The sequence below is a fragment of the Mercenaria mercenaria genome, chromosome 9 (assembly GCF_021730395.1).
Source record: "Mercenaria mercenaria strain notata chromosome 9, MADL_Memer_1, whole genome shotgun sequence".
NCBI lineage: Eukaryota > Metazoa > Mollusca > Bivalvia > Venerida > Veneridae > Mercenaria > Mercenaria mercenaria.
The window spans coordinates 47,348,440-47,460,157 of NC_069369.1; the positions used below are offsets into that span (position 1 = coordinate 47,348,440).

Sequence of the window (111,718 nt, forward strand, 5' to 3'; positions counted from 1 at the left end):
GAATTCAGAGTCCTCGTAGTTTCATTTAAAAATGTCACATTAGCAGATGAATACTTGAACATAAGAAAAACATTGATTTTCCACTATTTTAAACTATTTATTTTGCAATTATTATATCATGCAAAGAGCTATAAATATCACGAGAGGGGATCCAACATATGTATTCCCAAATGGGCACCGCTTAAATTCATATGTTGTGCTTCCGGTAGTACATATGTGGTAAACATTTCGCAGAAAAACAGGTGAGGTTTTTAATTATGATAGAATTTTGCGGAAATGACATTGTTTTGCCAAAAATTGCGATGCAGTGCAACCGAGTATACATTAACTAATATGTAAGTGCATTTACCTTACCTGTATTTGTAGAAATGACAGACTGAAAAACTTATCCTCCGTGAAGCGGTATGACTGAAAATTAGCAACATTTTTATCAAGAGATGGAAATATGTTGTAATTGCCCTGCGTTTGCTTAAATTTTGCCCTCGAAACCTTCCGTATGCAAAACCCCACCCAGAAAAAGAAAATTATGGTGATCACTTTGCTAGAAAAATGTTTTGGGGCGAAAAACCGAATGGGATACATATGTGGTGCATTAGACTTTTTAGAACTCCACAGATCTTGAGCTTAAATGGTACCTAGGTAAAGAAACGAACTGGAAATACTTGCCAAGTATATGTCACATTATTCCAAAAATTATATACATGTATATTAAAGGGATAACATATTAGAAACGAGCACAGCTTTAAGCTTACATATGATGCTGTAGAACATTTCCACTAAGGAGTCAACGCATCTCTCCTAAATCCGAAGGCGTTTATGTGTTGCTCATGTGTGTTGACTTGTGAATGTCGGAAATATGCATGTATAGTTTGGTGTATAGCATATTAGCTGCCAATACGGTCTGCGTAATTATAAATATTATGTTATTGAACCAAGTGTTCTTTTCGTGTTTGTTTTACTCGTTCATGTGCGCCTCTATATATATTTTCGGCGGTATTTTGCACTGTTAACTGTGGAAATTGTCTGTCTTTGAATCATGTTCGTGAACTGTGTTATAGAGCCAAATATCTGTGTTTCGGGCAACGGACTCGAAAATAAAATGTAATAAATAGAATTACTTTAATTCAGGAAGTAATTTTGGTTTGCCAGATACAGAGCTATTTGCCCGGCCGCTCCAATGCATAAGATATTGTGGATCTGGCACTTACTTGTGTTGAACTACGCAGTAACTTCGCAAGCTAGACCTATATAGATTGTGGCAATATAGGAGGGAGGATATACTGCAAGGTACTCGGTCAAATGTTGTGTGAATATAACTGAGCATGGTCATTAAATTATGAAATATGTCCTAGCTAGGCCTTTAATTTGATTAAATTACCTACCAGACGCAGCTATGTTCTGATATATGACCGAGTACCTTGCAGTATATCCTCCCTCCTATATTTCCACAAACTATGATAGGCCTAGAATGTGGAGTTGTGGTATACATGTAACAACGTATTTTTACACAAGTAAGTGCCAGGTCCACAATATCACATGTACATGTAGTGGACAGGCTGCCAGGGCAAGTAGTTCTGTATCTGGCAAACCAAAATACCTCCTGAAACACCCTGACCGTAAAGTATTTATTACATTTTATTTTTGAGTCCGTTTGCCGAGACAGATATTTTGCTCTATAACTCAGTTCACAGACAGACAATTTCCACAGTTAACGATGCAAAATACCGCCGAAGATATATAGAGATGCGCACATGAACGGGTAAAGCAAACATGAAAAGAACACTAGGTTCAAGAACATATAATTACGCAGACCGTATCGGCAACTAATATATTATACACCAAACTATACGTGCATATTTCCGAAATTCACAGGTTTTGGACTGATGTGACCCCAAACAAAATTTTTTTCTAATAAACATTATAAAAACACCTTATAAACACTATAAAAACCGCTTTTTTTGGTGTTTGTTAGTGCGTTCCATTAGTGATCCATTGAAACAATCAAGAAATGGTTGCAATGGATCGCTAACGGAACGTGTTCCATTAAATGGATCGCGATTTTGAAGCGAGTTTTTAACTTTACAGAGCCATTCAGAAGGCTTTCTCCTCTTTTATCAGGAAACATATTGTTTTAATCCATCAAATGTACTGTAACAGCAGATCTTCTAGTTGCTATGGTTATGTTATATAATTCCATCTAAGGTATAATATAAAGGGACAGAAATTAGTGCATTTTGTAGGCTGTAAGTGTAGGGGTTGGACATATGGATTTACTGAAGAGAAAATGGTAATTGTTATTTCATTTAATTTCTATGATTTACAACTAAAGATATTTTCTTAATACATGTACTTACAATTCAGTATAAATAAATGCATGTTAACATTGTGATTCTTTATAGATTTCATTGTACGTTAGAATTCAAAGATTTATCAAATGCATAACACAATAGTTTTTGAAATGCAGATTCAAATGACCTGTATATTACTTTCTTATATTGAAACTAGTTAATAAATGAGCCGCGCCATGGGAAAACCAACATAGTGGGTATGCGACCAGCATGGATCCAGACCAGCCTGCGCATCCGCGCAGTCTGGTCAGGATCCATGCTGTTCGCTAACAGTTTCTCCAATTCCAATAGGCTTTAAAAGCGAACAGCATGGAGCCTAACCAGACTGCGCGGATGCGTAGGCTGGTCTGGAACCATGCTGGTAGCATACCCACTATGTTGGTTTTCTCATGGCACGGCTCATATGTTTCTCTTTGTCTATCCATATTTCACAAGATTTAAGAATGATGGAATTTCTGTTAGCTGCATGATTTATTAAATGATTTGTATAAAACTGCATCCAAATGATCATTAAAATGTTGAATGATTGCTAAATAAATTATCTAACAAATTAATATTTGAATAATTTTAACAGAAAAACCGGCCTTTTCAACAGTTACTGCATATCTCTGCAAATCCAGGCGATATATATAGATATATATATATATATATATATATATATCCAGTCACATAAACGATTTGCCAAAACTGAATGCATCGGGTTTCAATTAAATACAGCTTGTAGTGAGGAATTTATCAGTTTGATGAAACGCATTCCATTGAGTAATCTATTAAGCGATCTATTATATATGCGTTCCATTAAGCGATCCATTATGCGTTCCATTATACGATCTACTATGCGTTCCATTGAGCGATCTATTGAATTTGTGCGCTCCGTTAGCGTGTTGTTAAATGACACATTTATGTTAATTAGCGATCCATTAGCTCATTTGCATGTGAAATTGGAACACGGTTTTGATGGTGTTTATTGGATTAACAACTCGCTTGCGGATCATGGTTTTAGTGGTGTTTCTTGACAGTGCTTATTGGGCCTTTTTTTTTTTTTGTTTGGGACATATACACTTAGCACGTATTTCCTGTTCGTTTCTTTATCCAGGTACCATTTAAGCTCAAGGTCTGTGGAATTCTAAAAAGTCTAACGACCACATATGTAGCCCATGCATAACATATGTATCCCATTCGGTTTTTCGCCCAAAAATATTTTACTAGCAAAGTAATCTGTTCAAAGATGAACTAAATCGACTTAGTTCTCTACACATTCCAACTAAAACTACTAAGACACGCTGCGACCTCCCATGGTTAACTCCCAATATCCTTAGGCAAATCCGCAAGCGTGATAAAATGTACACTAAATTGAGGAAATCCAACCAATCCCCATGTAAAAGTAACACCTTCAAAGCCCTTAAATATAGCATCCAAAAACAGCTAAGGAACTCATGCTGGTCTTACCTAGAATCAGTCATATTCATGGACGATTCACAACCAGGTAAAAATAAGAAATTCTATTCCTTCATAAAACATAAGAAAACAGAAAATTGTGGTGTAGCACCTCTTTAGCATGAGGGTCTAACATATACTGACCCTGCCACTAAGGCCAGTATACTAAATAGGCAATTTGAGTCGGTCTTCTCAAAACCACAACCACTCAGTTTGAAGCAACTCTGCAAAAAAGTTACTACAAACACTTCAGCACCCAACATGCCCATGATCTCCGTTACAGAAGAGGGTGTTGATAAACTCCTGCAGGGGCTCTCTCCAAACAAAGCCTCTGGCCCAGATGAACTCCCACCAAGAGTTCTAAAAGAGCTACACCACGAGATAGCGCCCATCCTTACAATTATATTTAGGTCATCCCTGGAAACTGGCTGTGTCCCGCCAGATTGGAGAAGTGCAGTTGTCGCCCCTGTTTATAAGAAAGGCCCGAAATCCAAGGCCAGTAACTACAGGCCAATATCTCTTACCTGCATAGCTTCCAAATTATTGGAACACATTCTAGTCTCCAACATCATGACACATTTTGACAATAATGACCTCTTAAGCCAGTACCAGCATGGCTTCAGATCTAAGCATAGCTGTGAATCACAACTGATCAGCTTTACACAAGAAGTTTACGACAACCTTGAGCAAGGTCAACAAACAGATGTAATAGTAATGGATTTTAGTAAAGCATTCGACAAGGTTGATCACAATAAATTGATATTTAAACTTAATGAGCTGGGTGTCCACCCTCTGGTATCACAGTGGATAATGTCATTTCTGAAGGGTCGAACCCAAAGAGTAGTTGTAGACGGCTGCACTTCTGACACCCTGCCTGTCCTGTCCGGTGTCCCTCAGGGGTCCGTCCTAGGGCCCTGTCTCTTTCTGGCTTACATCAATGACCTACCAGATTCTATTAGAAGTAAGGCAAGACTGTTTGCAGATGATACCATAGTATACCTTACAGTCAAGTCCTCATCTGATGCCTAAACACTACAAAAAGATTTGTATGCCCTTGAAAAGTGGGAACGGGACTGGTCAATGGAATTCAATCCAGACAAGTGTGAGGTGCTGAGAATTACTCGCAAACGAAACCCTGTCATGTTTCCTTACACCCTGCATGACAAGGAACTGAAATCTACCGATACCGCTAAATACTTAAGTGTTACACTAACTAAAGACTTAAACTGGTCTGAACATATTAATACTATTTCCTCTAAAGCAAACAACTCTCTTAAATTCATCAAAAGAAATGTTCAGACAACAAACAAAAAGGTCAAAGAGAAAGCCTATAACACCTATGTCCGTCCACAACTCGAGTATTGCTCATCCATCTGGCACCCCTGGCAAAAGTCCCTCTCATACAAAGTCGAAAAAGTGCAAAGATCAGCTGCACGGTTTATCTTTAACGACTATAACTATACAAGCAGTGTAACCCAGATGATTAACACCCTAAACTGGCAAACCTTAGAACAACGGCGCATACAATCTTCTCTCATCTATTTTTACAAAATCCGAACAAATCATGTATGCGTCGACTATAACCATCTAACTCCGACCAGAAACCTGAACTACCTAATTCCACAGTCCCGTACTCAGTACCACATGAATTCCTTCTTCCCCCTTACAATCAGACTATGGAATGGCCTTCCCCAATATGTACAGTCCAGCCCCAGCCTCAACATATTTGCTGAGCGGCTGGCCACTGTACGTCTGCAGTAACTTCCTTCACTATGTTTTTAACTTAGCACCTGTAGTAATTTTTATTCTTTGCACCTAATGAGTTTTCTCATTTTTAACACTGCCCAGACAAGCGCCTTCCAGTCATAATCGTTAATGATTGTTGGAAGTATTATGTAGATGTAGATGTAGATGTGATCGCTAAATATTTCTTTTCTTCTGGATGGGGTTTAGCATACGGAAGGTTGGGAGGGCAAAATTAAGCAGGCGCAGGTCAACTAAACAACATATTTCCATCTGTTGATAAAAATGTTGCTAATTTTCAGTCATACCACTTCACGGAGGATAGGTTTTTCTCTGTCATTTCTAGAAATACAGGTGATCGAGTTAAATGCACTTACGTGCTAGTTAATGTATACTCGGGTTGCACTGCATCGCGATTCTTTGGCAAAACAATGTCATTTTCACAATATTCAATCACAAATAAAAATCTCATGTACTTATCTGCGAAATGTTTACCACATATGTACTACCGGAAGCACAACATATGACTTTAAGCGGTGCGCATTTGGGAATACATATGTTGGATCCCCTCCCGTGAATAGGGATAAGGTCAGTAATTCGGTCGAAAATGTGCTTCCGTGGTGTAGTCGAAAGAAGTCCATAATAAATAGATCCTAATTTTCCCATTTTTTTGCGCAAATTCGTGTAGAACGAGTGCTTTAATCACCATTTTCACTACTAGAATACATTCTGCATGAAATGAGACGGTTTTCTTGTTCATACACCCCACATGGCAAGTGTTGCAGATCGAAACCGGAAGCAGGTGTTTATTGCGCGGACGAGAGCAAATATGCGCCATTTTTAGGGTAGCAGATCACAACTGACTGGCATTTCACTAGGAACTACATAACCCCCTATTTTCTTTTCATTTTTTCGTTAATTTGTGATAGAACTTTTATGAAAAATAGGTGTAGGAAAAAGTGATGTTCTCTAAAGATACGTGAAGACGATCTGAAGTTGTCATTTTTTATATGAAACAAAGAAGGATTTGAATTACTGACCTTTAACCAATATACTTCTTTGTATCATGTCACTAATACAGGTTTTCTCCCGTGACACATTTACATAACGAGTAAAACGGCATTTAACACCTTCTACAGGAAGTTGCACGGGGTCATGGTTGAACTGAAAGTAGTAACTGATGCAGCCGGTTTTAACACTGCTGTTAAAGATGCTGGCAGGTATCAATATATTTTTACTTTCAATTTAGTATCTTCAACGTTCATGTGGAATTTCTTTTCATAAAATATCAGTTGGTAATTTTTTATCGCTGTATTAAATTGCTGTAATTTCGGACACTGACATATTTTGACTAGGAGCTTGCGGTCACACATTAAACCGGAATCCACCTAAAAACCGGAATACACCGGAATACACTTTCCATAACCGGAATACACCTGTATTTTTTAAGTTAAAGGTATTTTTGAAGAGTTTTTGATATAATTCAATCATATATATCATAAATAATTAACATACGAAAGGAAAATAAAATACGTTTACGCAAAATGATTTTATACGAGAATGAAGTTCGGCGAACACGCGGGAAATTTCCATAACCGAAATACACCCGTATTTTATTAATAAATGGTATTTTTGTAAGTTTTTTTGCAGAAATCATTCATGTATAATATAAATAATAAGTTTACAAAAGGAAAATAAAATACTTTAACGCAAAACGATTTTAAACGAGATTTAAATTTGGCGAGCGCACGGGAAGTTTCCATAATATAAATGCACTCGTCCTTTTTTAAAAAATAAATAGTATTCTCTTAAATAAACACTTTTTATCATTTTTTGTAAGTTGTAGAACCATGTTCAATCAGATTAAATATGAATGAATATTTGAGAGAAGTTTGTGATGCCGAAAAGTTCTGGGATGTCGGGTGTATGTAGAACGAACGTTTCTGTGCAAATTTACTATTTTTATTTTATCCACAATAGTTCAAATTAACAAAAGGTATAAATTTATAACAAAATAAGTAGTCAGCTTTTGAACACTGGTTATCCAGTTAATTTAATTAGATAAGAAATTTAGTGTCACTTTTAACGTCGGTTAACCAAACTTACAAGAAATTAAACATTAAAGTATAGCACGCTTGTTCTGTGGATGTCCACTAACTAACTGTCTTTTTACCTGGATGCTGCATTATTTCTTATCTTTTCAATTTAAGATCTTCAACCAATGAAATCACAGATTAATATCTTGACAACCAGTATATTCGAATTATGTAAATTATTCTTAAACAGTCTTCTTTAGATCTTATCACATTTATGATAGTGATCGGAGGAAGTGGCAAACAATGGAACAAAGACCTTGTTAGAAATTATCTGCACTTCGCACTCTTGCATTGCATAACATATAATTAGCTTAATTGTCTACAAATATTACAGAACCTAGCAACTTAAAAGTTTACAGCAGAACAAGTTTATTAAAAGTTAATTCTGTATACGAGATTATAACTTTACGATCTTACGGAAATGTTTTACGCTTACGTCGCTATATCCGACTAGATATCGGAATGTTGATTATTAAAATTTATTTAATTGTTTCTTCAAATAATAAGAAAATAATTTAGGATAAAAAAATATCAATATCCGATTTTAAATGAATCATAAACAAAACACGGGTCCCAACATAAACCGCGCGGATCGGAAAGGGCTTAACATTATCGGAAAGGGCATGTCACATGTTTATTATCGGAACTTATTTAATTGTTTCTTCATATTTCATTTAGCAAATAAAAAAGAAAATAAACTATGAATGATAAAATAGCAATTTTTTATTTTTAAATGAATTACAGACAAAATACGAGTGGCATAAACCGCGCTGATCGGAAAGGACATAACATGATCGGAAAGGGCATGTCACATGTTTATAATTGGAAATTATTTAATTATTTCTTCATATTTCGCATTTCGTTTAACAAATAAAAAAGAAAATTAATTAAGAAAAAATATCAATATTCAATTTTTAAATGAATTATACACAAAACACGTGTCAGTGCATAAACCGCGCTGATCGGAAAGAACCGGCCGTATGTTTATTTTTGGAACTAATTGAATTATTTCTTCATGTTTAGTTTGATAATTTAAGAAGAAAATAAATTACGAAAAATCAGTTTTCAAAAGAATTATATTATGTTTAATATATAAATATAAAAACGTTTACTGCGCCAAAGCACAATTAATAACCTTTGAATATATGCAGCATAACAAACACGTGCCTCTGATTAGTCCTAAGTTTGATTGGATTATCACACCTATTGATTATATCAATTAATCAGTATATTTGTAAGAACACACATGCAACATGTGACAAATAATGTCTGACAAGGTAAGTGCAGTTAAATATGATAAGCTTTTATTTAATTTCATACTTGTCGTTATAATTGCAAATTGTAAAATTGAAGAAAAACAGGTACATTCAGTATATTTTTTTATTTAGATTGGCTGGAATTTACCCGGAAATCGTAAAGATACAAAACATCATGCCGGTAATTTTCCATTCCACGAGCACGTGCGACCTATCGTAATATCTAATTTACATCGCTTGACGTTAATTTTGTTAATCAACACACGTGTACAAAAAAAAATGCACGTAGGGCATTCATTTTTTAATATTATCGCTTCAAGTTGTCAACATCGCTTAAGAAGTAATACAATTTAAATTCTATAACGATTTTAATAAGATATCGACAGTAATGTAGGGAAAATTCTATAAAAACGGTCGAATTTTTACATAATTATTTGTAAAACATCAAACAGCGCGATCTTAATTACTTATTTCTTTCTAAAAGTAAATAAATGATACATACTATGGACATAAAATTCAGACTTTTGACCAGAAAGTACAGAGAACAGAATAAAAAAATCTTGAATAATGAAAAAGCGGCAGCAATTTAAATAAATGGAGTAAAACGATATTTCGCAAACAGATTTCTGTTAGTGTGGCATAATATGTTACGTGACCTCGTGAACGTAAATAGAAATGTGGTTTTAAATAAAGCAATATGATGTCGTTGCGGTTTTAAATGCATCTTTGTACATGTATATTTTTGACATCACACTTTACTTTTAATATATTCTTCTTAAACAATAATGTAAATTCCTTGAGGGCAAATAGGTCATAGGGGTAGGATATCCGCTATTATCGTTTGACACATTAGTACCTGTCTGTTTATGCACATTCGCTTTTAATAACAAATTAAAGAAGCTCATATGGTTACACTATATTTCATAAAGGAATATCATATTATAGTATTATGATCCTTCTTTTTCTTATGCATTTTTGCATAATATCATGTAATGTTATATAAGGATCATTAGTCTTAAAAATCTTCCTTTTTTATTTTTTTTTCAATAACATACACATATTTGGTATCAAAATTCTTGTCTTAAAATGAAGATTTTGAATATAATGTTTTTAAATGGACATCTTTAATTTATTTTCAGTATTCAGGGATTCTGTAATAATTCTAATATTTTTCTATAGCAGGAATTTCTCAAAATTCTAAATCAACCCAAGCTGACTTAAGTAAATGCCTTATGGCTTGTTTTTAGCACTTATTGTTCAACATCCTTTGCAAGTCTTAAAATCTGTTTTAACATCAGCTTAAGTTGACAACTTATCATCTAAAAATGTATTTGTAAAAGGAAATCAATTTGACACCTTTAGTTAAGCTCTTCCAGCTTGTTTGGAAATGACTTATATAATGCAAAGGGTCCAGTGTCCAGACATCATTCATATTTTGGACATTGGAATTACATGTAATAAATAAGTGTTAAACCAACAAGCCTGCTTTTTTACAGGTATGTGATTTTACTTATTTTCTTTATTAAAGTATATCTTATATGTGAAATATTTAAAGTTCTTAAATAATAAATAATTTTGACTCTTACTGTATTTGCTAAGTTGCATAAAATTAAAGTTAATTTTATTGTATGTAATTTTGAGAATTGCTTGTAAATATTAATGAAGAATTTGTTCAAATAAGATTGTCATAGCTCCTGCTCATTTCTAGTTATTTCTAAATTTGTGATTTATAAGATTTTAAGTGAGCACATATTTTTTCAATGCTTAATAGTTAGAAATTAAATACTTTCATTTTTAAATACTTAATAGCTCAGGTTCCTAATGCAGATTTTAGTTAGTTTTGTTTTGAATAAATACTGTTGTCCGGCTAATTCCAGTTAAATGTAACAACTGCTTAAAGGCAACTATTTTCTAGTAGAATAATTTTTAGGTTGTACTTTTATATTTATTATGTACCTCTCATGCCAAGCGAAATTCCCCAATATTGTTTAATTTGATATGTACAACTATAATAATTGTTAAACAGAATCATTACATAGTATATACTTGTTATAACATCATTCATATTTTGGACATTGGAATTACATGTAATAAATAAGTGTTAAACCAACAAGCCTGCTTTTTTACAGATTCTCTAAATAATCTAAAAAACCCCCCACTCGGTCTCGAGATATAGGAGACGCCCAGTTCCGAACGCCGGTCTGTTCGAAGGTGCGCGACAATCGCTCTATAAAAGTCTGGTGGAGTAGAAGATCTCGAACCTACATGTCAACACCGCAGAACGCAGCTATCGGGACATTCCTGAGAGGCCAAGGTGGTAAATCTGGACGAAAAACCCCTCTCGCATCACTGAAGCGCCTGACTTCAAGGGGCCTGGGCCGTCCAAGAACAAGAGCAAGCGGCTTGATAACACAAATATCTACAACTCCTCTGCTTGAGTTAAACATCGAGGAACAGGAAGACAGCACTGCTCCAGCAGCATCATCTTCTGACTTAAACGCATCCGTCGAAGAATTTGTGCCTGTATCTCCTGTTACCGCACCAGCTCCAGCACCCACAACCACTGAGGAGCATCCACCCGCGTCAGCCTCTGAAGATCCAGCTGTCAACCTTATCATGGCAACCTCTGGACCACAGGTCAAGATTCAATCATTTTCGGGGCAGCCTGGAGAAAAAGCTGATGCATGGTTTCAAAGGTATACAGACATTTGTACAAACTTATATAATTACACAGAGGAAAAGGTGAAATCTACATTCACATTCTATTTAACTGGCCAGGCATTGGCTTGGTTGAACTCTTTGCCTAGAGATGTACGCAGTGATAAAGACACAGTGCTAACTCAATTCCTTGCAAGATTTGATGGAAGTGATGCCGGTTTTGGGTTAGGTTCTATTAGGCAGCGTGCCAATGAAAGTGTTAGTGACTATTACACAAGATTTCTAGAAATAACAAATGACCGTGGCATGCCAGAGCAGTGGCTTATCGCAACTTTCATTGATGGACTAACTAGTGTTATAAGAAAAATTGTGAAACCACAAGAACTTTCTTCACTTGACGCCTCAAGAAAAGCAGCTATTCGCGCTGAACAATCTGTTGATACAGTTGAGGTTGCAGCCGTAACTGATTCTGTAATGGACTCTAAACTTAATCAATTGTATGACATGATGACTCATTTGCTACTAGATAAAAACACACAAAATTATCAGGAGCAACAGCAGCAGCAACACTACCAACCGCTACCACAACAGCCAGTGTCGCAGCAACACTACCAATCCCTACCACAACAACCCGTCCAACAGCAACTACCACAGCAGCAACAGCAACAGTTCCAGCCTCGTCATCAGCAGCCGTGGCACAGGAGACAGAACAATCGCCGCAACAATTTCAATAGAGGACAAGGTAGGAATAATTTTCAATCTTCTAGTGGGGAACAAAATACTTATTGTAAACTTTGCAGAACAAGTGGCCATGAAACTAATTCTTGTAAGAAATGGGAAAATTTGTATCAGCTGTTTCCTTCTGGGGTTCCAAATTCTGAAAATAAATAGGAAATCGCGCCTATTCATAGGCAGCCGTCTGTGAATGGGCACAAAGGGAAGCATTCTAATGAAAATACTTTGTCAAACGATGAAAAATCATCTCCCAAAGATTTTAAATCAAAAGCTGAACAAGCTTCAAATTTTCATAAGTGCAATAATGAAGAAAAACCCTCCAATAACTCACTTAATGATGGAAAGACTGCAGATGTTCTTGTAATTGCCCCTCTTAACAAAAACACTGTGCAAGCCAAAATTTTAAATGAGAAAACAAATGCTTTGATTGACACTGGTGCTAAAATATCTTGCATTTCAAAAGATTTTCTTGAAAAATGTGGCTTAAATATTAGTGCTGTTGAGTCTTGTATGTTGACAAATGTTGAAGGTATTAGTGGCAATAAGGTTTCTGTGCTAGGTCAAATTGAAATACCCTTAGTAGTAGGTGGTGCATGTTTTCCATACAAATTTCATGTATTAGATGGCTTCAAACATAAACTTATCATAGGTATTGATTTTCTCTTTGACAAAAAGTGCTTTGTTGACTTAGGTCATGGAAGACTGTTCCTTCAAGAAGGTTTGACTTGTGCTAGAATGACAGTCCAGTCTGGTTGTGCTAAAACTACTCATCCTTTTTGCATCCCTGCCCGGGGAGAAGCTCAACTCCCTGTGTCAATTTCAAGGACATTCAAAAATGAGATAGTTCTGTTAGAACCGGTTCCCACTGATAAAAGTATCAGAGCTGCAAGATGTTTGGTAAAAGCTAGGCGATCAAAACACTCTAAATCAAAGAACTTTAGTGCTGTTGTAAGAGTTATAAATCCAACTGACGATGATATATATCTGCCTATAAATTTCACGGTTGCTTCAGTTAGTAGAATTGAGAAGGACCAAGTGTTTACTTTTGATGAAAGTGGTGCTAAGCCAAATGATGCCAAAACAAACGTTAATACAGACAACTCTGAAAATGACAAAAGTGCTAATATAGAACTTATTTCTGAATCTGACAGTGCTAAAACTGAAGAAACTAATGACATAGAATTCAATATCTCCAACTCCAATTTGACATCTGAGCAGTGTTCAAAACTTGCGCAATTTTTGAAGCTAAATTCTGATGTTTTCTCAAATTCATTAAAAACTATCGGTAGGACAAATGTTTTTACTCATAGGATTGAGACTGAACCAGGTGCTAAACCAGTTCACATGAACTACTATAGACAAGGTCCGACTCAAAAGGCCGAAATTGAGAGACAGGTAAAGGATATGCTTGATCAGGGTATAATCAGTCCATCTGATTCTGTTTGGAACAGCCCGGTTGTGCTTGTCAAAAAGAAAAATAACACATACAGGTTCGCTATAGACTATAGAAATTTAAATAAAATTACTAAATCAATTTCACACCCTCTCCCTCGATTAGAGGATGTTTTTGACTGTCTAGGAGAATCGTCAGCTACAATTTTTTCGACACTAGATCTAAATTCTGCATACTTTCAGATGGAATTAGACCCTGAAACAAAGCATAAATCAGCCTTTATCACGCATGAGGGTGTGTACGTTTTTAATCGGATGCCTTTCGGATTAAAAAACGCGCCTATGTCGTTCCAAATGCTTATGTCTCAAGTTCTCAGGGGTCTGCACTGGAAATTTGTACTTTGTTACATTGATGACTTGTTGATATTCAGCAAAAATTTTGATGAACATCTTAAACACTTAGAGCAAGTTTTTGCAAAATTAAGAGAAGCAAATTTGACACTGAAACCAGACAAATGTTGTTTTGGAGTTGAAAAAGTGATGTTTCTGGGGCATATTTTGTCAAAAGATGGGATTTCTGTAGATCCTGCAAAAACTGATAAAGTAAGAAAATTCCCAGTTCCCAAATCACAAACTGAATTAAAAAGTTTTCTCGGTTTGTGCAATTTTTATAGACGCTTTGTTAATGGCTTTGCCAAAATTGCAGCTCCGCTAAATAATTTATTAAAAGGGAACAAAAAGGGGAAATTCAAAAGGGGTGATTGGACTGATGAATGCCAAACGGCTTTCCAAAGACTGAAAGATGCGTTAACTTCAGCTCCAATTCTTTGCTTTCCGGACATGAACAAAGACTTCTTTCTGTCCACGGATGCATCTGGCACTGCCATTTCTTATATCTTAGGGCAAAAAGATGAACAGGGTAAAGAGCATGTTGTCGCGTATGGTGGTAGGGCTTTATCGAAAGATGAAAGAAAATGGTCTGTCTTTGATCAGGAATGTTTAGGTGTAATTGAAGGCATTAAGGCTTACCGGCATTATTTGTCTCATAGGAAATTTACAGTGTTTAGTGACCATAAAGCATTGTCTTATTTACATGGCCTGAAAGATCCTAGGGGTAGACTTGGAAGATGGTGTATGTTTCTTGAAGGTTATAATTATGAAATTATACATAGGCCCGGTAAGCAAAATGCAAATGCAGATGCAATATCTAGGATTCCCTACTCCGATCAGTCTGATGACAATGTGACTAACCTTGCCAAACTCTCTCAATCAAGACAATCTGTAACTGATGTTGAGAACAATGACATAGATCATATTGTTACCGAAGGTAACTCACCTGATCAGAACAGCTCTTCTGACGAATCTGATAATGATCAAATTCAGATACTTAATATTGAACAAGAAAAGTCTGTTAAATGTGTTAATGCTACATCATCTTTTAAACATACATCCAGTGTTTCTTTCAAGCATTATTTTGACATTTCAAGATGGTACACCATGTTTCTGAAATTTGTTGTTTGGCTTAGTCCATTTCTTCAGTTGCTGTATCCATATGTACCTTGTCATAGTGATGAATTGATACACCCTGAGAATAATTCAAATGTTAATGATGTTTGCTATACTGAGACAGTCTTAGAATATGGAAATACTGTTGATATCAATGTCATTGATAAGGTTGATACAATTTGTGACTCAGAAATGTCTGCTCTCCAAAGAAAATGCCCTGATTTGGACTTTTTAATTGAATATTTGGAGACTAGAGTGATGCCAACTGATGAAAAGAAACAAAGAATGTGTCTTAGAGCAGAAGATCAATTTGTAATGAAAGATGGGCTGCTTTATCACTTTTATCAGCCAAAATTCAAAGGCAAAGTTGACCTTGCTGAGCATTACATTTTCCAACTTGCTATTCCTCAGTGCAAAAGGAAAGAATTGTTGTTTTACTATCATGATTGTTTGTCAGGGGGTGGTCATTTTGGTATAACGCGAACTTACATGAAACTTAGGCAAAAGTACTGGTTCCCAAGCATGTACCAGGAAGTTAAAAATTATGTAAGTTCTTGTGACTCCTGCCAACGCTCAAAAACAGATAGGCGTCAAAAACCTCCACCGCTACACCCCTTGCCAGTTGAAGACACTATGAGTAGGGTCCACATTGACATTCTAGGACCTTTGCCAAAAACAAAACAGGGTCACCAATACATACTTCTTATTATTGATAGTTTTTCAAAATGGCCCGAGGCTTTCCCATTGGTCACTCAAAATGCTAAAGAAATTGCCTCGGTTTTGTATAATGAATATATCTGTAGGTATGGAGCACCTCAATCTCTGGTCTCTGATCGTGGCAAAAACTTCATGTCTAAGCTGGTAAGTGCCTTGTGTGAGTTGTTTCAAATTAAACGGTATCACACTAGCTCCTACCATCCCCAGTCAAATTCCACAGTAGAGCGTGCTAATAGCACACTTGCTAAAGTACTCACGGCTTATGTAGATGAAAATCAAATGAATTGGTCAAATCTCCTCCCCAGCATTATGATGGCATTCAGGTCAACCCCTGCCACTGAGTCATCAGGTTATTCTCCATATCATTTAGTTTTTGGAAAAGAAATGACCCTGCCAGTTGATGTTGGGTTACTTCCAAAACAAACAATGCCTACTCAAGCTAAACAGTATCTTGAGGACCTTTTGAGCCACCTCATGATAGCTAAAGATGTAGCTAAACAAAACATGGAGCTAGCAAAAGAAAAGGCTAAGGAAAGGTTTGACACAAAGGCAAAGGCCCCAGACTTCAAGGTTAATGACAAGGTTCTGTTAAGGTGCAATGCAACAAAACCAGGTCTTTCCTCAAAGCTTTCCCACAAATGGATGGGCCTTACATTATTGTGTCTGCTGGTTCCAAATTCACTTACAAACTTAGGAACTGCAGAACAAACAAGATTTTAAAAGGTCATGTAAATGCCCAGAGAATTAAGCATTACCAAGAAAACTTGGATTCAGATATTGTTAACCAAGACAATACTGATGTAAATTTGTCCAGGAATGATCCTCAGTCAGGCAATAAGTCAGATACCAAAACAAGTTCAGTTGAACAATCTATTGGTAATCCGCATGCACAGTCTGATGCAAAATCCCAGCCTGTTGAGACAAATGGTCCTCAGACTGAACTGATGTCAAAATCTGTTGAGACCAATGGTCCTCAAGCTGGAAACCAATCTGTTGTGAACCAAAGAGTGAACTCTGATTCTAACATAGGTCCTCAGATTGTTGAAAATTCAGGCAATGAATCTCCTCTTTTAAAGCCTGATAAAATAGTAGAAGTTTGTAGGTACAAGGGTGAAAGATGGTTAAGGTGTTTTGTAGCTGGTCGTAGGAATTCAGAATGGATTAGGGAATGTCTAATTGATCCAAGTTACCTGAAAGAATATTTTGAGAAACACACATATTCTGGTCGCAAGCGAAAAAGGAAACACAAAATGACTTATTGGAGAAATAAGAAGCCAGAGGAGTAATAAGCATACCGGTAGTTGTACTTTTGGCACTAGCTCTCAAGTAACCTGTCAACAAAACTCCTAGCTTGGCCGGTTAGGTTTTTCGAACTGCGCATCAAAATTCAAAATTATTTTTCCTATTAGTGAGCTAAGAAATTTTATTTCTTGTTTAATAGTGCTAGAGATTCCTCGTCTCACCCCATTCCTCACTATTAGTCTTTTTTTTATGTTTTCAGATGGGTCCTTGTTGAGTGCCACTTTCTATGCATTGTGCCTCATGGTTGTTTTACCTCAGTGTGTCTCCTCCAACATCCTCCCACGGCTAAACTATGGTGTTGTTTCCCAATGTGAAGCAAAATTCTCACTTTCTAGAGAGTATTGGTGCATACGTATGAGATCAGCTTACCTCAATTTCCTTAAATTCCCTGCATAGGGACATGCCACAGAAAGAAGGAAACTTGCCAGATTAACAAACAATGTTCTTTCCCAACTGGATTCTATTTTTGCTAATTATACATTTTTGACTCCACTAAATGCTACTGTGCCAAATTGTAAAACTTGTAATCATGACATAGAAATTGCTAAAAATGCTGAAATTATTTTTCAAACTCTAATAGCCCTAGGATTCACTATAGTTACAACTGTGTTGTTAATTTGGATGTTCAGAAAGATAAGGACTTTTTCTGCAGCATTGATTCTACTACACAGAAGCCAGTCTGTTAAAGCTATTCCATCCACTCTACCTTCATTTATTTACACACGCAAGCCTGAGCCAGAGAGCCCTAGCTACTTTGATATCAATATAACTTTGTCTTGGGAGCATGCAAACTTTTTCTTCCTTCTACTGAATACTATATTGCTAATCATACTGATGTTTAAGCTTGTAAAATTTATAAGGGCACCAGTGCTTCTGCTAGAAGTAACTAGTTTGGACCGTTGCATATTTATTCCTGTAATGAAGCTTCCTTTGTGTCCTTCACTTTCTACAATGAATATTCCTGAAACTGTTACTGACTTGAATATTACAGGATCTTGTTTGTTTCCTAAACTTAAACTGAATTGGGAAAACTTTACTATTGACAATGATATTACTGAAAAGGTGTACAGTGTGCCAACTACAATTAATTTAAATCTTTGGCAGAAATACAAATTGGGAAAGATACTAAAGAAACCATTCTATATCAATCTTCATACTGAACATAATGGCTACTTGTCTGCAATTTCCTTGAATCAAGAATAGATCCCTACCAGAAGATTCAAATTGTTCCTCCAAACTCTACTCATTTTTGTGCACCCACTATCACAGTGATGCACCATGACCATACTAGGTCATAATTGTATTTTGATTGTACATGTACTTGTTTTTATTGCAAATTATTTTGCATTTTTAGCTTATGTGCACTTAATATTGTCATGACATGATTTTTTCCCTTTGAGCTCATGTACATATTGTATTGTATTTGTATATAGTATGTATGTCTGTCCAATTTTGTTGTATCTTTTCATGCAATATTTTTGATTTGTATATAAATATCTGTACAAATAGAAAACAAAAAATCAAAAAAAAATCACCACGATAAAATTCTGATGGAATTTGACCATCTGTCCTTTGACTGTCTGTCAAGGTGACTGCTGCCAAGGACAGGTTTAATAATTCTCTTAGAAAACTTATGACCCTTCTTTTTGTTTGCAACTTTGGGGTCCAAAGTTAAGAGACTTCAGGGGAACTATTATGATCCTTCTTTTTCTTATGCATTTTTGCATAATATCATGTAATGTTATATAAGGATCATTAGTCTTAAAAATCTTCCTTTTTTATTTTTTTTTCAATAACATACACATATTTGGTATCAAAATTCTTGTCTTAAAATGAAGATTTTGAATATAATGTTTTTAAATGGACATCTTTAATTTATTTTCAGTATTCAGGGATTCTGTAATAATTCTAATATTTTTCTATAGCAGGAATTTCTCAAAATTCTAAATCAACCCAAGCTGACTTAAGTAAATGCCTTATGGCTTGTTTTTAGCACTTATTGTTCAACATCCTTTGCAAGTCTTAAAATCTGTTTTAACATCAGCTTAAGTTGACAACTTATCATCTAAAAATGTATTTGTAAAAGGAAATCAATTTGACACCTTAGTTAAGCTCTTCCAGCTTGTTTGGAAATGACTTATATAATGCAAAGGGTCCAGTGTCCAGACATCATTCATATTTTGGACATTGGAATTACATGTAATAAATAAGTGTTAAACCAACAAGCCTGCTTTTTTTCAAGTATGTGATTTTACTTATTTTCTTTATTAAAGTATATCTTATATGTGAAATATTTAAAGTTCTTAAATAATAAATAATTTTGACTCTTACTGTATTTGCTAAGTTGCATAAAATTAAAGTTAATTTTATTGTATGTAATTTTGAGAATTGCTTGTAAATATTAATGAAGAATTTGTTCAAATAAGATTGTCATAGCTCCTGCTCATTTCTAGTTATTTCTAAATTTGTGATTTATAAGATTTTAAGTGAGCACATATTTTTTCAATGCTTAATAGTTAGAAATTAAATACTTTCATTTTTAAATACTTAATAGCTCAGGTTCCTAATGCAGATTTTAGTTAGTTTTGTTTTGAATAAATACTGTTGTCCGGCTAATTCCAGTTAAATGTAACAACTGCTTAAAGGCAACTATTTTCTAGTAGAATAATTTTTAGGTTGTACTTTTATATTTATTATGTACCTCTCATGCCAAGCGAAATTCCCCAATATTGTTTAATTTGATATGTACAACTATAATAATTGTTAAACAGAATCATTACATAGTATATACTTGTTATAACATCATTCATATTTTGGACATTGGAATTACATGTAATAAATAAGTGTTAAACCAACAAGCCTGCTTTTTTACAGATTCTCTAAATAATCTAAAAAACCCCCCACTCGGTCTCGAGATATAGGAGACGCCCAGTTCCGAACGCCGGTCTGTTCGAAGGTGCGCGACAATCGCTCTATAAAAATAGCATAAAAAGACTATTTTGAAATAATTTGAACCAAAAAAATCGAAACTTGAAAGAAATTAGTTAAAATCTAACAAAATTATGGCGATTGTGGTTCATCCACGAGTGCGCAAATTTCCCGTGCGCTCAACAAATTTGCAACCTCGTATAAAACGTAATGCGCATTTTAATTTCCTTTTGTAAATTAATTATATATTTTAGATATAATTGAATTCTATCATAAACCCTAAAAATACAATTTATTTAAGAAATACGGGTGTACATTAGAGAATTTTAAGGCATGGAAATTCATTTACGAACGCGCAAATTTCCAGTGCCTTCGCCGATTTTCAATCATGTACAAAACGTAATGCGCAAAAGTATTTTAATTTCATTTTGAAAATTAATTATTTATGATATATATTTTTGAATTCAGTCATAAACCACTTCAAAAATAGCATTTGTTGAAGAAATACGGGTGTATTTCGGTTATGGTAATTTCCCGCGCGGTCGCCGAATTTCAATCTCTTATAAAATCGTTTTGCGTGAACGTATTGTATTTTCCTTTGGTATGTTGATTATTTATGATATATATGATTGAATTATATCAAAAATCCTTCAAAAATACCTTTAATTAAAAAAATACAGGTGTATTCCGGTTATAGAAAGTGTATTCCGGTGTATTCCGGTTTTTAGGTGGATTCCAGTTTAATATGTGACCCGGAGCTTGACTAAAGCTGTATGTCCAAGACAAGGCCAATAAATTGCAACTAGCCCCTTGGTAACTGTTTTATCATTTTATGGAAGGAAGTGTCTAGCAGTCCAGCAACCAGACGCCTAGCTGGTAACAAGATGACAACAACATAATCATCTCCAGTTTGTTTCGCCATTATTGATTACGGCAAACTTTCGTTTTATCGGCTGAAAAGTAGAAATCTATTCGAGACGATTAAAAATATACTTTGGTATACTTTTGTTTGCAGATAAATATTGATATAACAGGCAAAATTATATCAAATTGTTACCATACATGCCATATTTTCAGATGGTCAATAAGGGAGATTTGCCTCAACAGGGCTTTTTTTTAAGGGAGATTTGGGTAAAAATAAGGGAGACTTTTATCCGCTCATTTTTACGCGCTAAATAGCCGTTTTCATGAAAAAATCACCAGGTTTTCTATATTTAATTGATGAGGGGAGCCAACAGTTGTGTAAAGAATGCATGATTATTACTTACAGCACTTTAATTAATCCAAGGAAATTCAGAATTTCATGAAAGATTGAACCAGGAACTTTGTTTCTGCTTTATGTGTTGATGCTTCTGCATCTGGAGAGTGATCTTTTTGACATGTTTAAGCATACAATTCTCAAAAGATTGCGGACATATCATGTCCAAACAGTCTTTTAAGGGCAGTTATTTCTTTTCAGAAATGAAGTTGTAAAAAACAAAAATGAAAGTCATTCTATTGCTGGATTGTTCATATTTAGATTAAAACTACATGTATTTAAACTGGAAATTCTTCTCCCGTTAATTATTGCAACACGACAATATCACAAAGGAATGGCAGTCAATTCTTTGGGCAGTATGAATTGTAATTTATTTCACTTATCCGAATTCATGTTTGTCCGAAATTCTGTGTAGTCTGACATCAACTCGCCAATTTTTGTTAAATCATGGTTGATTTGTTTGCATGTCGTGCAAGTATTTAAATTGAAAAGCATGAACTTGGTGTTAGCACTAACCTGTCTCATCTTCTGATGGCTCGATAAATATTGTGGTCAGCGAAAACGAAAGTACACTTTGGCAGGTGGCGGTAAAATGACGTAATTTTAAGACTGGTTTACATATTGTTTTGAAAACTACAGATCAGCGATTTTGATATTATTGAATCAGTCTAAAATCTCGAATGCACATGTTTACAATTGCCTACGGGTAAGATTAAATGGTTAATTGTTTACAGATGGTGACAGGAAAGATAATTAATGACTCAGGCATGTATCTCTCGATAAACAAGCTAGGGATTATAGACAACTATCAAAATTATGTTTGAAGAGTGTTTCCGGGCTACTCGATATTGAATTTCAAGTATTTTCTAAAGGTCTACATTGGGTCCAAGATACGGTTTTCCGACAGAGAACTTTTTTTCTGAATTCATTTTTTTTACGGGAGGTTTTCATGTCCCAGCGGGAGATATTGAAAATATGGGAGAAAAAGGCTCCCGGCGGGAGATATGGCATGTATGTGTTACTTATTAATATGCCCCCCTTCGAAGAAGGTGGGGTATATTGTTTTGCAGATGACGGTAGGTCTGTCTGACCGTAGACCAATCCGTTTCTGTCAGGCCTAGGGTCATGAAAGTTGATAGGGAGGGTAGTCATGACCAGCAGATGACCCTATTGATTTTGAGGTCAGTAGGTCAAAGGTCACGGTCACAGTGAGCCGGAACAGTTAAACAGTTTCTGGATGATTACTTGAGAACGCTTGAACCTAGGGTCATGAAAGTTGATAGGGAGGTTGATCATGACTGACAGATGACCCTTATTGATTTTGAGGTCAGTAGGTCAAAGTCCAAGTGACCTGGAACAATTAAACGGTTTCCGGATGATTACTCAAGAACGCTTGGGCCTAGGATCATGAAAGTTGATAGTGAGGTTGGTCATGACCAGCAGATGACCCCTATTGATTTTGAGGTCAGTAGGTCAAAGCTCAAGGTCACAGTGACCCAAGGATTGGGCCTAAGATCACGAAACTTAATAGTAGAGGTGTAACGATATGCCAGTCTCACAATACAATACATGTGATACATATCGGGATTATAAATGATACATTTGTTTAGTTACTATCTTTAACACTGATTGTTTGAAAGTTTTCATTCAATCTTTCTACTGTTCACTACATATCATTTCTGTATTGTGAAACAGGCCTATGATACGATACGCGTATCACCAGACTAATGTATCATGATACAGTGAAATTCGATAATCGTTACACCCTTACTTAATGGGGAGGTTGATCATGACCAGCAGATGACCCCTATTGATTTTGAGGACAGTAGGTCAAAGGTCAAGGTCACATTGACCCAGAACAGTAGAACTTTTTTTGCCAAATAACTAGAGAATGCTTTGGTCTAAGATCACATTTGATACAGAGTTTAATTATGACTGGTATATGACCCATAATTATTGATTTGAGGTCAGTATGTCAAACGTCCAGTGCACAGTGACCAAATGATTTCTGTTCCTTGTGCAATTACTGAATGCATCAAGGGGGGCATTTTGTGTTCTACGAGCTCTTGCTCATTAAGAAATCAATTACAGGACGTCTAGAAAATCCCACGAGGATTTGCTAGTCCGCTTACTGGACAGCTAGACACTTCCTTTATGGAATCCTGAAATTTCAAAGTTCAAAGATGCATGATCGTTATTAGTCACAAAAAATGATATATCACGAGTAAACATAGAGCAACTTAGTTCTGACTACCATAACTTAACTGACGCTATTTTTATTTTCTGATGGTTGTGTCCATTAAGTTATGGCGTAACGCCATTTGGCTACCTAACCTGTGTTGAACCTCAACATCTTGAAAAGACTCTCATGAGAAACTGATTACTTCATGCAAAGTTTATGTTTGAAAATCAAGATCAACATTTTAATTTTAGTGTATTTTTGAATTTTATTGAATTATAAATATAACCATTTTCAACAAAGTTCATGAAAAACATATATTAGAAGGTTTAAATTCTCAGAAAAGGTCAATAAATAATGCCTATTTGTTTTCAAAATGAAGAGTACCCTAATCAGGTCACAACTGCAATGGCGGAAAAAATATTGCAGACAGGGTTACCCATTTGAAACTTGTGTATATAACTTGTGTTCAAATTGTTTTGCATGGACTGTTTTATGTCAGATCAAAAGAAAAATGGATTAGAAATATTTTAAAGTAAAAGGTGAGTCCATTGCATTTGATGAAAATATAGCGTGACAGACTTCTGGTTAGGTTTCAATACGGGATTCGTTTCGGCTCAGAGATCCGTAACAGCATATAAACATCTCTGAGCTGAAATTTTTTAACAAAGAACATCTATGACAGAGGATAACTCATTTATCTATAGTTCTGGCTACCATAACTTAACTGACACTATTTTTTTAAATTCTGATGGTCGTGCCCCAGTGTTCCAGCTAGCTATTTACAGCAGGGCGCATCGCCCGTTCAGAAATTCGTTCCGCCCTGTTGCCCCACCAGGCACCCTGCCCGTTTTACAACCATTCATTTCTTTTTTTAGCCAAACTTCCCTTTTTTGCCTCAATGATTATAATACACTGCTTTATTGCCCCCTTTTTATCGAGTGATACACGCCGGGGGGCATTGACATAGTTAGCAAATTACTTGCTGTAATCGTGCCCGAGGCAGACCATAATATTTTAGACTGCTCCACTAGCATTAAAATCATTGAACCTTAGTGTTAAAACAGTTTGCAAACCAGTCTGAAATCATTTCGCGCCACCTGTCAAAGTGTACTTTCGTTTTCGGTAATATAGTCGTAAACAACTGAAACTTACGTCCAGACAACAGAATTTATATGTAATTATTAAAAAACGTTCACTATCATTTTAAATAGGAAAATATTTTGATCGTTTTACAAGTTTTTGAATCGAAAGTAGTTTGTAGTTGCTTTATGAGATTTCCGATTTTTCATGAAGATTTCTTTGAAATTAGTTTTCTAGATTGGTAATGACAGGGTACACTTATGTCAGGATACTGTAAAATTGCTGTTAAACTGTCTTTTGCAACATAATAATTTTTTCAAAAATATTGTTTAAACTGGACATTCGACGACTTTAGAAAAAAAGTTAACCTATTCCGGATATAAATTTTGGATACACGGATATGTCTATTACCATGTGCTAACTTGCTTGTTAAGACTGTTGTAAGTTAAAAACTTGCCTGATTTCATTGCTTACTGTAAGTGGACGTTTAAACTTTATTTAAACTGCCCTTAAGTTATGGCATAACCCATTTGTTTACCTAACTTGGTCCGAACCGCCACTAGCAAACTGCGCCTATGATGATGTCATGCAAAGTTCGTAGCACCATGGTAAAGCCCCAAATTTTACTTTACCCTGGCAGTAAGTTTTGTAGAGGGCCTATCAAATAACACACGCTATCTAGGCTGTCTGTTAGCTAAAATAGCTCACTTTAAAAAAATGATTCACAGAAATGTAAACATGGTCAGTTGAAGAAGAAATTTGAACTAGTTTGCATGATTTTGGATGGTAAAAACGATTTTAATTATCCTATTGTGCACCATATCGTATCATTCCTATGAAAAATTGAGTCAAGATAGCATTCCTGATTTGTATCTGGTTTATGTAATTGTAGCAATGAAATCAAAATCAAAATTCATTTAACTAAAATTTCTGTCATTGCTGGCCTGGTCCTTTAATTGAGATAACCTAGCAATAACTGTAGAAATATAAACTTAAGTCTGGGATGCAGAAAACAATCCACACAATTTGCAAGTGAGGCTGTGATAAGGACTATAAAAATGAAAAGCTATTTGAAATTTTATTTATCACTGGGATGGTCTTTAATTTGTAGTTCCCTATTTCTTTAAAACCTTTTTTATGTTGACATATAAAAATATTAACTGAAGAAATGACTATGATATTCTATTGTTTAAAAATTCAAAATTACTTTACTGGAAGAAGTTTTGCAATGCTCTCTAGCTAGGTGTTAATTCTATTACATTGAAGCCTTCTGATCGATCAGGTTTGTTGATAAATTTAACCACGTGGGAATTGTATTAATTCCTCTGTTCCTCTACGGTCATGACCTCTTTAGCTCCCTCCGGCAAATTCAATTTTTGGCAGATAGGTTTAATAATTTTGAAACTATATTGAAACATTTTTTATTTTAAAAAATAAAAACACCACTTGATAAAGAATATGTCAATGTGTATTTAATGCATTTTTCATTACTTTTTATTCAGTGGTTTATTTAAAATTTGAAAAAGGGCTCTCTGATGTTGAAACATGCATAATTTATATAAACCTGCCCGGCACCATCTAGTGGCTTTATATGCAGTTGGGGTTTAATTTGAATATCAGGATCAAGTTCACATTTTTTTGGCTGTTGCTAGAGAACCGGAACCGGGCCTCCTTAGTCAGCAAACTTATTAGTTGGAACGGTTCTCTAGCAAAGTATGCAGGGTTCTCACTAGCACTTTCAAGTTGCAGTCCTGGGACTCCAAAGCTGAAAATGTTGCAGTCCAACTACTGAACTAGACTGACGGGACGACTTAATGTTTCGTCAAAACACAGGCCTTATTGTACTGTCAAATTAATATAGACCGACCGCCATTTTGTAAATCACAAATTCTTCACAAATATTGTAAGGTGCGATGAAAAGGTAAGTAAAATGAAGTCAAAAATTAATTAGGACAAAACACCCTGCACAACTCCCCCCCCCAATCCTGTGTTTCTGATTCTTCCTGGGACAATATCCCCCTGGAAATTATCAGGTGGACAAAATTCCCCTTGTAAAAATATAAAGGTAGACAAATTCCTGGCGATAATTTTATCTTTCCCTTTTTATTTTCAACCATGGAAAATGTTATATAAACATACAGAGGAAAGAAAATACATGAACAATTACTGCTTTTATTTTAATATTATTAAAGTTAAACAATTCGGTCTAAAAATACATTAGATTGCACAGTAAGGCTATGATCAACATATTAAAAAATGCGTCTTCAGTAACATCAAGATTTCAGAAAAATAATGCCGTTTACTAAGGATGCATCGACAGCATCTTAAATTACTCGCCATTATTTCCTAATTATGTCTCCCCCCGGAGGCCATATTGTTTTGGCCTGTCCGTCAGTCCGTACGTCACAGCTTCATTTCTGAGCAATAACTGGAGAAACCATTTGACCTAGACCTTCAAAACTTACTAGGGGTGTAGGGCTGCTGGTGTAGACGACACGTTGTTTTTGGGTCACTCCATTAAAGGGTCAAAGGTCAAGGGGCCTAACATTTAAAAAACATTTCCGGATCAATAACTAGCGAACCCCACTTGGACCAGAATGTTGAAACTTCATAGGATGATAGGTCCTGAAAGAGTAGATGACCCTAATGATTTTGGGGGTTCACTCCGTCAAAGGTCAAGGTCACAGGGGCGGAACATTGAAACCATTTCGTCAATATCTAGGAGAACACTTGACCCAGAATGTTGAAACTTCATAGGATGAGTTGGTCATGAAGAGTGTTGACCCATTGCTTTTGGGGTCACTCCGTCAAAGGTCAGGGTCCAGGGGTGAACATTGAAATCATTTTCACAAGCAATTAACTAGAGAAAAAAAAAAAAAAAACCACCTGGACCAGAATGTTGAAACTTGATAGATGATTGAACATGCAGAGGAGAGGCCCCTATTGCTTTTGGGGTCTGTCTATTAAAGGGTCAACGGTCACAGAGGCTGTTCATGTAAAATCTTTTTTTGGAAATACCTTGGAGAACCATTGACCTACAATGTGAAACTTAATAGGATGATGGGACATGCAGGGTAGATGACCCTATTTATTTTGAGGTCACTTGATCAAGGTCAAGGTCCAGGAGCTGAAAGTGACTTGAGAACAATAGGCCAGAGGATGAAATTTTAGCGGGATGGACTGGACATGCCAAGTAGATGATCCCTATTGCAGCCAACCTTCAGTGTTCTTTGGACTTTCGCTCCTGACCTATTGACTTCTTGCCCTATAGGACTTTGCATTGGGGGAGACATGGCGCTTTTTTACAACACAGAATTTTCTAGTTATCACTTCTTCGTAAAAAGTTCTTTAAAAACATGCTGGTAAATTAGGTACGTGAGAAACAATCGGAGTTACTCCAAACACTACAATGTCATACTGTATGTGCATATTTTTTACCAATTAAGCAAAAATGGACTCATTCCTTTAAAACAGATCATGATATTGTTTGATGAGATGTTTATTGTTTACTCTGGGACTCTATGTATTTATGATACTGATGTAGGTATTGTGTGTATTTCAGCAATCTGTGTGTAGTGCATTTCTCAGCCACATGGCACCACAATGTGCCAGATGAACGATGTTCTACAGACCTAGCGCAAGAAGCACAGTATTCAAACACACGTTTTTCAAGTAAGAAGAGTGGCTGTATTGTATATATAACTGCTACTGATGCTTTTGGTTTGAAACATGTTTGAAGAAAATTGCAGTTGTGCTCGGGAAATAAATCTGTTCACTTTCTAACACAAAGATATAATTATTGCCTTGACCAGTTGTTTCCTGGTAGCAGCAGAAATTTACAGTTTTTTCTCACCTGCATGTGACAGGCCTTTTTTATGCTGTTTTAGGCCGAAATCCAGCGCCATTCCCAATCTTAAAAAGTATACTTTTTTCCCCACCTTGGCCATTAATTCCCCATGCAAAAAAAATGAAATTAGTTTTGATTTTCAGTCCTGATTTTAACAACTTTTCAGCAAAAAATATTCCTCCAAACAATGATTTCGCGGACGTAAATTTCCCTCCAAAAGGGACCTGGTACCCTTCCCCAAATTTACAAAAAAAGGGCTGGAGAAGATTGTTTGTTGTACAGGAGTTCTTGCTCATGAGAGGTTAATTTACTATGAATTACATACAGTGTATAATTGGGAAGAAAATATCTGCCTGGCTAGGAAAGTATTTCCACCTCAGTGGTGTTGTTTACATGAAAGTTTATTACAAAGTATGTGAGGGCTGTGTTGGATTTTACCTTCCCAGCAGCTTCTTGGGGTATTAATCACATTCAGTGATAGCTCTAGTTACTATATTTCAGTGTGTTCATTTTATTTCTAGAGATTACATAGTGGTAAACTGTAATTCTCTGAAATGTTATTGAACAATATACTTGTAATAAATTTTGCAAGAAACTTTAGTGTAAAGATTTGAAACTGTATGTCTTAAATTGGCAAGCCTCCAGATATGTTAATTTTTTTTTCTCAGAATTTAGAAAGTGGTTATTGGTGACCTGATCTTCATATTTATTTAATATAGAAAAACACTTGTTTAGTTTGTAAAATAGGTAGATAATCTCCTTCAAAAAGAAGTATGAATGCTGTGATGTATCTTAGTAGAAATCTAGCTGTTCTTTATGTCAAAAAATGAAATATTATACTGCTTTAGATTTTGTTCAGATATTTGATATATGTGGCCATTTGTTTTACCACATCGGTAGCCCATTTGTTGAGCATCCGCTTTGACTACGGGATGTCATATGTTTGCTCCCTGGCCATGTCATACCAAAGACATGAAAAAAGATACCAGTAGGGCTTTTGTTTGGTGTTCACCATTAAAAGGGAAACGCACTTCTCTTGTCTCATACCCTTGTTGCAATAGATATAATCTGGAATGTAGTGTCAAGTGTGATTTATATTAGTTATAGAACTTGTTTCACAGTCAGCCTAATCAGGAGTGTTAAATTGAATTTGTTTATTTTCAGATTGAAGCAGAAGATGTGCCAGAAATCTCAGAAAAGTATGAAATCTCAGCTGTACCAACATTTATATTTTTCAGGGTAATATAGCTTGTAAATAAAATAGGTTAATAAAATCATAATTGTCCCACGCCTTTTTCGAAGAAAAATAGAGGGACACAGGAATTGGCTGGTCTTCCGTCGGTCGTCATACTTGTCCTGTCGGTCCTAAATCTGCCATCCATGAGGGATTTTGAAATAACTTGGCATAAATGTTTCCACCATAATGAGAGACTTGTCATGCGCAAGGACCCAGGGACCCCTTAGCTCTAAGTCAAGGTCATCACACTACGGGATAAGGTCTTTTACTTTGTTCGTGTCTGTAACTCGTGAGCTGCTTGAAGGATATTAAAGAAATTGGCATTAAATGTTCACCACAAAAAGAGGATGTGCAGAGCGCATGTTTCGGATGGCTTGCTTCAAGGTAAAAGTCACACTTTGGGGTCAAAGGTCATACCTTCTGTCGTACATTTGTATATTGCTCCGCATCGCAGTGCTCTTGTTTTATTAGGTCTAATACTATTGACTCTATCATCCATTATATTATTGCTGCTGTTTTGCTTTCAGAATGAGAAGAAAGTTGACAGAATGGATGGGGCTAATGCTGCAGAACTTACAAAGAAAGTAAAATTGTTGTCATCTCAAAATGCAATCAGTGTGCCAGATATACCAAAACCCCCAAAGGAGGTATTATTTTATTATATAATTTTTATTGATGTCTGTTATAGAAAATTACACATTGAACATCTTCTGAACAGAACTATGTCACCCCAGTCCATGCACCGACATACTTCTACTATACCCCTCCAGTTAAAAGTTGGAATTCATATAGTGATACCACTGGCTTGTGTGTGCCTATGTTCTTGTGTCTCTTCGCAGTTTGTTGCATGCACAAAAATCATGTCAGTCAAATTACTCTGTTGCCACACTGTTGGATTAAGAAATAAACTTCGCAAGTAACACCCTACCCCCACACCGGAGTGTGCCCACATGCAAACTCCATACCTGTAGATGTAAGATCACGGTCACATTTAAAAGTGGGTCACATTTAAAAGTGAAACGTTCAAGGCACGCTCTGTTGCTTTTTTATGCATGCATAGATATTGAAACCATATCCCTACCTTGAAGGTCAATGTCAAACTTAGAGCTCAAAGATTTATGGCTGCTCTTTACTTTTTTAGCTATCTGATTTTTTTGGTGAAAAAACTGGTGAGTTATTGTCATCACTTGATCAGGTTGCATTGCTCTGGTTAAGTTTTATGTTTAGTCAAGCTGTTCTCCGTAAATATCAGCTAGTGCTTTAAACTTACAACTCTTGTTCACTATCAATAGCTGACTTCTGTACAGCAAGAAAACAACTCCATCTGCCTTTTTGCAAGGATTATGGCCCTTTCGACTTAGAAAATATCAGATTTTCTGGTTAGGTAGAGATCACATAAAGGGATCAAAGATCAAGATCTAACGTGGTTGTTTTTTTGTCTGATCTATAAAATTAATATGCATAGAAGGATTAAACTTTGGTTACAAGACAATGTAAAATTTATAATCATTTTAGTCAGGTGAAATAATTATGTATGGTCATTTTCCTTTTCCAGTCAATGACTTCAGTATAATATGTGTTCTGTTGTCAAAGTGCCATTGCACACAGGACTCACACTCCTGTATCCTAAAATCACATAGGTGTGGTACCTGGTGCCATACGATACTTCTCCTTTGTTGAAGCAGATTTGTTAAGTCGCTTTTAGTGTTGTTTTTTGGTATGAAACCAGGTTGTGTACTTCTGTTTGTAGGACTTGAACACAAAACTGAAGCGTTTGATTAATGCTGAAGATGTGATGTTGTTTATGAAAGGAACACCAGCAGAACCTAGATGTGGTAATGATTTCATACAAAGGAGCAAGCCTTTAAATTAGGGTCACAATTTTTTTTCAACACAGGGATATCTAAACAGATCAAGAAATATAAAAAAGATAATTTTAAGCCAATACTATGTTAAGTGACATGCTAAATTCTTACTCTGTTATGGCACTTCTTTCACTGCAGAAGAAGAATTTTCTTCTTATTTAGCTGGCCACACAAGAATTTATTATACAGTTATTGACTTATGTTGAGGTCAATATGTGTTTTACACCAGGAATAAAACACATATTGGACCCAAAACGTCTATCTTTTATATTATATGCCCTTCTCAAAAAAGCTCTTCTTTGGATTGCCCATATTTCATACATTAGAAAAAATTGATATCACACGAGGCATTATCACTTTTGCGGGTCAATATCGCTTTTTGCAGACCCGCGCATGCACCCCTTTTGACCAATCAAATGAGCGCATTTGAAAAGGGTATATAATATTACTTCCTATTATTATTCAACTATGCAATATTGGACACAATATTAGATAAATTGTACATGTCATATAAAGCAGATTGCATCAATACCAGATTAAACTGAACCAATTTGAGAAACTCTGGGTCAGTATGAAAAAATCTGTGTTGATACAAGAAAAACAAGGCAAGTATGGGATTCAAGCATTTTGATGTAGTGTATCAAACTTCCTGCATTGATTACCTCCCTTAGCGCTACATTAATCACTGCTGTAATAAATACCACTTTACATAAATATGCATGACTGTGCATAAGAAATTCCAATGTTATGTCTTTTAACAGTATCATTTTTAGCTCAACCAGAGCCCCAAAGGTCCGGTATCCCGATTGAAAGGCATTGCTTTATAAACCCCAGTCATAACCACTCCGCACAGCAATGCGCACGCACAAGACTGCTTACATGATCCTTAATCTTGTCAATTCAGCTACATCAGCCCTCATAAAAACGCCTCTCGCGCCAAACTGTCCCTCCATCCCACACTTCACAGGAATGTTCTAGGGTGAAGCTCTACAAAATGATCAAAGCAATTTGAAATTCATGCAGAACTCTGTTGCCATTGGGCAACAGAAATGAAAAAACTTTATTTTAAAAATCTTCTTTTCAAAAACCAGAAGCCTAGTGCTTAGATATTTTAATGTGAGCATTGCCTAGTGGACCTCTACCAATTTGTTCAAATCATGACCCCGGGGTCAAAATTGACCCCGCCCCAGGAGTACTTGTTTTTTACATGAAAAATCTATAAATAATCTTCTTCTCAACCACAGAAGCTAGAGTTTAGATATTTTACTGTAGATTGCATAGTGGACCTCTATAAAGTTGTTCAAAATCAGGACCCCGGGGTCAAAAATTGACCCCCGCCCCAGGGGTCACTTGATTTTATATTAAGCCAATCCTTCAAATTTTTCTAACATTAAACAGAAGCTAGAGCTTAAATTATTTTCAAGTGTAGTATGCCTAGTGGTACCTCTACAAAAATTTGTTCAAATCCTGGACCCCGGGGTCAAATTTGACCCCTCCCCAGGGGGTCACTTGATTTTTATTAGGAAACATCTTCAAAAAATTTCTAAAACTAAAACAAAAGGGCTAGATCTTAGATATTTGAGTTGTAGCATTTGCCTTAGTAGATTTCTACAAAAATTTGTTAAATCATGACCCGGGGTCAAATTGACCCCGCTCCATGGGGTTACTTGATTGTACATAGGAAATGTCTTTACAAAATTTTCTAAAATTAAACCGAAGCCTTAGAGCTTAAAGTTATTTCACGTGTAGCATTGCCTAGTGGACCTCTACAAAATTTGTTCAACTCATGACCCCCCGGGTTCATTGACCCGCTTCATGGGGTTATTGATTGTACATAGAAATATCTTCAAAATTTTCTAAAAATAAACGAAGGCCTAGAGCTAAGATGTTTGACATGTAGCAGCATTGCCTAGTGGGACCTCTACAAAAATTTTGGTTCAGATCATGACCCCTGGGGTCAAAATGACCCCGCCCCAGGGGTCACTTGATTTTAATGGAAAAATCTTTAAAAATTTTTCGTAAAAATAAACCAGAAGGCCCTAGGATCTTTGATATTTGACATGTAGCATGCCTACTAATAGACTTCTAACAAAAATTTGTTCAAATATGGACCCCTAGGGCCAATTGACCCCGACCCATGGGGTTATTGATTGTACATAGAAAAAATCTTCAAAATTTTCTACAAAATAAAAGAAGGCTAGATCTTAGATATTTAACATGTAGATTGCCTAGTGGACCTCTACAAATGTTGTTAATTCTTGACACCCAGGGTCAATTGACCTAGCCAGGGGTTACTTGATAGTACATAGGGAAATCTCATAAATTTTTAAAAATAAACCAGACGGTATAGATCTTAGATGTCTGGATTATGTAACATTTCCTAGTAGACTTCTACAACCTTTGTTCAAATCATGGCCCAGGGGGTTAAAATTGGCCCTGCCCCAGGGTTTTCTTGATTGTACATTGGAAAATCTTCCAAAAAAATTTCTAAAAATTCATCAGTTTGACATTTTAAACATGTAGCTTATATTATTCTGGTGAGCGATCCAGGGTCATCATGACCCTCTTGTTTCATTTTATCACCAACATTAGTCTTAATTCTCTTAGAAATACCCAGAACAGTTTGAATAACCAAAGTCTAATAACAACTAATGGAAAAAAAAGATTTTCCAAGCTTCTGATAAAAATGTTAGTTTCCTCATTATAAGGGGAGATCACTGTATAGGAGATTGCTAGATTTATACATGGGTTACCTCTCCTACATGACATGAATTTTTTTTCTGATCACCGCACAATAACAGCTTGTTTTCTGTTTCTTTTGACAGTAAAACATGAAAGTGTAAAAACAATTTTAAATTGATTTACTTGCATATATAAACATATATCATACTAGCGAAAATTTTATTTACTGAAAGTACCATTGTGTGAAGTTCATCAACATTGGTGTCATTATCAAAGTTTTTTTTTTCAATCATTATGTTCATTGCTTAGTTTTTTTTTCTAATTTTTAAGAATTTTTAAGAGTGGAAAATGAAAAGAAAATGTAAATATATATATATTATATAAGTAATAATGACTGAACTCTTAACAAATATACAAAGTTTGTAGCTGAAATGCTTCAAGAACAAAAAAATACTGGGCTTTGTCATGCACAGTCGTATTATATTTGTCATTAGATAAGTTGAAATAACTATAAAAAAAAAGTACAAAATAGCCCACAATCTTCATTAAAAATGTACTCACCTCAAACTTTAAAAGTTAAGAAGAATAAGTTTAACATGCTTGCACTGTATTATTTTTTAAAAAAATTTCCGACAAACTACTAATTAATTTAGCATGGCCTTATAGCATTGGTATTGAATCAATACTGTTGAAATTTGGTCAAGTCCTAGTTAAATGTTCTTAGATTTGCAAGTCCTGTTGAAGCAACTGGTTAATTTGCTTTTCTGTATTCATACTGAAGAGTTGCACAAGATTCTACTAGGTTGCACAGATTTCTTATTAGAGTTGCGCACAGTATTCCTACTAGAGATGCACAGTAGTCGTACTAGGAGTTGCACAGTATTCCTACTAGAGTTGCACAGTAGTCGTACTAGAGTTGCACAGTATTCGTACTAGAGTTGCACGGTATTCGTACTAGAGTTGCACGGTATTCGTACTAGAGTTGCACGGTATTCGTACTAGAGTTGCACAGTATTCGTACTAGAGTTGCACGGTATTCATACTAGAGTGCACGGTATTCGTACTAGGAGTTGCACGGTATTAGTTCGAGAGTGACGTTTTTCATACTAGAGACAGTTGCCACGGTATTCGTCCAGAGTTGCACTGTATTCGTTACTAGAGTTGCAACGGTATTCGTACCAGAGTTTTGCACGGTATATCGTACTAGCGTTGCACGGTATTCGTACCAGAGTTGCACGGTATTCGTACTAGAGTTGCACGGTATTCGTACCAGAGTTGCACGGTATTCGTACTAGAGTTGCACGGTATTCGTACAGAGTTTGCACGGTTTCGTTACTAGAGTTTTGCACGGTTTTCGTAACCAGGAGTTGCATGGTATTCGTACTAGAGGTGCACGTATTGTACAGAGTTGCCGGTATTTCGTTACTAGAGTTGCACAGTATTCGTACTAGAGTTGCACGGTATTCGTACTAGAGTTGCACAGTATTCGTACTAGAGTTGCACAGTATTCGTACTAGAGTTGCACAGTATTCGTACTAGAGTTGCACAGTATTCATACTAGAGTTGCACAGTATTCATACTAGAGTTAGACGGTTTGTGAATATTAGCAAAAATGAAGTAATATACACATAGGGAATGGCTTGCTGGTCATTAGTCAAATCTATTTGCCCAGGTCAGATGGACCTAGGTCTAACAGTTTTTACTATTGACTGGCAAGCCATTCAATAAGTGTTTTATTAAAGTACACCAGGAATAAATTGTTAAGTACTTTTCTTCTTGTTCTGGCTCAAGCCCAACAAAACGTGTATTGAACTTTGAAGCGGCCAATAGCACAAACTATAAACTGGAATTTTTGTACCCCCCCACAACAAGTTGTAAGGGGGGGTATACTGGTTTCAGGTTGTCTGTCTGTTCGTCTGTCTGTCTGTCCGTCTGTCTGTAGACGCAATCTTGTGCGCACCATCTCTCCTTATCCCCTTGACAGAATTTAATGAAACTTCACACAAGTGATCAGTACCAACAGTAGTTGTGCATGGGGCATGTTAGGTTCTTTTAGAGAAAAAATTTGCAGAGTTATGGGACTTTGTTTTTTTGTTACTATACTATATACATAGACACAATCTTGTGCGCACCATCTCTCCTGATCCCCTTGACACAATTTAATGAAACTTCACACAAGTGATCAGTACCAACAGTAGTTGTGCATGGGGCATGTTAGGTTCTTTTAGAAATAAATTTGCAGAGTTATGGGACTTTGTTTTTTTTTTGTTACTATACTATATACATAGACACAATCTTGTGTGCACCATCTCTCCTCATCCCCTTGACACAATTTAATGAAACTTCACACAAGTGATCAGTACCAACAGTAGTTGTGCATGGGGCATGTTGGGTTCTTTTAGAAAAAAAAATTGCAGAGTTATGGAACTTTGTTTTTTTGTTACTATACTATATACATAGACACAATCTTGTGCGCACCATCTCTCCTCATCCCCTTGACACAATTTAATGAAACTTCACACAAGTGATCAGTACCAACAGTAGTTGTGCATGGGGCATGTTAGGTTCTTTTAGAAAAAAATTTGCAGAGTTATGGGACTTTGTTTTTTTGTTACTATACTATATACATAGACACAATCTTGTGCGCACCATCTCTCCTCATCCCCTTGACACAATTTAATGAAACTTCACACAAGTGATCAGTAACAACAGTAGTTGTACACGGGGCATGTTAGGTTCTTTTAACAACAAAAATTGCAGAGTTATGGGACTTTGTTTCTTGTTAACATACTATGTACATACAGTCTGCATATGCAATCTTGTGCCTGCCTAATCTACCAAACACTTGCACACAATTTAATGAAACTTCACACAAGTGATCAGTACCAACCCTAGTTGTGCATGGTGCATGTTACATTCTTTTAGATAAATATTCTGCATAGTTATGGGACTTTGTTTTTTGTTACTATACTGTATTCATACAGTCTATATATATATATACAGTCCACATAATTATGCAATCTTGCGTGCGTCAAATTGCAATGTACTGTGTCAGTGCATGCGGGGGGTACATTCATCACCTTTAGTGATAGCTCTAAATATAAGGAGTCATGTAATAATCATAAATATTACCCAGTTTATAACATACTGAAACAGCTGAGTGAAGGAATTGACTGTAGAATCATTAAATTGTTGGTGGGGAACTAATTTCCTTGGATTTCTTTGTTGTTTAGTGATGCACAAAATGAAATCACAATATGATAAAATTTTCATATTACCGGTATTGTAGAACTTGAAATCCATGAAGTTTTGTCTTTTACATTTTAGCTTAGATTTGCCAAGACCATGATATAAAGTGCCAGTAAATTTAAATGATTATACAGCATTTATCTATTTTTAAGGTTTCAGTCGGCAGATGATAAAGATTCTGAACGATGCAAGTGTGAAGTACGGGTCATTTAATATTCTGGAAGATGAAGAGATCAGACAAGGTAATATCTTGATAAGAAATTGTGATATAGAGATTTCTTGAAGATGAGATATGTGATATTGAGGTTTTAGCTGGTTTTGGAAATAAGGAAGCTAGATATGTGATACTGAGGTTTAACTTGGTAATATCTTGCGTGGTGTACAGAGATGATACGAAACCCCTGTATTATTTTTTTCAAAAATATCGTTATTTTAAAATAAGTTGAGTTTTAAAAAAGATAACTATATCCTTAAAAAAAATTAAGTTTCAAAGGGGATAATTTTTTCAACCAATGTTAAAATGTGCAGGGGCAATTAGATGGGGATTTTGACCTAAATTTTTAAGAGATCTTTTTTTGTCTTGGAGGATCAGTAAAGCGGTTGTAGATTCAAACTTGGCTGGGTTTACAAGCATTATCATCTCGCAGTATACCAACACTTAGTGCTTGATCCAACCACAAACAAGGTTTTCCCTTTATTTCTCTTTAAATATTAGACAATACAACTGATATTACATAAAGAACTCTTAGGTGTGGTAATAGGAGCTTTTTTTTAAATTCAATTTTCAAAGTATTTTTATTTGATTTTAATTTACTGTAAAAAAAAAAACAATGTTAGTTAGTTATTTTCCATTATAATATAAATTTTTACCATTTTCAGCACCAAAAAATTTTAGTATTTAAATTTTGGCTTTATTATTCACGAATCATTATAATTATCAAGATATCTTAATTCACAAAAAGCCTGCCCACTTAGCTCAATAGGAAGAGGGCAGATCTATGGATTGCGGGGTCGTGAGTTCGATCCCTGGGCGGGGCTTATGTTCAGTTTGGTAAAAGACATTGTTTCTGAAATCATTCGTCCTCTACCCCTGATTCAAGTGGGGAAGTTGACAGGTACTTGCAAAGAACAGGTTTGTACTGGTACAGAATCCAGGAACACTGGTTAGGTTAACTGCCCGCTGTTACATAACTGAAATATGTTGGAAATGGCGTTAAACCCAAACAAACCAACAGTTACTCACAAAAAAGCAATATTATTTCCCATGCAATATAAAAAATTTTTAAAAAACTCAAAATTATTTGTTACTTCTGCCTAATTTTTACAGTGGGAAAATACAGTTTTAGCCATAAAATTGAAATCCTTAATTTGAAATGGTCCTACAATCAGCGGGAGCTGTAGAATATCTGTATCTTGAAAAATAAAGTCAGAATTCGCAAAAAAAAAAAAACAACAGAAATTGATTAATATGTGGATCAGAACAGTTGTGTGTACAGTTTATTCACAAGTCGAGATAAATTTATCAGTGTAAACTAAATAAGGATCATATAACACCTTAAACTGACTGGCATGAGATACTGTATGTACTGTAGAAAATATTGTAAATGTGGAAGAAAGTAATTTAAAAAATAATGTTAAAGGTCCATATAGCTTAAAAAAATTATCTTAAAAACAGATGAAACAGATGAAACATCTTTCCAAATAGATGTTATGCATACTTACATGGTAAGAAAAGCATTACTTTTAATATTGCACATGAACTGTTATAGTTAGAGCCATAAAGGGAGGTAATAAAAAATAGATAGAATATATAAAACATTCTAGTATATTCAGCAATATTCAAACTTTTGACAAATGTTAATGAAAGTAATTATTAGAAATAGGATTTTAACAAGAAATTATGTATTTTATGTTCATAATGGAAAATGTGGCAGCCTTTAAGGAATGTACGAAGGTGTTAATATTTATATGGTAGAAAGTATCTGTGTATGCATAATCATCATACAAGATCCACTAATGAAGTCAGTGTCAATCAAGTGCTAAGAAACTTAAATTAGTTTACTGACCAGCCATACAGTCCTTGCTTACACAACAATAGATCATTGTTCAGCCTTGTACAATGACAAGCTGTCTAGATGATTTAATATAGATATTTTATATTGCATTGGTTAATTACTCCAATAAGGCTTATATAGCTGGTAAGTCATTAACACGCTTATCATAGTAAACTTGTTAAGATGTGACATGCCCATCACATTTAATGGCATAAAAATTAGATGTTACGACTTTTTCATTATGCCTTTGGCCTAGGTGTACTTTTCCATTTATTTATAGGTTTTTCCTTTTGCTTTTTATGGTTTTTACAGTTGAGTCAACCTGAATTTGTACTTGAAGATGCATCTTGCATTCTAAGATGTTTTGAAATTTATTAGATGTAATACAAAAAAATGCAAGTGAAATAAATGTGTGATTACTGTCAGCTTTATAAAATGTTGACCAGTTTGACTCGGACATTAACCCTTGTCCTGCTAAATTTCTATAATGAACTTTTTCATCTTCCAATTTGTACAGTACCATTAACTGTTAAATGGGGTGCTTACCAGAAAGATACTGGCTGAATAGCGAACAGTGCAGATTATATCAGACTGCATGAATGTGCAGGCTGATCATGATCTACACTGGCTGCAAAGGCACAATCAGTCATGCATGGTAAGGCTTAATCATTTCAAAGCCAGTTTAGAATAATGTCTGTTGGGTAAATTTGAAGTCTAGATGCCACCTGCTTGCTTTCTTGGAGAGGAAAATAACAAATTTGCATATTAATAATTATATCAGTAAAATTAAAATCAAAATGTTCATATTTTTCGAAATTCTGGTTATGACATGTTTGTGAAAATATATATTTTCCAATATGGAAAATATATTCCTTAACATGTATTTAGCATTTCTGCTTACTAGGTGAAAAAGCCAGCCCAGTAAGCTTACCCGCAATTATTGGTAGAACACAAAAACATTGAATCAAGAGGTTGGGAGTTTGATCCCCTGGAGAGGCATATTACCATGACGATATGTTTGAAGTCATAGACAGTATGTCTGAAGTCATTTGTCCTCTACATCTGATTCATGTGGGGATTTAAAACATTTATTGATGGAGAACAAGGTACAGAATCAAGAGACACTGATTGGTTTTACTGTCTTCCATTTCATAACTAACCGTAAATGCTGTTGAAAAACTGGAATAAGACTGAAATTAGACGAAATTGAGGTAACGACCTACCGTATAACGGGTATTTTTTACCTGCTGCTAATTTTTATTATTTTTTACGACCAAATCAGATTCGTAAATATTGGCCTCGTATAAATTAGCCGCATAAAGTCAAGTAAACTGGTAAACCTTATGATTTTGTAAATTTTGTAATCATATAAAATCAAATCATGTGTTTTACCCCAAATCAGTAAACTTTTACAGCAGTAAAAATAACCCGTTATACGGTATTTGACATGTGAAAAAATACTATATGAACAGACTTCACATATCTATCTAATGAACTGCATAAAAATGTTTTCTTATCTTAAGGTTTAAAGACATTCTCAAACTGGCCAACCTATCCACAGCTGTATGCAAAGGGGGAGCTGCTGGGAGGTTTAGATATAGTGAAGGAACTAGCAGAATCTGGAGAACTAGAGTCACAGCTGCCCAAACAAACTTCTCTCGAAGACAGGTATTCTTATCCATGAAACTACTGTTTACAGTTGATAACTAGAATGTATCAGATGTCGTGGACACCAAAAGATTGTGTCATATATTACCAAAAATACAACCTATTTTCACACATAAACAATCAACTTAAAAGTAGTTTATATCAATATGATAATAAACAGTTATTTTATACAAATTATATATACTTATTTCAGCAAATGGCCTGTTTTAACACTAACCATGTAACCTTTTCAAATGTTCTGTCGTTATCTATGCTCAGTGTGCTAAGTTTATATTAGAAAAAATCTGGTCTTATTAAACTGAAGTATCTTTACTTTACTGTACCTGGTTTTAAAAATAGCTAAATGGCTAGTCATACTTGTAGTTTGTCTCCAATGATTTTTAGCTTGACTATAAGAAGTATATGGAGAGCTGTCCTAATCAACCTGGCGTTGGTCTCCATAATTATAGACATCTGTTTTGAGTCCACACCTTGGTTAAAGTTTTGATGTACTTCTCTAACTTGATGGATTTGCTTCAAACTTGAATAACTACATGTATTCCTGATCATTCCAATATTGCACAAGGGCAATAACACTTGCACCAACATTTCTTAAATTATCCTCCTTTTTTAGCTCACCTTAACTAAGGGTTCAGGGTGAGCTATTAGTATGGGTGGATGGTCTGGCGTCCCTTATCTGTTGTCAATATTTTTACTGAAACATCTTCCTCTCTGAAACTACTTGTCAGAATTTCACCAAACTTGATACAATGTATGTGGCATCCTAGCAAGGTCCAACAGCTAAAAATAGAAAATGTTTGACAAACTTCTCACGAACCACCTGGTGGATCTTCATCAAAGTTGGTCTGTAACATCATGGTAAGGCCTTCTCAGGTTTGTTCAAATGGGGGCATTGGGCCACTACTGTAATGGCTAAGAATGGAAAAGCCTTAGAACAACTTCCTCTCATGAACCCCTTGCTTGATCTCCATCAAACTTGGTCTGTAGTATTATTGTACGGTCCTCTCTCAAGTTTGTTTACCGGGGTTGTGTGTGTGTGTGTGGGGTGGGGGGGGTAAATTTCACTTGACCATACGCATTGGCGAGTTAAAGTCAGGATAAAAGGGTCCCTTTTAGGGGACTGCTATAGCTAAAAGTAGAAATACCTTTTAATGACTTCTTCTTGTTAACTGCTTGATCTGAGGTTGTTTGAAAACTTATTTATTTGTCAATAACAATTTGATTGACATGTCCAGGTCAATGATATATCAATATTGTTACCATAAATGACAGTCCAGCTGATTTGTTTTCCTGAAATATATTATAAACTGTTAAAAATGCAAGTTTCACATAATTATTGTCATGTTATGTTGAATGTTTTTGATGGATGTTACATTGATTTATGACTCACTACTGTCATAATAAATAGATCCTATATTGATCTTATAATTTATGATTGGGATGGGAAAACATGTTGTTTTATTATTACAGTTAAGCAATAGCTACTGTCTTTAAAGCTCTTAAAACAAACTCAAAGAGTTCAAGACAGTATTGTGAAAATATTTCATAAGTGCTCTTCTTTTGGGCTGGCTAGGGAGAGGATAGATTGATGGATCATAGGTTTTTTAGTTAAATCCCAGTGGAGGCATGATGTTCTCTGTGACAATTTAATAAGGTAGTGTGTCTGAAATCATTCGTCCTCTGTATCTGATTCATACATTGTACATCTGGAGAAGCTGGCAGTTACTTGTAGAGAACTGGTTTGTACTGGTATAGATTCTAGGAACACTGGTTGGGTAAACTGATAACTGAAATGCTGTTGAAAAAACCTTGCCAAACAAATATCATGTTAGTCATAGAAATGTGATGTAAATTAGAACAAATATAGCTGTTCTTACTGTCAGATTGTACTGATACAAATCTAGATGATACTATTTTGATATATTGTAATGTCATTAATACATTTTGTGATATAATTTTCTTGAATTTTATGGTTTATCAATCAACAATATTAAATTCCAGCAAACAAACAAATTTCTTTTTAAAAGCTATTTTGATCAAAACCGTGAAATTTCATGCTCACAAAATAAACTGATTTCACAGTACATTTTATTTGACACACATTTAATTTGTTTGAAATTTTGATGTTCATCTGTAGGAATGTCCCAATAAGTATTAACAATACTGAGATTATAAGGATCTTAAATGCCTGCCTGTGTAAGATGAATTTTCCCAACCCAAGGGACAGTATGGAATGAAAAACCCAAGTGAAAGTGAGGTTTTTTTTTATCCAAGCTTTCAGCTGTCTTACACAGGCAGACAAGGTAATTTTTCTTGCTTATCACGTTCAAAATAGATCATGATGACAAATAGATTTCGGTATTTTCTGGCATTGTTTTTATAGTTATGACATCATAATAGTGCCACTACTGTGTGATGTCAGCTGAGTGCAAGCTTTTTTAGACAAGGTTTTGAGGAATATCTATCCCCGGCATGTGCTCAGACAAATGTATACTTTTCCTGCTAGAAAGGCAAGAAAGAGCATAGTACACTTGTTGTCTTGAATTGGCATTAAATATTTATATCTTGATCTGTATGGAATACTTCAGATTGAAAGAACTGATAAATAGTTCCTCTGTGATGTTGTTTATGAAGGGAGATAGGGAGGCCCCAAGATGTGGATTCAGCAAGCAGACAGTAGCCATTATGAAGGATACTGGGTAAGAAAAATATCAGGCCTTGTAAGCAGTCAGTAGCTTTGGAACTGTTACTCCAATTTTTTTTACTCTGTGATTCCAGCAGGTATGCAAATTTTGATTCCATACTTCATAATTTTGAGTTATTAGATTGGGGTAGATGTCGGTCGGGCGGGCGGGCAGCGGCGGCGTCAAACTGGTGTTTCCGGTCAATAACTTTTGTTTCGGTAAAGGTATTTGAATAAAACTTGGTATGTATGTAGCTTATATCAAGACAAAGGCTGGGATTGATTTTGGGGTTTCTGGGGTCAAGGTCAAGGTCACTGTTACTTAAAATAGAAAAAGGGTTTCCGGTCAATAACTTAACTTAGGAATGAGCTATCATGATGAAACTTGGTGTATAGAAAACTTGTATAAAGTTGTGGCTTGGGAATGATTTTGGGGTTTCTGGGATCAAGGTCAAGGTCATTGTTACTAAAAATAGGGTTAGGGTTAGGTTAGGGTAAGGGTTAGCATATCTTCTACATGCATAGAGGGATTTTGATGAAAGTTGGCACAATTGTTCACCATCATGAGACGGAGTGTCATGCACAATAACCAGGTCCCTAGGTCTAAGGTCAAGGTCACACTTAGAGGTCAAAGGATACAAGAATGAAAACTTTGTCCTGAGCATATCTTCTTCATGCATAGAGGGATTTTGATGCAACTTGGCACAATTATACACCATCATGAGACAAAGTGTCTTGCGCAGTTCCCTTCTTTAGAATTACTTCCCTTTGTTGTTACTATAAATAGCTTATATTGTAACTTTTTCATTACTAGACGTAGGGAAAAATCGAGACCACTTTTCTGTAGTACAACATGCATGTTACATCCAAATTTGAGGTGTATTTTGACCAATCTCTACCTGGTAAGGATTTCTGTTTGGACTTAAAAAAATTTTTTTTGTATTTTTTTTTTTTTTGTTTTTTTTTTAAGATTTACTTCCCTTAGTTGTTACTATAAATGACTTATATTGTAACTTTTTTATAACTGACCGTAAGGAAAAACCAAGACCACTTTTCTGTTGTACAACATAGTTGTTACTTTCTAATTTTAGGTGTATTTTAAGGTATCTCTACCTGGTAAGGAGTTTTTTTGTGGACTTAGAAAAACAAAAGAATTACAATGATTACTAAACAACCACAAAATTAAAATTACATCTGCAAATACAGGTGCTAGAGTAAAGAAATTTGCTGTGACGGGCGTATATTGTGACATTCTGGCACTCTTGTTTATTCTTATGAAAAGTGTTGAAAACCTGGTTTCGTGGCATTGCCGCGTTTCTTGTATTTTAATGTAAATGAGATGTGGAACCAAAATTTGTAGTCCTGTTTGGCGCCATAAAACCTATACTGTGTTGGTGCGCCGTAAAACCCAAATAAATAAATAAATAAATCACCAGAGTTCCCTGTGCAAATTCATTTGTCAGTAACTTTATATCAAATGTGTATACACAAAAAAACAAGTTTTAATGAGTCATGAACAGGGTTTACTTGCAATTCAAAATTAATGTGAATGAGCATTTTTTGATAAATTTTACGCACAAAACAAATTGTAACACTGTTATGTGAACAATGTTATAAATAAATTAATGTATTATTTAAATTTCAGTGTGGATTATAAAACATTTGATATTCTATCAGATGAAGAAGTTAGGCAGGGCCTGAAAAAATATTCAAACTGGCCAACGTACCCTCAGTTATATGTGAAAGGAGAATTGGTTGGAGGCCTTGATATAATAAAAGTAAGTAGTAGACACTTAATGAAGTTATTTCTATGCATTTTGTCAGAAGCAGTAATCACTTTGCCCAATTGTACAGGGGTGCTCCGTGGTTAACATCTGACTGAATCACTTGCCCCTCATTTCTGGGTCCGAGCCCCACTCGGATCATCATTTATGGAAGCCAGCCAGGTAAGTGCATGCTTCTACCCAGATGCCAACATGTCTGTGAAATATTGCTTGGTCTTTCCCCATCATGAAAATCTGGAAGCGGCTGTATGACATGAACTGTGTCAGGAAGGTAAAAATACCAACAAATTGCCAAATAGTTATCATTTTGCCAGACTGTCTGTCTTTCAGTGTTTGACATTTTCTCTATACTGTTAACCTTGTAGCTAGTATTTAGATTTTGTTTTACCATAATAAATGTCTCCTGGATTTTTTTTTTCCAGGAGCTTCAAGAATCAGGAGAACTGGAAACTATACTGAAAGAAGGACAGTGATCTTTAGTGATATTTATTTCAACATTTTATATAATCAGTCGTACGTAATTGTTTACCTGTGTTGCTAGGTGTAGACAAAGCCTGTTGCTATGAAAGATTGCAGTTGAATAATCATGTGCATGCAGCACACCATTCAACCGCGTCTAGTGAATGCCATTGATCTGCTGATGACAGTACAGTATATACATGTACCTATTTTGGTAAAAGTGGGTATTGGCCTAATTTTTACATTTTAGATTAAACATTAAATTATGTTTTCAAGACTGGTAGAAATCGTTGAAAAGACAAATAAGTTTCTCACTTGACTGCTGTTCACATTATACAATCCACTGATCTAACAGCATTCATCTGTTACAGTACCAATATTTCAGTATTAACGGCTGTTGTCTTTACCTAAATCATCAAGGCTACCAACTTCAAAAGTAAATAGCTTTGCAGATTAAGCTGTGGTTTTGAATAATTACAGAGAAATATTTGAACTTTATCATGGAATATTCCAAATATTTCAGGGTTTGAATAAAAAAGAATATTTGTTGCAGATTCATCAAATGACTCATTTTGTCAAAAATTTGCACTCTTTTTCTGCAATTTCTCGCTGAATAATATCTTGTTACGCTATGATTTTGTCTGTAGAGTCCTTTTCAAACAGGGAACCAATCTTGTATTATTGTACCCCCCGACAACATAGTTGTAAGGGGGTGTATACTGGTTTCAGGTTGTCTGTCTGTCTGTAGACACAATCTTGTGCGCTCCATCTCTCCTCATTCCCTTTTGTGCACAGTTTACTGTAACTTCACACAAGTGATCAGTAACAACAGTAGTTGTGCATGGGGCACGTTAGGTTCTTTCAGAAAAAAAAAATTGCAGAGTTACGGGACTTTGTTTTTTGTTACTATACTATATACATAGACACAATCTTGTGCGCTCCATCTCTCCTCATCCCCTTGACACAATTTACTGTAACTTCACACAAATGATCAGTAACAACAGTAGTTGTGCATGGGGCATGTTAGGTTCTTTCAGAAAAAAAATTTGCAGAGTTACGGGACTTTGTTTTTTGTTACTATATTATATACATAGACACAATCTTGTGCGCACCATCTCTTCTTATCCCCTTGACATAATTTAATGAAACTTCACACAAGTGATCAGTAACAACAGTAGTTGTGCATGGGGCATGTTAGGTTCTTTCAACAACAAAAATTGCAGAGTTATGGGACTTTGTTTCTTGTTAACATACTATCTGCATACAGTCTGCATATGCAATCTTGTGCGCGCCTAATCTTCCGAACCCTTGCACATAATTTAATGAAACTTCACACAAGTGATCAGTACCAACCCTAGTTGTGCATGGTGCATGTTACGTTCTTTTAGATAAATATTCTGCATAGTTATGGCACTTTTTTTGTTACTATACTGTATACATACAGTCTATATACATACAGTTCTCATAATTATGCAATCTTGTGTGTGTCAAATTGCAATGTACTGTGTCAGTGCATGAGGGGGGTACATTCATCACCTTTAGTGATAGCTCTAGTTCTTCCTGCTAAGATATTGCGGGAAAATTTAAAAATCAGGCCAATACTCACTTTTACCAAAATAGGTACATGTATATACAGTACTGTCATCGGCAGATCAATGGCATTCACTAGACTTAGTTGAACGGTGTGTGAAGGGAAAGTGCCATCCACCAGATCACCAGTATTGTGATTGTCTTAATCATTTTCATCATAATTTTCATAGTCATCATTGTCATGGCCATCATCATAATTTTCATCATTATCATCATCATTACTGTTTGTTGTACCCACTGACAACAAAGTTGTAAGGGGGGGTATACTGGTTTCAGGTTGTCTGTCCGTCCCTAGACACAATCTTGTGCGCACCATCTCTCCTCATCCCCTTGACACAATTTAATGAAACTTCACACAAGTGATCAGTAACAACAGTAGTTGTGCATGGGGCATGTTAGGTTCTTTCAGAAAAAAAAATTCCAGGGTTATGGGACTTAAATGTTTTTTGTTACTATACTATATACATAGACACAATCTTGTGCGCACCATCTCTCCTCATCCCCTTGACACAATTTAATGAAACTTCACACAAGTGATCAGTTACAACAGTAGTTGTGCATGGGGCATGTTAGGTTCTTTCAGAAAAAAAATTTGCAGAGTTACGGGACTTTGTTTTTTGTTACTATACTATTTTTGTATATACATAGACACAATCTTGTGCACACCATCTCTCCTGATCCCCTTGACACAATTTAATGAAACTTCACACAAGTGATCAGTAACAACAGTAGTTGTGCATGGGGCATGTTAGGTTCTTTCAACAACAAAAATTGCAGAGTTATGGGACTTTGTTTCTTGTTAACATACTATGTACATACAGTCTGCATATGCAATCTTGTGCGCGCCTAATCTTCCGAACCCTTGCACACAATTTAAGGAAAAATCACACAAGTGATCAGTACCAACCCTAGTTGTGCATGGTGCATGTTACATTCTTTTAGATAAATATTCTGCATAGTTATGGGACTTTGTTTTTTGTTACTATACTGTATACATACATACAGTCCGCATAATTATGCAGTCTTGTGTGCGTCAGATTGCAATGTACTGTGTCAGTGCATGAGGGGGGTACATTCATCACCTTTAGTGATAGCTCTAGTTGCATTTGGTGAGAATTATAAGTTATCAGTCTGCCTAAATTATTTTTGTTTCAAAGTGGTTTTTCTGTAAACTGAAAAAAAATGTTACTTCGAACACTAAAAAATGAAAATATTAAGAAAGAAGAAATATAAACTTTAGCAGTGGTGTAGTTAACAGATACCCATTGTCCAGGTCACACTTAAGAGGTCAAAGATCAACTAGCTCAGATTTGTGTCTGCTCAATATCTTCTTAACCATGGGAAGAATTTACTTGAAACTAGCATCAGTTGACATGCAGAGTGCACAACCCAGGTCATTAGGCTCAAGGTCAAGGTTACACTTGAAGGTCAAAGGTCATGATCACATATTTCTTTCCCTGCAACAAAGCAGCATCTTAGGGTAATAATCACCTTTAGTGATAGCTCTAGTTTCATTCTGTTTGAGATCATGTTTGAAAACCTCGACTTTTATCTATTTAGTAAATATTAAGTCAAACTGTGTTCAGACATTATCAGAAATGATCATGTTTTTGACTTGATATAAATGAACAAATATATCTTGTTTGTCAGTATTGTTGTTGCTTTGATTATTTTTGTTGCCATGAAATCAAGTGTCACAATTTAAAACTTCCTTAATTTTGATAAATCTTGAGGTTTTTACAGTTTGCATTGGTTATTACTGTTGAATGACTAGGTAAATTTCATAATTGGTACTTCCTGTTTGCACAGCAAAAAAATACTCCTGTAAATTCTGTTTGGCCATGTACACAACTTTGATTAATATTGTTTTAAATTAACAAAGCAAACCTTTTGACAAGTGAGTACACTTGTGAAAAACAAAAAGATTTTAGAATTGCTGCTCGTTTGTTTATGTGTTGTAAAATGTAAATATTGTTATCATTTTATAGCACAAATAACACCTGTTGTGTCAAATTATTCGGAGCAGTGTAAATGAAATTCAATTCTTCATGACATGAGCTGCGCCATGAGAAAACCAACATAGTGCGTTTGTTTCAAACCGTATTGCAATTAGAGAAACTAGAAGCAAACAGCATGGATCCTGACCAGACTGGTAGCAAACGCACTATGTTTCTCTATATATCTCATGGTGTGGCTCATATCTTTAATGGTTAAACTATTTCTTTACAAGTTAACAATAAAATTATGCTTTGTCACTGTAAAAATATGAAATAATTGTCACCTAGCAACAAAGGAATTTTGAAAAAAATAAAATTTGATATTTCTAAACATTACTGCATTACAAAAAAATGCATGCAGTTTTGGATAATAAAGTGTCTGATTTCACACAAAGCAGTTTCATAAACATGAGAATTAATGTGATATTTGCAATTGTTGTTACCAAAAATATAATGCACTTTTTGTCAGATTGAATTGGAGAAAATGTGACATTCATGGACCTAACATGTGTTACAAAAATACTTGTACTTGGAATTTTTTTATACTTCTGTCTGCTCAAAGGAACAAGTTGGAAATTGTTGCCTCAGATTTAGATTTATTCATTATACCTGAAAACATGTCAAAGTGGTTGCAGTTTATTAACCTTTGAACTATGATGAACCCAATGAAAATAATTACGCAACTCTTTTTAACAAGACTTGCATTACATATTTTACTGACTGTAATGTTATTTTCCCCACTCACCATATGGCTATATATATTCTTATCCATTGGACATCGAAACCAGGGAATGAAGGTAAACCTTGTAGTGAGAATGTCGTATGGATGGTTATATGATATTCCTGTTGTGGTATTATTTTATCATTTTTATGCCAGCTTTGTCTACTTGAAAAGATTGTTAATAAAACAATACAAAGAAAGTGTGTTGTACAGTTATTCTTCTTGAAAATGGCTTTTGCATCCCTTTTGTCCAACGACATTGATTCTGTACAGTTGTGCAATTGGGATTTGGTGTTTGCTTTTTATCTCACCTGTCACAAAGTGACAAGGTGAGCTTTTGTGATCGTGCGGTGTCCGTCGTCCGTCCGTGCGTGCGTGCGTCCGTAAACTTTTGCTTGTGACCACTCTAGAGGTCACATTTTTCATGGGATCTTTATGAAAGTTGGTCAGAATGTTTATCTTGATGATATCTAGGTCAAGTTTGAAACTGGGTCACATGCCATCAAAAACTAGGTCAGTAGGTCTAAAAATAGAAAAACCTTGTGACCTCTCTAGAGGCCATATATTTCACAAGATCTTCATGAAAATTGGTCAGAATGTTCACCTTGATGATATCTAGGTCAAGTTCGAAACTGGGTCACGTGCCATCGAAAACTAGGTCAGTAGGTCTAAAAATAGAAAAACCTTGTGACCTCTCTAGAGGCCATATATTTCACAAGATCTTCATGAAAATTGGTCAGAACGTTCATCTTGATGATACAGGTCAAGTTCGAAAGTGGGTCACATGCCGTCAAAAACTAGGTCAGTAGGTCAAATAATAGAAAAACCTTGTGACCTCTCTAGAGGCCATATTTTTCATGGGATCTGTATGAAAGTTGGTCTGAATGTTCATCTTGTGGATATTTAGGCTAAGTTCGAAACTGGGTCACGTGCGGTCCAAAACTAGGTCAGTAGGTCTAAAAATAGAAAAACCTTGTGACCTCTCTAGAGGCCATATATTTCATGAGATCTTCATGAAAATTGGTCAGAATGTTCACCTTGATGATATCTAGGTCAGGTTCGAAAGTGGGCCCACATGCCATCAAAAACTAGGTCAGTAGGTCAAATAATAGAAAAACCTTGTGACCTCTCTAGATGCCAATATTTTCATGGATCTGTATGAAAATATGGTCTGAATGTTCATCTTGATGATATTTAGGTCAAGTTCGAAACAGGGTCATGTGCGGTCAAAAACTAGGTCATTAAGTCTAAAAATAGAAAAACCTTGTGATCTCTCTAGAGGCCATACTTGTGAATGGATCTCCATAGAAATTGGTCAGAATGTTCACCTTGATGATATCTAGGTCAAGTTTGAAACTGGGTCACGTGCCATAAAAAACTAGGTCAGTAGGTCAAATAATAAAAAAACATTGTGACCTCTCTAGAGGCCATACTTTTCATGGGATCTGTATGAAAGTTGGTCTGAGTGTTCATCTTGATGATATCTAGGTCAGATTTGAAACTGGGTCAACTGCCATCAAAAACTAGGTCAGTAGGTCTAAAATTATTAAAATCTTTTGACCTCTCTAGAGGCCATATTTTTCAATGGATCTTTATGAAAATTGATCTGAATGTTCACCTTGATGATATTTAGGTCAGTTTCGAAACTGGGTCATGTGCGGTCAAAATCTAGGCCAGTAGGTATAAAAATAGAAAAACCTTGTGACCTCTCTAGAGGCCATATTTTTCATGAGATCTTCATGAAAATTAGTGAGAATGTTCACCTTGATGATATCTAGGTAAAGTTCAAAACAGGGTCACGTACCTTCGAAAACTAGGTCAATAGGTCAAATAATAGAAAAACCTTGTGACCTCTCTAGAGACCATATTTTTCAATGGATCTTCATGAAAATTGGTCAGAATTTTTATCTTGATAATATCTAGGTCAAGTTCAAAACTGGGTCACATAAGCTCAAAAACTAGGTCACTATGTCAAATAATAGAAAAAACGACATCATACTCAAAACTGGGTCATGTGGGAAGAGGTGAGCGATTCAGGACCATCATGGTCCTCTTGTTATAATTATTATATGATATTGGACACTGACAGGGAATTCAACGAAAGTTGACACTTCTCTTACTTGAACAGTTTCTATTCATTTTTTTACCAAATTTGTGCATGGGCATATCTCGGGCATGTTCAATAACTAGCTGGATCCTCCAAGTCTCTGTGGAGTAATGGTCTTTGAATTACTATTGTGAAAATTGACAGTGTCTGCTGTCTAACTTGAGCAGTTATTAACCAGTGTTCTCCAAACTTGGTAACAATGTGTATAAACGTAATACTAGTATTTCGCCCAGGTTCGATAACCAGTTGGATCGTCAAAGTTTCTCTGGACTTGTTGGTCCTTGAAATTATTCAAAGTTGGAAATATTAATGGTATCCACTTTCTAAATTGAGCAGGTCTTCTCCAGTGTTCACTCAACTGTTAACTGTACCAGCCAGACTGTTTCAATTGCTCTCGAAAACCAACCAAAACTGATAATGACTACAGAAAGATACGAGGAATAAAATTTTGTCTAGAATTAATTCTTGAACAATGCTTACAATTTTAATGCACTTTTCCTTACCTTAGGTAACCTTGTCACAGAAAAAAAAGATTTGTTTCAATTTAATTAACGTTTTAGCTCACCTGAGCCAAAGGCTCATGGTGAGCTTTTGTGACCGCTCAATGTCCGTGTGTCGTCCATCGTCCGTCCGCCAACATTTCCTAAAAAAATCTTGAAAACCACTGGGCAGAATTACACCAAACTTCACAGGAATGATCCTTGGGTGGCCCACTTTTAAAATTTTCAAAAAATTGAATTCCATGCAGAACTCTGGTTGCCATGGGAAAAACTTTAAAAATCTTGTCAAAAACCGCAAGGCATAGAGCCTTGATATTTGGCGTGTGACAGCATCTAATAGTCCTCTATGAAGATTGTTCAAATTGTGCCCCTAGGGTGAAAAGAGGCCCCGCCCCGGGGGTCACAAGTTTTACATACATAGGAAAAAAATTTAAAAATCTTGTCTAAAACCACAGGACCTGGGCCTTTGATATTTGGTTTGTAGCATTGCCATGTGGTCTACCAAAATTATTCAAATTATAACCCTAGGGTAAAAAGAGGCCCTGCACCGGGGGTCTCAAGTTTTACATAGACTTATATAGAAAAATCTTTTTGCCTGAAACTGGAAGGCCTAGGCTTTTGATATTTGATATGTTGCATTGCCTTGTGGTCCTCTACCAAAATTGTTCAAATTATGCCCCTGTGGTGAAAAGAGGTCCTGCCCTGGGGGTCCCAAATTTAACATAGACTTATATAGGGAAAAAAATCTTTTTTTCTGAAAGTTCAAAGCCTAGGCCTTTGATATTTGGTATGTAGCATTGCCTAGTAGATCTCTAACAAGATTGTTCAAATTATGCCCCTGGGGTGAAAAGAGGCCCCGCCCTGGGGTCACTTGTTAGCTCACCTGAGCCAAAGGCTCATGGTGAGCTATTGTGAACGCTCAATGTCCGTCGTGCGTCGTGTGTCCGTCAACATTTTCTAAAAAAATCTTCTTCTTGAAAACCACTGGGCAGAATTACACCAAACTTCACAGGAATGATCCTTGGGTGGCCCCCTTTCAAAATTGTTCAAAGAATTGAATTCCATGCAGAACTCTGGTTACCATGGTAACCGAAAGGAAAAACTTTAAAAATCTTCTTCTCAAAAACCAGAAGACCTAGAGTTTAGATATTTGGTATGAAGCATTGCCTAGTGGACCTCTAGCAAATTTGTTCAAATCATGAACCCGGGGTCAAAATTGACCCCGCCCCCGGGGTCACTTGATTTAACATGGGAAAATCTTCAAAAAAAATTCTAAAAATAAACCAGAAGGCCTAGAGCTTAGATATTTCATATGTAGCATTGCCTAGTGGACCTCTACAAAATTTGTTCAAATCATGACCCAGCCCCAGGGGTCACTTGATTTTACATAAGAAAATATTAAAAAATCTTCTTCTCAAAAACCAGAAGCCCTAGAGCTTAGATATTTGACATGTAGCATTGCCTAGTGGACCTCTACTAATTTAAAAGTTATTCAAATTATGACCCGCTGGATCAAAATTTACCCCGCCCTAGGGGTCACTTGATTTTACAAAGGAAAATCTTCAAAAATTTTCTAAAAATAAACCAGAAGGCCTAGAGCTTAGATATTTCACATGTAGCATTACCTAGTGGACCTCTACAAAATTTGTTCATATCATGACCCACTGGATCAAAATTGACCCCGCCCCAGGGGTCACTTGATTTTACATAGGAAAATCTTCAAAAAATTTCTAAAAATAAACCAGAAGGCCTAGAGCCTAGATATTTCATTTGTAGCATTGCCTAATGGACCTCTACAAAATTTGTTCAAATCATGTCCCCCGGGTTCAAAATTGACTCCGCCATAGGGGTCACTTGATTTTACCTAGGAAAATCTTAAAATAATTTCTAAAAATAAACCAGAAGGCCTAGATCTTAGAAATTTAACATGTAGCATTGCTTAGGTTACTTTTACAAAATTTATTCAAATCATGACCCCGCCCCATGGGGTTACTTGATTGTACATAGAAAAATCATCAAAATTTTCTAAAAATAAACCAGAAGGCCTAGAGCTTAGATATTTGACATGTAGCATTGCCTACTGGACCTCTACGAAAAGTTTTCAAATCTTGTTAGCCCACCATCATCAGATGGTGGGCTATTAAAATCACTCTGCGTCCGTGGTCCGTCCGTCCGTCATTCCGTCCGTCCGTCCGTCCGTCCGTCCGTTAACAATTTCTCGTTATCGCATCTCCTCAGAAACTACTAGGGGGATTTTGACCAAACTTTGTCAGAATGATGTATTGGTACCCTAGTTGTGTCCCCCTGAAAATCAGACTGGTTCAACAATTTATGAGTGAGTTATGGCCCTTTGTTTATTTCTATAATTTATATAGATTTATATAGGGAAAAACTTTGAAAACCTTCTTGTCCAAAACCACAGAGCCTAGGGCTTTGATATTTGGTATGAAGCATCATCTAGTGGTCCTCTACCAAGATGATTCAAATTATTTCTCTGGGGTCAAATATGGCCCCGCCCTGGGGGTCACATGGTTTATATAGACTTATATAGGGAAAAACTTTGAATAACCTCTTGTCCAAAACCACAGGGCCTAGGGCTTTGATATTTTGTATGTGACATCATCTAGTGGTCTTCAACTAAGATTGTTCAAATTATACCCCTAGGGTCAAATATGGCCCCGCCCTGGGAGTCATATGGTTTACATAGACTTATATAGGGAAAAACTTTGAAAATCTTCTTGTCCAAACCACAAAGCCTAGGGCTTTGATACTTGTAATGTAGCATCATCTAGTGGTTCTCTACCAAGTTTGTCAAATTATCCTCCTAGGGTTAAATATGGCCCCGCCCCGGGGGTCACATGGTTCATATAGACTTATATAGGGAAAAGCTTTTAAAATGTTCTTGTCAGTAACTACAACATTCAAACTTGGACCACATGTATATTTTTGAGTGGCAAGATGAACCTTGACATGAGTTGACCTTGATTTTGACCTAGTGACCTACTTTCACATTTCTGTAGCTACAGCCTTCAAATTTGGACCACATGCATAATTTGTGCACTGGAAAAAACTTTGACCTTTATTTTGACCTAGTGACCTACTTTCACATTCTTGAAGGTACAGGCATCAAATTTGGACCATATGCATAGTTTCGTGTTTCAAAATGAAATTGACATTGATTTTGACCTAGTGACCTACTTTCACATTTCTCAAGCTACAGCCTTCAAATTTGGACTACGTGCATAGTTTTGTGTACCGAAAAAAACCTTTGACCTTGACATTGACCTAGTGACCTACTTTCACATTTTTGAAGGTACAGGCTTCAAATTTGGACCACATGCATAGTTTTGTATTCTGAAATAAAATTTGACCTTGATTTTGACCTAGTGACCTACTTTTACATTTCTCAAGCTACAGCCTTCAAATTTGGACCACTTGCATAGTTTTGTGTACTGAAATGACCTTTGACCTTTCCATTGACCTAGTGACCTACTTTCACATTTTTAAGGTACAGGCTTCAAATTTGGACCACATGCATAGTTTTGTATTCCGAAATAAAATTTGACCTTGATTTTGACCTAGTGACCTACTTTTACATTTTTCAAGCTACAGCCTTCAAATTTGGACCACATGCATAGTTTTGTGTACCGAAACAAACTTTGACCTTTACATTGACCTAGTGACCTACTTTCACATTTTTGAAGGTACAGGCTTCAAATTTGGACCACATGCATAGTTTTGTATTCTGAAGTAAAATTTGACCATAATATTGACCTAGTGACCTACTTTTACATTTCTCAAGCTACAGCCTTCAAATTTGGACCACTTGCATAGTTTTGTGTACTGAAATGAACTTTGACCTTAAGATTGACCTAGTGACTTACTTTCACATTTCTGTAGGTACAGGCTTCAAATTTAGGACCACATGCATAGTTTTGTGTACCGAAACAAACTTTGACCTTGACATTGACCTAGTGACCTACTTTCACATTTTTGAAGGTACAGGCTTCAAATTTGGACCACGTGCATAGATTTGTGTTGTGTACGGAAATGAAATTTGACCTTGAGCTAGTCAATAAGTCTTGAAATTTGGAACACTCAAAAATGGCACATTGGTGGGCGCCAAGATCACTCTGTGATCTCTTGTTTTTAAAGTTACTTTAAGAAAATGTCAACTATATTTTCTCATAATTCTTTTGATTGATTTTTATTATGATCTTTTGACCTTGAAGACGTCCTTAAGTGCAATGATAACAGGTGAGCGATATAGGGCCATCATGACCCTCTTGTTATATGAGTTATATAGGAATAAATACTTTAAAAATTATCAGATCATATTTCCTAGACTGTTCAATTATAATTACCTGATGACCCCAAGGATTAGGGGTCACTTCACTGTGACCTTGACCTACTTTCTTGTTTATTAAGATACAGCCTTGAAATTTGGAAGACATGTACAGTTTTGCACACGGATCTTAAAACTGACTTTCAGTGACCATGAATGTGACCTGCTGACCTACTTTCTAATATTTTAGCATCAGTTTGCCATTTTAAACATGTGGCTCATATTACTCAGGTGAGCGATTCAGGGTCATCACGACCCTCTTGTTGTATAATTAAGGTGAGATGATACAATGGCATAGAATTCATTTGGAGACCGGAATTAAGATGTTAATCTTTCGGTACAAAACTCAGTTAAACTATTGGGTAGAGGTGTTCAACACTAGCTGTAAGGTAGGTAACACCACCATGGAATGAACCTCATTGTTCTTTATGTCCTGGATCTTTGTTTGTTTGTTTGTTTTGGGTTAAGCGCTGCTTTTTTTTCTACAGTATATTAGTTATGTAACCTAACCAATGTGCCTGAAATCTGTACCAATACTAACCTGTTTTTCACAAGTTATGCCAACTTCTCCACATAAACATTTTCAGATAAAAATACGTTACTTCAAATCGTCGAGGAAAATATACGCCTTGTCCGGGGTTCGAACTCGCGAGTACGATCCGGTAGATATTAGAGCTAATCAGACGTGCTCCTTTTCCTGAAACATGATTCATGTTTAAACTACATCAAAGGATATGTCGCCTATAAAAGAATAGGGTAATTCGCTCTTGTGTAGAAATTACCGTTAAGTCGAACGACTTTACCGCTAGATTTCACCCACAGTTTTGTGCCCATAGTTTTACCAATACGATTACAAAACAAGTCTTGTTAGAATGATATGATATTTAAGAAGTATTGCATTAGATGCAAAAATTATGTGCAATACTACTGAAAATGATTCTCTAAAACAGCATATTGTTACACATATTGTGTTGTTCAAAACTGTACAATTATCTTAAAGGCAAATCACTTTCTAAATTAAGTACGCCATAAAGTATAGTGTACTCTAGATTTCCCAGAAAAATAAGGCGGTTATTATCAAATGGTGTTAGTTACTGTTAAGCGTAATATCTGCCTTACAGTAGGGCTTTTTCCTTCTTATAAAAGCTGGAAACCGTCTAAATTGGCGTAAAACAGATCAAGCAGAAAACAAAGCCGTCTAAGGATATTCTTAGCGAAATATCTTCAAAAGGCAGTGTAGTTGGAAAATAAGTTGTGTATAAATTTGGTAAGTGTTTGCCCCTGAAAAAACTTGACTTTGAAGGTCTGTTATTATGAAAAGTATTCATAAAGAAATGAAAAAAAGTTATATTCAGTATTGGAAAATGTGGTACGTGTTTGAAAGTCAAGGTGAAATGTCTATACATCAATGTAAATGACTAGAGTAATGTGTGTAATTTTCAAAAGAAATCCACCAAGAAATAAATGACGTTTATAATAATCAAGGTCAAACTGTGTGATAGACAGACAGAACAAAATCAATATTCTCCAGGAGGCTTGAAAATACTGGTAAAAAAGAAACAGCAAATGTACACAAAACCATTCAAGACTGGCTTCTGCAAACCAACCTAACACGAGATACCAACTTTCGTTGCGGCCATATGTTTCTGATCTACTCAAAGAATGCTGTTTTTGGAATTAAAATCATCTGAAATGGTTTCTATGTACATGCAGAATATCATACGGGAAAACAATCTTGCAAGAAAATGGCTTTAGCATATTACCAAACAAGAGAAAAGATTGTCACCAGAAGCCCATCACTACCTGGAAGAGCATGAAAGTGTCACATGCCATTACTGCCCTTTCTCTAAAATTTTAAAGGCATTTTTATTGTATTTATAAGACATAGTGTTATATTTGTCTAAATAATAGATCTATATCTAAATCTACAAATATACTTGCCAAATAACACTGTAAACAGTGTTCCTTCAGAATGAACGCTAAATGTTATTTCACTCGGCGGTACACAAGGTACAGACACTTCCATCCATTTAGCAAGACTGACAAATCTTTCATGTGACTTAAAATACCAATGCACATCTTGAAAATAACTGGACATTATTAGCAGTTCTTGAAAAAATAAAGATAAGTAACCTCCACTAAATTAGCCAAGAAATTAATGACATTCATTGACTATTGAAATGTTCATGAAATGAAATTATCAATAAATTTGTTCTATTTGGTGTCAATACCGCAGTGTTGTGATAAAATGTCTGTAACTATGGTAATAATAATGATACTGACTACATTATGACTACACTCAGTTCCAAAAGAAAGTGTGCACTTAGTTTTCTGTTATTTCTTCTCGGTTATTTTCATGAAAACTTATAATGTTTGGTACCAAAATTTAAATCAGTTCGTAAACAAATTGGTGTGCATTTTAGATTTCGAGTTATACCTGAGAGTTAGTGTATGAAAAAATGAAACAAAAACGTCGGGGAATATTTTGAAATATTTAAACTTAAAAAAGTGCACACTTTCGTTTGGAACTGAGTATATATATGAATGTTCAGCATTTTTAATTTTTATATTAAAGTTTCAGATTTATCCTAAACCTTACCTTTAGGGCAATCAAAAATTCCTAAAACAAAACCCGCCGCTCATAAAGTTACAATCAAATCATTAATGATAATGAGCACCTCTTTTCTTCTTAACTCTTTCGTAGTTGGACTTCTTCAAATTAGCCCTAGAAAGACAGCAAACATGCACATCTCATGCCAATGGAAAGTTGCACGACAAGACACATGCACTGTTCCTCTGTAATAGTATCAGTTAACTATTGACGATTGGCTCCATATTTTGAGAAACTGAAAAATTCAAACAAGATATAATCACAGGGAGTGGGGAGGGTTTGACATGAACATTGAACAGCATGTAAAACGTGTATGTCTACGACTACTCTACACAACAAATGCCAATTTACTGACTTGAATTCCGGAAAAGGACTACATAAAGGGACCACATTTTCGAACAGTTCAACGCCTATAAAAACTCACTATCATAAATTTTGGAAGAAGTATTACATATATTCTCGTTTTGAAGCATTTTCAATAATGTCCCAGTGCTGAAATTTCACATGTCTTAGTAGAACGTAGTTTTCAGCAATTGTTTATTTTCATTTCTTTATAATTGAAATTCATTTAAAAGGGGCACAACTTTTGGAGAATATTTCAAGTATCCGGTCGAACGGTAGAACATGTAACGAACAGGTTGACTGCTGGTAAATATGTGAGTTTAGTTTAGTTTGTTTATACTAATTTATTTTAGCTCGATTGTGATGAAAGCTTCAAGCTCATTTAAACGAACCAGGAATGGTGTCTTTTGAGGAGATGTGATCGTGACCTAAGTAGGGCTCGAATCCTTAAATGATATGAAAAGGGATAGTTTTTGCAAAAGAAGTTGAATAAAATATTTTTTTCTGCTCTACCATTGCTATAATAAACAGAAGTCATAATAACTTTTAATGGTGCAGAATAACGCTCTTATATAGGTAGCACATTAAGGGAGATAATAGATAGTGTGAATCCGCGAGAAAAAATACATTAGCCTAGGCCATCTTGATTTCGTATTTTGTCCATTTTTTTTCGGCTGCGGCAAAGGAATTTTTATAAAGGTAAATTCATGTATTATGTATAGGAAAGAAATTTACATTGAAACGAAATGACATAATGCAAAATGATACTGTGTACGGGTTCAGAAACTCGAGGCTACCAGGTGTAAAGAAGTACAACTATAGTCATTTTCATTTGCTGACCAGATGTATCACTCCATCAACTTCGTGTACTAATTTGACAACGAATGTATCATTACAGGTCAATCAAACTTTTTTTATTAACAAAAGCGTCATTACATATATGATTGTAATGCTTTTTATGGTAGTTTTATTCTTTCCTTAGCAAGATTCATGTGAATTTGTGACAAGCAAGTTTGATTAAGACAGGCCAGAATTGATTAAATTATCCAAAATGGAGGCCCGTAGTGCAAATAGTTCTTATCTATACAATTTATTATTGATGGTATAGAAAGACATTCTGGTAACTGTTTCTAGAACTTGGTCAGGAATTCCAATTCCGCCCCTGAAGGAATTCGATCTCGTGCCTTCTGGGTAAACTGTCCAACACTTTATAACCTCTGTACAGTTGCACTTTTAATCGTGTTTAATAATATTATTACATGTATTATTATTATTATTATAATTGTCATCGTTATTAGTATTAGTAGTAGTATTTTATAATATTAGCACATGTATTATTATTATTATCATTATTATTATTATTATTATTATTATTATTATTTTCTGACACAGGAACTCAGTATTTCAAATCTCTATAGAAAACTATCGCGTGTCGTAAAAAATTAGGAACATCTATGTCTGTAACCGTATTATTACTAGGCATGCTTATAATTGCAGAAGTTGATATCTTTATTAACTCAGAGCATGCAACAGAAAATGTATGAGTATACAATGTCTGAATAGCCTGAATTTACATTTAACAGCTGTTTTGCACCCCCATTCCAATACATATCAAGTATCAATGCACAATGAAAGTGCTCCGCTCAGCAAATATGATTTTGAAAAGCTTAAAGAGACTGCCAGGAGGTTATTTTATTTACTCCTGTTCCAAATCATTTTTCATTTACATTTGTCAGTGAATATGTTTTGGCTTATCAGTTTCAAAAACTCAATGTTAAAATTAGCCAAATCTTCAAAAGATTTTTTTAAGAATACTAGTAGTGTATGGTTTTGTAAAGCACTGTTTAGAGTTGTACGTCGTGAGGGCCTCCGATATTTCGTTGACCGGTGAGATATCCAACTTTTCACCTTTTGTTCGCGGCTCTATAAATACTCGGTCTGTTTGAGGAATCAATGCATACGCCAGAAGTTGAACAGAAATGTAAGTGTTCTTATTTCATCTTTATATTTTGTGCTGGACGATTTTTTCCCTATTAACTCTATTCTTTGATAATATTATGCAAGAGATCGTCTTTTACTGAACTTCTTGTTTGTTGATGTTTGGCTTTGGAGCTTGATTTTTCACCTGATTTTGTGTTTATTCCTTTGATTATTTTTTCTAATATAGGTTTATTATGTAGGTTTCTTAAAAACTTTATAATGTTTGACTTTTTCTTATACAAAATTAACTTGTAGTGTTCTGGTCATTTTTCTTGTACATTTTCCCTTTCATTTTTTTCTCTTATGAAATGTTGTATATTTGTTATTATATGAGCCGTGCCATGAGAAAACCAACATAGTGGCTTTGCGACCAGCATGGATCCAGACCAGCCTGCACATCCGCGCAGTCTGGTCAGGATCCATGCTGTTCGCTAACAGTTTCTCTAATTTCAAAAGGCTTTGAAAGCAAACGACATGGATCCTGACCAGACTGCGCGGATGCGCAGGCTGGTATGGATCCATGCTGGTTGCAAACCCACTTTGTTGGTTTTCTCATGTTTTCCTGCTTGCAGTCTCTTTCTATAAGTTTCAGTTTTATCTTCACATTTTTTTAATGTTATTTGCCTTTTTTAGTGATTTACCTTTTTGAAGAATATAATATCAACAATAAAGATACTTTGTTTCCACTTTTACTAGCTTCGATACATTTTATGAGTCGCACCATGAGAAAACCAACATACATGTAGTGTGTTTTCGACCAGCGTGGATCCTGGTCAGTCTGCTCGTATTCATGCTGTTCGGTAACGGTTTCTGTGATTGCAATAGGCGTTAAAAGCGGACAACATGGATCCTGACCAGACTGCGCGGATGCTGGCCGCAAACGCACTATGTTGGTTTTCTAATGGTGCGGCTCATTTTGTGTTTATTGATTGACTGAATTCTGTTTCTTTAAAACTTTCTTCAAAGGGATATGCCGTTTAAGTTAAATCATTTTCTTTTTTTCTTTTTATAAAAATAATCATATTCGTGAATAAAAAGCAATGTGTAACTGATTCAGCGAGTTCTGAACAATATTTGTTTATAAATACAAACATCTTTGTAACCTGCAACCTGCGAAATATGAGAAAACTTACTGCTTAGCACGCCGAGTGATAAAGAAAGGCATTTCGCTTCAAAGAATACCAGCTGAAATATTCTCTTTATATTTTTTTATGAGCGCTCCGGTTCTATAAAGGCATGTTTTCTTATTGCATGGCATGTCCCTTTTGACTAGTTTGCCTTGATAACTGAAAGTACCTCCAAAATGAGAAAACACGAACCCTGAAAATTAAACAAACTTGTGCCACTTTAACAAAACCGCACACATAAAAATGTTTGTTTCATTTTTACTGAAAGTATCTTGTTTTGAATTTTAATATTGTTTATTTTACAGAAAAATGTTGAAGCTGGTAGCCTTGGTAGTTGTTAGCTCGGCCATAGCCCAGGCCACATATTTTAAGGGCGGCAAAAAAGGTTAGTAAAATAGTATAACAATATGCTGTAAAAAAATGAGTGTTGCCATTTTGACGACTTTATACGCTTAATTAATGTACCATTATCTTTTTTATTATAACCGTTGACTATTATACTTTTACACATTTTCTTTTGTAACTATATATCGATGCAAAAGATGCGAGTCTTTGCGATAAAATAACGCTGAAGTGCCCCATGAGGTTGGTCTTCATGACATGTACACACGACATAGAACAATAAATATATGTTATTTTAATAATAATATAACGCCGTTTTTTTTCTAAAAGGAGGCTGGGGCGGAAACGTCGGTTATGGCGGCTATGGTGGTTATGGCGGTGGCAGAGGCTACGGTGGATACATGAGCTATGGAGGTTACGGAGGCGGAAAAGGTGGTTACGGAGGTTACGGAGGCGGCAAAGGAGGTAAAGGTGGATACATAAGCTACGGAGGTTATGGAGGCGGCAGAGGTGGCTACGGAGGTTACGGAGGCGGCAAAGGAGGCTGGGGTGGAAACATGGGTTATGGCAGTTATGTTGGTTTCGGCGGCGGCAAAGGAGGCTTTGGCGGAAACATCGGTTATGGTAGCTATGGTGGTTATGGCGGCGGCAAAGGAGGATTTGGCGGAAACATTGGTTATGGTAGCTATGGTGGTTATGGCGGCGGCAAAGGAGGCTGGGGTGGAAACATTGGCTATGGCAGCTATGGTGGTTATGGCGGCGGCAAAGGAGGATTTGGCGGAAACATTGGTTATGGTAGCTATGGTGGTTATGGCGGTGGCAAAGGCTACGGTGGATACATGAACTATGGAGGTTACGGAGGCGGAAAAGGTGGTTATGGAAACATTGGTTATGGTAACTATGGTGGTTACGGCGGCGGCAAAGGAGGCTTTGGCGGAAACATTGGTTATGGTAGCTATGGTGGTTATGGCGGCGGCAAAGGAGGATTTGGCGGAAACATTGGTTATGGTAGCTATGGTGGTTATGGCGGCGGCAAAGGAGGCTGGGGTGGAAACATTGGTTTTGGAAAGAAACCACGATCCTATTAACTTCTGAATAATTTAGGTATGTGCCTATACCATAAAATGAAAAAAAAAAGGTTTATATTTACACCATACAATTATTACAGAATATTTCTGCACGCATGCTCACTTGTATTGTTAATACGGGTTCGATCTATAGTAGGTAGTATGTATTATTTTCCCAGCAGTTCTTTGATTTGAAAGTGATTAATGATCAGACTTTAAAAAGTTATTTAAAAATTATGTACTTGAACACCCATCCAGTTTAGCACGATAAGAATCACCAGCTATGAGGCGCAGTGTTCCATCTCCTATAAGCCTATAGCGGTAAGAATGCTCTCCGTGACAAAATGCTTACAGACGATGCAATTTCAAACCTGTATTTTCTACCTGGGATTTATGTTTAAGGACTGTCGTTTGACAGTAAAATGATATTTAAAACTTGGTTTTTAAAAAACAAGAAAGATATTGAATAAACATTTCAAATTTTAAAACAAAAACAGATAAGGTTTTGATTTGAAAATTTCATTATAAATATGTTAGTGTATCTTTCTTCCAGATATTCTTTTGGATAATTAGGACAAACGACTGTCCGACGGCAACCTGGTGGCCGCCGACTCATCGACATGTCTCAGTTTTCGGGATTACCCTCCTAGCGTGCCAAACTGCACTAACATTTTATTTCGTGAAGAAAGCTTAGAATAGTTTCGCAATCTACCAATGGGATTCAATCCGAAAATGTCTTCGTTCCTGTACATAACATAGTTTGCAATTTATTGTACTTTAAATTCTTTAAATTATTGTCACACAATTTATTGTACATTAAATTAATTTGATTGAAATGAGTTTGTTGTGTACTTTTCATTAAAAATCGACCATGTAGTCGCCCCCCTCACTAGGGACACTTCATGTAATAGGCCCTATAACTTCATTTTCCTATATATACGTTGTATATGTACATTTATTATTTAGTAGTCTACATGATCGGTGCACTGCTGGGATTTTTTTTGCACTATATTAGGCAACAATCTAACAGACGGTAATCTTCACGGCGTTTGAAGAAAATTGGGGGACTCGAAATTTTATTTAAAATGAACATGTGATGTAATTTCTTTTTCCGAAAAAACGTGGCAAAGTTCAGATCCTTAGTTGGTCGTATGGCATTCTCTGCCTCCTGTCTCGGGTCATAACGGCAGAGTGTCTTATATCTTCATACATAGAATAAGCTTGATAAATTTCTACTTTACCTGTACAGTAGCATCACACAATTGAGGATACACAAAATACAGCCCATTTATTTTAATAAAATTCATGGTTCAGCAAAGTTAGTTTCATTTTTTAGAGATTCAAAATTGTTCTAGTGAAGCAAACATTTTAAGATTAAGCCAGCCGACAGGCTAACCTTTTTATAAAGTTCTGAACCGATTTGCTATAACATTATATTAGCATTATAAGAAACATAGACCAAATTTGATACATAAATGTTGGCCAACATCGTGAATGATAAAAAAGAAATAAACAAAAACATGCATATAATAAACGCGAAAATGCAATTAAAGTTCAAAGCCTTATTAAAGTGTGCTAATTATTTAGGTTTATACAGACGCATATTCTTATACTGGTGACCCATTCAAATCTACTGGTTTAGACGTACCGGCAGTGAACTCGAACCGACATGTGCATCAGTGCACGAATCTCGCAGGTCGTGAGCTCTGTCATCTTTCCGCGGGTTGCTTCTAAAAGTTCTATTATTGTATGCGTTTATATTATACGAAACAGCCACTGAAAGTAATGTTTTTAACCATTTTAGTAAAGGTTAGTGTTTTTTTCTTTTTAGTAAGCATTTATCAATATTTGATAATTGTTTACTAATAAACACTAACCTATACTGAATTCGAATGTCTAGATCTAGTTAAATTCCAACAGAATAATCTCAGTCGGACAATTACAAATGAAAAACACTTGCTGTAGTCCAGAATTTCCAAACACTTGTTATTCATGGCCACTCTTTAGACATCTGCTTGATCTGTTTTTAACAAACATAGTTTTTTCATCTGCTTTCTAAAAATCGATAACGCTCAAACTTAAAGTCCCATACGGCTTTAAATTTTATGTAAAAAAAAATCAACAAATGAAACGGATGTGTCCAGATGAATGTTTTGCATTACATGTTTAGAAACTACTTTCAATACTGGGCAAGATTTTTACACAGTTACAGCTCTAAAGGGAGGTAATCAAAACAATCTTACGGTGTTAATCAATATTCAAACTTCTGACAAATATTAGATAAAACAATTACTGAAAATACAATTAAACATGGAATTAAAATACTTTTTCATTTTTATGTGACAGCCACATCATAAATAAAGGCATTATAAGTCCTTTGCCGAAATTTTTTACGGCTATAAACTCCATGAAATCTAAGCGTTAATACGGGTACATTTAAACTTAAAATCAAGACGGTATTTAACTCTCATTTCATAAAATATTCGTACATTCCATGAGGTCAGTGAGGTAGTGTGTTTATATCACTTGGTTTCATTTGTTAACGAAGTGCGGATATTTATATATTCTTAAAGTTTAATTTGCTACACAACTTTTTTATCATTGATAGGTTAAGTTTAATTAAAGTATTAGGAAGTGGCAATCTATCGTATATGGATTTCATTTTAAAATATTAAAACTGAAAGTGCCTGTGGAACATGTTATTTTTAGCGCATTGATACAAAAGTGGAAGTACCCGAGTTAACCTTTCAAAATGTGTATTTGAGAGCTACGGGTATGTTATAGTTAGAGAATGTTAACACAATGATATCTTTATTTCAGGCGGATGGAGGCTATTAATTAATATTTGTATATATGTATAATTTTCAATTAGGTTTAGTTAATTACTTTTTGCAATCGATCGCAATTTTCAGATCGAAAGTTAATTTGCATATTATCTAGGCGGTCACATCTAAAAACTTTCACATTATTTGCAACTTGTCGACTATTTTCCTCAAAAAAATGTTTGACATACCGTTATAGATAATATACATGATATATAACCACAGGTGGCAGTAGCGTACCTAGGATACAGTAAGGGTCCATGAGCCATATACACTTAAATATATTACAATTATTATGTTTTCTAAGGAAAGAAATGCCAAAAAGTCATTTTGAATTTTTTTTGCCCCTGTGACATTTCACAGGTGCATTTTTTTTTTCAAAATGACTTTTGTCATTTTTTTCTCAGAAAATATTATAATTGTAATAAATTTAAATGTACAATGTATATGGCTCATGGACCCATACTGTACCCTAGGTACGCTACTGCCACCTGTGTTTATAACATGACAAGTTTATAGTATTTCATATTTTTCAATAAGAAGTATCAACGAAACTATGAACAGCACGAAAACCTAAAAAGGGTAGGCCAACCCTGGTGATTTCCGATAATCGTACACACCAGGTAAATCGCTGGATCCATTGTAATTTCATTGTTCATGGTGGCAAACCCCCGTGACTTTTGGACATCGTACATAAGGGCCTTTACCAATACTTTATCACTTTACATATTTTCAGATAATAAAATGAGTGAAAGAAATGGGTATTGTCCTCCACACAAAGTGTCTGCCATCAATTCCTATTTTTTTTTTCCAAACCCTTCACCCAGCTGCTTTTCGCGGACTAACTGTGTAGATAACGTACCCGCTTAGCAGTTGGGCGAAGTGTTTGAGAAAAGAACTGAGAACTGATTGCAAGGAAAACACTCATTTTGCTGTCTTCGACGCTCTTTATCAAAATTCGTCAAATAATCAGAAAATTTAAGCAAAATGTCACCTGAATCGGTACATTTCCTCGTCTGTACGGTGTCCAAAAGTCACGTGGGTCAAAAACACAAGTGTTCGGGTGAAGAGCGCAGTTTTGTTTAGGTTTTTCCCCCAAAACATTCAACTTAATTTTTCATTTTATCTAAACCTGTGAGAGAGACCACCTTGATATAAAGAACACGATATGGTATTCCTATGCCTAGGCATGATTTTTTGCCAGAGATCACCTGTGAATATACCAAACCTCTACAGACCATTAGTTTCATTCCGAAATGAAACATTTTCAGTTCATGTTAACATGAATAAAGTGGTAGATGTTCGAACTGAAAATCATCTGAGAAACAATGAACTTCATGAAGTAAATCAATCTGCTTATAAGAAATTCCACTCGACCGAAACCACCCTTTTAAAAGACAGAAATGGCATTCTTCAATCGTTGGATAAGAGCAATTTGAATATTCTTGTGACGCTTGATCTCTGTGCAGCATTTGACAATATTGACCACGGGACGCTGATTCATCACCTAGAACGTCACTTTGGTGTTACAGGCAAGCCACTCGCATGGATGATATCATACCTTAGTGACCACCAGACCTTATGCATAGATTGTGAGCTATTACAAACAGTGCTTATGAAGTACAGTGTATTCCAAGGGTCTTTCCTGTGACAAAAGAACTACAGAATGTACACAAAGCCTGTCGGAGCTATCTGCAGACAGCACGGACTGAACAATCATTGCTATGTGGACGGTTCTCCTTGAACCTGATAGACAGAATTTTATTGAAGGCAATGAAGAGACCATTGAGAGTTGTCTGAAGGACATAGTTTACTAATTAAAGTAGTTGCACGAATACCAATATGTTGAAACACAATGCTGAAAAAGCAACAAAATTAATCGTATTTTCATCCGAACACAAAGCACAATCTTTTTCAAATATTTCTGTGATAGTGGACGGCTCTGAAATCAAACAGTCAGGCAATGTCAGGAACTTGGATTATTGTAACTCTCTTCTATATGGGATTCTAAAACAGTCAATGAACAAACTACAAAATGCCCAAAATACGGCAGCTATAATCATAACCAGAACATCCAGATATGACCATATAACACCTGTGTTGCGTGAACTCCACTGACTTCATGTGCAGAGCATGGTGGAATACAAAATTCTAACATATACATAACCTTAGGACGGCCAGCACATATTTATGCAATCTTGCCAGGCATATGTATGTTTTTGACAACACAGAAAATGACGTCACTCGACCTTCAGCTATTTCCGGAAGTAAATAAAATGAAAGTAGAAATGCTAAACTTGAAAACGAAAGCCGCATTTTGATTCGTAGATAGGGGTCACGCGTAGGGGTCACCCCGTCTAAATGTATGCGCGTGGACTTCTTTTTTTTTTCTTTTTTTTGCTATTGGGGAGCCAATTTTCAGCACTTTATTACGAATTGAAATTACCTGGGCTTTAGTACAGCATGTCAGCTTTTAAAATTCTATGAAAAAATTTGACTCTGTAACAGAAATCCCACAGGGGTCTGTAACGGACCAAGGGTACATTGATACGTTAAGACTGCGGAAAAGATATAAGGCTCTCAGTGATCAATCACAAGCTTATGTAGTAGACATATTAGAAATATATGCAGAAATACGACATCTCAAAATAGTTCATTAACATTAGTGGTGCCCAAATGTCGGACAGTGCAATATGGTGACAGGAGTTTTCATATAGCAGCTGCCCTTATGAAATGCCCAAAAGACCTTGCAAAGTTTAAAAAAAAAAGCGCTAAAGACGCATTATTTCATACAACTCTATAGGAACTAATTTTGCTAAATACCTGGTGGAGTAATGCAGATACTTGGCCAGCCAGTCAAGAACACTAGTGAGACAAAATAACATAAAATATATTTTAAATTGTGATTTAATATTCTATACTTTATGTATATTTCACTATGTTGTTATTGTTGTTGTTGTAATTGGGAGTTTAATCTGTTAACCTTCTAATTTCAAACGCTATGTATTTTATTACCATAATGTAATTTTATTTTTTTAATAGTTTAATTACCATGTTTTATGTGTACATTATATAGATGCTTTTATGTGAAGCACTTTGAACGCTTATTTTTTATGAAAAGAGTGGTATTTTTAATGTGGTATATAATAATAATAATAATAATAATAATAACAATGTGTAAAAGACAATGGGACGCATAAACATCACTTTTTGACTTTTTCTTAGAATGGTCTTTATATTTAAACCAGTGCTACAAATCATCAATGAACAGAGAACGTTTGGCTTTAAAGACCATTTTTTCATTTAGTGAACAGTTCATTTTATTCTAACCTCTGAATAAATACAACATGCTTAGCTTTCCGAGTTTATGCATGCTTTATCAAACTGTGTTTTTTAATCCATAATTTTCTGTTCAGACGTTTTCATACATGAGCAGTAGAATGACAACAGCTTCTCATATCATTTAAAATAGGTTGCCATGTAACCAGCTTTAAAAAATATCTGTATAATAAAAGTGTTGTAATTTCATGAAAGCAGATAAAATACTATAGAATAAAAAAGTCAGTGCTAACAATTTTCTCACAGACCTTAGTACTAAAGTAAGCGGAACATAACAAAATCAGTTTTGTTATATATCAGCACAATTATTAGACAGCTTTTGTCCAATAAAATGTATTATCATGTTTATTATATTGTAAAGATCAAAGGAAAAGTGCACCCCATGCGATAAGATATATAACATAAAATCGCACATGCTGGTCACTTTAACTTCCCTGTTTTTGATAAGGTAATAATTTATTCGATATCACTTCCTGATTAAAACATAAATTTCAAAATGCGAATATCTTAAAGGGTGTCAGACATTATAAGTTTTTCATTTGAATATACGCAAATACCCAAGTTTGTTTTATTTAAAAGGAACTCAATTGGGAACTTCTTTGACTAAACCTCACTGAAGCGAAAACTGGAAATTTAAAAAAAAAGACACATAAGCAAATATGGTCTAGCCAAATTTCAGAAACCCAGTCTATCAGTACAACACGAAATGATAGGTACTATCAATCGCAGAACAAAAGAAAACAGAAGGTACATTCAACATTCATTTGTAAAAGCAAACACATAGATCTAATTTTTATCAATTACTAATTATTGCCCAGGTGTTGTCACAATTGTTGAAGGCATCAGAATACAGATGCATTGTTTTGACATTGATTAAAGATATGCAGTGGCCATTGTTCACTAAATGGTTTTATCCTTAGGTATTTATTTCAAATTTAGAGAATGTTAACACAAATATTTGGCTTTACCAAAAATGTGAATAGTTTTTTTGTGTATGTAGAGCTACATTCATAATCAAAAGTTGATTGTTTAAATATATAACTTCCTTTTTTTTTACTAGCTGTACTTAGCTGTACGTGCATACAGTGTTTGTTTATTATTTTAAATATAATGCATAGTGCTGTTAAGGCCTAAAAAATTCCTTGTTTCCGGTAACATGCTCAAAAAGATTAGGGTAGGTAGGTCGGATTTTTTTTTGTGTGGGTGTGGGGGGGGGGGGGGGGGGGGGGGGAGAGAGAGAGATTTTTTTAATTAAGTGAGACTTTTCGGAAATTATTTTTGTGTCAAAAAATGAATACAAATAAGGGGGTTATGCCTTTAGACCATCAGTAAGTTGACTGTAACATGTATGACCATTTTAAAGCACAAAAAGTGCAGTTTTGCAACTTTCTGTTAAAAAATTGAAAAAAATATTCTTCAAGGCCATAAAAACATTTAGGGTCGGGCTAAAGATTTAGGGTAGGTTAGGATACCGGAAACAAACATTTTCTACGCCTAAGTATGGCAGTAGATTTGTGTCTATGTTCGATTTTTATATTATGTTCAATAACCGGACACATATGCATTTATAGTTGTTTATATTTCTGTTCGATTATCGCATACAAATAATTATTTTCATGTTACGTTTGTTCGATGATAAAACAGACAGACTTTGTTTTTAACTATTTATATGTCCAATAATCGAAGACATATTTGGTATACACGACATTTGATCTATTTAAAAAAAAAGAAGACAATTTTTAAACATTTTGTTTTTATATGATTCAGCTAATACTCGATAACATAATTATGAACATCTGGTGATCTGCAGTTTGTCTTTTACAGGGACGATAAGAAATGGTTAGCAATAAATGGATGCACGAGACTAGCACGTGATGTACGCGAGAAAAACAGATTTCAAGATAGTCATCATAGGTGACAGTTTCATTGGCAAGACAGCACTGCTAAAGAAGTTCATCGGAAAAATTGACATTGGCAGGTCAATATTTGAGTCACATGAGGTAGAAAAAGATGGAGAGAAAATCTTGCTGGAGATTCATGATACCAAGGGTAATTTATATTTTTACTTTACTCGGTGTTTGTATATTCCTTAAATGAGATTGTCCAAAAACGCTTAGTATATTGCTACAACAACGCTCCAGAGATGGTAGTGTACAAAAAGAAAAATGAAAAGAGGAAGCGTACCAGATTGTGCTTATGTATGTTGTCAAACACAAGGAATGTTAACCTGATTAAACTGTTTTTACTTAGATCTAAGTTGTGTAGAGCACTTTAAAAAGTCATTGGGGGACATTTTATCTATCCTGATATTAACTTTCTGATTGCTTAAAGATGTTTCCTGGAAAATGAAATTTTACTTTTCTTACGATTTGATAAAACTACACAAATTAATACTTCTTTAGTCCCCGCTGTCATGACTGTAAATACAATACTAGTAACTGAGTCTATAAAGTATTTGTTATGAACTACTGCTTATGAATCTGTAAGGCGCAGGTTTAGTCTTAGACTAAGGTAAATGATAAGAAGACATTTTGGACTTGGTCTTAAATCTTGTAGGTCAAGAGCGATATCGGAGTCTAACATCATCCTTCTATAGGGGCGCACAGGGGTGTCTCGTGTGTTTCAATGTCATGAGCAACTCTTCGTTCGATGGGCTAAAACACTGGTAAAGTATATGCAAACTTAATTTTTTATTCTTTTTATCCGTTCTCTCAAGCCAAATGTGCAATATCATGAGTCTGACTATATATCTATAAATGGAATCAAATCTAGCTGAATCTAACACAAAGTATAATCATGCTTTGAATGATAATCAGTCTTGTTCAGGGGCTGATATATCGTAAAATATCAACGGTCAATCTGCCTGGAATTTGTCAAAATTCCTTTTTGGTAGAAATATAGTTTCGAGTGAAAACTGCCTGCTGTTTCATATACAAACAAAACTGTTTCTGTAACTGGTGAAACGCTTACATGTCACGACACTTGCCTGTTGCTGTAGACATATTTGGCAGAAGTCCATCCTTTTACTGTAGACATATCAGGAAGAAGTCCGTCCTATTACTGTAGACATATTCGAAACAATTTTGTCGTTTTACTGTAGACATATCCGGAAGAAGTCCGTCCTATTACTGGTGACATATTCGGAGGAAGTCCGTCCTATTACTGTAGACATATTCGGAAGAAGTCTGTCCTATTGCTGTAGACATATCCGGAAGAAGTCCGACCTATCACTGTAGACATATTCGGAGGAAGTCCGCACTGTTACTGTAGACATATTCGGAGGAAGTCCGGTCTGTTACTGTAGACATATTCGGAGGAAGTCCGTCCTGTTACTGTAGACATATTCGGAGGAAGTCCGTCCTGTTACTGTAGACATATTCGGAGGAAGTCCGTCCTGTTACTGTAGACATATTCGGAGAGGGAGTCCGTCCTGTTACTGTAGACATATTCGGAGGAAGTCCGTCCTGTTACTGTAGACATATCCTGGAGAAGACCGTCCTTTTACTATAGACATATCCTGAAGAAGTCCGTCCTTTTACTGTTGACCTATCCCGAAGAAGTCCTCCTTATACTGTATCTAGACGTATTCGGAAGACATCCAACCTGTTCAGATAGACATATTAGGAAATGTCCGGCCTGTGAATGTAGACATATTCAGAGGAGCGACCTTTGACTGTAGACGTCCGGCCTGTTACAGTAACGGTATACATATTCGGGAGAAATCTGGCTTGCTTGTTTATGCATGTAGATATATTCGAGGAAAGTCCGGCCTGTAAATGTAGACATATTCGGAAATGATTCGGAGAAGAAACGCGATCTCTTCCTGTAGAGATATTTGAAAATACTCCGGCCTGTTACGTTAAGCAAAGTGTGTACAATAAATAATGCCCGACGATAGCGCAGTCGAAAGAACTCTTATTTTCTGTAATGTTCATAATTTTGTTTTTTTTCCACCCCTTTAAATGTGTTAAAATAATCATGATTTATGTGTCTGCTTGCAGGATGGATGATGTCAGAGAATGCGTGCGTGAAGACATTCCAAAAATACTGGTAGGAATAAATCGAAACAATGGCTACAAACAGCCTTTGGATCATTCTCAAAAAATTTCAAGAGACAAAATAGATGCGTTTTGTGAATTGCATAAACTACATTACATAGAAATTGATCTGAATGATGTTAAACGTATATCAGACTGCTTTGAAACACTTACTGATATGATGGTTAAAGAAAGACGTAGGAGAACAAGTGACATAGGAGGAGATATGGACATTGTTCATTTTCCCAGACCGAGAGAGGAAAAGAAAGAACAGGATTGCGGTTGTTGAATAATGTAAAAAGGTCTTTACAGCAGAAACCTGATAACTTTGTAGAAGAATACGAACAAAACCGTGGTCTGACAAGGGCGTAAAACAGAGTAACAAAAGCATATTTTACAAAATCTTTTCGTTAGTTTGGATTTGAAACGTTGAACTATTTCATATCGCTGCGTATTTCGCAAAAGTACATCATTTTCTCCTTTACTGTATCAAGGGTCTGAAGAATATAAGAATGATAACATGTTTTCTGCATTGTCTATTTTTAATTGGCAAGGTTAAAGTTCCGTTTTCATCTTCGGACATTTTTTGTGCGTACTTTTTACCGGAAATCAAAGATGGATTTTGCAGCAGATGCTGCAGTAGTTCCGATTTTACTAACTTAAAAAAGATGTATTAGATGTCAGTAAACCCAGGTAGGGATATGCTGGATCCACTTTGCTCATGCCTCCGCCTCTGTACAGCTGTGATAACTCTTGAAAAGATGGATGGATTTTTTTTTAATAAGATTAAGCTGGAGAGTGTTTTAGTTAGAATCCACTTAATTAAACCAAGGTTGTTTACTTAAAATTCAGAAAAATGTCTATACCCGTTCTGTAATTCTTGAAAGGACCATTTTTGATATTATAAAAAAATAGGGCCAAGTTCGATTTGGTAACCTTTCACCAGTTTTTGACGGGGTACGAACACTTTTCTGCTTCATAATCGGTTGTCCGTTCATATTTCTTCAAATGATGAATAAATTGAACTTATTTTGGTAGACGTGTCTTATTATAAAATGCATGTTTAGTTCAGCAAATTTGTGAAATGATAAATGGATTGAATTCATTTTGGCCGTCAGGTACATGGTTATAAAATGCAGGCTGAGTTCGATTCTGCTTACAATCCACCATTTATTGCGAAGTTATGGTCCCTTTTCTACTTAAAATTCAACTAAAAGCTGGTGTCCGTTCGATAACTTATGAGCGGATGTATCTGTGGTAACAACGTATATGATTATAAAATGCAGGCTAAGTTTATTTCGGTTACAGCCACTCGAGGTCTATAACCAGACTTAATTCTGCAAAATGTTGATGTCCTGTCCTGTAAACTTTTGACTGAAGGATTGATTGATTGAATTTATTTTTGGTACGCAGATATATGATTTTAAAGTGCGATCTAAGTTCGGATTTGGTAAAACACATTAATTTTGGCCGCGAAATTATGACTCCTTTTTGACATAAATTTGCTTGTCATTTCAATTACCCTTGAACAAATGGACGAATGAAATTCATTTTAAGTATACAGATGCATAATATGTAACTCGACAACGAGTGGGGCGCTGTAACTACTATTATTACTTTCTGTTATTTTGATTACAGCGGGCAAACCCGAGTTTACTCAGGCTCTTACCTGTCAGTATGTGTAGTTCTAACAGGGTGAGAAAATGTGCAGCCAGACCGGAACTCGAACCCGGGGCCTCGGAATACCGTTCCGATGCTCTACCGATTGAGTTACCTGGCCGCCTACACACTTTCTCCCCACTTTAATATTCAAGTTCTATACCGTGACATACTCCCCTGCTATATGAAATTCATCCTCAAATTTCTAATGGGACAGAGAACAAGGTAAACATGATCTCGGAGTATACTCAGTCACGGTCCCATGTAGGGCGCCAAATGCCACAGGATAAGAAAAATGTACAGCCAGACCGGGACTCGAACCCGGGGCCTCGGAATACTGTTCCGATGCTCTACCGATTGAGTTACCTGGCCGCCTACATACTTTCTCCCCATGTTGATACTCAAGTTCTGTACCGTGACATAAAGATATCTTCTAATTTGTATTCTTTTCTCCACATATTGTAACTCTTTTAAAAGTAGATTCTTACGCAAACGCAACGCAATATTAACAAGACTATCTCCTAGCAACAAGAGTCCCATAACGGAAGAGGCATTTTTGATATTTGCTACCACAGGAATTACCTTTTTAGATTAAAACTAAACTGACGAACGTGTATTTTCTGAATAACTTAGCAGCTATAAATCAGTTTTCTTGTAAGGATCTATCTCTTACGACTGACTGATGGAAGGACACATGGACGAATAGATGGATTAAGGGGTAAAATTTCATTTATGTACGTGAAAGAAGCTCTTACTTTTAAGCTATGACAGAATCCACCATTTGTTACTATTAAAAGAATGTAGAAAATGAAATAATGTGCAAATTTCGTGAAAGCGGAGATGGCCGTATTATTATTATTATTGTTAATATTATTATTATTATTATTTTTATTATTATACCAGATTTATGTAGCGCCTTTGTTCAAAGGCGCTGTACATAGCGCAAACACAGCCACATAGGGCGCGAAATTCATCCTCTACTAGTACAGACACAGAGCGATCTGACCAGAGGGACAGGGTGAGATAAAGCCCCCAGAACAGCTAGAGAGAAATATTTTTAGACACAGGCCTGTCCGGCTAACTTAGCCTTGCTCTTTGCGAATAGAAAGTCTGGTTCTTTAACATGCCCGTTGTATAGCATCGATACACGTGAAGCCGTCTTTCCTGGGAAGAACCAATACAGGCCTCTTAGTTAGGTGGGAGACACACAAGAACATCTCAGAAATTTCCAGTGCCTGGACCGGGATTCGAACCCCGGACCTCTGGATTGACAGTCAAGCATGTTACCACTAGACAACCGGTCCTCCCGGTAGTAGCGACTATTGAGTGCTTCTGTCAATTTTTTCTGCCTCAATTGCCTCGGTCATTTTTCTACCTCAGTTGCATCGGTTGATTTTTTTTTTTTTGCCTGGTCATTAATTTGGTCTCCGGGTTTGTTTTTTGCCTTAGCTGTATGAATTACCAGCCGTTCTTGAAGAATCTGATCCCGGTTTAGTAAGTATTTTCGAGTATATTTGTTATAAAAAAATATATGGAACAAACTACAGCATATATCTTCGGCGTCACAACTGTGTGATGTATGCGAGATATATCAGTATCGTACTTCGATTGGTGCGCGCATTTCAGATTAGTGTTTTCAATATTCCCCAGCAACATCCGAAAATACCAGCAAGTAATGCAGAGGTCACTCCGAGTCGCGTAGCGTGCCATACTCAGTTACTCTGCTGACTGCTGAGTAACATTTGCAATCAAAGCCTACAAATAAAAAGGGTAAATGAGCGAAAGAAGCCGTAAATGAAACTGATCAGACGAGGGTATGAGGCTAGTGCTAATGTTTGCAAATACATTAGTAAACTTTGTAAATTTCAGTAGAAAATACAGCACCGTAGCTCGGCGGATTAGTTTGATCTTAAACACCACATACCTGCACTTCCTCCCCTCAATAAAAACTGTTACAAATCATTGCGCAATTCTATTTCCGTCTTCTACTTACGAAGACATGTTTGAAGAAATGTCAGATCTCGAAGTTCCATTCGTTCAGTGAAGATTTTCCACTTTGAATGAAATTTATTTGCTTTCAGTGACTGATAAAAGATAAAAGATAATCATATTTTACAATTGTAGTAGTTTCTGCTGCAGACGATCACTTTGTTCACCGTGCTCAAAAGTAGATGATACCATACTGGTATATATCAAGAAAAGTGTTCTCACTTTTTAAAGAAGTGGATGCTAGGGTAACATAATTTGATATCCTTTCATGATCCTTTGAAGATTCAGACACGTCAGTAAAGAAATTTGAGTAATTTTCAAAATATTTACCAGATATAATCCGAATCAAGTTTACCAGTCAAAAATGTTGCCTGTATCGAAATGACAATATGTGATATCAGATACATTTGCATCATAATCTTAACACTACTAAATGCAAAAAGTATGTACAATACTTTGGAAAAAAAATGGTCCGATGAAATTGCTTTTAAATGTAAATAGCGAAATGAATGCCGCAAGGTAAGTTTTTTGCCTTTTTAGTTGCTTGGATCTCGTTACTTGGTAATATGGGCATACGTTGCAGCGTCATTGTACTAATATTTGTAAACAAAATGAGAAAAAAGCTCTTGATAACTGCTATCGAATAATATAAACAGACAGAAACTTATACCAATGGGAGACGTATTTAGCTGCTTTTATTCCCGTGAAATTTAGAATTTAAACCTAGCAAAACACTTTCGGTCAGATGTGTTGAACCTAATGATAACTTATTGTGCTTCAAAATTGTACGAGTATTTTATACGAATGAAAATTTAAATATTATCATACTAGAAAAAGTGTACACTCAGTTCCAAAAGAAAGTGTGCACTTAGTTTTCTGTTATTTTTTCTCGGTTATTTTCATGAAAACTTATAATGTTTGGTACCAAAATTTAAATCAGTTCGTAAACAAATTAGTGTGCATTAGATTTTGAGTTATACCTGAAAGTGGTGGAGAGTTAGTGTATGAAAAAATGAAACAAAAACGTCGGGGAAATTTTTGAAATATTTAAACTTAAAAAGTGCACACTTTCTTTTGGAACTGAGTATATTCATGTAGTACATTTTAAGTCTTACAGCTTTAAATATATCCATGATGTCTGTCTCAAACAAATCATGTCATACATTGTAGATACCAGTTTAAACTTTGATCTTCCCTATTCAGTTTCAAATAAGCTCCAGTATTGTATTATCAGCCAAGGATGAGGGTCAAGGTGTTGCCCATAATTATATCAAAACAATATCTTAGAACATTTTTTCGGAACAATAGAAAAGTCAGTTTGGGAAGTTTCTTGGATTAAACTTATTTTATTGCATACCAATTATATTATAAGTTTGGGAAGTTTCTTGATTGGCTATTTAAGGCAAGTGGTTGCTTAATTAATACCTGTAGGTGATCGTTAAGGCAGAAAGTCTCTTTGAATCTTCATTTCATCTTACACCTCATCCCCACAACCTCCAAATTTTTTGAATTTCTTTTTTTAAATTTTTTATTGTCGAAAAATGACAACATGCCTATGCGTATGTTATTATGAGGAGCTTCGTGCCTGTCGTGTGCATTATAGATCAACGCAGGTCATACTGGCCAATCACTTTCACAAGAAGCAACAAGTTCTCTTTCTATTCTCAGAATCTTTTCCCGCGGGGAGATTCAACTGACAAACACAAAGGGACGAGGTTTCCTCCCGCTGAGTAGCTTCAGAATTGATTGTGCTACGCCCTGACTCCCTGTATATGTAATAAAATAGACCTGTTAAAACCATTTCCAAACATTCACAAGGATTTCACACTTGTTTATCATCATTAGGGAATTATGTAGATCAAGAATCATAACTCTAACCTGCATTTTGTCAGAATTTTGGCCCTTTTTGTACTTCGAAAATCTGAACTATGACTCTTTTCCTACATATTGTCCAGCACTTGCAGATGAGCGATGGTATCCGTAGGCGGTGTTCCTGTTGATATTTGCTACTACAGGAATTATATTTTTACATTAAAACTAAATGAAAGCACCGACATATTTTCTAAATAACCAAGCATCTATGTGTCAGAATCCTTGTATGGATCTATCTTTTGTCACTGACGGATGGACGGACTCACGGACGAATAGATGGATTAAGGAATAAAATTTCATCTGTATATTCTACATATTGCTTCCTATCTCTGTCACCAGTTACATGAAAGTATGGTAGTCTCTTCTACTTTTAAGGTATGGCAGAATCGATCATTTGTGACTAATACAAGGAACATACAGATGGACGCACGGATTGACAAACAAATAAAATGAAATAATGTGCATGTTTACCACATTGTCCTCTACCTTTACCAAAGTTCACGAAAGCTTCTCTTATACTGTTATGTAATCGAAGAATCCATAATTATTTGTTGCCATAGCAACAAAATTAAAAGACACTGACCTTCCGTAAACCAAGCTGAATAGCTTCCTCCCATGAAGAATTCAACGCACATCGGTGAGGAGCAAGTGATTCTAAGCCAAAGACCTTAACCACTCGGCCACGGAGGCCCTTGGTTGATATCAGTGGTACTGGGTGCGATAACATATCCATCGGAAATCCTCTTTATTTTTGGTTTGATATGTTAAATTGCTTACAAAATATTGTAATGCATTCCATTTTAAAGACATGACTTTAAACGTATGCATTGTATTTGATTAACCTGTGATATAAACAAAGAGATAAAGCAGTGTGAAGTGTAAACAACCGAATGTTGTGATAGGTTTTGAAATAACTTTAATGTTAGAGGTGGCGGAAACCTGTGTTTTGTAACAGTATTTTTGCTTGAAGGAATTTGTGTCTGCTCGGAAACAAAAATGGAATATTAGATAAAACAAAATTTTGGGTCGTATAAAAATTTTTTAAATCAGTAAAATAACATTGTTAAACAAGATAAAGCAGTTAATTAAAACCTAAATTTACTAAACCTATATGTTAATATATTTAATTGTTAATTAGCGAAACTTTTGATCCTTAGATCACCAAGCCTTGAAATATGTGCCGTGCATGAGTAAAGACAATAGTGCTTTGACCACATGAATCAACACCTGGCATATTCGTGCATCTTTGGGTCAGGCACATGCTGTTCGCTTTCAAATCTATTGGAATTCAAGAAAACTTTAACGACACATGGATCCGACAACTATGCGTTGGATTGCCATGCTGGTGATCATTTGCAAGCACTTTGTGGTTTAACATGCACGCTCAATCATAAATAGCTTTTAATTTCAGCTTATATTTGACAGATACGCACCTTATTACAGTGTAGCTCAACATCGTGATTCATACATTCTCATAACTTAAATGTTTATATGTAGCAAAGAGCTATAGCTATAAAAAAGTATTTTATATTTCTTTGTATGTAGTCATTTAAGTATAAGAAGCAATTTGCTCAAAATTGTCTTTGTTTTCCGTTTGCATACCTGTTAAATAAAAGACGCTGTTTCTGAGAGAGAAACAAAAAACTTAAGCGAAGCATGAAAAAGAAGCAACTATCTCCGGTTTTTTTTTTTTTTTTTTTTTTTTTGTTCATCTCATTTCTCCAGAGAACCATGATTCACCAAGATCGTGCATTTTAACACGATTACTCACATTGCATATAAATGGATAATTGTACGTGTTATATTATCCGATCCGACATCCAACATCACTACATATTGAATTTGAGAAGTATCGATATACTAATATTTCAGAAACACCTTCCCAATAATTTATCTGACTATTAGACAACCGAGATGGAAACACAGAAGAGGACAATATTGGAATCATAGCTATTTATTTCAGTTTTGCCAACGGTTGCCATGGTTGACAGAAAAGATGTAAAACTTATAAACACGAAAACATGCTTATCTGGTACCCTAAGGCGGGTTTCTGCTTTAATTGGTAATACATTTTCGTTTGTTTTTCAAATGATTGAGTTTTGTTTTTCACGCTTTTTTTATTGAAAGCGCACGCACGCATGCACGCACGCACTATCTGAAACATTTCTAGTGCAGGGAATATTCTAACTACGAGTACATGTATGAAAATGATGATTTTTCTTAAGAGTCTGACGATAAGAAGATGCCAACCTGATGCACTTAAAATACGCTGAAAATTGAGTAGCATATATATAATATTCATATTTGCCAATTTCTTTTACTTTGTTGAATATAACTGAATTTGCTTACAAACTTAAAGCTTTTATTCATCTGCCTTTATTGAACATTTACCGTGTATAACCCTGAAACTTAAGAAAAGATTGCTACTGCCTAAAATTGGCCGACATTATGGACAACACTAAACTTGTCAGTAGACGTGTACACCGGGTATACATCCAGTATAAAAAGTCGTATGTAAAATTAGTAATTTGTCCGCTTACTACGCTGTTTTCGATTCTTTTAATTATAAATAAGCGTCAGTTCAGTAAAAAAGGTTAAACCGATGTATTTTTTTAAAAAAAATGTCTAAAAGCGCCGCTATGGTTTCATTGATTTATTGTAAACTATAGACAAAGAGATAAAAGGTATGAAGTGCACATGATCGAGTGACGAAAAACGTGGGTGTTTAAATCGGGTGTTTCCTCTTATTTCGCGGAAAAGGATTTATATATGCTTGGAGGTAAAAAGCTTTTGTTTAATTTGCTTTATCAAAGATTGAACTTTTTGGAAAGGTGTTTACATAAGCTATCAGCTTGTTTTCCAATCCATGTATTTGACATGTAAAAATTTGTTGTACATGTTATGTGTATGTTGCTTCAAAATAAGATATTGTTTAAACTAAATATTGAATTTAAATCGTGAACACAGCTTTTCCCTTTAATCATGTATGTTAATAGAACGGTTTGATACACTTTTTAACCTACAATGCACAAATATGAGCCGCACCATGAGAAAACCAACACAGTGCTTTTGCAATCAGCATGGATCCAGACCAGCCTGCGCATCCGCACAGTCTGGCCAGGATCCATGCTCTTCGCTGACGGTTTCTGTAATTGCAATAGGCTTTGAAAGCGAACAGCATGGATCTTGACCAGACTACGCGGATGCGCAGGCTGGTCTGGATCTATGCTGGTCGCAAACACACTATGTTGGTTTTCTCATGGCGTGGCTCGTAAATACGTTTATACTTACAGTTTCATATTACCAAAATGTCACTGTGCCCTAAAATGGTATTTGTATTAAGTATTTCGTACGTCTATTATATGCTTTTAAAACCACTGAATGGCTGAAAACCGCATTTCTTTATTAAGTGTTGGAGATAACGTGATCATTTGCTATATATCTGTTTTAAAACATGTTGGTCCGCGAAAATAGATGTAATGATTGGGATAGGGTATCGGTCGAATTATAGCCAACTGTCTTACAATATTATGTTAGTTCTCGGTTTATTTAGGTTCATTGTTATAACATAGAGGTAAACAGAAAGATATGAAAAAAATGAGTAATATGGGTACATATCCATCAAGATAACAGAAGAGGATTTTCTTCCTTGTTTGGATATTGTGAAATGTTTTCAAGTAATCGATTGTTATTAATATCACTGAACTTTTAATTTATGAGGTTTCTTTAAAAGGAGACATTTCTCCCAATCTATATCTACTTTCTCAAACATCATTTTAGTTTGACTTTCCGAAGATTAAGTAGAGCTATTTCACTCGCCCCGGCGTCGGTATCGCCGTCGGTTAAGTTTTTGATAAAGTAAAATATCTCTGTTACTATCAAAGCTATTGAACTGAAACTTAAAATAGTTATTTACTATCAATGTTTTTACAGGCAAAGTTCTAATTTCGAGTCAAACACCGAGAAAAATCGAGCTCTATATCATTACCTCTCATTTATATTGAGCTCTTTTCATGTATATGTACACGTTCAAAAGCACTGCACAGAATACTTGTACATTCTAACAGTATTCCAAACATGCACATTTTAGTAACTTATTTTCCATCGGTTTGGATTTAAAAATCCTAGTAGATTGTACGTTATCTACAATGTTTAAAATGTGCTCACCTTGTTGTTGTAAGCTTGTTTAAATGCACGATAAATTGAGCCGTGCCATAGGAAAACCAACATAGTGGGTTTGCGACCAGCATGGATCCAGACCAGCCTGCGCATCCGCGCAGTCTGGTCAGGCTTCATGCTGTTCGCTTTTAAAGCCTATTGGAATTGGTGAAACTGTTAGCAAACAGCATGGATCCTGACCAGACTGCGCGGATGCGCAGGCTGGTCTGGATCCATGCTGGTCGCAAAGCCACTATGTTGATTTTCCCATGGCACGGCTCAGTTGTGCAGATCTTTGATATCAAACCTGTTCGGTGATTAGTAGTTGAATATGTATGGATGAATGTTGGTTGCGAAGTCCAAGTGATAACGTTTACATTTAATATTACATAACTTCACAATAATATCATGTCGTATCCGATATTTGTTTATGATTAAACACGAATTTCAAATTGTGATTGTTTTAAAGAATGTCAAACAATATAATTTTCCATATGACAACGCGTAAATACCCCAGTAAAATGAATTGGGGTATTTACGTAGCTGCCGGATACAATAGTTTTACATGATTGTCTTTGCCAAATTCTTCCCGTTTTCCTTTGAATTCAGGCCAAAGAGCCTTTCTAGCATCACTGATCTCCCTGGGATAGTCCCTAGACAGACCGATATTGGAATTCTTAAGACGAGGAGCACAGCCCATCAAGGCCTCGACCTCACCTGCATGGCTGAAGGCAGCAAATAAAAAACGGGGTTTGCTTGTGACTTTTTGATTGTGGTGTGACGGTCGAGGGGTGAAAACCCTACCAAGTCTAAAAGCACGAGCAATGACAAATTTGGAAGAGTCTATTTTTAGATTATTGCAAATAAAATTATTCACAACTTGAAAAGGGTCCTCCGCACTAGATTCGGGAATACCAGTTATAATAATGTAATTGTCATTGCTACGCGCCTCTGTCTCTATACTTTTGTACTCAGTAGGTGTAGGCGTTGTTGTGTGACCTCGTGCGTAGCGCTTTGTACATATATATGTGACTCAATGTTATCAATTCTGTATTTTAGTAGTCCCATACTAGACATTCCTTCAATAACAACATTTAGCTTTTCGTCTGTAGGGTGTTGTTTGAGTTCGTCCAGTGTGACGGCGGAGCATTTGACCTTTCCGACCATTCCCCACCCGTTGAATGACGAACTCTCTTACTTCGATTGACTTCATTCCAGGAGTCGGATAGGGGTTCAAACCTGTTCATATAAGGCCTATCAGATGCAGCAGCAGCACCAGAGGAAGTTTTCCAAACGCTCATGTTCATAGTTCTGCGATAAACTGCGAAAATTTCGGCAATAGGTGACACGTCGTCAAAATACGTCCGCCATGTTCAATTATCCCAAAGATACCTGTGTGCATTTGTTCCGTAAGGACCTATGCATATAATGAAAAGAAAATAATGAAATATTCTGTAGTGTCAGGAAAGACCTATTTAGAGAAAGCGGCCTGCTAGCATGTAAATGCACCTCAAAGATAATGACCTGACGCATTGTCACAATCTAGCTGGTGGCCTCTGAAATGGTGACTTTAGAAGGACGCTACAGTCACTCATTATTTCAAGAAAAGGACAATATATATATCACTATCTCGAGGAAGCATTGAAGTAACATTACATCAAATTCGGTCAGACTGGATCTGCTCTTGTGGGAGGTAATTAAATGTGCTGTGAGCCTTCGTCGCAGGGCTGGTTAAGGCGGTCTTCACGCCCGCTAGCACATGATTAAGCGATACTCTGATATGCAGAAACATGTACATTCATTGGACTACCTGATCTCCAAGAACACAAGGAAATTTTAACAATGAGTCAATAAAATTTAAGTCATAAACGACATTTGCTTCTTTTAAAACAAATACCAGTTTCAGTCCTTTTGTTCCGTTAGTGAAAAATACACTTGTTCTCGAGTTTTCATCATATTCGACTGATTACGATAAAATATTAACATTGGTTTACCTACAATTTGTCTTTTACAGGAAACGATACGAAAATGGTCATCAATAAATGGATGCACGAGATTAGCACGTGATGAACCGGAGAAAAATAGATTTCAAGGTGGTCATCATAGGTGACAGTTTCATTGGCAAGTCAACGTTGCTAAAGAAGTTCGTTGGGAAAGCTGATCTTGGCAGGTCACCATTTGAGTCATATGAAGTACAAAGAGATGGGGAGAAAATCATGTTGCAGATTCATGATACCAAGGGTATTTGATCTTTTAAAACTCTCTCAATGTCATCAGAGTCAGCTATATTTCCTATAGATTCATTAAAGATGTTGAAGGCGTAATTCAGCACCACCAAAATGACGACAGGCGACGGCGTAACATTAGTCCCCCATTTAATAGCAGACTGCAAACAAAAAATGTTAATGTGATTAAATAGTTTACTTATGCAAATACAAATATTTGAACCGTTATCTTCACTGTATACTCATATGTCATGTATATGATTTGAGTTAATAAAATTGTGTTGTGTTCTGTTCTGTTCTGCAAGTTTTAACTAAGTATAAAGATACAATAATCTTTATTTTGAGTCATATAACATTAGCATTATTAATTTTCTTTTTTCCGATTATAAAAGAAACTAAAAAACCTGTAAGTAAAAGATATTGAGTTAAGATTATAAACAAAAATACATACATTTAAAACATGGTTAAGAAAACATTGACTGACAATAAATAGGATAATAAATAATAGCATTTCCCATTTGTGCGGTGCATATTAGGCAAAGTGACTATGGGACTTTTAATCTGTGTTGAAGTATTGATTTGCGACCTTGATAACTGTTGTTGACGCAAGTTATCTAAAATAATCTATAAGCGCACTTTAAAAGTTTCGTAAGTGTTTACATATCTTACTTGATTTTTGTATCAGAAGTCTTTTAACCCCGCTCGCATCTTCGACTTATGTGCTATCTTTCCCGTCTACGCATACCTATCAATCAAAAAGAACGAAATCAGTGCAAATGAACACATGTTGAAGATGGTTGTATTTGAACAGGAAGTTTAGAATGTAGGGATAACGCATGTTTTTTCGTGTTATAACGTCTGCAGAATCCCGAGGGATTGGTTGGTGCCCGAGCCCGTAGGGCGAGGGTACCAACGTATCCCGAGGGATTCTGCAGATGTTATAACACGAAATGAACATGCGCTAACGCTATTCTAGCATAAAACGCGAAATAAATACTAATAAATGAATACATCCTAATTCAACGTCATTAAATTTGCATGAAATACGCGGGAATGTCTGAGCTGTTTTTTTTACGTTGACGTCATTTGGTTTTGAATTATCCGTTTTGGGGCCGAATGACGTTTACGCTTTGCCACGGAACTCGCTTATATAAAAAGGTGTTATTACAGCACGTGAGCGCGAGAATCTCTCTGTTAACACACGTTTTCTCTTCTGTTAAAACACCCCCGAAATGTGACAATAACAGCAGTTTTATGCTAGAATATTCAATGCTTTATCAATTTATTTTTTTGTTGTATGTCCTCCAATACCTCTATATATGGCGATTATGATTTTTGTTTTCGCATGTCTCATATAACAGCGTATAAAGAATGGCAAAGCCCTTTAAGTGACAAAATAACGAAACAGTGTTCACTCAAATGATTTTGGGCATCCCTAAATTATGTCCCAATAGGTTGAACCTTATAACAGTTAAACCAGCTTCTGTCAAATTCATTACAAAAAGAGAGTTTCCTGACGTGACTCTGCTATTGTAACCAAAAAGACAAAACTGCTTAAGCCAGAGCGTTAAATCCACGCCACTCTCTTGACAGTTAATAAAATTACAGACAGTAAAAGTATGTGTTATGAATTGTAGACAGGTTTTATATCGCGGTCACACTATGGTAACTGTTTAATAGAAATGGCCTACCTGCTTTAAAATGCTACTCCTAGGACATCATCTTATTTGTCTGTATCTTGTAGGTCAAGAGCGATATCGGAGCCTAACATCATCGTTCTACAGAGGAGCTCATGGCTGTCTCGTGTGTTTTGATGTCATGAACAACTCCTCTTTTGATGGGCTTAGACACTGGTAGTGTTCACATTTTATCTTTAATTTTGGTTGTTCTTGTTGCTCGTTTCTTCAAGGCATTTATACAATAAACTGAAGATTTTTTTTAAGGAAAAGGTATTAATATTGAAGAACTGAATCCAGCTAAATTTGACACAAAGTTGTAAAATGTTCTGAATTGTAATCAGTCATAGAACCAAAGCTTAATGCACCACAAATCAACGTGCCTGGAATCTGACAAAAATTACTTTGATAGCATTTTTTTCGAGTGAAAGCTATCTGCTATTCTATCGCAAATACAATCGTACATGTAATTGGCCGAAGTTTGGATATTTCTGCTTGTTACTATATACATATTATAAAAATTCCGGCCTGTTATCGTAGACATTGTGTACAAATGTCAAGCGGCAGTGATGTCGAAAGAAACATTATCTCCTGTAGTGATTTCCTGCACCCATTCTGCACTCATCTAAACTCGAATTACATTTTTCTAGTTATTTATGTTTCGTGAAATTCTATGTCTGTTTGCAGGATGGATGATGTCAGAGAATGCGTGCGTGAAGACATTCCTAAAATACTGGTTGGAATAAATCGAAGCAATGGCTACAAACAGACTTTGCATCACTCTGAAAAACTTTCAAGAGACAAAATAGATATGTTTTGTGAATTACATAAACTAGATTATATTGAAGTTGATCTGAATGATGTTAAACGTATTTCAGAGTGTTTTGAGACACTCATTGATATGATAATTGAAGAAAGATGTAGAAGAACCCGCGACATAGGAGGAGATATGGACATTATACATCACTCTAAACTGAGAGAGGAAAAGAAAGAATATAAGTGTGGGTGTTGAATGATGTCAAAATATCTTTGAAATTTAAACAGACCTATTTTTAAAGAGAAAGACGGGGAAAAGCCAGGTCTGACAATGTTGTTGCTTGTCCTGACAAAATCCTTTAGATTTGTAACAATGAGACTTTCTTGTATTGAATACTTCGATTTTCTCTTTTGAATATCACAACGAGATTGCACGAATGGCGACCTGCCATCAGTAAAGAATTTTCAATGTTAAATTAGTAATTGGCAAGGTTGGTTAGGTTAAATTCTCGTTTATGTTTCAGAAACAGTTTTTGTGTTCTGAAAGAAAAATATATGTTTATCTGAAGCCTATACAGCCATAGTGACCTGTGCCTTTACGTCAAAATTAATTTACGGCTTTTCCATGATGTGTTAAACTTTGTATAAAATCATAACTACCAGACTCTTATTCTATTGCTTACTTGTATACATAATAGCATACAACAACAATTAATGAATAACCGGATGTAGTGATCTAAAATGACTGTAACTTGCTGTAGACAGTTCAGTGTGAACAACGGAAAAATGTACGTGTGACAAATAACTAAACTATATGTTTCAGTCTAAAGAAATGTGAATGTAACTGAGACATCATGGAACAGTGTGACTGTAGAAACTTAGTACGTGTGTTTAAATTCAAGAAAGTTTATGCCAGAAACGCGGGTGTACATAACATTACCTACCAAAACTGTCGTTAGTAAGTAGTAGGTACTATAATACGGTAATTTCAATTTTCAATTATTTTGCTTACAGCTGGTAAACCTGTTCTGTTTTAAAGTGTTTCCTTTTCACAATGTAAACAAAATATGATATAAAGATATTTTCCAGTTTGTATTCCACTCTCCACATATTCTGACTTTATAAAATTACTATTTACATTTACAAAAATAAATTTGTAATGCTGTTTATCAGCGGTTTATGATATTTAAGTATTTATTGTCTACATAAGAAACAAATGAATGCTTGCACTCTAAGCATCATTGAAGGTACCATGTAACACTGCCGTATGAACACATGCGGGGATGTCTCTGAAATATTTCTGGTACTTGTAACATGGGCAAATGTTGAGTTCTGCTCAACCCGGTGCTAGAGGCCCTGGACGGTAGCATTCATTTCCATTACCGTTCATACAGGCTGAATCAAACCGAGCCCGCAACAGTTTAATTTTTGTCTTGTTGAGCGATCTATGGAGTTCCCACATTTTTCCAATTTTATATGACAAAATATATTAGGGACTTGTAGATACAGTTGAAACTTTGTATGTCGAACTCGTTTATTTCGGAATTCCGGTCTTCTTGACGAAGACCCCATCAAAATTCCTTCCTAATATCTGTTATGTTTATATGCAGTATAGCAGTAGACATGGCGTAGCGAAACACATCTGTACAAAGTAAAATATTATGTCGAATCCAGTAACGTTCGGTAGAGATACCAAGTTTCAACTCTACCGTATTATCGTGTACATTAACCATATATGCATAACAGAAAGCCATTCTCATCTTCCTAACCTTTTACAGTTTTCAAAATCAGCGAAACTGTAAAAATCCTCATGTTGGGACTGTTAACATGCATAATATGCAAACTCCTTTTGAGAGGTGCTGAAACAGAAGAATTGTTTTAGTACGGCCTTAAATTTACTGCAATTCAGTATTGAAAACTATTATATCCACCCGTCTCTTGCTTTACAGTTTAATGAATAAAGAAGATGTATATATCGGGTGCATTCAGAGCAGAGTGATATCATATTCACTTCCCGTCATATTTAAGATGTTATCAAATAATGTATTTTGTCATTGTACCACTTTTGAGCCGAATGTCAGTGTGCCCTAACACGGTATTTGCTGCGTCATACAGGCATTAGTATTTTATTCATGTTTATTATTGATATCCTTCACGGTCCAGTACAGCAGTGGTAACTAATATACCCCTGTAATATTTCGAAAAAAAATTACACGCCACGGTCATTTTCTAGGGCAGCGAGAAATGGGATTATTCCTACAAAAGCGATACTAGATAAAAGTATTTATAATATTTTTATATTAATATACATGTACTAAATTTTGATAAGACTTTGAGGCCAGTCAAAAACGTTTGATTTTGATTACCTTAGCAAATATCTAATTTTACGCCTTGGAAGGATAAGCCAAAATGTAAATGTATGGCAGAAGATCTATGTCTGCATTCTATAATGTTTGGAACAGCCATTCAGACTACCTGATTTTATTTGAAACGGAATGTTTCATGCATTCAAAGGTGCATTATTTAGTTTTAAAAGAATTACTCCTAGGACATAATGCAACATCTTGGTGATCCACCTACCGGCTACCGGCTACCGGCTCCTTGAAGCAATTTAGTACGTGATAGGAAATATAATGGACGGCCTTTCATAGACTGTCTGTAGACGGAATCATCATGTCATTGAATTGATGTCTCATGTCGTTAAAGTAAGTCTTAGGCAAACATGATCAATTGTTTTGATAGTACACTATTCCATTTTCTGATTTAAAATGAGATAGGGACACAGGTTTAAAATCAGTCCTAATTATTTGAAAGCAGAAAACAGAAATATTGATGTTTCAATCGTTTAGATAACAAAGAATATGGATATTTATCTTCCGCAATATATTTACAGTATGGCTCAATCAACCAAGGGCGTAAAGATGAATGTTCGTTTTGTTTGAGGTCATCAAAATAAATCTGTTTTGTATGGTGGCATATTTCTGCCACCAGATCGCGACACTTCAATAAAAATATCTTGTTAAAGCGAAGTTTTCTGAAAAGATTTGATTTTCTCAATAGTGGAAGGTTTCTTGGAAACATTATTTCGATAATTTACATTATTTTCTCTATACCTTTTGTGTAAGTGCTCACAACTGCCATTTATTAGCTACATTAGCTTTCGCGAAACTTTCAGAAATTATTGTGATATTTTGAACTTTTCTGACAAGTTTGTCGCAATAGCAGAACAGAACAGAAAGTTTTTTTTTATCATTTTGGATTTAAACATAGTTTATCATCCATGCACAGAGTACATATATATATATCATGTCAAAACATTTTATCATATCAAATACTGACATCAGAATAATCTGAATATTAAAAGGAAAATACAATCAGAATTTAATGAGGGTAGATGTACAATTACAATAATAAAATAGCAAATATTAGATACAGAATAAATAAAACTTCATCCAGAGTGTCGTAAAATATTTTCTCGTATTTTCAATGCACAACTTATATACAACATTATTTTTGAAACTATAACCTGATAGCTAAGTTTAAACAAAGTCACCAGTTTAAACATGTTCGAACGACGTATATAAAACTCAGGAATGTAACGTTTGCGTACAGCCTTATATTTATTACATATTAACATGAAGTGGTATTCATCTTCCACTTCACCATTTCCACAAATCTGACATAACCGTTCAGATCTTTCTAGTCTGTTGTTACCATAACGTGCAGTCTCTATGCGCAGGCAATGAGAAGATACCCGCATACGTGTTACATATAATCTTTGTGACCGACTCAAAATATTTAAATAGTTTTCATATGCAAGATTTTCTTTCACGTGTCAGTTTATCGTTACTATCTATATCACTTCTCCATCCTTGTATAAAACAGTCAATAACTCTCTGTTTAAAGTACGGGATAAACATTTTATTGTCTATGATACTGTCTTGCACTTCCCACATGTATCCAAAACCATATTTCTCAAGTAAACTTTTTACATTATAAGCCCAGTTCTTTTTACCTAAAGCAACATCTTTCAAGCTTTGCAAGTACACAAACCTAACAATACAATTTTCTGTAGTCAATACTTTTATCCATTGCTTGATTATTTTCACAAAACGATTCACATACAGCGGATAACGCCCGAGTTCTCCATAGACACAAACATTACTAGTTGACATTTTAACATTAAGGAGTCCTTTACAATACATTAACTGCACTCTCTCAATAGCTTTTTGATTTACAAAAGCCCCATATTTCCGCTGCGTATCCTACAATTGAACACACAAACGAATCAAATAGTTGACATTGTACCTTGGGTGTAAAATCAAAATCCTGTAAGTTATATATTAGTACATTTAAAGCTTTTACAGCCTTACCAATCAACAATTGCTGGTTATAATCAAAATTGCCATTGGAACCAAAAACAGTTCCAAAGTAGTTAAAAGAGTCAACGATCTCTAGAACTTTTCCATTATTCTCCCACCTTTCGTTGTTTCTTATACGTCCCGAGCGCCTGAACACTACGATTTTTGTTTTATCTTCATTTACTTTCAGTCCCCATCGGTCACAATACAGTTTAACATTATTTAAATGTGCCTGTAAGTCAGCTGGTGTTTCGGCCAATAACACCATACCATCTGCATACAGTAGCAAAATAAGCGTTATTTCAACTATATGTATACCGCTGTTTGGGTTTTCCGTTAAATACAGTTCTAAGTCTTCAATAAATATGGACCACAACAACGGCGAGCATATTTCACAATGGCCATAGCTTTCGCAGAAGCGGTGGTTCCAACGCCGCGGCGGTGGAGGATTCGTCGCAGAAGCGGTGAATAAATATGGCCGGGTGAATGTAATTGGTAAGTTTTCTAATGAGTTTTACCTTATTTTTTCACCTTTAGCTGGAAACAACAAGTAAGACAGGAGCCCACGTATGTACTTTTCAAGTCACAAACATTTGTTCAGTGCAATTCCTTGCCAATAATGTAAACACTTCTGTACAGTTTGATGAGGGGCTGCCGTTTTCTATAGAATTTCGATTAAAATTAAAGTATTCTGTATAAAACGACTCCTGATTACTTTTGCATTATAGTGTAAGTATGATACTATCAAACAACAACTATTTCCTCGTAATCGCCGAATTCTCAATGCAGGAATATTAAATAATCTACCAAAAATGATTCCATCGCAGGGGCAGTGGATACAGTTGCAACGCATTACGGTGTGTCCGATTCTGTTAGAGACAAGTTTGGACTTTTTACTGACCTAAACTGCACTTTTCCCGGGATTTTGACTTGGGTTTGACCATTGCATTATTTTGACACGTGACAGCAGTAAAAGCTCGATGTTCAGTTATAATTTTCAATTCATTTGCACTTTCTTTTCTTACTGTTGAAAACTATACCAAGAGTAAGCTATGATAAATAAAAGTTTCTATACGCTTCGCCTATCAGCAAAAAATGTTACAAAAAAGTGTGACAAAATTACAGAAATATTGTGAATTGCAATGATATATTTCACATTGCCCTTTACACAATATGCGGCTTTTGACAGCAAAAGCTATTTTTGAACAGCTCTCGTATGGCAGAAAGAAATTTCACGTAGATTTAAAACAGAAAGCTGTTATTACTAGCTATTTTCATATTAGTAATTCGGCAGGTTGTGAAAAGTATTTTCAGTTATATAATACAAAGTTGTTCGATGTATTAGGCCTATTTGCAGTAAATAAGAATGTTGATAAGAATTTTTAGCGTTTCGGCAATCGCGCTATAAAAAAAGGCCTTTAAGCGAAACGACAAGCAAGTATCCATGGCTGCTCAAAAACTGTGTAAATCCCATGTTCTCGCCCATGCTCAAAGTCTTTATTATTGTCATGCTTAGATTATTTACTTAATAAAATAGAATATGCGAGTGTCCTGAAGTTAGTGAATTATATGTAATACCTGTATATAGAATAAGGCAGACCTTATCAAAAATTTTAAAGTGTTATCTCGTTATACGACTATCTTCATAGTATTTTTGTCATACATTTGTAGTACGTTTTTTTGGTTTTTTTTTTTTTGGTTGGATTGAACGTCGCACCGACACAATTATATGTCATATTGCGACTTTCCAGCTTTGATGGTGGAAGAAGACCCCAGGTGCCCTTCCGTGCATTATTTCGTCACGAGCGGGCACCTGGGTAGAATTACCGACCTTCCGTAAGCCAGCTGGATGACTTCTTCACATGAAAAATTCGACGCCCCGAGTGAGGCTCGATCCCACATCGATGAGGGGCAAGTGATTTGAAGTCAGCGACCTTAACCACTCGGCCACGGAGGCATTTGTAGTACGTAACTTATATCCTGTTATTCATTATTTCATACTTTTATCATATATTAACTTTTTGAAACTTTGTTTTTTTTTACCATCGTATTACAATGTTATATTCCATTTTGCAATGAGCATATTGTAAGTTTTTGCCTAAATAAAATATGTTCAACTGAATACACATAGCGATTCTGTTTATTTCTTGTCCTACAGTTTCATCCGTGATGAAAGCATAGACAATTTGATAAGCTTCCACAGTAATGCATGGATACAAATTTTAAAGCAAAAATCATGAGGCAACGTGTTTTAGAATACCCAGTTCAATTTAGGCAATACCCAGTTCAAACTAAAATGATGGGGTAATATTCTAACTCACACTGAAAACTTACCTGTTACTCTGCACAGTATAATATTTAAATTGTTAACATATTAAACCAGTAAGTACGTGTTAAATTAGACAGGTCATACAGCACAAACTATGGATAAGTTGTCGTGTAATAACATATACTACTTCTTAACGTTGGGTTGGTATGGCTATCTGGTGTCAGAGTGATGTAATGGTCATAACCAAGTCAAATGCCGGGAAAATTGCACTTTAATTAAGTTTAAATCCCAGAACTGATATTAAAGGAATCGGACACACCGTAATGCGTTGCAAATGTATCCACCGCCCACTGCGTTGGAAACTTTTTTGGTCGATTATTTTATGTACCTGCATTAAAAGTTCTCCGATCACAAGGAAAAGGTTGTTGTTTGATAGTGTCATACTTACGTTATGATGCAAACGTAATCAGGGGTTGGTTTGTACAAAAAATCAACCAGTTTAATCTAAATTCTACAAAATCAGCTGTCCCTCATCAAACTTTACAGAAGTGTTTACGTTAATGGCCAAGAATTGTTATGAACAAGTGTTTGTGGCTGGAAGAGTACATATGTGGGCTCCTGTCTCACTTGTTGTTTCCAGCCAAATATGAAAAAAAAATAAGATAAACTCATTAGGAAACTTACCGATGACAGTGGAAATACATTCACCCGGCCATATTTATCCACCGCTTCTGCGACGAATCCTCCACCGCCACGGCGTTGGAACCACCGCATCTGCGAAAGCTATGGCCAGTGTGTATTTCAACCTGTTTTAAACCGACTGCAATTTCTGTAAAATCAGATGCCTCATTACAATGACGCACTTTACTTTTTACATATTCATACATTGATCTGATAATGCGTAAACATTTCCCGGAAATACCCAATTTAAACATTTTATACCACAGAGCATTTCTATTTATCTTGCCTCCTACAAGTTTCTTGCATTTCTATTGGTCAATAGACGTCACGTGGAGACAGGATATATTCCATATCCTGCTAGTATATTTCAGATATGAATTTTGATTTAGAAAAATGGCTGCCGCTTTGTTAATTTACAAAACATTAGATTATAGCATATAAGTAAAGGGTAGTCGGCAAGATAAAATCGTTACACAGCTTGTTGGTGACAGGATACGGGATATACGCTGTCTCGAAAATGCCAAATTTTCTTATTTCAGAATTTCAATCCATTCATGTGTAAAAATAATTCTGGCAGAACGAATCATACCGTATATCACTAAATATCATTTTTAGCTCGACTATACGAAGTATAAGGAGAGCTATCCTACTCGACCTGGTGTCAGCGTCGGCGTCTTTCCGCGTCCTCACCTTGGTTAAAGTTATTTTTAAACTCTCTCTTTTTTTCTACTTATCTCTGTAATTACTTGATGGATTTGATTCAAACTTATAATAGTTATTTCTCATCATCACCCGCATCATCTGACCTAATGGCCATAACTCTGGTACAAATTTTTCATTATTTATCCCCCCTTTTCATTTAGATTTTCACGTTAAAGTTTTGATGCACTTCCACTCTATCTCTGTAATTACAGAATCGATTCGATTCAAACTTTAAACAGTTGTTCAACATCATCACCCTCATCATATGAAGCAAGGTGCATAACTCTGGCACACTTTTTTTTCATGAATTATTCCCCATTTATACTTAGAATGTCACGTTAAAGTTTTGATGAACTTTCACTCTAACTCTATTATTACTGAATTGATTTGATTCAAACTTAAAGTAGTTGTTCAACATCATCATCCACATCATATGACACAAGGTGCATAACTCTGGCACAAATTTTTCATAAATTGTTCCCCCTTTTTACTAAGAATTTCAGGTTAAAGTTTTGATGCACTTTCACTCTATCTCTGTTATAACTGCATGGATCTGATTTAAACTTAAAATAATTGTTCCACATCATTACCCACATCATATGACACAAGGTGCATAACTCTGGCACAATATTTTCATGAATTAAGCCCCCTGTTACTTAGAATTTAAGGTTAATTTTGATGCATTTTCACTATAGCTGAGTTATTATGAAATGCATATTTAATTAAAACTTTAAGCAGTTGTTCCACATGGTCACCCACATCATATGACAAAAGGTGCATAACTTTGGCACCAATATTTAATGAATTATGCAAGTTTTTTTTTTATTTTGCATAACACATGCTATGTAAATCATTACCGTATATGTTCTGGTAGATTATATAATGTAGTTATGCACTGTTAATACTTTAATTCAAAGAATTGAATATAAAACCTAGGAGGTTATTGTTCTGCATATATGATAACAAGTTTATATTTGTATACATTTTGTTTTCAATATGATGTGGCAAAGTCAAGAGGCAAAATCTGCAGAGGCTGTAAAGTCAGATATGGGCGTTTGTCCAACTAAGAAGATTGAATGAACATGATATTTGTGTTTTACCTTCAATATCAAAATCAAAAGTTAGTGAGAGTAATTTCCTTTGTGATTAATGTTACGGGATTCAAGCTTCCTCCTTGCCTAACTCCATCTTAAGGGAACGGCAATCAAATAATAATGTCAGCACTTCAGAACTAGATCCACCATCATCCCCTTCTTCTGTGCCTTGTGTGTCAAAAAGACAGACATACATATAAATCTGCCAATATGACAAAGCTTTCGCCAAAACAGAGAACTAACATATTTATAAAAACAGGCATTATTATTACTTATTATTTAAGTTTTAAATGCCACCAGCAAAATTAAAGCCATCCCAATACACATGACAAACTCATGATAGCTTTGACAGATGCTGCATCTGAGGTATGGGGCATCGAAAGTTCATAACTCCTCACGTGATGGTTATGCAGAATAACATAAAGACGATGAAATATCAGAAAGTTGAAACAGAAAACATAACACAAGGAGTAAATATACACCAGGCTCTTATATTTAATTGCAAAGTATGTATCTTTTCCCCATTGCTTTCACCAGTACAGCAACGCTAAGAGAGTGTAAAGGCTGTATGACAATATCTAATTAATAGCAACTGAGAATTAAAAGAATTAAAATATGATTTTAAGAGTCAAGTACAGTACATTTCATTAAGCAGTGGTTACTTTTACATATAAAACTAATTGAAATTGTGAAATAAGAAAGTTTGGCATTTTCTGCATTTTTCTCATGTCTTTTTCTGCAGTCAAGGGCAAATAAGTCACTTCACAGGCAAAGCACAGAAAAATCCCCATAATTCTGCAATGTCTAGTCATTAACAAGTATTCTCAATAAATGGGATTTGTCTCTCTTCTTGTATCAAGAAATGTTGTGGTTTTCCGCAAAGATGGTAGATGCAAAATGTATCAGATTCTACAAAGTGCATATGAAGTGGCATATTTTTGTAAAGGTATGCTGCAGAATCAAATGTCCTACATGATGTCAGTATGTGTTTATAGTGTACACATTATACCCCTTTACGTTTAGTTCAGCTGATATAAAAACATTGAAATTCACCTATTTGTTATGCAAGGCAGGACAAGTATGGAATTACCCCACCCACACTTAAAACATAATTCTCTCAAAACTAAAGCTCCGATTGGCTAACTACTTACGGGATGTAAGGCCCATTCATAAGGCTAACTGTTAGCAAAAATATATCAAAATCTGTTTGTACCAGGAAAACAGCGTTATGGAGACTGCCCCTTTGTATTATATCACTGTTGTAGAAAACATTTAGATTTTGTCGCAGAATCTCACGTATGGAAAAGTCAACTGTTCTGAATTTAATCACATCCCTTAATGCAAACTTTCTCTATAGATTAAGTGTATCCTTGTGATCCAGTTAACTTTCAGAGGGAAAAATATAGCTTCTCTGGTCCCAATTAGTTAAAAAGACATATTGTGACATCGGAAATGCTTCGCCTACAATTTAGATGCAATTCGTCAGGAACAAAAAACAATTATTATTGGAGGGTCTTTCTTGGGTTATTATTGAATTCCGTTGCACCAACATGAGAAGCCGTTCCTTAATGACGTCACACTAGTTAGTAATAATCGCGCCAGCAACTACTATGATCAATATGATGATATTGAGAATGATTTTGAAAAGAAAAATTAAGATATACATGTCAGTAACTTGATACAATTGAATCCTTTCGCTCTCTTACCTAACTGGCGTTCCATGCCGAACTGTTAACTCTAAAGACTTTACTGGTTCGGCTGGACACGTTATAAAGTGTACTTTTGATATACCCGCAGTTTTACTTTTACTGGAAACGACATGAAAATGATCACCAATAAGCGGAAGCACATGATTAGCACGTAACGAACGCGAGAAAAACACATTTCATGCAAGTTGGTCATCATATGTGACAGTTTTAATTGGCAAGACAACGGTATGGGGTGGTAACAGTTTGAGTCTCATGAGATAGAAAGAGATGGAGAGAAAACGTGACACTAAAGATATTTTTATTACAAAATGTTCAGTGATGTATATGAAATATATCTGGTAACTTTTCAGTTGAAATTGGTAACTTTTCAGTTAAAATATCAAATATATTTTATACTAGTACAGTATTACAAAGATATCGAGAGGTTAAATTAGTAACACATGAAGTGAAGAGAAAATTGCTTTGTTAAATGCTAGTAAGATCAAAAAGCATCTTTCATTCGCCAACACAAGATCTTACATTTTCACTGGCTTCGCATCTCGTGAAACTATTGCTTCTGATGTTCGCTCCATGAAAGCCGATTTGATGTGCAAATGACAGTAAAAACAAGACCACTTTAATAATGATCGATGACGACACACCTTAATAACTTTTCAAATGATTATGCAGTTTGTTGAACAATTCTTTTGCTTTCCAGAAGACTTTTGATTTCAAGACTTTAAATGTAGGCCTAAAAGCACTATCAGAATTCATAACAGTCACTGAAATTTGTATCTGTATTATAAAAGACAAAAAATATAGATATGAATACATATATACTGTCTACATTTGTAGCTTTGCTCCCATATCTCATGTGCGCGCTGCGTTTTAAACAAAGTCATTGTTGAACATTTTTATCTATTTTGACATAAATATTCGGGACTTTTGAGGACAAGTTGTTGACACAAGTAATCTAAAATAATTTTAAAGAGGACTTCAAACATTGTTAGTGTCCACATATTTGATAAAGATATCAGTATGATAGCAGCTGTAAAACATTTTTGGTCTTTTTAAATATATCATCCCTGCAATGCGCATTCATCAGCAGTAGATGCAGTTTCGTTTCGTTTATTTACAGATTGACACGAGTCCCACAATGCAATATACATGTACATACACAATTCTATATATATAACATATACATACGTACATACGTATACATGCATATAGAGAACAATTTCATGACAGTAATAAATTGGAAAACGACTACCTTTCAGTATGTGCGAAAAGAAGAAGAAAAAGAGAGAAACATATTCTACTGGTAATGTGATATTAAAGAGATTCGCATTTTCTAAATTAGATATAATGTACATTACTTAGATTAACGAGATATGTCATGCGACTTCAGGAAATAAATGTGATTTCTTGTAGAATGATATAACATTTTTAGGCAGTATAGAATATAGAAAATTAAAGTCTTAAACTTCGTAAGACCGTGTGAAATCATCTTCAAAGATAGCAATTAATTGTACAGTTGTCAAGTATATTTGTACAATATTAGAATTTTGTAGGTCAATAAAATATAGTATTTAGAATATACAGGTTGTACCAAGGCACTATAAATGTCCTTTATTAGAATAAGAATATACATAGAAAATTAAACTTTTGTCAGATCTGCATCATCGAGCAAGTCTAACCATGCACGAAATCGAAATGTATCAGTAGCCAATGGCAGCAGGGGTCCCCACTAGACCATGAAGATGTGGTGTGTAGTGGAGTTGAAAGAAATTAATTTTTTTTAGGAATGTAGAATAAATAAATAAATAAACGTGACTGGTTTAGAGAAAACTCAATAATTTCTTTTTATTGACTTATACAAAATATCTTATGAGAAAGGTCCGATGATACCGGCGAAAGTGATCTTACTATAATAATTATCATAGGGGCATGTAGACAATACTTACAAAAAGAATGGAAATCGTCATTATTGGAATATAATATCATATGATAAAATCAAATTATTGTGTTTTATCTCTACCGAATTTTCAATTTCAATAATAACTTAAATAAGTTGCATACCCTTTTCATGCTTTCCCTTACCAAAATGAAAAGTTTGCGGCAAATTGCAAAGTTGCGGTAAATTTGCCGCGAATATAAATTTTTAGTTCACCAGAACAAAGTAATAAATGTTTGCAGGAGTTTGCCGGTAGCGGCGATCTTTCGGCAAACGTTTCGGTGACTTTGCTGCAAACTCACCACAGACTTTATTGAATGAAGAGTTTGCCATAACATCGCCAGAAACTTTATCACATGATTTTGTTCACCAAAACGTCACCAGAATCTTTTATCTATGTTTTCGTCTTCAAAACACTCGCCATAATCTTTTAATTATCTGACCAGATTCGCCAGAGGATTGCCAGAACAGTATCACATGACTTCTTCTTTGTTTTTATTTACTGCGTCGAGTTTTGGCTCCATTTTCAAACTGTCAAACAGTAGTTGAACATGGAAGGTGATTTCTTATAGTTGACTGTTTGGATGGATTATTTTTGTTTCCATACTAAACAAAAAACTTTACAAAAAGTCACGGAAGTATACTGTGTTTAATTCCGTGGATAAATGTTGCGATGTAAGGTTAGTTTTCACATTATTACGCATGCAAAAAACTGAAAGATTTTTAACGGTTAGCTTTTGTTTATTTTACATTTTTGCTACCTGAGGACCATTAGATTCAATAGATTGCAATAAATAATTTAGTGAATCTGCAAATTAATTAAGACATTTGCACACAGAGGAAATTTTTTGAAAATCAGTTTAATCAGCTTTCACAACCTTTAAAATATTTAAAGGGTTTCAAACCCATGTAAGCATAAAACATATTTACTAAAGACATACTTTATCATACTGATCTCGTACATTTGTATTTCTTTATGTATAATTATTTAGAAAAGATAAATCATTATCAGCAGATGATATTTTTTGCTAATTTAAGAGACAAATATGCATTTTCTTACTTTTCTGGAAATTTATTGCTGAACCCAGATTCCTTTATCTTCAAAAACAAAGTGCCTGTAACTTTAGCGCCAAAAATTTGCAGCAAATCTGCGGCAAACTAATTTGCATACAATGTAATTGTTTGCAGCAAAGTCGCCGCAAAAGCCCGCCAGAACGTTGCTAGAAGTTCGCCAGAAAGGTTTTGGCTAATTCGCCGCAAACTTTTACCATGCAAATTAGGTTTGCCGCAAATTTGCTGCAAACTTCATTTGCATAATCATAAATTGTTTGCGGCAAATTTACCGCAAACTAATTTGCATGATAAAAATTTGCCGCAACGTTCGCCGAAAGCCTGATATTTTGGTAAGAGAAGGGTTATTTTATAACAATGAAATGCATGCTTTATTTCATAACAATCAAATGCACATTGGATTTTCAAAATTTAATGGAAAACTTAAGAGATCTATTTGGCAAGGGCGTAACTACAGTTACGCACAATACGCACGTGCGTATAATGTTTTGTCAAAATACCACCATAAAAAGCAGCCAGACTGCACCAAATGAAGTCAATATTTCAAAACAAATCCGGGGGTGCTCCCCCGTACCCCTACTGGCGGGAGGGAGACACCCCCTCCCACACTCTATCTATCTATCTGCCGTTGACGTCAAACCCCTTGCGGGAACGTAGACGTTTTGCGCGTCAAAATCAAGAAGAGAAAGAATGTAGTGTTAAAATATTTAGAGTGGAAGAAACTAAAAATAAATTTGGTGATATAAAAAAAGATTAAAACTTGAGTTTGCAGGATAACTGGGGCGAGACATGTTCCATGCTGCAAACTGCAGCACTGAACTGCTCTAGGGTAGGGAGGTGGGCGACACTGGGGGGAAGTTGGTTCCAATGGTACACTGTTCTCGGAAAATAAGAAAACTTGTAACAGTCAGTGGTTGCAGTAATAAACCTATAACTTAGGGAATGGCCATAGCGGGTCATTGGGGTCAGGTAATCTTCGATTGGGATGGCAACCAGATCATGATGAATCTTATAGAAGAGTGATAACCTAGAATCTATACGCCTTAAATCCCGTCGACGAAGGTTTAGGGAGTGTAGCATATCTGTTACACTGGAAGTACGCCGTAGTCGGTCTTGATCCAACGGGCGGCTCTCCTTTGGACGCTTTCAATTTGGTCAATTTGAGTTTGAATGTGGGGCGACCATACCTCGGAGGCATATTCAAGCTGGGGTCGGACTAGAGTCTGGTAAGCAATGGTCTTAATGGGTTCGGATTTGACCTTAATATTTCTTCGCAGAAACCCTAGGGTTCGGTTAGCTTTCTTGGTTGACCTGTTTATGTGATTGTCCCATGATAGATCATTTGAGATATCCACGCCAAGGTATTTAGCTGAGCTGACCGATTCAAGTTGGACTTCATGTAGGTAATACTGGTTAGGGATAGGATGTTTCCTTCTAGTGGCGTGGATAACTTGACACTTGGAGGGGTTGAACTCCATATCCCACTCCAACTCCCACTTTCTAAAAGTTTGAGGTCATTTTGGAGAGTGACAGATTGGTCTGCAGATGTCAGAGTTAGATATATTGCAGTGTCATCTGCAAACAGACGGACTTTGGAGCTTTGTGGGAGGTCATTTATGTAGGTTAGGAAGAGCAGGGGACCAAGTACAGACCCCTGTGGGACACCTGATGATACTGGGATGGCATCAAAGGTAGTGCCATTTAGGACTAGTGATTGGATCCTATTATCTAAGAAGCTTTTGACCCATCTTAGTGTGTTACCTCTGACTCCATATTCGTGCATTTTTAGAAGAACTTTCTCATGGCTAACCTTGTCGAAAGCCTTGCTAAAGTCTAGCAGTATAAGATCTACTTGATTCTTATTGTAGACTGAAGTGACCAGATCATTTACTAACATAACTAACTGAGTAACACATGATCTTTTTTCCCTAAAACCATGTTGCAGGTCATACAGAATACCATGGTTGGTGAAGTGCTTAACAATAGATGAGGAAACAGTGTGTTCTAGCACCTTGCACAGGACACATGTTAATGAAATTGGCCTATAATTTACTGGATTTGACCTATCACCTTTTTAAAAAATGGGGGCAACATATGCGGATTTCCACTGGGATGGGAGTGATCCTTCCTCCAGGGATTTCTGGAATATGACCTCAAGGATGGGGGATAGTTCTATAGAGAGTGTTTTAAGTATTATAGGCTTGATTCTGTCATGACCACTGGCCTTATGGGGGTTCAGATTGGTGAGAAGTTTCTCAATACCATTGGTGCCTATTCTAATATCTGGCATAGTAGGGACTGATTTACCATCTGGAGTTTCATTTTGCTGAGCGAGGCAAGGTTTAGTGGCGATTTGGGGCTTAAAACAGACTGAAACTGTTTGTTCAGTACTGTTGCCTTAGCTTGATCATCCTGGTGGAGTTTATTTTCATACTTTAGGGGAGGGATAGAGGAAGATTCCTGTCTCGAGTGTTTGATAAGCGAGTACAGTTTCTTAGTATTTGGTTAAGTTGGGAGTGAGGCGTCAGTGTTGTTCAAGTTTAGGATGTGCTCAAGATACTGGCTATGAGCCTCTTTGACCTTTTTCCGCACTAGATGCTTTAAGTCTAGGAAGATGAGCTAGTTTTCTTAACCTTTTTAAAAGCTCTGTTCCTCCTTCTGATTAGTTTCTTAATGTCCTGATTGACCCACGGAAGGTGATTTCTTATAGTTGACTGTTTGGATGGAATCCATTTTTCTGTCAGGTTGTTAAGGGTATTCGAGAAATTTTCCCATAACTCTTCTGTACGTTTACTGCGGAGTATTTACCTTCATTGGTCATAACCTGGTGGTAGTCAATTAATGACTGTTTTATTTCCTGCGAGTTTGCTTTTTTATACAGAGAATTTTTCGAGGCTTCTGGTAACATATCCTTGCGAATGTATCGACTTTTGTTTCTACTACATTATGATCACTGATGCCCGGTATGATGTTGACCTGATTTTCTAGAGTTGGGTTTGTAGTAAGGAATAAGTCTAGAATATTATTTCCTCTAGTTGGTAAGTTGACCATTTGGGTTAGGTTTGCATCATTAAATGTTTCGATAACCTGACGGTAGAAGGTGGGGTGCTTACATTCGGGGTATGGACTGGTGGTGTCGGCCCAGTCCATCTTTGGAAGGGTAAGATCCCCGGCCACCCAGACATTTGAACACTTTTTATTAACCTTTTCAAAGGATTTAGTAAATTCTGTGGAACTGTCAATGTCTAATTCATGCGGCTTGTAATAAGCACCAGTAACTCATAGGCGTAGGAGCAGGGGGGGGGGGGGCAAGCAGGGGCCAGGCCCCCCCCAAAGCTAGGAGGGGGGGGGCCAAACTATAGATTGCCCCCCCCCCCCCCCCCAATATTTTGGAAAAGAGATATAACTTGCAGTATAATATAACATTTATTTAGCATCATATAATTCTTTTCAACCTGATTTCTGATTTGCATTTGGCCTTCCCTTGTATTCTGACTTGTCTCTTTACGTAGTGTCTGTACTGAAATCTGTACGCGCCACGCCAAGGATTGTTTGATTACATTTTATAAAATTAATATATCATTGAGCGCAACCACTACAGTTCGGGTTTGAGCGTCTGCAAAATCTATGTAACTATTAAGCCTGTTTACGCAATAATGTAAACGTTATGTATTTTTTTTTTGTTTTTCATTGTCCATTAAAGGGAAATGATATTTCCACAACTTTATATCACAATTAGACAAATACAGTGCTAATTGATTGTATGTCCAGGGCTTCAACAGAAGAATGTAAAAAAATGGCACACTTAGTTAGAACAATACATAATATGACTGATTAAGAAAGTTTAGTGCCTAGTCGTATGTGTATCATCAGAATAACTCAATTGAGGGGGCCTATGACCCATTTCCCATTTGGCCCCTGTACAAGGCTTTGTCATTAATAATGCACCGGCGATACCTTGCCTCACGCCCCCCACCCCACCCACGCCGGTCGAAAAGGTTTGGCCTCCCCCCCCCCCCAAAGTTAAACTCGCTCCTACGCCCATGTAACTAGAGACTTATTACCCAGTAGGCATTTGACGTCGGTTAGACGTCGTATAGACGTCGGACCCCGACGTTGGATTAACGTTGGATTTTGGTTGGATTTGCAAACCGTTTAGACGTCGGATCCTGACGTTGGCTAGACGTCGCAATCCGACCATTTTCCAACCTAAATCTATAACCACTTTTCAACCAAAATCTGACCAAATTTTCAACGTTATTTGCAATCAAACAAGTAATCAACACATGTATTTTATCATCTTTATTTCATATTATGGCGACGTAAGTCTAATACAATAAGTCCAAAAAGAAATGCAGTAATTGAAACTTTCACGTTTCGTCATTTTTGTATGATTCTTCAACTCCGCCAAAATTTCCACCTGAAATGTTTAAAATTTGACAGCTTCATTATTTAACATATACAAATATACTAGTGCTATTACTAAGAGCATAATTAATACGTGCCAAACAAATATGTAATATTTTAAATTCTATGAAAAAAATATTCTATAACTTCGTAAAATGTAATTAAATGCAATTGCTTTTTAAAGTAACAAACAAAAAATGTCAATTCTTTAAAAAAAAAAATACGGAATATAAATCAGTATAACTTTTAAAATAAGTTTAATTTTTTAAAATCTGTTACTCACGTTGCGGATCCTTCCCTTTGTGTAAAGTATTTATAAACTTGCTCTATCTTATCCCAATAAATATCAAATTACAGGAAGACCACTCCGTGAGAACTACGTTCCAACGCAAGTCATGTCTAAACGATATCACGTGACATATCTCAACGACTTCTGGTTACGGTATCGCTCAATATGACACGGCTTACATAATTTTCATATATATTAATTACTTTGATTATATTTATTTGTGTCTTGACATGAACATGAATTCAGATTCCAAAAGTAATTGCACAGTTTGAACTTTTAGATTTTTAAAACAGGCGTCTGTTATTAAGAAAATAAAAGCATTTTGCTATTTTCAAGAATAAAACAATATACACTTTTTTAAAAGCAATACTTACAGACAGTCAATGATCGATTAAAGGCAATGCCAGTTTTAATCTTAGAAATATATTTCTGCAACTGCTTTATCATTAACACACAATATTTATTTAATATCATGTTTCTCACTCTAACCGATGATGTTACTAACTCTAAACGCGACACAGGCAAGCGTTACTGACACTCATCGAAGTCTTGTGACTTAACGCATTACTTATATTTGAGTAAAACATACCAGCAAGTCTGTGACTGAAAATTAGATTTTGTTCCAAGTGTGTAGGCCTAGTTTTTTCTTATCATTTAATGGTATCTCCGAGATATCTTTGTCCAGATGAAAGCAATATGTACGGGGTGGCACGGAGTTGAGTTATACTATTATATGCGCACACTTTAATTGTTATAAAGTCTGTAAAAAAATCTTTTGAAGCAGATGACGCAACTAAGCAACATAGCGCGACTTTAGGAAGAATGAATGCATAGTTCTCGATGCAATTCTAAAAATCTTTATTATTGTGTATTATTCATTATAGCAACGATATAAATTTTGTTCTTAGCGAGAGTGGAACTGACAATGTCCCAGTTAAAGAACTTAAAAACGTGATGACATCCATGAAACTGACGTCACAATTGACGACACGAAACTGGAACGTATATATGTATAGGTTATGAACTTTGTATGTGGATATATGCACTTGTTCTGAAGCGGTAATATTGCGCGACTTTAGGAAACTAAATGGAGAATAATTTTAGGTATGTAATAATGAAAAATATTGCACGATCGCGCGGTCCATTGAAACAAAAAGGAAAAAAAATAGGTGTGTAATAAGGAAAACATATTTCTTGCACACCGGACTGGCGTTTCCGTTGGTTTTACCTATGCCTGCAATACCCCTATTGCATTCTCGTGCTGGTTATGACAATTAGCGCTTCATGCAGTTATTATATATGGTATTCTATATATGAAGTAAGACAGTATCAGGTACCTTGAGACCTTCTCTTCGTCCTTTTTACATGTAATATATTTCTCGGTCTAAAATACGTTATTTTACGGAAAGAACATACCGTTACGCTACAAAGGATAAAACTAAAGTGAAACTTTGTTATTGTGCTTCACTGAAATGTTATAAGTTCGGTTTACGGACGTTAATTTCCTGCGCTGGGCGCACATACTGAGAGTACTGCAAATAAAGAATTTCTATTTGCTTTGAATTTATATTATTATATGTAAAATACCATATGCAACAAAGAAAAGATCTGCTAGAAACGCATAATTGTATACAATATGCAAGAAAAATTGCAGTCATGTGTTAAAGAATTGGATAGATATGTCCGTTCTGAGGGCACTTGTGTGCGAGTTAGTACTCAGGCTCCTAATTACATTCGCAGGTAATAACGATTATCCTGTGCGGACGAAATGAGCAATAGGCCTGCACATGACGACGAAAATATTTGTCACGAAATAGCCAATTTATTCGCAAAGTTCTGGAAGTAATGCTTCACGATCCTGATTATAGATACAATATTGATTACCGGCGTACGAATGTACGTACTATTTAATAAGTGTGAATGTAAAAGCTATTTTGAGACCATTTAGTAACAAAGAAGCGTTCTACGTCTCTATCAGATAATTAAAGATATTAAGGTTCGTCCTTGGTGCTTCTCGGACCATTATTCATACAAATCATATTATAAATCTGGCTGAATAGAAATTAACTCTAAAACAAGATCATTTAAAGGAATCTATTGCAACACATATCTTTTCACAAGAAATAAGTGAAAAATGTCAAACTACGCGGGATTTTAATATAATCAAAAGATCAAATTAATTGTGAATTTTAAAAAAAGCAAAGGGATTAAACAGAAAAGTAGCGAAATGATCACGAATGAATACTTGAATCGCTGCGAACATAATTGAAGGGAAGAAAAGAAAAGTTAATGAGACAGTTATATTCTGCTTTTAGAGGAAGGGCCGCAGTAAAATACAAATCTGTCTGAGATTAAATAATGCTTATCTCTGCATGGCTTTTAAAGAAAGGAAAAGGGAGATTCAGTAAAACGACAAAGTAAAAGAGATTCGAGTTTCTGCACGACTTTTATTAACTAAGTTTGAAAAAGAAAAGTAAAAAGGTGATGCAATAGCTGCATAAGTTTGGCGTATCTTAGTAAATGCACAAGTTTCGTGAATTTAAAAAGAAAATCGGGGGATGAAAACAACGCGAAATAATGAAATTTTCAGGAAATGCGCCTGTTTAAAAAAACGAGGAAGAAAGACGTGCAGTAAAGTATAAAACAATAAAATTGTAATGTTATTCCAAGTATTAAAACCTTTCAGGTTCTCTGACCGCTTTTAATAAATATAAAATATAAAATGAAAAGCATAACATGTATACACTTTTTCAAAACTGAATGCATGAGTAGTGGTTCAGCAGAACACCACTATTGTGTAGGAACCACCAACAATGCTTACAACATTGCCATGGAATTTGAAATAAATGAAAGTAATTCTATAGCGAACACCTGAAGATACTTGTTTCTATTATAGTGCATAAACTTTACCTTTAAAGTTTCATGCTGAAGTTGTATGTGATTTTATGCATCCATTTCAAAGAATTTTACTCCAGCCTTCGTAAGACTATAACGTGTAAAATGATGACAACAAACACCTTTGTCATACTGATTAAATTTTTGTACCTTTCTCAGACGTACGCGTCATCCAGTCATTTATGAAAGTGTCACAAAAATGTTCTCGACGTAAAGATGAAATGAACATAAGAATTTTCTACAAGTTCAAATGGTAATTATGATATTGAGACTTTGTAACACTGTATGTGAGACGTCGTCACATATTGTCTGTAATCGTTGCGGACTTGCAGCATTTATGTAGCTTACATAAGTTTATTTGTAACTAGTTCGTTGTATCTTCCAAAATGCTGCAAATAGCTAATATATCTTCCACACATCAAACTCGTCTTTTGAATTAGGAAAAAAACGTGAAATCAATTGTTTATTGCACATAATAAATGAATTAACAGGGTCAGTTGGAGCGACACCGTAACTTCATCGTTGAGATATGTCACATTAAATCGATGAGACTTGACTTACGTTGGAACGTAGTTCTCCTGGAGTGAAGACTGTGTAAACCGATGCAGGCTTATCTCGCGAATGTGTGACTAATAGACAACATGTGTAGAAGAGAAGATCTATGTGAATTTAAAATAATTTATACATGGGTATAGAATGCATTTTTATCTTGAACAGTTTAAAGTTCGTGAAAAAATCCGTCTCTGACAACAGTCAATCTCATGCGATATTGTAACATAATTAATATAATGTTTGTTGTGAGAATGAACTATTATTAATAAGCGCATGCCCAGGCCTTTATGGAAAGAAGTAAATATCTTTATACTATACTAGCAAAAT

The 111,718-nt window shown here is 35.5% G+C and overlaps 4 protein-coding genes across 8 annotated transcripts; all 4 read left to right on the top strand.

Annotated features, from left to right (window-relative positions):
- Positions 1 to 26,551: 26,551 nt before the first annotated feature.
- LOC123547050 (glutaredoxin-3-like) lies at positions 26,552 to 50,674 on the top strand. The gene is made up of 11 exons (XM_053550542.1): positions 26,552 to 26,559; positions 28,201 to 28,310; positions 28,768 to 28,896; positions 29,645 to 29,724; positions 30,250 to 30,369; positions 31,473 to 31,557; positions 37,671 to 37,760; positions 41,096 to 41,240; positions 43,829 to 43,939; positions 45,569 to 45,701; positions 46,130 to 50,674. Exons 1-11 carry the CDS (start codon positions 26,552 to 26,554, stop codon positions 46,178 to 46,180), a joined length of 1,062 nt encoding a protein of 353 aa, XP_053406517.1. The 3' UTR covers positions 46,181 to 50,674.
- On the top strand, positions 46,294 to 64,916 carry LOC123546168 (uncharacterized). Its single transcript, XM_045332362.2, has 3 exons — positions 46,294 to 46,358; positions 63,792 to 63,871; positions 64,159 to 64,916. The coding sequence occupies exons 1-3, from the start codon at positions 46,294 to 46,296 to the stop codon at positions 64,914 to 64,916; spliced, it is 903 nt and encodes a 300-aa protein (XP_045188297.2).
- Positions 64,917 to 67,448: 2,532 nt separating this feature from the next.
- On the top strand, positions 67,449 to 75,618 carry LOC123547051 (ras-related protein Rab-11A-like). Its single transcript, XM_045333808.2, has 4 exons — positions 67,449 to 67,668; positions 72,881 to 73,105; positions 73,613 to 73,721; positions 75,058 to 75,618. Exons 2-4 carry the CDS (start codon positions 72,931 to 72,933, stop codon positions 75,380 to 75,382), a joined length of 609 nt encoding a protein of 202 aa, XP_045189743.1. The 5' UTR covers positions 67,449 to 67,668; positions 72,881 to 72,930; the 3' UTR covers positions 75,383 to 75,618.
- Positions 75,619 to 80,953: 5,335 nt separating this feature from the next.
- LOC123547052 (uncharacterized) lies at positions 80,954 to 90,613 on the top strand. 5 transcript variants are annotated; one of them, XM_045333813.2, is made up of 5 exons: positions 83,130 to 83,392; positions 85,381 to 85,521; positions 86,786 to 87,012; positions 88,741 to 88,849; positions 89,360 to 90,613. In XM_045333813.2, exons 3-5 carry the CDS (start codon positions 86,838 to 86,840, stop codon positions 89,682 to 89,684), a joined length of 609 nt encoding a protein of 202 aa, XP_045189748.2. In that variant the 5' UTR covers positions 83,130 to 83,392; positions 85,381 to 85,521; positions 86,786 to 86,837; the 3' UTR covers positions 89,685 to 90,613. The 5 variants fall into 5 exon arrangements, with proteins under 5 accessions (XP_045189747.2, XP_045189746.2, XP_045189748.2 ...); XM_045333812.2 differs by lacking the exons at positions 83,130 to 83,392; positions 85,381 to 85,521 and adding an exon at positions 80,954 to 81,638; XM_045333811.2 differs by lacking the exons at positions 83,130 to 83,392; positions 85,381 to 85,521 and adding an exon at positions 82,530 to 82,675.
- The last annotated feature ends 21,105 nt before the right edge of the window (positions 90,614 to 111,718 follow it).

Coding starts and splice junctions, on each gene's coding strand:
- LOC123547052 (XM_045333812.2), top strand. CDS start 86,838: ATGAACCGGAGAAAAATAGATTTCAAGGTGGTCATCATAGGTGACAGT. Junction 87,013..88,740: donor GCAGATTCATGATACCAAGG/GTATTTGATCTT, acceptor TGTATCTTGTAG/GTCAAGAGCGATATCGGAGC. Junction 88,850..89,359: donor TTTGATGGGCTTAGACACTG/GTAGTGTTCACA, acceptor GTCTGTTTGCAG/GATGGATGATGTCAGAGAAT.
- LOC123547051 (XM_045333808.2), top strand. CDS start 72,931: ATGTACGCGAGAAAAACAGATTTCAAGATAGTCATCATAGGTGACAGT. Junction 73,106..73,612: donor GGAGATTCATGATACCAAGG/GTAATTTATATT, acceptor TAAATCTTGTAG/GTCAAGAGCGATATCGGAGT. Junction 73,722..75,057: donor TTCGATGGGCTAAAACACTG/GTAAAGTATATG, acceptor GTCTGCTTGCAG/GATGGATGATGTCAGAGAAT.
- LOC123546168 (XM_045332362.2), top strand. CDS start 46,294: ATGTGCATGCAGCACACCATTCAACCGCGTCTAGTGAATGCCATTGAT. Junction 46,359..63,791: donor GATCTGCTGATGACAGTACA/GTATATACATGT, acceptor TTTATTTTACAG/AAAAATGTTGAAGCTGGTAG. Junction 63,872..64,158: donor TTTTAAGGGCGGCAAAAAAG/GTTAGTAAAATA, acceptor TTTTTCTAAAAG/GAGGCTGGGGCGGAAACGTC.
- LOC123547050 (XM_053550542.1), top strand. Junction 37,761..41,095: donor AGATGAAGAGATCAGACAAG/GTAATATCTTGA, acceptor TCTTATCTTAAG/GTTTAAAGACATTCTCAAAC. Junction 45,702..46,129: donor GAGGCCTTGATATAATAAAA/GTAAGTAGTAGA, acceptor TTTTTTTTCCAG/GAGCTTCAAGAATCAGGAGA.